Consider the following 111,525-nt stretch of genomic DNA (forward strand, 5'->3'; position numbering starts at 1 on the left):
ATGGAGGAGACAGGCAGCTCAAAGTGGGAAAACCGGACTGGGGCAGAGGCAGAAGCTATAGGAACCTTTTTCGAAGGAAGGAAATTCTTCAGCAGGAGAGGTGGGAATCAAAAAGTGATGGGTACAGAACACGTCACACGTCTGTGCGTGGCAATGAAAGAGGCTCCCTATGGAACTGGGTCCCTTGGGCAGGTCAGTCTCTTTGGGCTATGTGACCTCTATGCTCTAACTCTTAAGGGCTGGACAAAGACGGAGGGAATGAAACAACCTTATCCTCAGAAACTTAGATCTTTAATATTTGTCCCTTACACCTAGTTTCCTTCTCTGCCTTCACAAAATTTTTTCTAGAGGAGGCAGAGATAAGAGATGGATAGAAAGTAGATGAAAATGAAAAAACAAGAGCAAAATAAAGGGTCAGAAGGAAGGCACAGGACAAGGAGAAGAGGAAATATGAAACCTACTGAAGCCTAAGATAATGCAATAACTCAAAACTTGGTGAAACATTAACCTATAAAAGAAGCAGCTGGAGAAATGAGTCAGCTATACAGAGGTTGCACTATTTTTTCAGGAGTGTTTGCACGCCTTAGGTCCCTGTATGTCAGTTCTCAGTCATTCTGGTCAACAAGTAAGGAGGACAGTCTCTGCACCTCTTCTCTATCCCAGGGCCAAGACACCAGGTTCGAGCTACTAGACATGAGACCTCCAGCAAAACACTGAACATGTGGGTGCTTCATTTATTGTTAGTAGTGCAAACTGCACAGCTTGGGATTACAGAAGATACCCATGTAAAGTACTCATAAAAGTGCCCAACACACAGTGCTCCATAAACACATATTATCATCCTCATATACTTGAAAACAAAATAACACCCAGACTCCTTAGCATGGCATCCGAAAAATTATCTTGGAATCACTAGACCCTCAAAACAAATTCGGTGCACACACAAAGGCGGTATGTCCGCCCCTGGGACTGTTGTAACAGCATCCTACCCGGCTTCCCTGTATTGCCCGGGTGCCACCGGAGTCTCTTCTTCCCTTGCAGCTGACCAGCGATTCTTTCCAAATGTGCTCAGCCACGTCACTCGCGCAGACTCCTTCGCTGGTTGCCCATCACACACGGAACGAATTCAAAGGTCTTCGATGGCCTGCAAGGTCCCGGTCCGCTTGGAACCTCCCGTGCAACGCTCCCTTGCCCACCGGGCCCTCTTCAGTCCCTCCAGCCTCACAAAGCCTCAGGCTCACCAAACACACACTTCAGTCTTGGGACCTCCCCGTCGCCTCCCCTTAGACAGCTCTTGCCCCACGTATTCACACGGTTTCCTCCCTCACCAGAGTCCAGTCTCTGCTCACGTGCTCCCCTCGAAAAGGATTTCCCCAATCGACTTAACATCATCCCCCCCCCCCCCACGCCCCGGTTCACAGGTTTCCGAAGAGACATTAAGTGCAGGTTCCACGGCTCTCTCCCCAGCCCCCAGAACAGTGCCTGACACACGCGTTCTCCCAAAGTTGTCGAGAGGATGAAATCTCCCATAAAACCCCAAACAAAACGCCGTCGTGGGACCTAAGTCACTGGCACCGCTTCCTAAACCGACAGTCCCCTGACAAACCTCTGGTCACATTTTTTACTAAAATCACCGCCAACAAAGTTAAAACCTCCCCTTCCTCCCTGAGCTTCGCGAGAACATGTGTTCAAAGGCAACTAAACACCCGGCGTGGGATTCTCCACAAGCCACCCTGTAAAGGAATCCCACCACCGCCTCTGGGCTCCTTCCTGCCTCGGCAAGCCGCCGAACCCCAGGTCCGCTCGATCTCCTCCGCGCTTCTCTCGGGTCCCGAGGCCGCCACCCTGGTCCCCGCCGCCCGCCCCGTACCCCGGCCTCGCGCCCCCGCCGATCCCCCGGGCCACACCGCTACAATGGTTTGCGTTCTCCGCCCTCTCAAGTCTTCTCCGCGCAGTGCTCCTTCAGGAAGGCGCCTTTTGCGGCTTCTCACCTCTTACTACGTCCTCCGGGACCGCTTCCGATCCGCTCCCCGCGGCGACGGACCGACTTTAACCGCGTCAACTTCTCGCTGGTCACTGCTTTCCCGGGCGTTACTTCAGGACTGAGGAGGACGCCGAGCCTGACTTGGACGGAACGAAAGCCCGCACGTGCTGCTTAGAGCCGGGAGAATTAGCTGCCCTAAGAGGAACGCCAAAGAGCCTGCCGTGGCCTCTGGGAAATGTAGTTTCAGCGCTCAAAGCTGCCGGGCGTCGTTTTGAAGGCTGGGCCCTGTCTGCGCAGGCGCGCGATATCACTTTCTCCGCCCCACGCAGGGGCTGGCGCTGGCCGCCGCTTCGCCCTCTGGGAAGTGGAGTCTGGGAAGCCGAAGTGTTGCTGCTCTAGGACTCGCGGGTACTCGGCTCCGCGGCTCCCGGGGCAACGCGCAAGCGCAGTTCCGACCCGGACTGCCGACTCCAGCTCATTGTGTTCAGCCTGCGATGTGGCGGTTGCGGTTTCTCGCCGCGGGCAGAGGCTCCTCCAAGGGCAATCCTGTGGTGACCAGGTACGGCGGGCAGAGCCGCGTCGGGAGAGCGGGATCGGCCGTGGGGTAGTCGGGCCCTGGGGGGCAGGGCTGCGGGAAAGAACGGCGACTCGGTACGGGTAGTAGTCCGTGCCGGAGGACGCTGATCCGATACCCCAAACTTCTCGGGACATATGACTGAGCTTTGATTCCACAGAGGAAAGGGGAGGACGGCCAGGTTCAGGCTGTTGGCTTTAGGGTCCGAATGTGCGAGCACATGTGGAGGAGGATGCGGTCCAGGCCTCTGCGTGTGTCTCGGAGGAGCCGACTCCGGGGAGCCGGGGGACGCCTCCAGAGGTGGATGCTCCGGGCTGTGACGGAGCCCTGTCTGCGGACCTCGCCGAGGCCCGGCAGCCGCAGCCGCAGTCGCGGCAGCAGCTTCCGCGAGGACCCGGCAGAGGGCCGGAGGGGCGGTTGTATGAAGGAGACTCCCCGCCGCCCAGACACACTGCCTCTCGCCCACTCTGGCTCTTTGTCATCCAGACTGGGTGGAGGGGAAGAGGCCTGAGGTCAGAGAAGGGCTTGGCCTGAGAGGCCTTGGCAGTGACGACCCAGCCCTCGTAGCTTGCCTTTGGAGGAGAAAGAAGACCATCTTTCTCCACTTCATCCACTCTCCTTCCAGGCTGGGGGGAAACTTCTCTTGAGACCTGTCAGGTAACTTCAGGGTAAAGGCCAGGGGGTGGGTAGAAATCCCGAGATCTGGGGCGGAAGGGTGCTTTCTGCAAGGAAAACCCAACGTATTTAAGATACGGGAAGATGTGGAGGATTTGACTTAGATGCTGGGAGAGAATGTGGGGCTGGGAATGGCCTCATGTGGAGGGATCCCCTTGACAGTGGAGGCCGTCAAAACTATCCAAAGAAAGAGGAGAGAGAATTGGGAACAAATAGGAACCAAGAATCTACTGCTTCAGGGTACTGGGGGACTCCTAGAATGGGAATGCTCACTGCCTCAGTCTGGACTGTCTGTCCTCTGATCTCTTTTAACCCAGTTCTCCTCATAACAGGTGTGTAGAAGTTTCTAGCCTTGGTCCCATTTTGCCAGTCTCTGAAAGGGCTTATCAGAGAAGGAATGGCTGTCAGGCACCTGCCACCCATGGTCCAGGTGAGTGGGGAGTTGCTGCAGGGTTCCCCGCCCCCCCCCAAATTGACTTAAAAGTTTTGAATGTAGAGGTTTGGAGAGGGTGGGCTTGTTTTTTTTTTTACCCTAACCAAGAGCTTTTCTCTTAATCCAATCTCAGTTAGAGGCCTGACCCCGTTCCTCTTGTATAAAGATATAAAGATAGATAGATAGATAGATAGATAGATTGACATTCTTCTTGTAGATATATTGACATATTATTTGTTGACATTGGGCTTCTCCTTAACTCCTTCTCAGGGAACACCACCTCTCTTGGCTTCTCAGCCAAGAGTTTCTAAGCAAGGCACTAGTTGTGATCAGAGAGGACAAGGTCATATTGTCCAGAATAACTGTTCCTGTGGGAACCGTGTTCATGTGTTGGAGGTGAGTAGGTGAGCAGCCAAAGACAAGCAGGAAGGAGTTGCTCAGCAACAAGTAATAGGTGCTGGGCCATGTTCTCCAAGACATGCTGGGAAGACGAGAGATGGGGACACAGTCCCTAGCTTCTTGGAGTTAACAGTCCAGAGCGGGGGGAATCTGAAAGTAAACAAGAACCCACAGTAAAGTGGGATGGTGCTTTGCTGGGCCTGCTCACTTGAGAAGGGAGTTGAGGACGGTTGTGCCCAGGAGGAATTATGGAGGCTGAGGTCTGGGTAGGATTAGGTCATGGGGTGGAGGAGGGCATATTGAGGGAAATGGGAGAAAACATTCGGGGCGAAATGAACAGCAAGAATGAAGTCTCAGTGCTGAGGAAGCCTATCTTCTCCACACAACGTGTTTCTTCAAGGCAGGAAGCAAAGTCTGATAAAAGCTTAGCCCCGGGACACCCTGAGGAAATGCTTACTTTGTCGTAGAACTCCAGCCCACTCTGTACTGTCCTGCACCTCTCAACGGGCTCCTGGGCCTGCCAGGCTCAGCTCTTCCCGGAGAGCCACGGGAGGGGGTCACCGCTGGTCACCAGGGATGGGGTTTGCTGTTACAGGAATCAGTGACCTTCAAGGACGTGGTCGTGCTCTTCACCCGGGACGAGTGGGCACAGCTGAGCCCTACTCAGAGGGCCCTTTACAGGGATGTGATGCTGGAGAACTACAGCAACCTGGTCTCACTGGGTAAGTGGGGGCCTCCGAGGGCTGAGCTTCACACATGGGGATCCCTTAGGGACCCTTAGAAACTCTCAAACTGGTTCCACACAGAAGACTGGGCTGGGAGTGGGCTGATCAGGGCTGCTGCATGCCTACCCCTGGTGTCCTGAGGACGCAACCCCTTTGGAGTCTAAGTGCAGATGCTTCAAAGGCGACAGGGCTGAATCCTCTCCCTGTGTCAGCAGGGAGAAGGACATGGGAACAGCTGGTCTGTGTCAGGCCCCAGGCTTCTGTTCTTCCTTCTGAAGAACTCACCTGTGCCCTGGCCTTCTTATCAGGTCACCTTTTCCAGGAAGTCCCGAGGACCAGGTCTCTTCCTTGCAATGATTTTATCACTGGTATGAATAAGATGTGGTCAATTTTTCCCCCCAAAAACAGGACTCTTAGGACCCCAGTCAGATGTGTTTTCCCGACTGGGAAAAGGAGAAGAATGGATGCTGGAGGACACGTCAGGAAGCTTCTGTCTTGGTAAGAGCCCTGCATGTGGGAGGCACCAGGAGGGCCTCCACAAATGCTCCAGACTGAGGAACACTGTCTTTGCCCTTCTCATTCACTGCAGCATCTGGTTGCCACATTGGTCCCTGTGTGCATGGGGGCCCTCCTATCCATGAATTTTCTCCCTATTTGGTATTGATTAATAGTCTTCAGTTTGGAAAAGGCCTCCAGTGTAACCTAGGCCGCTCCCCCTGCCCCATGCCTTGTTTAGCATCTCAAAGTACGGTCTCTGCTGGCGGTTCTCAGTGATGAGGAACCTCGCCAGGTTGCACACACGGCAGGGTGAGATGGGCCGGCTAACCATGTGCCTTCTGAGCAGCCGTGCCAGCTAAACCCTGCATGCTTCTTCAGCCACCTTCGTATTTGTTCATCTGTGTGTGTACAGATTCAGCCAACATTTAATTACTCTCTGCCTATTGTCAGCACCTCACCATGCAGGAAGTGTCATGAGAGTGTGGCTAGGATTACACTTGGCCAGGTCCCTTCTTTGGCACCTGGTAGGTGGCATAGACTTGTAGCCCGAGCATATAGAGAACGTGACAGTTTAGTGATTGTTACTTGTCTCAAGGAGCCCGGTGGGTGCCCCTCCCTTTGGTGCTAAATTTTCTAAGAGAGCATATTGCCTTATCCAAGGCATTACGACATTTCTGCTTGAGCTGGCATTTTGCAGGCTATGAAGTATTTTTTAAAGCCTTTTGGTACTGATCTTTCACCCAGCAAAAAAGGCAGGGATTTATACGTGGAATGTCTAGGACTCAATCTGTTCTGGAATTTAAATGTCTTAACTCTAAAATTCAGTTTTCCAAAGAAATCTCTTCTAACTTACCTGGTAGCATTCTGAATTTGTGTGTTCTGTTATACCTAAGCTAAGGCATTTTTAGTATTTCATTCCGTACTATACAAGCAAGGTTCTGACAAAAGAAGGGGGGCATGGAGGAATTAAGCAAAAGAACCTTATCTGCTGTCCTGGCACTTGAGCATAACCTCCTCTATTCTTCCATTACTCCTCATTACCATGAGTTCTTTCCTGTACTTGGGTGGGGGGAATATGAAGATGAAGGAGTTTTGTGCCTAGAAACAATTTGACAGTCACGTGTGGGTAATGACCTGAAAAACCAGGTGGTCATACTACAGGCCTTCCCAGTGCCTTTCCCGACTCTCAGGGTTCAGCACTTCGTCTTCCTGAAAAAGGTTTTGGTCACCCCAAAACCTTGAGCTGATTCTGGAGGGATGACCAGTGGTTAGCACTGATCAGGCATGGGAAGAAGTCTTACTTTATATTTCCCAATAAAGTTTTGTGGCTATTCCTCTCATTATCTATTGAAGATTTATTTTTACTTTTGAACAGAACCATCTTCTGTTTTCTTAGCCAGAAATTGCTGCTGTAGAGAAATGGTAGTCACTTCCAATATCTATTGCCCTCTTGTCTCTCTCTGTCAGTATTCTTAAAGCATTCATTAGATCATTTTTAGTTTTTTTTTTTTCTTATTTCTGTTTCACTTCATGATGACTGATGAGGACTTCAAAATGCCATCTAGAATTTCTCCATTGCTGCACCAGTGACTCCTGATTTAGAACAGACACTTATTTTCAGTTGTAGGGAGAAGAAGTCCTTCTGATAGGTTTTCTCTTCTCAGGGCCATGCACTAGCAGAGGGAGAAGAGAGTTGGCATTTGAGCACCCGGGAACTACTACCGTGCTAGGTGTTTTCCAAGGGAATTTATGTGAATTGCCCCATTCAGTCCTTACAACCTGTGAGGCAGGTCCAAGGTTACCTGAGAGGCAACCCAGCTTACAGAAAACCAGGCCTCCCCATGGTTAACTCATTTGGACAGATTTAACATTGCTGTTTCCTGGCAAGTCAGGATAGGGGTGAAGCCAGCATTGAAACCCATCTGACCCTCAAACTCATGCTCTCCTCTCCTCCAGAAGAGCTTCAGTCACCTAGAAATTGTTTACTCAGTGAACCTATGGATAACTACTTGGTCCCTTAATTTGGGTCATGTGCTAATAACTTTTCATAGTTCTTCCGTATTTATTAATCCTTTGAGGTTTCTTTCTGTTACATTGGTTATACATTTTACCAATTAGCTTTAAACTGTTGGTGGGGGTTTTTTGTTTTTTGTTTGTTTGGTTTTGGTTGTTTTTTGTTTTTGTTTTTGTTTTTTTATTTTTTGGGTTTTTGGTTGTTGTTTTTTTTTTTTTTTTAGCCATGAAGTATATTCGTTCACAACTGGGCAAAGCATTCATGTAAAACTTTAACACTTTATATTGTGTCTTCTTCCCCATTTCCAACTTTATCTGCTTTTTTTTTTTTTTCCTTTCTCCCTCTTAAATTGGTTGGGAATTTTTTTCGGAGATTCAGCTCTTAATTATATCTCTTACAGGCTGTAATTTTACTTCGACACTTGTGGTCATTTCCTTGATTTATTTTAAAATGAACATATTTTGATGTCTGTATGTTCTGTATACAAACAAGAATCAGTGGTATTTTTTGATAGTCTGAAGAGTAAGGAAACAGCACCCCTACCCCCACTGTCCAGCCAAAGTAACAAAACGGAGGGGCACCCATGGAGTCTGATGTGCCCCGCATCACTGCCCCTTCCACCTCTCAATAACCTCCAGAGCCACTAGCTTATCACCAGCAGCCCTGTTCCTCATCATGGTCTTTCCACATGTATCTCTGGCTCTGAGCAGTCACAATCAGCTTTGCGTGCTTTAACGTTTGATCCATGTATTGTACAGCAGATATCTTTCCACAGGCTGTACTTTTCAAGCCTTGCTAAGATGTGTAGCTCTGCCCTTCGATACCCCCTAAGCGGTGATACATCAGCTTCTCCATTCTGTGGCTGGTAGACCTGTAGGTCGTTTCTGGACGTTGCTGTATAGAATAATGCTGACCGAATATTCTTATATGCATTTCCTCATACGCATGGGCATTCTTCGGGAGTCTTTAGGTGTGGAGACACTGGGTTTAAGGGTATATGCTTCGTCAACTCTGCTAGATTTTCCCAGATTACTGATTAAATTAGTTGTTTCACATTATACTGATAGTTGACGCAAGTTCCTGTTACTTGATACTCTTGCCAAAATTGGGAACTGTTAGACTTTTTGTCCCAGTCCCACTCCTGTGAAATGGTATCTCCCTGTGGTTAGAAATTACATTTCCTTGTTTCCTAGTGAAATTGGACATCGTTTTGTGTGTTGCTAATTTGTGTTCTGTGACTTACATGTTCCTATTCTTTGCCTGTTTTTCTATTATAGTTTTATCTTTTTCTTACTCATTTGTAAAAAGTCGTATGTCTTCAGGAATCCAGGATTTTATACAGTAATATATATATATATATATATATATATATATATATATATATGGTGTATATATATATGTATATAATAGGAACCCAGTATTTTATCAGTTAATATGTGTGTCACCCTATAGTTTCTCTTCTTTACTAACAGAAATTCTTTTTTTTTTAATTTTTAATTTTTTTTAAAGATTTTTAATTTATTTGACAGACAGAGATCACAAGTAGGCAGAGAGGCAGGCAGAGAGAGAGGGGAAAGCAGGCTCCCGCTGAGCAGAGAGTCTGATGTGGGGCTCGATCCCAGGACCCTGAGATCATGACCTGAGCCGAAGGCAGAGGCTTTCACCCACTGAGCCACGTACCTGTTCTTATTTTTAATAATTAAGTTTTATCACAGTAATACATGTATTTCATGGAACTACAGTGTTGAATATAAAAAACGAGTGGCCCCTTTGTCCCCCCTTTTCCCCATTCTCCCCCCTGGAGAGATAGTCCCTTTTCTCTTCCTTTAGCTGATTATTTGATATAGTTGCTTCCAAATAATGACGTTTTTGCTCTCCCTAAGAGTTCCCTCTGACCTCTTGTAGTGAATCCCCTTCCCCATCCATAACCCAGGCAACCCTAATCTGCCAGGATTTCACAGGAATGGACACATAGCCTTCTGTGTCTGACTTCTGTCACTTAGCACAGTATCTCTGACGCTCCTCCTTGTTGTTTCACGTGTCAGAAATTCTTTGCTGTTGCTGAGTTAGCACCCTGTCATATGGTGATAGCTCTGTTCAGTCATCGTTAATGAGCATTTTGGCTATTTTCAGGTTTTGGCTAAAGCTGCTATGAACAGTCTGGTACAAGTCTTCTTCATGTGGCTGTATTTTAGTTCATATGCTCTTTGTACACATCTGTGCTCACCAAGGTACGTGCCTAGAAGCAGGAATCCCAGGTTGTGCAGTAGTTGTGTGTTGAAACTGGGACACTCTTTTCAGGGGACGCAGGAGCCAGGTGCCCCTTACTGTGCTGGGTTGGACTCCAGCACCTTAGCAGCAGCTCTGCAAGGGGCCACTCCTCCTTATTCCCTCTCTCGGGGGAAATCACTCTATCTTTCACGATTGAGTCTGTCACTGGATTATTTTGCAGACAGACATCCTCCTGATGTCAGTTTGAAGAAGTTGACTCATCTGATGAGAGTTTTATCATGACTGGATATGGCATTTTTCACAAATGCTTTTCCAAATCCTGAAGATGCTGCTATGTTTATCAGTTACATTGATTGGTTTTAAAATGTCAAATCAAATTTGCCTTCCTGGAAAACCCCAACTTGGTTTTCATTTCTTGTTTTCAAAATATTGCTGGATTAAATTTTTACATCTGTAGTCATGATAAATTAGTCTGATCTGTTCCTCGTAATATTTTTGTTTTTGATATCAGGGTAATGTTAGCCTTATAAAATGAATTTGGACATTTCCCCTTCCCTATTATTTTTTGGGAAAATCTGTACAGAATTGGTGTTATTTCTTCTTCCTTAAACGCTTGGTCAACCCAGTGAAGTTTTCTGGGCCAGGAGTTTTCTCCATGGGAAGGTATTAAACTGCAGATTCAGTTTCCACAGCTTCTTTTCAGTGGGCCACAAATGTTAGCTGCCACAACCTCCCTGAATCCTGGGCTCTGTCACTTCAGTTCACTGAGCCTTCTGGGCTGTTTTGGTCCCTGTGCTGGGACCTGGACACTGTCCCCGGGGCTAAATCCCTTGGCCTTCCCTTGTCTGTTTGCTTTCTTCCAGGGATCTCCATCTTCCCCTGTCATTTGTCCATTGCCTAAAAAGTTGTTTCTTTCTCTCTCTCTCTCTCTTCCCACCGCTCTGGTTTTCTAATTGTTTTACAGTGGGAATTCTCAGAGTTTTCCAATTCTGCCATCATTTTTAATTTCCAAGAACTCTTGTTCCTCTGGATATTGCTTTATTTATATGCTAGTATTCACATTTTATGGCTAAAATATTTTACCTCTAAAGATAATGGTTTTTTAAAAACATTTTTCTCTCTCTTCATAAGCTCTGTGTTCTCAAATTTTTCTCTTTGATTATTTTGGTATCGCTTTCCTGTTAGAAGCTTTCCTCCTGTATCCGGTAGTCCCTGATTGTCTGCCCAGGTAAACGGTGGGAGGATCAAGGTTCTTTCTGGAAACTCTTAGTGGGTAAGTGGGGCTTGAGTGTTTCACCTCCTGCCACCGGCTTCAGTCCAGAGTACCTTCGATTTACTCCCTCCAAGAGGAAAGGCTGGGACTTCTGCCAAGTTGGGAGAGGGGAGTCCCCAGGCTCCTCGGACTGGGGGAAGGAACGTGGGGGCCTAGTAGCTTTGTAAACTAACCTTAAAGCAATGCTCCATTATCCATTCCCCACTTCCAGAGGTACCTGATGGTGCCAGTTCCTGAAACTCTAGGTAATTTGGAAGTAAATCAGGTTAGTTTCTGATCCCTTCCTGGGGATGACCTTTTGAGTACATTGTAAATGGGTTTTGATCATACCACTTGCATGCCTTGTATGAAACCCTGGAGTTATATAGTTTAAGACCATACTTTGTTTTTTGTAACATGGGACAATGCAGCTAGGGGTATTGCTTCTTAATTCAGCCCACTCTGAAGTGACCTGGGGGCCCCGGGGAGTGCAAATTCCTTGTGCTCAGATCTTCAGCAGGGGTCCAGTCTCTCCTAACTTCAGTTCATCTTCAATGTGGGAAAACTGGATGCACTTGACTCCCCTCTTAATTACATGAGTATTCTCCTGAAACACTAAATATTCAGAAGACAAATATTCTCTTTAAAGTACATGATTTGATTTTATGACCACAATCAAGAAAAGGCTTTAATAGATATAACTACCCAGCAGCTGCTAGAAAAGAAAGCCAGCATTTGGTTATTTTTGTTGAGCCATAGTATATCCCTTTTGAAAGCCTTCTGCTAGATTTTTTTTAAGTAAAAATATTTTATAGTAATACTAACCCAGGAAAATACACAAATTATAAGTGTAAAACTCAACACATTTTTGCTGTGTAAATACTGTATAACTGGCACGTGTAACAAGAAGAATGTTACCAGCACATCAGAAACTTCACATCCCCTCTATTTCTTTTGTTCTAAAGATAACTACTACCCTGACCATAGGCTTGTTTTGCCTGTTTTCAAAGTTTGTATAAATGGAATCATACAGTATGTTTGAGATTCATGCACGTATGGCAACAGTTGGATCATTCTCACTGGTGTACAATATTTCACTCTGTAAACCTACCAACATTTCTGCTTTCTACTGTTGTTAGACATTTGATTCATTTCTAGCTTGGAGCTATTATGAAGTGTACTGCTTTGAATATGCCTGTATGGCTTTTAGAGAATATAAATGTACATTTCTCTTGGGTATGTAGTTATGAGTACTATGTTCATGAGTATGCAAACTTTAGTCGACACGGCCAAGTAGTTTTCCAAAGTGGGTAGACCAGCAGTATGCGAGGGTTCCGTATTCTCTATAGACCTAGTATTACCATTTAAATTTTTTTTCCACCATTCTAGAGGATTTATGGTTCAACTTATGACTGATGAAATTGATCATCTCTATTTTTAATCTAATATCCTCCTCTTTTGGAAAACACTTATTTACTGTAAAGAGAGAGAGAGCACAAGTGGGAGGGGCAGAGGGAGAGGGAGAGAGAATCTTAAGCAGACTTCCCCGCTGAGCGTGGGGCTCAACTCTGGGCTTTATCTCACAACCCCAAGATCATGACCTGAGCCAACACTAAGAGTCGGACACCTAACCAACGGCAGCACTTATGTGCTCCTAATATTCTCTTTTGTAAAGTACCTATAAGTCTTTCTTTTATTTTCTATATAGTTGTCTGATCTTTTCTTATTGATAGGTTTGCTGAATATTTCTTTTAGGAACTTTGCATCTGTTTTGATGAGAAAAAGTGGTCTGTGAATTTTTTTTTTTAATTGTCTTCATCATATTCTGGCAGGTTGTGCTAACTTCATAAAACCAATCAGAAATATTTGTTCTCGTCAGTTCTTTGAAAGAGCTTGTGTAAAATTGGTGTTATTTCTCCCTTAAATGTTCATATAAATTCAGTACTGACGCCATCTCTGCCTGGCAGTCTCGCAGTGAGAGGTTTTTATTTATTTATTTTTTAAAGATTTATTTATCTGAATGAGAGAGAGCGGGCAGAGAGTATGATCACAAGTTGGGGGAGGGATAAAAGGAGAGGGATAGAGAGAGAATCCTCAAGCAGACTCCCCACTGAGCACAAAGCCTGACATGGGACTTGATCCTAGGACCCTGAGATCATGACCTGAGCCAAAATCAAAAGCCAGCCAGTTAACCTACTGAGGCACCCCAGGCACCTCTGTGAGAAGAACATTTTAAAATGAAGATTCAATTTATTTATTAGATGTAAGACCATTCAAATTTTCTGTTTCTTTTTTGTACCTTTCTAGGAATTTGAGCCTTGCTCTAAGTGCCCAAGCATATTGACATAAAGTTTCGTCATTAAGTTATTATCTTATAAGTCTCTGTGGAATCTGTCCTGATGTCGTCTTTATCATTATTGATATTAATAATTGTTGATATTAGTAATTGATATTAGCAGTCAATTAGTAACATTAGTAATCATTATTGACAATTAGTGATTAGTGATCATTAGTAATTAGTAAGGCACACACATAATTATTGTGTGCCTTCTTTTTTTGATTAGTGTTGCTAGAAGTCTCAATTTTTATTAAGTTATTGATTTGTCTATTTTGTTTTATTTTGTCTTTTTTATTTTTATTGTCTTTTTAATTTTTTTATCTTTCCTTTTATTTTTCCTTTTTATTTCATTTGCTATTTTTCTAATTTCTTGAGATGTACACATGACTGTAGCTGCATCCTATCAGTTTCATTTATTAGATGTAATAAATATTTTTATTATCATTTAAATTCTAATTGTGATTTTTTTTTCTTTCATCTATCAGTTATTTAGAAATGTATTGCTTAATTTAGAAATATCTGGGTTTTTCAAGTATCTTTTTGGTATTTTGGTGTTCATTTCCAGCTTAATTCCATTGCGTTCAGAGAACATACTCTTGAGTATTCTCATTCCTGTGAAATGTATTCATTTACAGCCAATATAAGGTCAGTTTTGGTAGACGTTCTCTATGTACTAATAATATGTGCTCTGTCATTGTTGGGTATACTGTTTTCAAGTCTATTTTGAGTCAGATTTGTTTATCAGATTATTGAGAGCATCTCCATTCTTAAAGGTTTGATTTCTGAGTTATTGAGAGTGGTGTGTGAACACAGATTGCTAGGATTATAAAGATTTCTCTGTTTTTGTTTTTCATTTTCTCAGTTTCTACTTTATACATTGTGAAGTTTATGCACAAATGTAGATTTGTTATATGTTCCTGGAGAGTCCCTTCTGTCAATGTGAAATATCTGAAAGTCTATTTTTTCTAATATTGTAAGATTTGTCTGATTTTATATACCAGCTTTCTTATGGTTACTGCTTGCTTCATAAATCCTTTTTATTTTCTATATTTCTATACCTATGTTTTGGTATTTCTCTTCTAATAAGCATTTAGTTGGATTTTTAAATCCAGTCTTACAATCTTAGTTTTTGTTTGTTTGTGACAGAGATCACAAATAGGCAGAGAGGCAGGCAGAGAGAGAGGGAGAAGCAGGCTCCCTGCTGAGCAGAGAGCCCGATGAGGGGCTAAATCCCAGGACCCCAAGACTATGCCTGAGCCGAAGGTAGGGGCTTAACCCCCTGAGCCATACAGGTACCCCTGCTAAGTGTATTTAATTACATATATATTTTCAACCTCTCAAGACATAATTATTGTGTGCAATAATACTTACGTGTATTCACATATTTACTTTTCTATTGCTTTTCATTCCTTCTTACATTTCCATGTTTCCACCTGGGATTTTCTTATGCCTAGAACATGCTTCTTACTGTGTTTTGTTTTGTTTTTAATATGGGTCTGCTGGTGACACAGTCTCTGTTTTTATTTGTATAGAAATACCCATTTCATATTCACTTTTTAAGGATATTTTCTTTCTATTGAATTATTTGGCAGTTATGTTTTTTCAACACTTCCTGATGTTGGTTCATTGTCTTCTGGCTTCCACTGTTTTTGTTGAAAAGATGGCTGCCAGTCTTACCTTTTTTCTTCCCTCTTTTTTTTTTTTTTAATTTAATTTTTTAAGATTTCATTTATTTATTTGACAGAGAGAGACAGAGTGAGAGGGAACTCAGCAGGGGGAGTGAGAGAGGAAGAAATAGGCTTCCCACAGAGCAGAGAGCCCGATGCAGGGCTCCATCCCAGGACCCCAGGATCATGATCTGAGCGGAAGTCAGATCCTTAACAACTGAGCCACCCTTTTTTTTTTTTAATTCTTTAAAAGTAACGCATTTGTTTTCCTCTCAAACAACTGTCAAGATTAAACTTGTCAAGATTAAACAAGATAAAACCAGTCGTTTTGTGCTTAGTTGAATTTTCTATGTATTTATCCTGCTTGGAATCTCTGGTGCTTCTCAAATTCATTTTTCAGCCTTTGTGTGTTTCAAATAGTATTTTTGCCCCATTTGTTTCCTTCTCCCATTCCAGAACTTGTCACACATGTGTTCAGTCTCTTCATCATGACTTGTAGGTTTCTTTTTTAACTTTCTTCAGCAACTTTTACTGTAGATGTTTTCTGCTTATGTATTTTTCCATTGCACTATTGCTCCCTTCTACTATGTCTAATATACTATTAAATCTATCTGTTCAGTTCTTAATTTCAATTATTATATTCTTTTGTAGAATTTTCATTTGAGTCATTGGTCAATCTCCTGTTGAAATTCTCATTCTTATCTGTATAATTGAACACATTAATCACAGTTATCTCAAAACCCATGTCTGATAACTTAGATGTCTGAATTCTGTGGGTCTTCATGTATTATCTGTTTTTTCTCTTGATTTAATTTCTTACTACTCTGGTACATTTTGATTGAATCTTTGATATTGTATTTGAAGAAGTGAAGAGGCCTTGAGTGATGTTATATTCCTCCAGAGAACATTGCCTTTTTTTCTGGCAGACAATGAGCGTAAGGGAACCAACTTAATCCAACCAGGGACGTGTTAGATGGAGATTGGGCTGTGGTGTTTATATAAAGCTTTGCCTATCTCTTCTTTGCCCTTGCTACTAGGTTGTAGCTCTCCAGGAGTGCATATTGAGAGCTTTACATGTTTACTGTGACCACTAACCCCTTCTTTGGAAAATCCTGATCTCAGATTTTGGCTCCATATTTTCTTAAGATTAGAAAATTTTGAAATTCTGCTTAGCTTTGGCCTCTTGTCCTGAGAGGTTTTAGAATTCAGCAAATTCTATAAGGGAAAAAACCAGTAAGTATTGGGATTACCTTTCTGTATTTCCCTTTTCTCCCAAATATTGAACTATCAGGTTGGCCTTGAGTGACATCTGATGCCTTTAGATAGAAATTTGTTTATCAATTAAGATTTTCCAGTTGTTTTCTACAGGAATGTCTGCCACAGCTTACTTTATCAGGTCCAGAAATGAGAGTCAGCCCTTAAGGTGTTAACATTTGGCAATCCTAGCATTTAACTGACCATTTTTGTTTTGAGCAACATTAGTCTGAGCTCACCAGGATTTTAGCTTTAAAATGCACCTGTTTAACTTTCTTTTCCAGATAAGTAAAGAGGTTAGTTTAGTTTGTTTTGTTGATTATAGCTCTTTGTAGATTTTCTGGAGTGTGTAGGAAAAAAGTAATGAGGAGGCTTGTTCTTGATAGGAGTTTCCAGGAATCTTTGCATCATTGCAAAGTAGTATCTAGCTTTTATCATTCATTTCTTAGTACAAAGTCTTAAAGAGACTTAACATAAAAGGCAGATAATCACAAATACATAGGAAAAACTAGTATGCAGTCCAGAACTCTGCTTGTTAATACAGACCTACCTCATTCTGTTGTGCTGTGCAGCTATGCATTTCTTAACAAATTGAAGGGTTTTGGCAACCCTGCTTCAAGCAGATCCATTGATGCCAATTTTCCTGCAGTGTTGGTTCACTTCATGTCTGTGTCACATTTTGGTAATTCTGGCAATAAAACTGAAAACTTCTGGAAAGGATTCACTATTCTAGATACCATTGAGAACATTCATAATTTATGGTCAGAGGTCAAAAAAATCAATATTGGTAGGAGTTTGGAAATTGATTCCAAGGTTCATGGGTGACTTGGAGGGGTGCAAGACTTCAGCGGAGGAAGTCACTGCAGATGTGGTAGAAAGAGCAAGAGAACTAGCATTAGACGTGGAGCCTGAGGATGGGACTGAATTGCTGCAAGCTCCTCAAGACAACTTGAATGGATGAGGAGTTGCTTCCTACAGATGAGCAAAAAGAGTGGTTTCTTGGCATGGAATCTACCAAAGAGGATGCCGTGAAGGTTGCTGACATGACAACACAGTATTTAGAATAGGGCATAAAGTTAGTTGATAAAGGTGAGGCAGAGTTTGAGAGATTGACTGCAATCTTGAAAGGAGTTGTACTGTGGGTAAAATGCTATCAAACTTTTAACACCTCATGCTACAGAGAAATCATTCCTGAAAGGCAAGAGTCCATCGATGCAGCAAATTTCATTGTTGTCTTATTTTAAGAAATTGTCACAGCCACCCCAGCCTTCAGCAGCCATCAACACTGAGGCAAGACCCTCCCCTAGCAAAAAGATTTTGCTGAAAGCTCACGTGCTGGTTAGCACTTTTTAGCAATAAAGTACTTTTTAATTGTGGTATGTAGAGTGTTTTTCTAGAGCTAATGCTGTGCTACTGGAAAGACTACAGTATAGTTTAAACATAACTTTTACATGCACTGGGAAACCAAAAAATTCATTTGACTCACTTTATGGCGACATTCACTGTATTGCGGCAGTCTGGAACAAAACCTGCAGTCTCTCTGAGGTATGCCTGTGCCGTGAAACCAAGGGAGACAATTATTGAGTAAGTGCAGAATTTGTCTGTGGGGAGAGAAATAATTCTGTGAAATAATAAGTGGGACCACAGCCCATATCCTAATAGCAGAGTCCCATTTCTAGTGACTAGTATACCGTTTTCCCCAGTTGGGGCCTCACCCTCTAAGGTGTACTGGGTATATCCAGGCAGATTTACTGCTTTGTTCCTAATATTCCCTCCTGACATACACATCTTCATGGTGCATTTTCCTCATATAGATGTTATATTATTCATATGGATTTAAAGACTTTACTTCCTCACTAGTAGTAGGAGGTCCTAATTTTATTAGCAGATATGAGTGTTTTACACAGCCTTTACTGTGGCTTTTTTATTACCCATCTGAATGAGTGTATCAAACATAAAAATGGGGGCGCCTGGGTGGCTCAGTGGGTTAAGGCCTCTGCTTTCGGCTTGGGTCATGATCCCAGGGTCCTGGGATCGGGCCCCACATCGGGCTCTCTGATCAGCACGGAGCCTGCTCCCCCCGCCCCCGCCTGTCTCTCTGCCTACTTGTGATCTCTCTCTGTCAAATAAATAAATAAAATCTTAAAAAAAAAAAAAAAAAAAGAATGTTTCTTTTATTAGTTATAGGAGTTGAATGACTTTTCTCCCAAGTGTTGACCTCTAGTTTCCCTGGTTTCTTTAGGCTGCATGTAGGTTATTTCAAACACCGTACCATTAAAACGGACAAGGTACATTTTTTTTCTTATATATTAGCATAGTAGGGTCTACGTAGGCTTTTTGAGGCTTAGAAAGTCAGATAACTTATCTGTAGTCACAAAGAAAATGAATATTGTACTCAGGATCTCCCATCCCAGGCCTGTGACTTCTGAACTCAAGCTCCCAAGCTGTCCTGCTTCATACATCTGACATTAAATCAACCCCTTCCGGCTACGTCCTTTGCTCACCTCTCTTACCCTTTCCTTTCCTATCTTCCCTTCAAGATGCCTTCAAAATGACAACCTCTTTGTCAGCATTATAAACAGGCTCATCTTCTTACCCTAACTAGATAAAACATATGTTTATGTTTGATGTCTTTCAGACTGGATGACTATGCCTGTGAGTAAGAACTCTCCTCCCAAGCCGGATATTCCTGATCAAGACTTGGATCAGTGGATGATAAAGGAAGGATTCACTAGAGATAACCACTGGAAATACGATTGCCAGTTGGAATGGCAGCGTGGAGGCCAGGAGGTACTTGCATCTGTGCTCCACGCCCAGGCCAGGGATGAACCTGGGAAGCACTGCACTGTGAGCTCATCTTTTGATCAGAGTCAGGAATTTCAATCTAGCAAAAAAGCCTTTGAGTGTAGTGAGTGTGGAAAAGTCTTCACTAAAAGTTCAACCCTTAATAAACATCAGAAAGTTCATACTGAAAAACTGAATGCAAATCGGAAAACTGTTATTAAAGAGAAGCGATATGAATGTAGAGAATGTGGGAAAGCCTTTCACCAGAGTACACACCTTATCCACCACCAAAGAATTCACACTGGCGAGAAACCGTACGAATGTAAAGAATGTGGCAAGGCCTTCTCTGTGAGCTCCTCACTCACTTACCATCAGAAAATTCACACCGGAGAGAAACCTTTCGAATGCAACTTATGTGGGAAAGCTTTTATCCGAAACATACACCTTGCCCACCATCATAGAATTCACACTGGAGAGAAGCCTTTTAAATGTAACATATGTGACAAAGCCTTTGTGTGCAGGGCACACCTTACCAAACACCAGAATATTCATAGTGGAGAGAAACCTTATAAATGTAATGAATGTGGAAAAGCCTTTAATCAGAGTACGAGTTTTCTTCAGCATCAAAGAATTCACACTGGAGAGAAGCCCTTTGAATGTAACGAATGTGGAAAGGCCTTCAGGGTGAACTCTTCCCTGACAGAGCATCAGAGAATTCATACTGGAGAGAAACCTTATAAGTGTAGCGAATGTGGGAAAGCTTTCAGGGATAATTCATCCTTCGCTCGACATCGGAAAATTCATACCGGAGAGAAACCTTACAGGTGTGGTTTGTGTGAGAAAGCCTTCAGGGACCAATCAGCCCTAGCCCAACATCAGAGAATTCATACTGGAGAAAAACCTTACACGTGTAATATATGTGAGAAAGCCTTCAGCGACCATTCAGCCCTCACTCAACATAAGAGAATCCACACCAGAGAAAAACCTTACAAATGTAAAATCTGCGGGAAAGCCTTTATTCGAAGCACACACCTTACTCAGCATCAGAGGATTCACACAGGAGAGAAGCCCTATAAATGTAATAAATGTGGGAAAGCTTTCAACCAGACTGCAAACCTCATTCAGCATCAGAGACATCATATTGGAGAAAAGTGATAGGATTATAGTTTATATGGCAGAACTTTGAGACCAAGTGTGTTAATTATTGAATGTAAGCGAATCCATTCCAGAGAATAGCCATGAAAACTTCAGTGAAGATGGAATTTTTATTTACAGAGAGTCAACCTTCACGGTACTGTGGGTTTGAGAATTTAAGAATGGCATGCCCTCCTAGTTCAGAACTGCCTCAGTTGAATAACAGTAATGTTTAATTAGTCTGAATTATCAAATATTGTACCCAAAATGAAGCTTCATTAACAACACAGAAATTAGATGATCTCATTTACATTTTGACTATTAAGAGAAATTATAAAATTGCAGAAGACCAGGGGAAGAAGCAAAAGAACAAAAAGTAAAAATGGCCAATAAGCATTTCACTCACTTTTTTTATATAAAAGGGTTTCTACTTTCAGTGGAACCCTTTGTTCTCACCCACCCACTTTCTCAGTGTAGGGAAAGTGCAGTCACCATGCATTGGCCCCAGAGTTACCCAAATTATGTTTCCCACCTTCTGCTTCAAACCATCCTCTCAGATCTCCCTGACTTAGTGTCCACTGGCTGCTTACCCATATTCTTCTTCTGGGACAACTCATTTGAATGGTATGTCCCTCTTGATTTAGCACCTCCTAACTGGTAACATCATGTCACTTATCATCACCCCATTTGCCCTTGGGGAATGTGGTGATCTGGCCTCCCACACAGTCCATGATTCTGGTTATCGCAACCAGACCCAGCATTCAGAACTCCAGGACCTCTGGGAGACAGGTTGATCAAACTTCTTGAGTTACCCAGTTTCTTTGGGCCTCACCTTTACTCTGACACTGGGATGGTACCTTTAAGTAGGGGCTAGGTTGTGTAGACATTACCTCCAATTGCTCTGCACTGTCCTTACCCCACACATAGCGTCAGGGGCCTGCTCAGCTTCAGATGTGACAATCCAGCCACTTCACAGTGTTCTAGACCCTCCCCACTTCTGTGATTTGCCATTTCCTAACATGCAGCTGACACAAGTTAGAGCCCCAAAGCTAGTCCTTAAAGGCTCTGACCCACTCTTTCCCTTGGCTGGCAGTCCTCTGTGTCCACTGTGCTAGTGGATATATTTCTCGGCCCCAGAATATGAACTGCTGCATCCTGGTCCCTGCACTTCTTCCATCCAATTTTCGGAAGGTCTCAAGTGTTCACAGAGCAAACAGCTTTGAATTTCTCCTTTTGCATTTGGAAGTGGGCATTTCCTCTCCTCCATCTGGGTGTTCTATTTAAAGACTGTCCCATTCTGACAGTGGTGAGCTATCCGTGGAGTAATTCCATGGGTCAAGACATGGTCAACAGCATCGTGACGTTCCCTGGCAGGGGACTGTCTATGCCCCAAACTTGCAGCGATACTGTTCCTGCAGGTACAGTTCCTTCTCCATCTTTGATCCTTCACTGCTCTCAGTAGAAAGCACAGAGATAAAATAACATGTGTGCCTTCACACACACACAGCCCCTGGTAGCACTGTCCCCTTCCCCCACCACAAAGGACGGGGAGCCTGCACTACTGCAAACTGGAACAACACACCACATCATGAATATGGAAGAGCAAGTCCACCGTTGTGGGAAAAAGTGGCAAGTTCTCAGTCCGTGGAGGTGCTCTCCATCAAGTCGGGCAGCCCACTGGCCCCACAGATGCTGCACCTCAACTCCAAGTTACAGAAGAGGACAGTCTTTTTCCTGGTGGAATTCTAAATTCACCTTCCATCGAGTACAGGCTGCCAGTGTGGGCAGGCATCTGTGAGGGGGTCAGCAGCAGCTCATGCTTTCTCCCCTACTAAGCTGCAGATGAAGCAGCATTTTGAGGGGTGACTTGGAGCTCTTTGTACACTGGGCCCCCACATGTTCATCGGCAGCCCCCAATTCCACAAAAACTTGAAAACCTGCTCGCTGCTATAGATCCCTACCTGTAGGGATCAACCATGTGACCCACCTGCCCCTAACAATCACCCTCTTCCCTTGAATCCCTGTGGGATGCTGCTCAGCTGAGTTCAATGTTCATTTTGTTTGTGTTTAATGAGAGTTGCTGCCGCGGGTCCTGTGCCTGCAGTCAAGCCAGAGCCGAGACCAGGTGCCCCTGAGAGCCTCCTTTATCCCGGGGATGGCACCGGCAGCTGTTCCTGCACCAGAATCCATGCAGCCCAAAAGCCCTCAATCTGGGATTGCTCCCTGCCCAGTCAGTGCACAGACTTCCCAGCGCACCCATGACTATGCCGTCACAAGATCATGAAGGAGCCAGTCTCCCCACCCCCTCAACAGGACTAGAGAGACAGAGGAGCCAGAGAAGCAGATCTAGACCCACTTCCCGCATCTGATGCACCAGAGCTCTCCTGGTCTACCATGGAATTGCCCAATGGTCAAACTCAGTGGCAGTGGCAGTTCCGCTCTGCCCAGGGGAAGGGTTTGGGAAGAGGATTAGCACCGTAAACCTTGTTAAAAGTCATCATTGGCTGTGGGCTCCCGTGAATGCCCCCCGAAACTGCCAGCTCTTGGGGGAAAAATAATTGCTGCAGTCTCCCCTTTCACATTCCTCTAATGCTCTCTTGTCAAGTCTTCCCATCTCCAGCTGATAGATTGGGCGCCTGTGTTCTCCCTCGTCACCTGATCTCGCCTCACTCTGCCACCAGTGTCTGCCCAAGACATTGCCTTTCTCCATATTCAGCAATGGCTTTTAGAATGGCACCTTGACCCTCAGCGGACTGGGGCTTCCCAGTTATAGTACCTGAGCCTCAGAGTCTTGGAACAAAACAACCCTACTGCATGCATCTTTGGTTGAGAAAACAACTTAATTCCCTCGAACATGAATTTAGTCCAAGTGCATACTCTCCAGCTGTCTTGATTCCTCTTCCCTTTGCACTTTGCCCTCCTCTGCCCTTTACTGGATTAGCTAGCAAGGCCATGTGGACACATAAAACACTCCCGCCTACAGTGGGAGGAGTCCCAGCTTCTGGCACCTCCTTGACTCCTGCTAAATATATTTTTGGTAATATTTTTACTTTTAGTATTTTTATACCAGTTTGCGAAGGCAAAAAGAAAATACAAGGTTTGTTTCGATCACTCATGAACTTCTCAGTGACGCTAATGACCATTCTCTGCCAGTGCCAGGATTTGGTCACTCGGGCATGTTCCTCCTCAGCCTGTGTGTTACCCTGTCTATGGCTCATCACTGTTCTTAAAAATTGTTGCCATAGAATGGCCCATCAGTGTTTCTTTCTGAAAATAAATGAGAAAAGTACACAGTATTCTAAGAGGTACAAGCTGCATTTGTGTTACCTGGTTATCTCTTAAGACATGGCCAAAAGTAGTGCTTCTAAGCGTTTTTATCTTTGTATGGCCAGTCTGGTCCTGCCCACAATAAGCATCCAAACCTACCTGGTCCCAGAAACCATAGTTCAGGCTGTGGAATAGAAGAGAGCTGTATCCCCAGTCGTCAGTGACAACAGTTAACATTTGAAGATGTCCCGCAGGCCGGGTACTGTTGTAAGCACTCTGCATGTAATAACTCATCTAATCCTCACAATTCTGTGAGACTGTCTCATCCCCACTTAAAAGTTGAACAGAGAGGTTTAAAAGCATTTCAGAAATTAAACAGCTGGTAACATGCATGGTCTGAGAACCTGATCCAGGCACTGTAGCTCTGGGGCACACATGCCTCCCTACTGCACTCAGCTTCCTCCTTCATGGACACATTCTGGAGGGCCACTTGGCTCCAGATATGGGGCAGATATGGCTATGGGTGGGTGGGGTGGGTCCACAGCCTTGCGACCGTGTTGCAGGCATGGCTTTCTGTACCCACATCCTCCACAAAAAGACCTTTCCTCGGCCCTGGGTTGGCAAGGTGGAAAGGGTTCGGGTGCTCCTCTAGCCTGAGAGTACAAGAACCATGGGTTCGCAAAGGCCTATCAACCCTTGGATATCTTGAGGGCATGGCCTAATAACCATAGCAGGTCCTGGACCTGGCCACATGAGAGTAATTACTATAAGTGCCCTTCTTGAGGTTTTCCAAAAGCAGAGAGGTGGGGCATCTGGGTGGCTCAGTTGGTTAAGCGTCTGCCTTCAGCTCAGGTCATGATCCTGGAGACTCAGGACTGATCACTGCATCTGGCTCCCTGCTCAGCAGGGAGTCTGCTTCTCCCTCTGCCCCTCACTCTGCTCCTCCATGCTTTCTTTCTCTCTCTTAAGTAAATAAAATCTTAAAACACACACACACACATAGAGAGAGAGAGAAAAAAAGCCAAAGCTAGTAGCTAGAGAAACAGCAACAGCCAAGCATGGTACATACACAGTGGGTATGTATGCACACATCTAAGTACTGCTTTCATGGGACTTAAATATGGAAGACAGGTATTGCAAAATGAAACACAAATAATGAGCAAAATAACTGTAGTTTGTGGGAAACGTGTTTACACAGATGGGGTACCACAAAAGAGTGTGAGAGGCCTAGCTGTAGATTGTGTGGTCACACTGGGCTTCACTAGAATTAACAACAGATGCAAAGCACAGTTCAGTGAGACAGGGAAAGAGGTTCGGACACACAGGCAGGAACAGTGTGGGCTGGGTAAGTGCCATTAAAAAGGCGGTGGAGCCCAGAGTCAGCACTGGTGTTAGCAGCGTGAGCTTCCACAGGAAGAGCCAGGACCACAGCCCAACCAGCCCCTGCAGTGAACTTGGATGGTGCTCTAAACACAAGCCATTGCCAGGGGTCAGGTTTTGTGCTTCAAACTCTCAAGCTACAAGTGGTTGCTATTGATGAATAGATTTTACCAGAGCATTGGGGGGCTTGGGTGGCTCAGTTGTTGGGCATCTGCCTTTGGCTTAGGTCATGATCCCAGGATCCTGGGATCAAGCCCCACAAGGACTCCCTACTCAGGGGGAAGCCTGCTTCTCCCTCTCCCACTCCCCCTGCTTGTGTTCCCTCTCTTGCTGTGTCTTTCTCTGTCAAATAAATAAAATCTTTAAATTTTTTTTTTTTACCAGAGCACTAATACTGGGAAATTTTCCAATTAGTTTGTTCTTTCCCAATTAATTTTCCTTCCAGTGAATAAGAAAATTCCAAATTTAGAAGAACTAAAATGCGGAAACTTAAAAGCCACGTAAGTTTTGATTGCTAATTTATTTCAGCAATATACTTCAACCAAGGTACAGCATTGCTCACTGTTACCTAATGCTATCATTTCTAGCCATTGTGATAGTGGGGAAAATGGGGGTATAAATATTTACAGGCAAGGATATACCAGATTCCCCCTGGTGCATTGCCTCAGGCTCTTCATCAATCATTCTGGGCCTCCTCCCATTCCAGCCACCAGTGACTTTGTCCACACCACAGATCCAGCCACAGGACTCACTTGTGTAAACCCTTCCATGGCTCCTCCAGGGCCAACCATGGGAAGCAAAACCTTCAAGACCCTTCACAACCAACCCATATAGAATTCATATTTTTATGAGGGAAATACAGCACAGCTTTCTCTATAGTTTTCTCAGTTTTCAAGAAGGAATGTTATTTGGGAGGTCTTAGATGGAGTCTTGGTATTGGTCACCTGAGGGGTTTATGTAATGAGTGGGGTCTGTTTGGGCATTGACTGTTAGGGCTGGGAGGGTGGATGCTGGGAAATGGGGTCAATGGTGTGGGCATCTGCAGGGATCAAGGTGACTCTGGCTGCAGCGACTGTGGGAGAGGCTAATTATCTTGGCCAAGGTCACTAACTAGCATGGCAGAGCTGCCATTGATCTCAAGAAGTCTTAACCTTGACATTATACAATTTCTAGATATGAAAGCTGACTGAAGGAAGTCTACAGTGTCAGGGGCACGACAAAGTCTGTGCCCCCTGGAAATTTCCCTGTCTGGCAGATTGGGATTGGAAAAAAAAAACTCGGAAGTTGATAGTATGGGTAAGTTCAACATTCAAGAGCCCTGGTAGAATAAGCTAATAATACTTCAAATTGGCCAGACTACATCAGTGAACAGCATGTGGAGCCAGACCCATGTCCTTCCTGCTATTTCTGTTTCTGAATCTGCATGCAAATATGAGAATGAATCATAGCCAGACTCCGGGTGCCAGGAGAGAGCAGGGCCCATAGCAGCATCACTATTAATGGGGAGCACTGGTGCCCCAGAATGATGATTTTGATATTGGTGTGCGGGATGGAGGGGAAAGACACAGGAAGCAGAGACTAGTTAGTATCCCACCACAGTAACCCACAAGAAGCAGGAAGGCTCACAGTGTCCAAAACCAGCCCCTTCACTAATCTGTCTCTCTACACCCTCGACTACCTTTCATCCAAGCCTCCTCTTGGAGTTTCTGTGTTCAGGGCTATGCCCCATCTTGAGTCCTCTCTGTTCCATAAGCTGAAAGATCATCTCTGAAACTCCCAGTCTTCTACAGCTGTCACTACTCTGTCCACACAGCAGCAGGCTTCCCTTGTCAAAGCTGGGAAATGGAAAATATCTACACCTGGGAATTTTTCATAAAATTCCCAAATGATGAATTTGGTGACGCCACTGAAAAATGGTGTCAGTATAGTGGAGATTTCTGAAGAGGTTTCATTCTGTAAAATGATGGTGGGAAGATTCACTTGGAATTGTGTACTTTATTCCAGTTTAGAAGAAGTCTTGCAAATTGTTGACTACATTAAAAAAAAAAAAAAAGCAACAGAAAATGCAAGTTAAACTTCTGGGAAAAGTTGTATTTATTCAACAAGAAGTCAATGAGTGAGAGACAATGAAAGTAATGAGCTTGGGGGAAATTTCCAAATAGCACAAAATTTAATAAATGGGACAGAGCCAAACTGAATGTAATAGATGTGTTGAAAAATTCACACTGGTGAAAAGATAAAAGCATATAGTTAACATGAGAGAGGCCCTCCTTATGCAACTCTCTACACATTGGACACAGACAATATCCTTACAAATTGGTGAATTAAAGTCTATATCAAAATGTAATCTTCCTCTGCTTTAGAGAATTCATGCAGGAGAGAAACCCTGTGGTTGTAACATGGGAAAGCCTCCAATACAGAGCCCCATTTTCACTGAAACACAGAATTCATACTGGGAAGAAATCACTCAGAGCAATTAATGTGAGAAAGCCAACAAGCACAGCCCAGTTCTTACTCAGCAGCATAAAAGAAACCAACACCTTATAAATTCCACAAATTCGAAACAAAACAAAACCTTTATTCAGGGGTTCAACTTGATTGGCTGAATCTCAGAGAAGGCAAAGCAGTGCATGTAAATAGAATAGTAAATGGGAAGACCTTCAGGAAGTTGTCAACCCTGCACTGAACCTCAAATGATCCTTTTACACACTGATCATAGAAAAGCCTTCTTCTGGGAGTCCAAATTTAGCATACAGTAGAGAACCCATAAAGGAGAGAAACCTCACAAGTGCACTAAGTATGATCACATGTTAGTAACAGAGGATTCTCCACCACATACAAAATGGCACATGCTATAGAAATCATTACAAGTGGACTGAATGTGAGATGCCCATAAGAAGGAACCAGAACCTGCCTGTGGTCAAGCATTCATTTTCACATCAGAGACACCAGCATGAATGAATGTGAGGAGTGTGTGAAAGTCTTCAGCAGGAAGCCAGGACTCTAAAGCAGAAACCTTACACTGGGGAGAAACCCTCTAAATGTTCTACTAAGAAATCATCCAAACTCTAAGTCACAGAGTTCAAAGTGGGGAAAACCACTAAAAAGTTTTTAACTAGAAACTTATTGAACTTATTGCTTATTGAACATCAGGGAATTCATCCCAGGAGAAACACTAAGAGAAAAACAACAACAACAAAAACACAGAAACGTCTTCCTTTGGAACTGAGAGCTAACTGACTCTGAGAGTTCACATAGCAGAAAAACACTCTCGAAGCACTAATATGGTAAAGCCTTCAGCAAGAGAATACACCTCATCACGTTACATCAGAAAACCCACACAGGAAAGCAGCTCTATGAAATAATGAATTTTTGGAAAGCACTGAGCAATCAATAAAACTTCCTAATTCACAATGTGGAGAAACCATAGAAATGCAAAAAAATGTAAGGAAGGAGAATATGTACACCAAAAATGTTATTCTGAGGAGAAGCCCTATTAACTTAAGGAACACCTGGTCCCGGGGAAAAAAATCTATTTATGCAATAGAGGAAGAGGAAAAAGCCTTTATGTTGCATGAAGGTTTGTTGAGCTTCAGAATCAATTCTGGACATCAGATACTAGAGAATTCTGAACTGATAAAGGAAAAGAGCCAATTTCACAGATAGAAATTGTACCATAGGGAAATACAATTCCGTAACTAAAACCAAGCTTTTGGAAAAAAAAAAAAAAACCCTCAAAAATAAATGTCCATGCATCTGAAGTTTAAGTATCTTCCTTCCCATGCTTCATGTTTCCCTTTCAAAGGGGACCTCTCAGTAAATGCTGGGAGAGAAAAGTGTGGATATTCATCCTAAGATGTCTACTTGGAATTCATCATCACCAAGGACACAACCCAAAACTCCTGACCATAATCTCTCATGGGCATCAGAAGAGGGCAACTGCTGCCCCGTTGCTTATTCTCACACCACTAACACCACACAAGTGTTTGGGGGTCGTTTAAGGGAGGATGCACAGGGAAAGGCAAAAACTATAGTCCACATGTTGACATGCCCTAGATCCCAGGGGTGAAGGTCCCAAGAAAAAGACCTCAACACAAGTAACCCCGTAGGGTATGTCCCAGTGCCTCTGCTGGCTCCCACGTCCTGTCCCAGGTCGATCCCTCACAGAGCTCTCTCACCTGAGGTTCGATCCCTCAGAGCCAAGCCTGAGTTACTCAGGCCAGAAGAAAGAACCTCAGGTCTCTTGGGGAAAAGTCCCCTCCTCAAAGCCAGCCCCGCATTTCCAGAGTGATATCTACACATTCTTGAATGTTGCACAGCCCGCACATTCTGATGGCTGTTTGGGTAGAACTCTCACTCACGCTGGGCCAAGCCCAGGGGCTTCATCACACTCTCTGAACTCAGATCAGGAAGTGTAAGTTCAGTCCTCCCTAGAGTAGGATCCTCTTGGTAGCTGTTTCCCACCATGAGTAGAAAGTCTGGTCTGCAGCAAGTACGTATGATGCCAACAGGCATGGAAAAGCAGGGATGAAGTGTGGTATGTTGGTCCAGGTCTTTCTGGAGGCCAGCCCCATCCTGGTGGGCATGGACTTTGAGGACCCCCTGCTTCTGACTGTTCACTACAGTCCTGGACTTGTCACAGCTTCCACCGTGAAGCAAGAGAAAGAAAGAACAAAAGGGAGGGAACAACCACTCCCACTCCTTCCCCACTCACTACTTGGGGGCCTCTGTGTCCTCGCCCTTGGGTGGGGCTGCCACTGTTGAGGTCGCCTTGAGGCTCCGCTTCCGCTTCTGCACATTCTGCTCCGGGTGGAACAGGATGACGTAGGTTTTGGGCACATACAGCATGCCAAGGGACACTGACGCACTCAGGCTCAAGGACACAGTCAGTGTGGTGGTTTGGATGTAGATCTGAGCCATGGAGGAAAGAACCGGGTGGGACTCAGCATTTTTCCTTCCCAACCCCACCCCCACATGAGTCTGTGTTCATCTGGTGGATGGAAAGGGCAACCATATAAGCAAAGGCCCTGTGGCATGAAGAAGTGATGGTCATGGTGTGACTCTGACATAGGCAGGACGGAGAATGAATAACACAGGACCAAGTGGACAAGTGACCAAGGGAAGGGCTCATTCACAGTGAGTGACATCTGGGGAAGGGTCCATATGCCTAAAAAGCACTAGAGCATGTTAATGAATGGATGAATGTTTTCAAATGTACACACGAATGAACACTTTGAATGAAAGAGCGAGTGGGCAAACATGAAGGACAGTGGTGAATAAACACGTCTACTATACACGCAAGGAAATCGCTGAGTAATGAGCAAGAAAATGGACTGACAGATGAATGGACTGATGGCTACAGAGTATCTAAAGAAGTAACTGAATGGAAGTAAATTAATGGAGAGGCGCCTGGGTGGCTTATTCGGGTAAGCATCTGACTCTTGGTTTCAGCTCAGGTCATGATCTTGGGTCATGGGATTGAGCCCCATGTTGGGCTCTGCACTCAGCCTGGAATCTGCTTGAGATTCTCCCCCACTGGCTCCCTCTGCCCCTCCCCTGTGCTCACAGACACATTCTCTCTCCAAAACAAGTAAATCTTAAAAAAAAAAAACAACACCACAAGTTAATGGATGGTTAGAAGCATGGATGAACACATGAATGAACAAAGGAAAATTGGGCTGACTGAAGCAGCAAAGGGAGACTGACAAATGAATGGATGAGTTTTTAAGTACGTGAATGAATTAACCAACAAGCAGGCATTCATGCATGTGGCCCAGCACTTGGGACCACCGAACCCTTCCATGGACAGGCAGGAAACAAAGGAGGCAGTGGAACTGACGCGGGACCCCAGATTACCTTTTCAGCTGACTGGGCAGTGCCAAAGAAGATAGGCACAAAAGCCAACCAGATGATGCATGTGGTATACATGGTGAAGCCGATGGGCTTGGCCTCATTGAAGGTCTCAGGCACGCCGCGGGCTTTGATGGCATACACCGTGCACGTGACCATGAGCAGGAGGCTGTAGCCCAGGCAGCCGATGAGGGACAGGTCCGACATGTCGCACTTGAGCACCCCTCTGGCCTGCTCTGGGTCCACTGTCCGTTGTTCTTCATAGTCGATCACGCTGTGTGGGGGCTGGGCTCCCAGCCACGCCATCACTCCCACCACCTGCAGGAGCCAACACGGGTCAGGAACACATGCAGCCTGGCCACCCACCAATGTCTCTGGCAGGTTAGGGTCACCTTGAGGTTCCTGGCCTACTTAGTGGGATGCGCAGGCCTGAGAGTCCCCATGGAGAGGGGAGGACCATCCAGGAGGGAACTGCCTACGCAAAGGCTGGTGGACAGAAGGGGTTGCCGTGAAGATATGTGCTGGCAATATGAGGGCTGGCTGAGTAATGGGCCCTGGATGTCCTCTTCCTGTATCCCAACCATCACCAAGTCCTGCAATATACAGCGACTACAGGCAGAGGTGGCCTACACACAGTCCCTCTGAGCCAGCTTGGGGAAGGAGCCAGTGTCTGTCCCACTGATTAAGGGCTAGACTCAGCAGAGATTCTCTTTCCTAACAACACCCCACCCCTGGCCGCCCAGGGGTAGTCAGTACCATCTCCATTCTGTAGATGTGAAAACACTCGCTTGATCCCATCTAGCACCATGGCAAACCTAGTTCCTTCATATCAAACCTAGTTCCTGAGGACCCATTCCTTCTCCAGATCCTGAGAACTTCTGAACATAGTATAACGAAATCCTGTGGGTATGCAGAGTGAAGCCCAGAATGAGGCACTAAACTGAGTAGAAAGGATGTGAGCTGATGCTGGGTGGCCCTGGAGGTTATCAAAATCAAACTCAAGCACTGGATGTTGTACACAACTAATGAATCATGGATAGTACATCAAACACTAATGATGTACTATATGATGGCTAACTGAATATATATATTTTTAAATTACTGCAAAAAAAAAAAAATCAAACACAGGGATGCCTGGGTGGCTCAGTCAGTTAAGCATCTGCCTTTTAGTCAGGTCATGATCCCAGGGTCCTGGGATCTGCATTGGGCTCTTTGCTCAGTGGGGAGCCTGCTTCTCCCTCTCTCTCTGCCTGCTGCTGCTCCCTTGGCTTGTGCGCTCTCTCTCTCTGATAAATAAATAAAATCTTAAAAAATAAGTCAAAAGCAAGCACTAATAGGGAGGAGATGGAGTAGCAGTTCCCTCACAGAGACAGAAGACATGACCTTGAGCAAAAGGAAGCTGGGGAGCAGGAATTAAGACACATGCAATGAAGGCAGGACCCTAGAGGGGCTTCCCCTTCATTTGTGCTGGTTGCTCACTGTACAAGACTGTCTGGTATGTATATATGTGTGGGGGGCATGTAGGGCTGAAATCAAGCCAACACTTCAGTGCCATGCTATGAACCTAGAGCAGGGCTGTGTGATCCCAGAGAAGGGCATGCTTTTTAATAGTTTGTTCACCAGAAAGGAGAACCTTTTTGTGATCCTTCCAGAGGCAGCAGCTCCATGGACAAGGGACTAATAACATCCCACCCACCATCCAGGAGAGCAGTCTGGAGGCTCCTCCTAGAACAAGCTTCTAGGTAGGAAAAAAAGTTGCCTATGAGGAACTCTCATCCAAGGCCTGAGATATACAGGAATAGCAAACAAAAGGGACCCCACCAATTTCACAACCCCTGTAATTGAAAAGGAACTAGCATTAGGGAACTAGCATTAGTACCTGGAAACAAAACAAACAAAGAAAAAAAAAACAACTCCTACAAAATAATAGAAAATAAGCAAAGCACAGGAACAGGCACATCACAGAAGAGGGAACCTCAAAGGCCAGATGCACTAGTAATTAAGTAGATGCAAATTAAAACGAGATGCCATTTCATGTCCACTGTATTGATGAATGACCCAGTAACACTGCAGGTATGCCTCTTTGCAGGGGTTTGGGATTTCCGGAAGGGAGGGTATAATGTGGGGAGTCCAGAGATGAGCCAGGAAGTACTGACTGTCGTCTAAGTACCTCTGTCCTGGGGGCAAAGGGACATTGCAGGGGGTTCGGGCGGGGAAGCAGAGAGGTAAGAGGTCGGGACATTAACAGGTGCTGGACATTGGCCTTCTGGATCTCACAGGGATAGCTCAGGCCCTGCTATCTGCAGGAAGATGGCAACACCTTTCAGTTATGGAGAATTACATAGCCTAAGGTTTGCAGGTAGGAATGAAAGAGGCATACACAGAGCTAGGCAGGAGGAAGGGCTTTCCTGGAGTGCAGAGCGTGCACTGTCCAAAGCAGGCTGAGCACAGGCCCTCCATGTAGCCCTGAGAACTGGCCTGGCTCTACGATGCCACAGTGCCACCCACACCTGTCCCTGAGTGCTACCCTTTGCACAGAAAATGTGCAGTGCTTTCCAGATCATGAGAATAATTTCCAACGTCTAATACTACCACAGAAAACCCCCTGAAGGCACTCTGCTTTTTGCTGCATGTAAGTCATGAAATCCTGGCCATTTGTGGAGCAGGACGCCCCACTACACAGTAAGGTTGCTGGAGCCCATGCTTCTCATCCAGGTTAGCCCAGTGACCCGGCAGCAGGAACTCCCTTTACAGAAACAGCTTCTTTTTCTGCTTGAGAAAAATTATCAGATGGCTTTGCCTTATTTTTATATGGGAGCGAAACTGTGGAAAGCATGTTCCGTGTAGGAAAATAATCTCATTGTTTTTTACAGAAACAGCGCTGGATGCTGGCACTCCCCAGCTTACTGACCCAGTTCCCTCGAGGATGGAGCAGGATGGGGCTTGCGGGAGGAGTTCTGTTTATAGGAGAACAGTGGGGCCGTGGCTCCTGCAAATTTTTTTTTTTTAAAACATGGGAGCCAAAACAGAAGAACGTTTATTGGGTTTTCCGAGTGGAGGACAACCCGCCAGCCCAGCCGTGGTCCCTTCCCCCTTTCCCCCCTCGCGTGGCCCCAAGAGCCCGCGGCCCACCTGCACGGAGGTGAGGCTGAAGGTGATGGCGAGCTGCGAGGTGGGGCTGATGAAGGGCGGGGGCGTGACGGAGCGCTTCCCCTGCTCAAAGATGCGGTAGATACGGTTGGTCTTGGTGAGCAGGGCGGAGTAGCTGAGCGTGGTGCCCAGGCCCAGGAAGAGCCGGCGGGCGGCGCACACAGCCGCTCCGGGCTCGGCAACCATGAGGAAGGTGATGGCGTAGATGAGGAAGATGCCGGTGAGCAGCACGTAGCTGAGCTCGCGGCCGGAGGCGCGGACGATGGGCGTGTTGTTGTGGCGCACGAAGGTGGCCACCACGGTGGTGGTGGCCATGCTGCCCAGCACGGCCAGCAGGAGGGGCGGTGCGGCCCACGGCGAGGACCAGGTGAGGCGCACGATGGGCGTGGGGCGGCAGCCCGTGTGGTTGCGCGTGGGCCGCATGTCCCCGGGGCAGGCCTCGCACGTGAACTCGTCCACCTGGAAGCGGTAGCCGTCGCAGGGCTCGCAGTGCCAGCAGCAGGGCACACCCTTCACCATCTTCTTGCGCTCCCCTGGCCCGCAGGGGAGGCTGCACAGGGATGAGGGCACCTCGCGGGTCTCCCCTGACCACTGCAGGGCTTCCACCTGCGGCACAGGAGACGCGTGGGCCTGAAACATCCACCCGGGGTGGGCTGGGGGGTCTGTGTGCCCCTCCACCCCGCCACCCCGGGCTCCGCGGGTCCGTGCCCACTCACGTCCAGCCTGAGGTTCTCTGCCCACTGGCCCACCGCCTGGTAGCCGCCGCTGCCCGCGCTGCCGTTGGCCGCCTGGTATTGGAAGATGTCGTAACGCCCCGGCGCGTCCCCATTCTCGTTGAACATCACGGGGGTCCCCGCGCTGCCTGGAACGAGAGCCGGGAACCCTCAGCTGGTCCTCTAGTCCCTCCCGGAGAGGCCCCTGGGGCGGCCCAGGATGCAGGGAGGCGTGAGGCACTTGCGCAAAGAAGCTCGGAGTCATGGGGGACATCACCTCCCCCCCACCCATTGGAGGTGGCCGTGGTTAACCACCGCCCCGGAAGTAACAAGCCTCGGGAGCACGTGGGGACAGTGGGACCCCAATGCATTGCTGGTGGGGATGCAAAATGGTGCCGTCACTGTGGAAAACGGTGTGGCGGGTCCTCCAGAAACTGGACGTAGGATTACCACCTGGCCCAGCAAGCCCACTTCCAGGCGTATGTCCAGAAGAAAGGACTCAGCTCAGAGCCTCAAAGATGGGTCACCCACGTTCACGGCAGCATCATTCGTAGTGGCCAAAGGTGGACGCACCAGGGGTTGAATAGACAAACAAAATGTTCCCCTATTCATGCAAGGTGATTCTTCAGCCTTAAAAAAGGAAAAGAGGTTCTAACGCCGGCCACAACATGGGTGAACCTTGCGGATGTTATACTGAGGGAAAGGAGTCAATCACAAAAGGACAAATAGTGCCTGATCCCTCTCACAGCAGGTACGTAGAGCAGGCAAAATCATAGGGACAGAAAGTAGGATGGAAGTTGACAGAAGCTTGCAGGAGGGGGGATGGGGAGTTAGTGTTTAATGGAGACAGAATTTCGGTCTTGGAAGATAAAACAAGTTCTGGAGAATGGTTGCACAACAGGGCACACACAACTAAACTGTACACTTAAAATTGGTGAAGATGGGGGCGCCTGGGTTGCTCAGTTGGTTAAGCATCTGCCTTGGACTCAGGTCACGATCCCCGGAGTCCCACATTGACTCCTTGCTCAGCGGGGAGCCTGCTTTTCCCTCTGCCTGCTGCACCTCCTGCTTGCACTCTCTCTCTCTCTCTCTCTCTCTCTCATTCTCTCTGACAAAATCTTTTTTAAAAATGGTGAAGATGGCAAATATGAGCCTACATGTATGTCACCACAGTTTATAGAGAAAAAGAAAGAGCTTAGCTGGCCGGGCCAGACGGTGGGTCCAGACCTGTACAAAGAACAATCAGCCTTGTTTCTTTCAGAGGCTTGTTCAGCCAGTTCGTGGGGCTGGTCTGGGGTGATGTTAAGCTGTGCTATTTAACAGACAGCTTGGCAGGCAGAAGGTGCTCCATATTTGGTGGGAGAACAGTTTTTAATTTTTATAAAGAGTAGTCACTGAACAAGAAGCCTATCTTTCCGCACAAACCAGGAGTGTGGCTTGAGTCTTCCTGGGCCTTTTCCAGACCTTATTCTGAGCCCTGCCCATGTGCCAGGCCCTCTGCTGCTACCAGGGGACAGGATACCATTCTGCCTCTCCCATCCCTTTGATCCTGAGTCAACCCAGGTCCAGCAGAGAAATCCATGCCAGGGACATCCCTTCCCTTTGGGAGGGGATCTGTCTCTCACTCACCATTGAAGCGGACTGCTCGGATATACTGCAGCAGCATCCGCCCATCGGTGGTCTCCATGGCTGGGCACAGGCCAGTGAGCCCGGGGCAGAGCGCCTGGTGCATGCTGTGGAGGGCGTGGGCAATGGCGTACACCGCGTCGATCACAAACTGCACCTTCCCCTCCTGCTCGTAGGTCGAGTCCCGGCCGATGCGTTCCTCGCCTATCCTAGGGATGCCCAGAGGAAGTGTGCCCGGCCCTCCTGGGTGCCCCGCCCGGCCTCAGGCCTTCTCCCCGACCTCCCGTGCCACCCCGGGCAGCTCTCACCTGTGCATTTGCGGATGGTGTCATCTGACTGGGTACCTGAGCTGGTCAGTTTGCAGTTAAAATTCTCCTCCCAGAACTCGGCAAACCAGATGTTGCGACGGTTGTTCTCCAGGGAGCGGGTCATGAAGTACTGGTCAAATCCTGAGAGGGAGGAGAGAGGGCGGCAACCATCTGAATGATTCCTCTGTGCCCCTCTACCACTTGCTTACTGTGCAGCTAGGACTGGCCACACGGTCAGCTTCTGGCCTGTGATTTCAAAGCCGTCTGGGGGCTTCAGGGTAGATTGTGCATCCTATTGTAAACTCAGAGCCTCGCCACCTCAAAGACTTTTATGCTGCTCCTTCTTTCCTGGTTGGGATGCGGTGGTAAAGATGTAATGGGAGGAGCTCCCGCAGCCACTTTGTGAATAAGACACCTGAGTCACGAAGGCACAGAGCAACTATGGAGAATGGTGGAACAGAAGTGGGGACAGAGCTCAGGGCTTTGAGAACATCATTAACTCACTGCCCCCAACCTGAAGTGGCCTGTTTTCAGACATCTTATCTGGCGATGACATGACTTTATTGCTAAAACCACTCTCATTCTAAATTGTCAAATGCAACCAAGTGCACTCTAAGGGAAAGAAAGAGCATGAGGATGGGTGGGAGGCTGGGAGCCCCGGAAAGTCAGAGTTCTGAGTCTTTACGAGGTTCTGTGCTTCATTAAAATAGCCTGAAGCATCTTGTCGAGGCATCTTCAGTTCAGGCTTTGGGAAAACGACCAAATCCTGTTGTAAAGTGAACCTCTCTGCTGGGTTCTTCCAGATATTCATGGGTAGGATGGTGAAGGGAGGGAGGGAGGCAGGTTTCATCATTTGATCGATGGGACAATATGTCCCCATCCTCGGTTTTGCTCCCTTTCCCTCCCCCCTCAAATTAGTGTGTCTTGTGCAGAACCAGAAATACCAGGAAGATAGGCATTGAATTAAAACAAAAACAAAAACAGAAAAGCCACAACTAATTCTTGACCCTGTGAAGTGAGGGTGGGCTTTTCCTCCTTTGCCAACTCAAACACTGCTTGCTGGGATGTAGTCACAGAATTTTAGAATCCTAGAATTTGGGAATCCCGGAAGGGACATGGAGCAGGATACACAATTTTACAGATGGGGAAAACGAATGCCCCCCAAGAGGGGATCGTGGGGAGGACAAGCAGGGGCCTGGGATGTGGTGGGAGAGGGCATCCCGGCACTCACCATCTATGGAAGCTCTTTTGGGCAGGATGGTGATGGCCCCCACAGCCACATCCTCCAGGTTCAGGATGGGAGAGGTCTTGGCTCCCCAGCTGTCTGAGCCGACCCATAAGAAGTGACCTGTCAGGTTGGCATGGCGTGCGGCCTCTAGGACCCTCCTGGTAGGAACAGGGTCAGGGTGAGTGAGGACCGGAGATCCCCCTTCTACTTTCTGTTTTTCCCTCTCCTTCTATCCCATTCCAAACCACTCACCAGACCCTCATTAAGCAGTAAAAATGGTGGGAAAGGAGTTTTGGACACTTGCTCCAGGGTTCTTAGGTAGTAAAGTTTCTAGCCAGGCTCTGGCCCTAGGCTGCCCTCCTGTTCTGTGCACTTGCAGCCCACTTCAAGGAAGAAGGGCCTCCCTTCTCTTGCCAAGCCTCCTGCTGGCCTGGAACCACACAGGCCTCAGGTCAGGGTCCATGACCCCCTGCTGATACCCCCTGCACTACCCCAGGTCTCCTTCTCTGACAGCTCATTTTCGGCACTCAGATCTGCCCATGGGTCTCTCCCCCACTGTGAATGATAAGAACAGACAGGTATTCCTCTGTGGTTTCCCTTGGCAAGTCCTGGAGTATCTCCACCCACACCCAGCCCGGTTCATTTCTGGGTGCACCAGACAGACAGATGGGAGCCAGGAACGTCTGTAAGGGCAGGAGGGTTGGGGGGGGCATCAAGAAGAGGGAGGAGGAGGAAGGGAGGATGTGCATGGCTGGGGGATGTGTAAGAAGAGGGGGCAGGGCCTTCAGGGAGAGCCTCTGATAACCACAGTGACTGAATGTGCCGGCTATATCACCTGATGTCGTCCTCGTTGGCAAAGATGATGATGCCCCTGGCGTTGGGAGTCTCCATGAGTCTCTTGATCACCTTGTTGAATTCTCCTGGCTTCGGTTCCCTGGGAATCTTGATGGACTGGGCAATGCAGACCCCCCCTGGGTGGGGGGATGCCAGAATCACCTCTTGTTCAACCCAAGTACCCACCCACCGGGGCCACCATGGTGCAAGACTGTGATGGGGACCGAATGCTCCGAAGGGGCGCCTACCCACAGAGGCACCATCCAGGCTCCCCACCATGGGCCCAGTGCCCCATCTCATGGCTTTGGCCTTGTCCGATGGCCCCTGGCTCACCCCTGTGTAGGCTCCTTGATGCCTTGGACCCCCGCTCCCAGCTCACCAGCCTCCCGGGAGATCTGCACAAAGGCCTCAACCCCGCTCTCGCCATAGTTGCCCTCGGAGGCCAGTGTGGACACGTAGTTCCATCCCAGTGCCCTCACGATGTCCACCATGGCCTGGGCCTGATAGGAGTCCGGTGGCACAACTCGGGAGAAGAAGTCGTAGCGTGTGGAGTCACTGAGCTCAGGCGCTGTGGAGGCGTAGCTGATCTGGGGTATCTGGAAGGGGGAAGGACACCTGGGCTACAGATGGAGGGAGGGCAGCAGGGATCCAGAACACAGGTTGGGGCACCGAAGTCTGGGATTAGGGCACCGGGGCCCACGTGGGAGAGCCACATGGAGAGCCCCAAGGGCATGGGGAACGCTCTGTATTTGAGATGTGGTCTGATGGAATATGGGAGGTACAGGGGTCTAGGGAGAGGGCAGGGCACACGGTGCACAGTGGTGGCGACTGTGTCCAGGCAAAGGGGAAGTGGAGGCTCAAGTCCAGCCTGCAGCCCATTCAGCTGCTGGGCAAAGGCTGCATTGGCAAGGGGAAATGGAACTCCTTGTCAGTCCCGGGAGGCAACATGTTTTCCTAATTCACACAAAGGGACAAGTCTGTGTGGGGGAGCAGCAGACCCAGGCAGGGTCAGAGCAGGCAGGGGGCTGGGACGGGGTTATTTGAGTCAAAGCTCTTTCTGGCCTAATGGAGGGGTCTGCTTGCAGCTGGGCTTATCTGTGTGCTAGAGTGATTGACAGCTGGGATTATGGGCTAAGCTGATCCTGGAGAAGGGGGGAGGGGAAGAGCAAGTGTGAAAGGAGAGTGGAGAGTGGAGAGGCTAGCAGAGCAGAGGGGTGAGGTGGGAGCTGGTGTGAGGGGAAGAAGAGAGAGAAGGTTCTGGAAGGAGTGGGCTGAGCTGGTCTAGGGGAAACAGGGATGTCTGAAGCAAGGCAGAAAGAAAGTGTGGCGTATGGAGACATAATGGGAAGAGCAAGAGGGAGAGAGAAGGGAAGAGGAAAAGAGGAAGGGGGAAGAGAAAAAGAGAGACGAGGAGAGAGAGAAACAAGAACCACAAAGAAGGAGGGAAGGTCAGAGTAAGGTCCAGCGTGGTTAATGGATGCTGTAGCTACTCTGGGCACTCTGGACACTAAAGTTTGATCCTCAGAACCACCTTCCTGTACATGTTGAACTTCCTCCAGGAAGTTTATCTAAAATGCATTGCGATCACAGTGATGCACACACATAAGGAGGTGAACTCGGAAACCCTCAGCCCTGCTCCTGGACCAGGAACAGCAAATCTGGCCCCTGGCTGCCTTTCCTGCACCAGTGTCTTCATTCGTTTAATTTTTAAATTGATAGCCAGGGTCTAAAACATGGGAGTGGGGCACCACCGCTCTCTTGGGCTGATCTGGCGGCAGTGGGCTCTGGACTTGTGGGGGTCCTGCTTCACTCATCTACACCCCAAACCTGGCCCCTGAAGACCCCCGAGTTTGAGATCTCTGCACTCAGCCTAGAGAGGCAGACATAGGGAAAAGGACAGAAACTAAAGCTCCAGGCAGGACAGGGGACAGAGGTACAAATGCAGACAGACATGGGCAGGCAGGTGAGATGGAGACTCTTCCCTGTGCCCCCCATCCCCCCTATAAACTCTCCCTGTCCCAGCTAGAAGGTGTGTCTGTACAATAAGCTCTTGTCCAGGGGGAATCAGGATGGGGGGAATTATATGGATGCAGATGATGGAGGGGGGCCCAGATGAAACCCCTACCCAGCATGGTAGAAACAGGCCATGCCTGGGAGAATGGGAGAAACTCTCAAGAAACACAAGTCCCCTCCCCTAGCCAGATGGAAGCAAAGCCTTCCTCTGGGCTCAGAAGGACAAAGCACAGAGATGCCCAAATGAATGACTACTGCAGAAAACCCTCAAACTCTAATGCCAAAGGCGCCCCAATCCCTGATTCCTGTTGCCCTCCCCCAATCACTGCCCCCCAGGATGCAAGGAAGGGCTGTCCTGCATTTAAGATGGTTCCCTGAAGCTGAGGGAACTACCCTCGCTCCCCACCTCCCCAGGAGTCAGGGGTATATCCTAGTTGCCCCACCAGAAGGAGGGGCCTGATCCCAGGAAAAATTTGCACTCATTTGAGCACTCCCCAGGGCCCGGGGTGAGACCACCACACAGCAGAGTGCAGTGAGTGTGCCCCAAACAAGGACACCCAAGCTAGTGACCAAGTAGGTGCTAAATTAGGAGCTGCCCTGTTATAGTGAATCGCGTCCCCAGCCCAAGGCTGCAACCGCTTCAAGGCAGCACCTTGACCCTCCAGAAGGTAGTTTTCCTTAATTCTCACAAATGGCTGTGTGTGCACACGGCAGCTCTGGCAGGGCCCCAGAGCAGACAAGGAAGGGTGGACCGGTTGGGTTGATGTGGCTCGGGCGTACATCTGGTGCAAGGGACGGGGTTTGTGAATGTGAGGATTTCTGCCGGGAGATCAGACACCAGCCACCCGGAGGGCGAGGACGGGAGGAGGACGGAAAGAGAGTGCCCTCACCGCAAACAGGCGCAGCACGTTGGCGACCATGATGGAGACGGAGCTGGCCGAGGCGCCGACAACAGCCACGACGCGCTCCGGGGGCGCGGTGCGCAGTGGGGGGACGCCCCCTGGGCAGCGCACGGCCCCCTCGTCGCCGTCGCCACGGCGGCGAATCAACGCCTGCACGAAGCTCAGCGCCTGCTCCAGCGCGTACGTGTCCCGCGAGCAGGTGTCGAGCAGCCGCGCACCCAGGCGCACGCCGGGCAGGAGCTCGGGGTCGGCGTTTACGCGGTCCAGCGCGTACAGCATGGCCTCCAGCCGGTGCACTCCCTGTTCCTTCTTCAGCTGCCCGCACGCCCGGCCTGCCGCGCCCCGCGCGTGCACCGGGAACAGGCCGCCCAGCGTGAGGCCGCCCGCCAGGCGCACCGAGCCCGCCGCGCCCGCCGCGCCCGCCTGCGTCAGCACCAGCACCAGCACCAGCATCAGCATCAGCAGCGGCGGCAGCGCGGCTCGGGCGCTCCCGGGCCGGGCCATCCGCTGTCCCGCTCCAGGGCCGGGAGGGAACAGAACGGGGGAACGCTTTGAGCGCCTGGCAGGAGCCCCGGGTCCTGGGGAGAGGGGAGGCGCGCAATGAACGTCGGCGGGGCCCGCTGGGGAAGAGTTGGGATAGCAATTCGCCCTGCGCTCGCAGGCCTCCACCGCGCGCTCACACCCTAGGGATCTTCTCACTCAGGTCCACCTGCGCGACCGCGGTCTCCACCTCGCCAGCCTGCCTCTCCCCGACAGCCCTGGGCCCCTGGTCCTCAGCACTCCCTAGCCACACTCACCTGCACCAGCCGCTGTCGCTGTTGGTCAGGACAGGGCTGTGACAGATGTGCAGGGCCCAGAGAGGATTTAGGGATTCTGGGGAGGGGATGAGAGGCCACCCTGAGGGGTGTGCGCAGAAAGGGCGCGCTACACGGCCTTTCCCTCCCTCTTAGGAGGGGAGGGAGCCCTACTCCCTGGGGCTGTTTCTTTCCTCCCTCTGGATGTGTGTCTGACCCCAACTCTCTCTGGCTGTTTCTGACACACATACACACACACACACACACACACACACACACACACAGTCTTCTGTCTCTCCGTTTGTTTCTCTATCTCTGTCTCTACCCCCTGCCCATCTCTCTCTTCTCTTTCTGTCTCTATTAATTTCTCCTACTTTGTCCCCCTCTTCCTTTCTTTCCTAGCCACCTGGGCCTTGGTTCCAGCTGCCCAAGGCACTCCCCAACTTTGTCCCTGCAAAACCCGAATGGAGGGAGAGAGGAGCTCAGACTGACTGAGCCGGGTACACCTGAACAGCAGGAAGGAGAACAAGGGCTGGCCAGGAAGGAAGCACCAGCAAGCACACCTTTAACCTTACTAAGGACTCTGCTTAGTACACACACAACAACCCTGCAGTAAGAAGACATTTACCGTGAGCCCCGTTTTGCAGATGGGAAAATAGAGACCTCAAGGAATGAAGTCTCATCTGAGGCCACATAGTTGGCATGGATTAGCCTCTGGATTGGCGCTCAGACTCGTATGAAACCAGCTGCCCCACACTGCCTTTAGTGGAGAAGGTGGGAGGGACAGGGCCAGCTCACCCCGCAGCTTCTGCCCCAACCTCTCACATCTGATGATGGAACCCTAAAGAATTGTCCTTCTGGTCATGGAGAAAGCCTTCCTGGGTTCTGGGGTCTGAAGCAGTGACCCCAGCGACCACAGTGGGAGGCTCGGAACTTACATTTCCCATCTCATCATTGAGGGCTGCGGTGAGGGGGCTTTAGCCACAATATGCGTTTACCATCATTCCTGTCTGAGGCCCCGGATTTGGCTCTCTGATGCAAAGAGAGGGAGAGAGCAAAGGGCCCCCTGGGGACAGGTGGTGAGCTCCCAGCCCCAGGGATTTGCAGGCTCATCCCATGGGGGCTTGAGCCAGCTTGGGCTCCATTAGACAGGGTGGATTAGGATGGCTGCAGGGATTTGGGCAAAGCTGGCAGAGGGAATGAACAGAAGCCATGTCACCCTTCTCTCTTCCCCTACCGCATGCAAGGGCCCTGCCAGTTTTACTCCCAGAGCTGTCTATGCACCTCTCCCTGGCGGAGGGTGGGAGCCAGGAGGACGGGACCCAGCTCTGCCTTTACCCATTTTCCACCTTGGGAAGAACGGAGCACTTAGCTGGCCCTAGGCCCCAAGCTTGACATTACAAAGGTCCATACAAACTGGGTGTTGTAGGTGGATGGGCTGGGCTCATACAGCCCGTCGCAGCCCTCCCCTGTTCAGAATGGATCAGATGAGGGCATCGCCGATGTCACAAAGCACGTTCCAGAATCCCACTGGCCCCTGAATTCAAGACAGACCATCAGCAACTGGGGCAGAGCCCTCACAGCGGTGCAGAGGGAGGCGACAGGGTCTGTGACCAGGCTGCTGGAGGTGGAAGGAAGGGAAGGAAGGGTGGGCCCCAGGCGTGGGGCAGGACTGGCTCTGAGAGCGAGGAAGAGGAAGAGGAAAGGGTCACGGCTGGAGCACCTGGCGGGGGGCGGGGCATGCCTTGAGAACGTCGGACCAGGACCACAGCAGGTCCATGGAGGGCAGAAATCAAGAGTTCAGCTTGGGACACCGGAAAGCGAAGAATCTCATTCAATTGGTTGGATCCATGAGTCTGGAATTAAGGGAAGAGGCCAGGGTGGGAGATAAGGCTGGGATGGCATCAGCAAGTGTGGTGTTTAAAGCCATGGACGGATGACCTCTCCTGGGCAGAGGATGTGGACGGAGGGTGAGGACAGAGCCCCAGCCACCCCCCGCCCCCAGCAGTAGGAGATAAAATAGAAGAGAGGAGGCTGGAAGGGAGCGGCCAAGGAGGTGAGCAGGGATGGGAGAGTGCGTGGCAGAGAGGCCAAGAAACAGGGACTGGTGAAGAAAGGAAAATTCATTATAATTAATTCAGCCTCGTGCAGTGGCAAAGGGGTTCTTATTCACTTTAACAAATGACACAGCCTAACCAGAGAGGTACAGTGACCCCCCCCCCCAAGTCCACACAGCACAGGAGACTAGGGGCTGCTCACAGAACCCATTGTAAAATAGCTCAACAACATTTACTTCTGAGTCCGTAATTTCAGTTCCAGTGAGTTCAACTGACAAGACTAAATGAAACTTAAGGCTTGGGCTGCTGCTCTCCGTATGTTTTCATATTTCTAACCCCAAAGCTGGAAGGTTAAATATATCTATATTTTTAGAACTAGCCTTCTTACCGAACCACCAGATGATTTTTATTGCAAAATTCATTTAAAACTCATGTTCTTGGGGCCCCTGAGTGGCTCAGTGGGTTGGACCTCTGCCTTCGGCTGGGGTCGTGATCTTGGGGTCCTCGGATCAGGCCCCTTGTTGGGCGCTCTGCTCAGCAGGGAGCCCGCTTCCTTCTCTCTCTCTGCCTACCTGTGATCTCTGTCTGTCAAAGAAATAAATAAACTTAAAAAAATAAAAACAACAACTCTATGTTCTCAGGTTCACTTAATGGTTAACTTCAAAGCTGTTGATCCCTGGATTGGGTCCACCTTCTCGTTTGTCGAAAGAGAGTGGGGAATATGGTTTGTGAGTGAAATGGCATGGTCTTTGGCACGAGGTTGTTGAAACACCCAGTTGCACCCAAGGACATTCCCCTGAACCCTTTCTGAATGTTCTGTCTGGAAAAATGTGAGGCACATGTGCCTTCAGAAGCCTCCCATTCTGCTGTTGTCCTGCCAGGCCTGCGCATGCCCCTATGGCACCTGACCCCCTCACAAATCCTTCTAAATAAATGTTCATGGCAGCATTATTCATAATAGAAGTTAGAAACAACTCAAGTGTCCATCAGTGGACGACTGAATGAAACAATTAAGATAGGTTCACGCAATGGAATATAATTTGGTTGCAAAAGGAATGAGATACTGACACAGGCTGCAATATGGATAAAATTCAAAGACGTTATGCTAAATGAAAGAAGTTAGCCCCCAAAGGGGACATATTACATAAATGCATTTATGTGCAATATCCAAGATAGGTTAAATTCAGGGAGACAGTAGATTTCTGGTCACCACGTCTGGATGCAGGGAAGGATTAGGGAGTAACTGCTTAAGGGAACAAGAGTTTTCTTTGGGGATGAGTCGGATGTTTTGAAACAATGTAGAGGTGGAGGTTGTCCAACACTGTGAATGACCTGTGACTATCATCAATGGAAAATAACCCAAGCCAGACAAGACTTCAGACCCTTGAAGGTCATCAGATTAAGAGCAATTTGCTGAGGGGAAAGGGAATATAAAATGGGAGTGGAAGAAGGTAGTTATAAATACCAACTATGACCACATGACCAGTTATGCAAACAAGGATTGTGATTATCATGATTTCATTTTTTTGTAATATGAACATGTTTATATGCTTTGTTTTCCTTCTCCTCTTATTCCCTTATCATATAACAGAAGATTTGTTGACTTTATATCATAATATTTAAGTTTTTTTTTTTTTTTTAGATCTCTGTACTGAAATTATGAACACCGGGGAGAAGAGTGAACATCACTTAAGGACTTCACCTCCTCTCCTGGGGGAGAGATTAGCACATTTTTGGTCATACTCCGGTTAGTTGTTGTCGGAGGCAGGCCCCTGGCCAGGGCGGCCTCCGCCATTAAAAGATGGCGCCTGGCGAGCTGCCAAGAAAAGTTGCCTCAGAAGACTAAGCAGAACGCCCTACGAGGAAGCATATAGCATTGGTTGCTGGCGCAGTCATCTTGCTTAGGCTCCCCCTGTGATTCACCCCCTTCTGTACCCTATGCGCTCATTGGCTGTGTGAGGATATATAAGCATGTCGCTGGAAAATAAAGAGAGGAAAAGAGCACAAGACAAGGAGGCTGGTTGTCGTCCTTGCGGGTTGAGGGCGATAAATGGTGCCGAGACCCGGGAACGCATAAAGGATTCTTGCAAGGTAATCCGCAGGTAAGCGGGAACATTAGCCACGTTTAAAAAGTGGGAAATCCGCGGCAAAGCGGGAGATAACAGGAAGCAAATTAAATGTCTGCTAATGTGTATATGTTAATGTGTTTGTGTGTGTGTGTGTGTGTGTGTGTGTGGGTGGGTGGGTGTGGTTGAGTTCGCTAGTGTGTGTACAGTGTGGGGTCTGAAGTGTCAAAATTGCGACTGGAAGGGTCCTTGAGAAACCTGCTGAAAGCTAATGGGACCCCACTAAAGACAAAAACTGCAGGGGCTTTTCTGAAAACAGTGGAGGACATATTCCATGGTTTCTAGGTGAAGGCTTACTAAATATACCTCAGTGGGATCACCTAGGGGAAGACTTAAAGAAGCAGGATCTTAAAAACCCCTTGCCACCCGGCACTCTAGCAATACGGGGCTGCTTGGTGGGGCCTAAGCCGAAATGTGAGCCCGCCCTGCAGGAAGGAGCAGAGGCACTAGAGGAAGTGAAAGAGGATCGATCCTCTCCTGCCTCAGTAGGGGGCAGTTCTAGTGAAGAGGATGAGGAGCTGTCGGGGGAGGAGCTAGACCTCCGAGTGCGCTCAAAATTTGTACGATTGAAACTGTCGGCTCCAGCGACACCTAGTGCCCCTCCGCCATATAATCCTATGGCGGGCCGAGGAGCTTGTAGTTGCTGTGCCACGTGTGGTAATGACAAAGGCTCAGATTGGAGAGGAAGCGGCCTAACCTCCTCTTTTTCGGTTTTAGAGGACCAGAATAACCAACGACATCATCAACCGTTGGACTTTAAATTAGTTAAACAGCTGAAAGAAGCAGTAATGCAATATGGCCCTCAGGCGGCCTTTACAGTTTCCTTGTTGGACACTATAGCAGGGATGAACTTGGTCCCGGAGGATTGGAGTAATGTAGCCCGTGCAGCCTTGTCAGGGGGGCAGTACTTAATGTGGAAAACAGTCTGGCATGAATACTCTCAGGATACAGCTCTTCGAAATGCAGCGGCCGGTAATCCTCAATGGGACCTAGATATGCTAATGGGGATGGGACAGTATATGGGGAAGCAGGCGCAGATATTATATAATCCAGCAGTATATATGCAAATATCTGCGGCAGCCACCAAAGCATGGAAAACAATTCAAGGTAGTGGAGATTTACAAGGCCAGCTGTCTAAGGTGATACAAGGACCAAATGAGCCATATGCTGACTTTGTAGCGAGACTGCTACAGACAGCAGGCAGAATATTTGGAGATACAGATGCCGCCATGCCCTTGGTAAAACAGCTAGCTTAGGAGCAGGCTAATAGGTGGTGCAAGGAGGCCATTAGACCTTGGAAAAACAAGGACTTGAATGTATATCTCAAAGTTTGTAGAGAGATCAATGAAAGCGTTATTCAGGGACAGGTCATGGCTGCAGCTATAACTCAGGGGTTACAAGGAATTCAGCAATTCAAACAAAGATACCCCCCAGGGGTTTGTTATTATTGTAAGGAACCACATCATGTCAAGCGTGAATGCCCTAAAAGAAAGGTGCTCCATCAAGAGCCTAGAAAGCCGGGCATTTGCCCAAGATGAGGGAAAGGTGTCCATTGGGCGAATGAATGTCGCTCAACAAAAGACATACAAGGAAACCCTCTGCCCCCAAGAGAGACAAAAAACGGGAAGGGGGGCCCTCAAATGTATGGGGTGCTTCAGCAAATAGCTCGCACGCACCATCCGTCGACGAACCAAGGCGAGCAACAGAAGGGAGCACCGGACTGGACATCTGTGCCGCCACCAGACTCCTATTAACCCCTGAAATGGGAACCCAAATGGTTGAGTCAGACTTTAGAGGTCCAATACCTGAGAACACCGTAGGCCTGTTGCTAGGATGGAGCTCCACTGCGTTATCTGGGCTCATTGTGCATCCCGGGGTTATAGATGCTGATTACACTGGAGTGGTAAAGATCTTGGTGTCTTCCCCTCATGGGATCATAGCTATTAATCCAGGTGATAAAATAGCACAAATCCTGATATTACCTAGTTGTCATAAGCTTTTTGAAAGTCATAAGACCACACGAGAGCAAAAAGGTTTCGGATCTGGAGCCCCCCTAGCATGTCACATTAGGCATGAAAAATAGACCCCTATACCCACTTTGGATAAGAGGAAAGAAATTTATTGGCCTTTTAGACACTGGCGCAGATCGTAGTATCATTAATGAAATTGAGTGGCCAAAAGACTGGCCTGTACAAAAGGCTGACCAAACACTTCAGGGATTAGGAATTGCCCATAGCCCCAAGTGCAGTGCGGCTACACAGCAATGGAAAGATGAGGAAGGTCACCAAGGATTGGTATAACCATATGTCTTAAGGATTCCCATTTCATTATGGGGTCGAGACATCTTAACCCAGATGGATTTTAAATTGACCACAGACCTATATTATAGTACAGAAGCTCAACAACTAATGAAAAAATCTGGTTATTCAGGAATGGGAGGCCTTGGGAAACAGCTATAGGGCATCCCTGAACCTATTCTCCTAACCAATTACACTTCTCACAGAATAGGTGGACCTGGGCTGGGTTTTTCCTAGGGGCCACTGAACCATTAAAAATTCAGTGGAAAGATAATAAACCTGTGTGGGTCCCTCAGTGGCCCCTACCAAAAGAAAAGTGCAAAGCCACCCACACATTAGCAGACCCAACTTGCTGCTGGTCATATTCGCCCGTCCACATCACCATGGAATACGCGCATTTTTTGTAATAAAAAAGAAATCAGGAAAATGGCAACTGTTACATGACTTACGTGCGGTCAATTCAAAAATGGAAGTCATGGGGTCAGTACAGCTGGGATTACCCTTATGTCAGCCCTACCCTCTGGCTGGCCCACAATAGTGGTAGATATCAAGGACTGTTTCTTTTCCATTCCATTACACCCCCAAAATACTCAACGTTTTGCCTTTACAGTGCCCACTATTAACTCCAGCCCATGACCAATAGTCCAACAATGTGTCAGATCTATGTGGACCGCACTCTAAAAGAAGTAAGAAAACACTTTCCCCTGTTAATCTTATATTATTACATGGATGACATATGGTTATGTCATAAGATAATACAATATATTGAAGAAGCCCTTTCCTTCCTCTTCAAGCATTTTGATAAGTTTGGACTACATATAGCACCTGAGAAAGTACAAGTAACACCTATCAAGGAATATCTGGGAACTAGGTTAGACCTAGTTAAGTTACCTTAGACCTAGTTACCAAGGTTAAACCCTTAAAGGTATCTCTTCACACAAATCATTTAAACACATTGAATGATTTTCAAAAATTGCTAGGAGATATCAACTGAATCAGACCTTACTTAAAACTTACTGACCAGGAATTGACACCCTTATTTGACATGCTTAAAGGAGACCCTAACCTCTCTTCCCCACGTCAGGTAACTGAAGAAGCAAGAGCAGCCATTCAATTGGTCCAAAAAAGGTTAGAAACTGCTCAAATAGAATTGATTATGCCAAACCCTTGCTACTTTGTGTTCTTGCTGATAGACAGATTCCATCTGCAGTTTTTTGGCAAGTTGGCCCTATTTCATGGATTAATTTAGCTCATTCTCCAAAGAAGGTCCTACCTTGGTACCCAAGTGCTATAGCACAACTTATACTTAAAGGAATAAAATCCAGTGTTACAGCCTTTGGCAAGCAACCAGATACGATAATAACACCTTATACACAGGAGCAAATAGTCTGCTTGGCTGCCTGTGATAATGACTGGGCCATTCTATTGACCACAACATATGCCCAGTTTGATAATCATTACCCTTCACATCCCTGGTTACAATTCAGCTTATCCAATCCAGTTATCTACCCCAAGGTTACACGCAGAGAACCCCTCCCTAATGTGAAGCTCATATTCACTGACGGCTCAAAACAAGGGATAGGAGCTAAAGTTACTAAGGATAAAAATTGGACATTTCTCTTTCCTAGCTCCTCTCCTCAAGAGACTGAGCTTCTTGCAGTAACAAAGGCATTTCAAAATGTTTGATCAAAAACCCTTTAACCTACTATCAGACAGCAAATACGTAGTTCAAGCTGTCTCTGTTATTGAGAATGTGGGTACTATTAATGTTCGTTCCACAATTGCTAAAGCATTACAGGAAATCCAGACTTTAATCTGGGATAGAAAGGTTCCATTTTACATTGGCCACATACGGGCCCACACAAATTTGCCAGGTCCTCTGTCAGAGGGCAATCGATTGGCAGATTCACTAACCAGAGGAGACCTCATTTTTGCCTTTGAGGACCCTATAGAGCAAGCAAAACATTATCATAAGTTATTCCATGTAAATGCCTTGACTCTTCACCTTAAATTCAAAATAACAAAGGCACAAGTGCGATACATAATAGTCTCCTGCAAAAACTGTGTAACTCTGATACCCACACCATCCTTGGGAGTTAATCCTAAAGGCCTGTTGCCCAATCATATATGGCAAATGGATGTCACACACATTACAGAATTTGGAAAGTTAAAATACGTTCATGTCTCTGTTGACACCTGCTCTGGCGTAATTTTTGCCTCAGCACATACAGGAGAAAAGGCTAAGGATGGAATATCCTATTGTCTCTCAGCTTTTGCGACATGGGGAAAACCCCGCCAACTGAAAACAGATAACGGCCCTGCTTATACATCACAACCCTTTAAAAGCTTCCTACAACAATTAGAGATTCAATTAATACACGGAATACCCTATAACCCACAAAGACAGGGCATCGTGGAGCGTGCACATCTTACCATTAAAAATGCACTTTATAAACAAAAAGGGGGAATAGGGGACACCTTCAGGTCCCCAAAAGCTAAACTAAATACTATTCTTTTTATTTTAAATTTCTTAACGCTGGACAAAGAAGGTAAATCAGCGGCAGATAGACATGCGAATGCCGCTGCTGCTCCCCCCAAGCCGTTAGTCCTGTGGAAAGACATCCTTACAGGAAAATGGAATGGACCAGACCCAGTGTTAGTATGGAGTAGGGGGTCTGTATGTGTCTTTCCACAGGAAAAGGAGACCCCAATTTGGATTCCAGAATGATTGATATGCGCTGCTCTGCCCCTGGCCACCAACCATGACACTGAAGATGATGAGGATGATCGTGGGGATAATGCTTCTCCTGCGGCAGACGCAAGCTAGAGAACTGTGGGCGGCGGTAAAAGCTTGGCCATATCCTTTACCGGTTACTGACTCCTCTCTCCTGTTCCCTCCTTTCTTACTACCAACTCATCTATAGGGCTACCTACTATTCATATAACCAATGATATTGCTAAGGCATCTAATATCACTATCCCCTTGTCAGGTACCCTCTGCTTTTCGCTATACCTCAATACATCTGCAGAACTCCGCCCAGACTGTATCCTCCTTAGCAATCAGACCTTGGGACGGTTTCAACCTTTTAACCATACTTCAGATAAAGGCAATGTTACTGTGATCCAAGGCCTAGCCCCTGTAAAACCTCCTAATGCCTTAGGGCCTTATCAACCTATTAAACTGCCTAGATGTACATCTAAAAGGACATGGCCGCCAGAATGGTCCGGCTGCCAGAGCACCTTACGATCAGTATATGTCAATTGTAAGCATAGCCTTACCTTCACTCCACGTTTCCCTACTATTAAGAATTCAACCTTCCCTGGGTATAATTATTCCTATCAAAATCCTACGCTGGGCAACCCCTCATCCCCTTTTGATGCATGGCTACTTTGTAACCTGTTTGGAGTGTGTACCGACATCTCCGCAATGTCTATGCTAACAGGTGGAAAATTCCTCAACTGTTCTTATGAACAAAATAATACGGCATCCTTTGAGAATACAGTTAAAGTAAACTGCCAAAATAATGCTACTGATAAAATATATCAACCCACGCCTGTATGCATGTCTCCACCCTTCCTCTTTCTTTTAACTAATGATAGTATACATACAGAAAACTTAAATTGCACAGACAATTGTTATCTTTCCCAGTGCTGGAACGTTACAGCCTTTTCACTAGCTGTGGTAATGCGCATTCCTACCTAGGTCCCCATCCCAGTTTCCATTCCAGAAGACAAGCTACCGGAGGTGCCATCCAGGAAGAAGAGGGATTTTGGAATTACAGCCACCATCGTGGCAGCTGTGGCCATTTCAACTGCAGAAGCGGTAAACACCCTTGCAGAAGGAACAGCAGCAGCCCTTCAAACACAGACTCAGCTCAATGCACATTTGCAAGCCTATATCCTGATAATCAACCAAAGAGTGGACTTAATACAAGAACAATTGGACCTATTGGGAGAAATAATGGGATTGGGACGTATAGCACCTTTTTCAGCAATCTGTGTTACTCCTGTAACTTACAAGAACACTAGCAAGATACGAAATACCTCCCTACGGCTCTCCCAGTACTTGCAGGGAAACTGGTCTGCAGAGTTCCAAAGTTACACCCAACATTTGTTGATACAAATAACCAGGATTAATAATACCAGAGTAGATATTGTAACCCTCCCAGAAATGCTCAAAATCCTAAAAGGAGCATTCACCTTTACAAAGGAATGGGCCAGCCTATTCGGTGTTGTACTACTCCTCTTAGTAGGCATAATTCTGCTAGCAAGAAAAATGCTTGCTTGGAGGCGACAGCAACAGGAACAACAACGCGTAATAGTGCAAGCCTTGGCAGCTCTCAAGACAGGCACTTCTGCCCAAGTATGGCTGAGCATGCTGGATCGGTAGTCAAGGACGGGTAAGATTGGTGGGGGAAATACACCAACCTAAGACAGGACACAGATCATTGGTATCTGTTGTCTGATGACGGGTAAGTGTATTTCCCGCTACTGACAACCTAAGACAGGCACGATCCCTGCCATGATAGAAAAAAGGGGGAGATGTCGGAGGCAGGCCCCTGGCCAGGGCAGCCTCCGCCATTAAAAGATGGCGCCTGGCGAGCTGCCAAGAAAAGTTGCTTCATAAGACTAAGCAGAACGCCCTACGAGGAAGCCTATAGCATTGGTTGCTGGCGCAGTCATCTTGCTTAGGCTCCCCCTGTGATTCGCCCCCTTCTGTACCCTATGCGCTCATTGGCTGTGTGAGGATATATAAGCATGTCGCTGGAAAAATAAAAAAAGGAAAGAGCACAAGACAAGGAGGCTGATTGTCGTCCTTGCGGGTCGAGGGCGCTAAGTTGTCATGTTAGATGGAAGTATGATCTTGTTATTACCTTCATTTGAAGAGTAAGTATGGTTTAAGGAAACCCAAATGGGTGTTGACAAGGGGTGGATTTGTGATGGTTAATTTTATATGTCACATGGCTGGGTCAAACATTATTTTGGATGTTTCTGTAAGGGTATTTTCTGGATGAGATTCAAACTGGTGGACTTTCAGTAAAGCACATTCTCCTCAATAATGGGGGTGGCCCTGACCCCATCAACTAAAGTCTTGAATAGAACAAAAGGCTCACCCAAGCAAGAGGGAATTCTATAGCAGATGACTTTCACACTTCGTCTTGAGTCTCCTGACTGACTCTACAGATTTTGGACCCGCCAGTCTGTGTAACTGCGTGAGCCATTCCTTAAAGTAAATCTTACTCAGTTTCTCTCCAAACAGCACCCTCCCACCATGATTTCTGGCTTTTGTGAAGACCCTAATACAATATGTTTTCAATTTTATGGGGCATATACCTAAGAGTAGAAGTGTTGGATCATATAATTCCATGTTTAACTTTTTAAGGAATTATAAAAATGTTTTCCACAGTGGCTGAGCCATTTCACATTCCTACCCACGATGCATAGGGATTTCTACTTCTCCACATCTTCACCAACACTTGTTATTTTCCATATTTTTTCTATTTTCCTAGTGCATGTGAAGTGATACTATGATTTTCATTTGCATTTCCCTAGTGACTTTTCACGGGCTTTTTGTTTATAGAACTGCTTCTGAGAAATGGCTATTTAAATACTTTGGCCCTACTGTATTAGGTTTTTTCCAATCTTTTTGTGGTTGTAAGAGTCGTAAGAGTTCTTGATATATTCTGGATACCACACCCTTATTAGAGATATGATTTGAAAATATTTTGTTCCATTCACTAGGTTGTCTTTCACTTTCTTGACAGGGTCCTTTAATACACAAAAGTTTTCAATCTTGATAAAACCCAAATAATATTTATGTTTTATTGCTCATGTTTTTGGTGTCCTGTCTAAGAATCCATTGCCCCATTTGAAACAGGAAGATTTACACCCAGGTTCTATTGTAAGATTTTGATTGTTTTAGTTCTCACGTTTTGGACTTTGATCCATGTGGAGTGAATTTTTGTATATGATGTATGGGTAGGGGTCCAAGTGCATCCCTTGGCACGTGGACATCCAGTTGGATGCACAGACATCCTCTGTGGTAGGTCATATGTAGGCAGAGCCCTGAACCTGAATGAAGGGTGTGATGAAGCAATGTTGCCATCTCCCAGGCAGAGGGAAAAGCCATTGGTGACTCTGGATATAGTCAGGTGTCACAAATGAATCAAGGAATGCGTCTAGGTGTTTCTGCAGGAGCAGAGCGTATGTATTCCTGAAAATTTTTGTGTCACATAAAAATGCTTATAAAAGATAACTGGAGATATTGTGGGAAGAATGGGATTAGAACAGACCATTCAGACCACAAACAGGTTTAGAACCAGAACACTAACAAAAACCACCAGCCTTTTTTTTTTTTTTTTTTAAGATTTTATTTGTCAGAGAGAGAGAAAGCACAGCAGCGGGAGAGAGGCAGAGGGAGAAGCAGGCTCCCACTGAGCAAGGCGCCCAATGTGGGCCTTGATCCCAGGACCCTGGGATTACGACCAGAGAAGGCAGACGCTTAACCAACTGAGCCACCCTGAGGTCCTTTTTTTTAAAAAAAAAAAAGTATTCATTTGAGAGAGAGAATGAGCAGACGTGGAGCTGCAGAGAGAAAGAAAGAGAGAAACAAACTCCCTGCAGAGCAGGGAGACCGATGCACAGCTTGATCCCAGGACCCAGAGATCGTGACCTGAGCTGAAGGCAGACGCTTAACTGACTGAGCTACCCATGTGCCCCCCAAACCACAATCCTAATAAAAACTGCATAGTTAAAAGATGTTATAGGATATTAGATACATAAGTACATATACATGAGACAGAGAGACAGGGCGCTTCACTTAACAATGGTGAAAGGAGGGGTGCCTGGGTGGCTCACTGGGTTAAGCCTCTGCCTTCAGGTTGGGTCACCATCTCAAGGTCCTGGGATCGAGCCCCACATCAGGCTCTCTGCTCGGCAGGGAGCCTGCTTCCTCCTCTCTCTCTCTCTCTGCCTGCCTCTCTGCCTACTTGTGATCTCATTCTGTCAAATAAATAAAAAATCTTAAAAAAAAAATGGTGAAAGGACTTTGGAAAAGGAATGTGATGGAAAGTTTGTTGTTAGTGAGTTAGGAAGACCACACAGAAGCGTTTCAGATTGAAAGCAGGAAGCCACACTGAGTTACGAGAGACAGTGGTGCCAGGAACAGTTCTGTTGTCCCCAGTTGGACTGCTCTCAGCTGTGCTGGCTTGCCTGCATTCAGATCCTCTTGTCTGAAGTATAAAAAATGTTCTGGAGAAAAATCTCATACGAACCAAGAAAGCTTCCACGTAACACTGCATTAATCCAAAATATAGAAGCATTATTGCAGTACAACACACTTCTTCACAAAAAAAATTTTCAGAGTAGAAAAAAAATATTTTATCATTCATTTTATGAAGCCTAAACACAGCTACAACAAAAAAAAGATCTTCAGCTAAACAAAGGAGTGTAGAGACCAAAATCCTAGTCAAAACATTTGCAAACCAGAAATACTTAAAAACCTCATAAGCAAGTCTGGTTTGTCCCAGAAAACAGATTAATGACTTAAAATTTATTAACGTAATTCACTGCATTAACAGATTAGAGGAGGCAAAAAATGATTATCTAAATGGATGCAGAGAAAGCATTTGATAACATCTAATATTCATTCACGATTTTAAAAACTTAGTAATCTCAGGAATCTTCTTTAGCCTCATGAAGTTAGCTATCAAAAGCCTACAGAAAATATTATACTTGGTGATGAAGTCATCTCAAGTATTTATTTCCTTTAAACTCAGAATGAGAAACCATTCTAATTATCAGTCCCTCTTCGGGGCCACTTGTCAGTGCAAGAAAAAAAATAAGCATGACTGAATTAAAGATAAACACTCTCATCGTTTGCAGATGTTTAACTACTGTATTCAGCGTCCCCCAGAGAAACAGAAGATAGATAGACAGACAGGCCCACATCGAGTTTCAGTCTGAGGCCTCAGAATCAGGAGAGTTCATGGTGTATGTTCTGGACAGAAGACCAGGAGGCCTGAGATCCAGAAAGAGCAGATGTTTCAGTTCGAGTCCAGTAGAAGTAGAAGAAGACCAATATCCCAGCTCAAAGAGGGGAGGGTAGGCTTTTTTGTCCTGTCTAGGCCTTCTGTTGATTGGATGAAGACTGCTTACATTAAGGATAGCAATCTGCTTTATTCAGCCTACCAACTCAAATGTGAATCTCCCCTGGAAATGCTAGGGAACGGAGCTGACCACCCCTCAATTAGACAGAGAACACTCTCGATAATGCAAGTCACACAGCGAGGTTTATTTCCAGCTAGCTGGGGTCCAAGTATCTGCCCGGCACAGCGAGTTTCAACAAGGACCCCGAGCACACAAGCCAAGGGTTTGTATAGCATTTTCAAGGCACTTTTTCATAGCTACATACATATCTTGGGCCCCACTTTGACAGTTTAACTTTGTTTAACATTTTGCCACCCCGGCGTCACCCTGGAGCCATCCTGGCGGTTAAGTGTGATTTAGGTTTAGAAGAAATTTAACTTTATTTATATTTCCTTCTGCCTCAGCCTCCTTCAGTTTTATGGTGGGGAGGGCGACCTTAGGCCTTGAGGAACTGAGCCATTTGTCTCTGGAAATTGGGCCACTGAAGAGATAATCCTTTTTGTTGTAAAGCCCCTGCAAACCAAGGGAGACTCCTGTCTTGCAGGATTGTGATCTCTGCAAGTTAACTATTTGCTTTTCTTTAACATTTGGTCCCTGTGGTGCCACCACCTAACTGCCAGCCTGTTAGGGACACTCAGTAAAATGGCTTCCAGGCCCTCAGGATGGCCATTCTTATGCTAACCCACTCTTACAGAGCAAGGTGCCAGCTTTTGCTTTGCCAAGATGGCTGTACCTAGGTCAGGGCTAGACTCAGGTGGGTACAGCCTTGTTTTTCTTGGCCTCCACACCTGGAGCTGGTTTCTGGGACTTGTTTTTAAGTCCCCTGGGGGAAGGGGAGCAGGGACAGTTTAAAGGTTAAACAACAAAGTTATTGTTTAACCTCAATGGAAGCCTCTGGCTAAAATAAAAATATAAAATAGGTCCTTACAGAAACACTTACACAGACACACCCAGAATTACATCTGGTCAGATGTCTGGGCACCCCGGGCCCTTGTCAAGTTGACATATACAATTAAACATCACCAGGTCACCCCTTATCTACTTGGCACCCATAACCATCTCCTTAAGCCATACTCTATATGCTTCATATGCTCTATATGAAGGCAATAAGAAGGTCATACTTCATGTGATACTAGTATCCTGTATACAACCAAAACCTCACTAACCCCTTCCCCAGAGGAGGAGGGGATGTTTTTTGAGTGATGTTTATGCTTCTCCTTGACATCCTGTAACATAAATACTGTAAGCCATCGTTGGTCCTGGCGGGACTGGACAGTTGTACTCTTCCATTTACCTTAATCACAGGAGTTGGTGATATGACACACATCCGGAGAGGTCCCCTATGTCCACTGTGGAGTGGCTGTCTACTTTCCCCTCGGTGGTACTCCAGATCAGCCACCTAGGCCAGCACAGTAACTCCCTTCTTCACCTGTCGATTCGGAGGCAGGAGGAGTCCAAAGTGGCCATGTGAACCTCCAGTTCAGGGTAATTACTGCTGTGTCTCCAGATGGAAGCATTCTGCCCCCTGGAACTCAAGGCCCCTGGGCCAGCAGAACATGAGGTTATGGGAACCAGAAGCGAACATTTTGCTGGTGGGGCTCTAGGGGTAATACTGAGTGGTGCCTCTATTTCTACCCCTTGGTTCCTGGGTCCTCTAATTCTGGCTACGGAGGCAACAGTGATCGGTTAGAGTAATACTAGGTCACCCACTGACCTCAAGAAAATTTCCATGCAATGAGGTACATTGTAAAATACCATGCAACCTCTGAGCCCATGGCACGTCCCTCTTAGGGGTCAGTTTGGCTTTAAGAAACTCAAAGGCTGGGGTGCCTGGGTGGCTCAGGTGGTTAAGCCGCTGCCTTTGGCTCAGGTCATGATCTCAGGGTCCTGGGATTGAGTCCCACATCGGGCTCTCTGCTCAGCAGGGGGCCTGCTTCCCTTCCTCTGTGATCTCTTCCCTTCCTCTCTCCTACTGTGATCTCTCTCTGTCAAATAAATAAATAAATTAATTAATTAAAAAAAAAGAAAAAGAAACTCAAAGGCTTAGTCAGAGAAATAAATGGGATCCTTAAAATTCTAAAGAGTTCCGGATGCCCCCTTCCACCACACCTGCTTAAAAACTATGCTCCCAGAAGCTCTAAAGATCTGTGGAAATGGCCACAATTTGATTAAAGAAAGCCTAGAATTTTGTGTTCCAAGAACTTGGCTTGGTAACTGTCAGAGTGGGGGACCCTCCCCCAAAATGTGGCTGGACAGAAATGCAGGTTGCACCCCACAGAAATGTGGGGTGAACTCAGTTTGTGGCTAAGGGTCCCAGCAAGCTGCTGCCAGCCCTCAGGGAGGATTACAACAGCTGTTCTGAGGCATGTTCCAATCAGAGAAGATCAATGAGGAGATGCACTTGAAAGCAAGGGTTCCCAAATCCACAGACCAGAATGGGATAACTACTTTAATTGGCATGCAGAAGCCTCCAAAGGGCTTCGAAATTCCTGAGCAGATTCATTGGCAGGTTTGTTACAAAAGGCTAAGGAAAACTGAAGACTTAAGAGGTACCTAAAACAAAAGACCGGAAGCCTGACATCCCTCCTCCTGCCCCCCTCCACCTTCCTTTCTTTGAATACTCAGCTCTTCTAATTCTTGGTCTGAATTGCCTCTATGAGACTGTAAACCGGAGTCCACCCTGTTTGTGGCTTAATGGACATCCTCACGTCTATCCCCAAAGGAGGGCCCCTGTGTGGGTTCCTCTCAGAGTTGATAGGACCCGGAGATTTTCTGAGCCCAGGAAAAATAAAATTAACATTAATGAAATACCTTGCCAACTTCTGGTAAATAGCAGAGTTGCATCCTCTTCTTTAAAGCCTATTCGGAGCCTGCAGATAGATAGGGTCCTGGGGAAACTGGCAGAAGTCAGCTAGAATGAGACTTTGGACCAGAATCCCCTCTCCTGCATGGGTCTCTGTCAGGGAGAGACAAATCAAATTTCATACTGTCCTTGACCTTTCCAAATCCAGGGCACTGGTTATCGATTTTGATGATATTCCTTGCACCCTCCCTCCCAGGTCCATGGGGCTGTTTAATGCTGCCTGAAACATTTAGGGTTTGGCCACGATGAAACCTGGCAAGGTATTTAAAAGGACTTAATAATTCTATGATCAGAAGTTTGGCCAAACTGAAAGCTGACATTCAGAGCCTAAGAGAAAATTTTTTAGGCCTTCCCCGTGCCCCAAGCAAATAGAAGATAATGCTGCGTGGGTGATTCAGCTTCGGATGTCATTAGGTCATTCTTGGGGAGAGGAAAGCAACTGTCTTGATCTCACACATTCTTGCAAAGCTCTGGAGGGAGTTCAAAGTTCACCTGTTCCTTTTTACCTATCCCCAAACCTCCCCGATTTCTCTTAAAAGGTTTGTAACTTGCGTTCTCTCCCCCGTGCCTTTGGGAGGCAAAGGTTGAAGCACAAACTTCGGGAAGGTCATGCTTACCACAAGAAAAATAAATGGGGGAAAACTCATTTGAAACGGCTTTAGCCATCTGAGCAGGTGGCTTTAACTAACTTACTCCATCTGCCAGAAAAACAACGGAGATCCAATTCCTTTTGAACTAAAACGGAAGCTATAAACTCTCTTTATTCCTTCTGCATGTTTATGTGTGTCTCTGTATGCGAGTTGTGGACGCGGAGTATTTTCTAGCTCCAGATGCTATTACTAAACTTAGTTAAGCATCAGACTTCTATCTTCTTCTTCGTTTCACTTCTATCAAGTTCATAAAAATTCTCGAAAATATAAAAGAGACTAACCCAAGGGAATTTCAGGTTCATGTGATTTGGGAAAAAGATGTGGCATTAAAGCCAGTTTAAGTTTGTTGGTTTATTCACTCAACATTAACCATAAAACTCGTATTCCACCTGAGTTCACTTACCAAGTAAGTTCACGCTATTGCTTACAAGATATGTCAGCAAGAAAAATAGCTTGGGGGTAATGGCTAACCTTGTCTAATGTTTAATGAGGTTTAAGTAGGTGCTCCAAACACAATTGGTGAAAACAAGCGATCTAAATTGATGTAAGAGGGGTGCCTGGGTGGCTCAGTACATTAAGCCTCTGCCTTTGGGTCAGGTCATGATCCCAGACTCCTGGGATCGAGTCCAGCATCCGGCTCTCTGCTCGGCAGAGAGCCTGCTTCCTCCTCCTCCTCTCTCTCTCTCTCTCTCTCTCTCTGCCTACTTGTGATCTCTCTCTCTGTCAAATAAGTAAAATCTTTAAAATAAATAAATAGATGTAAGCGACCTGACAGGTTTTAGGAGAATTTTTTAGTTTCTCTGAAAATTTCGGTCATCTAAAACCTTGAAGTTTTGCTAAGTTACATTAAGTGATGAAATCATTAAATATCTAGATTACTTCCAAATAAGATACTCTGTATTTGTTAGATTGGAGGCTGCCTGAATCATGAATTAATAAGACCAATTAGACCTTCAAACTTACTTGGTTGCATTTTTATTGTTTAACAGATGTGGTGGCAGTGGTTGGACTGAAGGAGGCTTCTGGTGGCTTCAGAGATAACAAGAAACAGGTGCGGTATCCCATAAACCTTTTGAGTTTGCAGTCTTTCTCGTGGTTTCCAAGGGCCATAGGTAGATCCCCTTTCTGCCCTGAGCTCCATTTTCTTTGCACTGAGTTCCTGATTTAATTGGCTTTCTAGTCCAGGATTTAGCAAGTCAGTTTGAGCAGGTCAGTTTGACCATTAGTTCTGGTGATTCTTACCTGGTTCAGTTTTATGATCTTAAAATTACCAGCAAAGTCCATTCTATGAATCTTTCTGAAGACAAAACACTTTTGCAAAAGCATCAGAGTAAAATAACAATCCTATAACAATCCTGTAAATGACAAAGACAGAAAAATGCCATGGTTAGAGATCTGATTAGAGTTCACTGCCATGCAGTTGACAAGGAAATGTGGTTATTTTGTGACATACAACATTTTAAGATAATAACTAGGATTATGATGGGAACAATATTTAGTTATCCACTTAACCACAGTGACAAAGATTTCCTAGGTAAGTTTTTTTTAAAGATTTTATTTATTTGTTAGAGAGAGAGCACAAGCAGGCAGAGTGACAGGCAGAGGTAGAGAGAGAAGCAGACTGCCCGCTGAGCAAGGATCCCGACACAGGACTCTATCCCAGGATCCTGGGATCACGACCTTAGCTGAAGGCAGTGGCTTAACCAACAGAGCCACCCAGGTATCCCAAGTTATATGAGTTATTTATCTCTTTGGGATATTAATCCCTTATCAAGATACATGATAAATATTTTCTCCCATTCAGTAAGTTGCCTTTTCATATGTTGATGGTTTCCTTTGCTGTGTAGCAGCATTTATTATTTTTTTTAATTAGGAAATACTTGATATAAGGGTTGGGAGTTATAACTCCGTTTCCTTCTTTGTGGTGTTAATAAGAAAACAGCAGGGCCAGGATGGAGTCACTTGTGCTAAACCCCATGTCAGCAAACCAAGACTTCATATCCAGTCTGAATAGTTTCAGCTCTCTAGGAATGTAACCTTTAACCAGTTAACCTGACATTACCTGGTCAGCACCACTTAGGAGGACCACCTGGTCTGGAACAATGCATTCATCCTCTGTTAACAATTTCCTTTTCTCTAACCCTCTCTGCCTTAACAAACCTTCCCTTTTCTGCAGCATTTTGTGAAAAGTGGACAAGACAAAAAAGTTTGGGCTTGGGTACTAAATGAGTCAAGAATAAGGTTTGTTTATACAGCCTCTTCAACCCTGAATTGTCTCTTGTGCTGCTTTACAAGTCAATCCCTTCGCATTTTCCCCAGCATTAGGGAACCACTGATTTGACTTCTGTCCCTTCTGGCTTTGTCTCTTTTTTGTGTACTATATATAAAGGAGCACACACTATGGAACTTTTTGTGTTCTGCTTCTCTGACTTAGCATAATGCTTTTATTTACTTTTTATAATTTTTTATATTTTTTATTAACATATAATGTATTATTAGCCACAGGAACACAAGTCTGTGAATTGCCAGGTTTACACACTTCATAGCACTCACCATTAGCATAATGCTTTTAAGATTAATCTGTGTTGACAAATGCCAGAAATTTGTTTCTTTTTATTACATGAAAGTATCAAAATCTATTGATCTATTTACCAGTGGGTAGATATTTCAGTTTCTAGGCATTGGCTATTATGAGTAAAGCCACTGTAAAGATTTTCATACAGGGGCATCTGGGTGGCTCAGTTGGTTAAGCATCTGCCTTCAGCTCAGGTCATGATCGCAGGGTTTGGGGATCAAGTCCTATGTCAGGCTCCCTCTAACTCTCTCTCTGGGTCAAATAAATAAAATCTTAAGAAAAAGATTTTCATACAAGTTTTTGTGTGGACATATGTTTTCATTTACCCTTCAGTAGATACTGATGAGGGAGCAGGAGGCTGGCTGAGGACAAAGCAAAAGCTGGCACCTTGCACCCCCTCTCCACCCACTCCCCTTGGTAATATGTGTGACATTTCTCAGGCACCCCTGACTGCCCTAAAAGAAAAACAAATAATTAACTTGCAGAGATCACAATCCTGCAAGGCAGGAGTCTCCCTTGGTTTACAAATGTCCTTGAAATTTACAACAAAGAAGTTACCTTATCAATAGCCCAATTTCCAAAGGCACATAACTCAATTCCTCAAGCCCTAATGTCACCCTCCCCTCCATAAAAACTGAAGGAGGTTGAGGTAGAAGGAAAAGTAAATAAAGTTAAATTTCTTCTAAACCTAAATCTCACTAACAAGGACGCTTGATAGCAGGAATGTAACATTCCACCAGGAGACTCCCAATTGTCTTTATGTTAGTGCCTCATTAGAGAGAAAGTGGCCTTGGCTTGATAGTAACCAGGCCTTCAATATCCTGACAGTCTTCTTTACCCCAATAGCCCTTCTGAACAACCCTTTGTCCTCACCTACCCAACTCCTGTGTATATAACCAGCCACTCCTCACATGCCCGGCGCAGCAGCTCTTCCTGCCCACGGGTCCTGTCCCCGTGCTCTAATAAACCACCTTTTTGCACCAAAGACGTCTAAAGAATTCTTTCTTAGCCATTGGCTCCGAACCTCATCCTATTGAACCTCACCTAGGTTCAAGAACTTCATCACCCCCACTGGTTGAATACCTCTACCTGGTCTGACCCAAGCTTGTACTTGGACTTTGTTACCTGGGACTGGTTTCCGGGATTTTTAAATAAGTTAAATAAGTTTTTAAATAAGTTCCCCTGTGGGGGGCCAGGTCAATTTAAGTTTTACAACAAAATGGCAGTTCAACCGGGGTGGGGCCACTCTGGCTGAATAGACCCTTACAGTTTAACTTTATAAGAAACTGACAAAATGTTTTCCAAAGTGTGAGAGTTCTGCTCTTTTCACATTTTCATCAGCATTTTGTATTATCTATTAAAAATTTATTAAATCATTTTAGGAGGTGTGTTAGTTTCTTTCTTTCTTTTCTTTTTTTAAAAAGATTTTATTTATTTATTTGACAGACAGAAATCACAAGTAGGCAGAGAGGCCGGCAGAGAGACAGGGGGAAGCCGACTCCCTGCTGAGCAGTTCGGGGGGGGGGGGGGGGCTCTATCCTAGGACCTGAGCTGAAGGGCAGAGGCTTTAACCCACTGAGTCACCCAGGCGCCCCAGAGGCATGTTAGTTTCTTATCGCTGCTGTAACACACTGCCACAAATTCAGGGGCTTAGAACATGCATTTATTCTCTTGCAATTCTGGAAGCCAGAAGTCCAGAATCCTTTTCACTGAGCCCAAGTCAATGTGAAAGCATGGCCGCTTCCTCCTGGGGCTCTTTCCTTGCCTTTTCCAGCTTGTGGAAGGTGCCCACTATAAGGACCTATTTTATATTTTTATATTTTAGCCAGAGGCTTCCATTGAGGTTAAACAATAACCTTGTTGTTTAACTCTTAAACTGTCCCTGCTCCCCTTCCCCCAGGGGACTTACTTAAAAACAAGTCCTGGAAACCAGCCTCAGGTAACAAAATACAGATACAAGGATGGGTCAGGCAGGTGGAGACATCCGATCAGTGGGGGGTTGCATACTGTCTCCCTCGCTACCAAGGAGTATGGGCCCCACCCTTTGGGAGCCTTTTGGGCGCCAATCCTAACCAAGGTGAAATTGTAATTAAACTGGTCACCTAGAAACACTGTGCAGTTTTCTCTGTGTGTTACAATTTCATTGGCCACCTGTGCATGGCCAGGCCCAACCGCATGGCCTCTGCCCTTAAAAGCTAGTCCGTAAAGGAGAGCGGGGTTGCCCTCTCTATAAGAGGCGCGGTCCTGGCGGGCCAGTTTGATTCTTGATGCTTGGCGCGAAATAAAGCTTTGCTTGACCTTTGCTTTGTATCAGTCTTGCTCCTTTAATCACGGACCCATTATTGGGGCATAACACCCATGTTCCTTGGCTGACAGCCTCTTTCCTCCATCTTCAAAGGCAGCAGTGTGGCATCTTCAATTCTTTCTTTCTGTCCCCCTGCTTCCATTATCATATAACCTCTGTTCTGACTCCCTACTTGTCTTTTGTAAGGACCAATGTGATTATGTCAAGGACATCTAGATAAGCCAGGATAACTGCTCTATCTCAGGATCCTTAACTTGTTTACGAGGGCATCGTCCTTTCTGCCATAGAAGGTAACAGTCACACATTCTTGGGGTTAAGTTGTGGACGTATTTGAGGGGATGTGAGCTCTTCTACAACAGTAGGTATGTAGTGGTGATGAGGGAGCACGAGGCTGGCTGAAGACAAAGCAAAAGCTGGCACCTTGCACCCCCTCTCCGTCTGCTCCCCCTCAGTCATATGTGTAGTGAAAGACCCGCGGATCCCCTTACCCAAGAATCCAACACTGCCACTGGATGCAATCAGCAAGAGGTTCTTTATTGTTACGCAGGCGCCTGCGGGTGGTCAGCAGTTCTTGCTAGCTGAGCACACCTGGCCGGGGTGGTGCCGGGTTTTTATAGACAGGTACAAACAAGTTTTGGGTGGGGCGCAACTGATTGGTTGACAGTTAGAACTTTTGAAAAAGGCATACGTGGAGTTTGCTGATTGGCTTTGGGGACCCGCGCGCGGGAAGAGAGAGGCGGGAAGGGGGAACAAGCTGATTGGTTCTGAGGGCCCGCGCGCGGGAGGAGAGAGGCAGGGAGGGGGAACAAGAAGGGGGAAGGTAGGAATGCCATCATGGCGTCTTCTATTATTTCTATAAGCCAAGCGGTTACAGAAGGGCAAAAGAGCGATTAATAAGCAATTAATAACCTAATTTACGCCTAAAAGCCAGCGGTTCACAGAAAAGCAAACAAGCGGTTAGTTATCCTATCTATCTTCTAGGGGAGGGGTCTTTCAGTAGCATCCCTCAGGCACCCCTGACTGCCATAAGCGAGAAGCAAATAGTTAACTTGCAGGGATCACAATCCTGCAAGACAGGAGTCTCCCTTGGCTTACAAATGTCCTAAATCTCACTAACAAAGATGATTGATAGCAGGATTATGACATCCTACCAAAAAGTCTCCCAACTATCTTGATGTAAATGGCTGGCCTAAGGATGACATTGATCAAGCCAACATTGATCAAGCCACAAGGGCAAGGCCTCCAGTATCCTGGCACCCTGTAGGCTCTCTTTAGCATATGAAAACTCCACTGAAACCTCCCTTCCCCTCACCTTCCCCCAACTGCAGGGTACATAACTTGCCATCCATCACAACCAGGGGCAGCAGCTCTTCCTGCCCACGGGTCCTGTCCCCGTGCTTTAATAAACTACCATTTTGCACCAAAGATGTGTCAAGAATTCTTTCTTGGTCATCAGCTCCAGACCTCAGCCCACCGAACCTCACCTAGGTTCTAGAACTTCATTAGTGGTATCTCCCTATAGTCTGAATCGGCATTTTCCTAATGACTAATGCTGTTGTGCAACATTTTTTGAGTTTAATATATCTTTTTAGTGAAGTATTGTTGGGCTGGCAGAAAGGGCTACTTAAGATGGCGAAAGTTCCCGCCACAAGACCTGAGCTCGGACAGGAGAACAAAGGCCCAAGCAGGAATCTGAGACCCCCGCCCCGGGCTCCTGTGGACCAATGGGATCCTGATGAGCGGCGGGATATCCAAATAAGGGAAACTTGCCAAAAGACCCCTGAACTCCCCTGGAGGCCCCTTAAAAGCCCCCTTCTCCTTGCCTTGGGCACGACTTACGCCACTCTGCTTTCCAGAGTGGCGGAACCTCGCCCGAGGGTGCCCACCTCCTCCCGGCGCAACTTTCCTGGCTCCCCTTCTCCTGAGCCCTGAAACTTCGCCGGAGAGCGTTTTTAATAAATCTTGCCTTGCGCCCACTTTGCCTGGTGTTGTGTTTATCTCGCCAGAAAAAACTTTACAAGAACAAAGGCCCAAGCAGGAATCCGAGACCCTCTCGCCCTGGGCTCCCATGAACCAATGGGACCCTGACAAGCAAAAATCTGAGACCCCCAGCCTGGGCTCCAGTGGACCAATGGGACCCCGACAAGCAGGAGAAATATCCAAATAAGGGAAACTTGCCAAAAGACCCCTGAGCTCCCCTCGACGAGACCCTTAAAAGCCCCCTCCTCCCTGCCTTGGGCGCGACTTCCGCCACTCTGCTTTCCGGAGTCGCGGAACCTCGCCGGAGGGTGCCCACCTCCTCCCGGCCCAACTTTCCTGGCTCCCCTTCTCCTGAGCCCTGAAACTTCACCGGAGAGCGTTTTTAATAAATCTTGCCTTGCACCCACTTTGCCTGTTGTTGTGTTTATCTCGCCGAAAAAACTTTACAAGTATCTGATCAAATCTTTTGCCCATTTAAAAAATTAGGGTGTTTGGTGTAGTACAATGGGAGTTTTTTGAAAGTTCTTTATATATTCTGGTTTATAAATCCTTTATCAGATAAATGCTCTTCAAGTGGTTTTCCCCAACTGTGTCTTGTCTTTTCATGCTCCTAAAACTGTGGTAATTTTTCATTTTGATGAAATCCTATATGTAGCTTTGCAGACACTGAAAGGTCTGGACAAACCTCACCCCACCCAAAACTTGTTTCCGCCCAAAGTGTTATCATCCAGCTACTTCTGCTTCTGTAAAAGTGCTTGCTTAACGCGCCGGCTAACTAGCTACTTTCGCTTCTGTTTGAATGCTTGCTTGATGTGCGCGCGGGCTCCCAACACCAATCAACCAACACCAGGTATGATTTTTTTTAACTTGTCTGTACTCCTCCCCAAACTTGTTTGTACCTGCTTATAAAAACCCTGCATTTACTCTGCTTGGGATCTCTCAGCGTCACCGGCAACGAGTGCGTGGAGGTCCGGGTGCGAACTCATAATAATCGACCCTTGCTGTTTGGCTTTGACTTGCGTCTCTGGTGGTATTTTAAGGTGGGCGTACAACGCACACGGCATTACAACACCTGGTAAGTCTCTCTCCTTGGCAACATCATGGAAGTACAGGTTCCCCCATATACTTGATAGAAAATAAAATACAGTCAAGCCAGATCTCTAATTTTGGTTCTAAGTCTCCTTGTTGATACTGATGGGTAAGTAGACAATAACACTACTCCAAGAGATGCAGACAGCAAAAAGCATACTTGACAGTCTGGAAGGTAAGCTGCCAACAGCTGAAGTGGTGATTCCATCCTTGGCCAGTGTCTCTCTGAACAGAGGTCTGTGGTCCAGAGCACTGGTGTGTTAGGTCCTGGCAGAAAAGCCCTCCTTTTGGTGGATGTCTTATTCTCCCCGAAGTACTCCAAGCTGAGCTGGCATTACCTTCTCATGTATTAGGTCCAAGACTCCAAACACTGATGGCCTGGTGGGCCAGAAGGTGCGGGCAGCGCTGGTGAGTGAGTATTCACACTTTGGGGAATGAGGCAACTTGGTGCAAGTCCTGCTCTCCTCCCTACTCGTGCAGCCAGTGCCCTGGGTCCACATTCCAACCCAGAACAGAAGCTGATGCTGGGGCTCAGGACACAGGCTAGATGTGTGGAGAAGGAAGAAATATCCAAAGCTGGCAGATGGAGAGGAGGGCTGCGGGTCTCTCTCCACTATCTTGATTGGGACCTATGGCCACACAACAATTTTATCAAGAATTTAAAAATGTTACTTCAAAACTTTTCTAATCTGATGACACAACAAAAGCTTATGCAACAGATAAAATCTTGTGTTTTGAGACAAATATCCTTTCATTTCTATTAAACTGAATATACAATTATTGTTCCCCAGGTGACCAGCTTTTGTGTACTTTTTGTGTACTTTTGTGTACAGTGTGATTTCACATCAACAAAACACAGTGAAAAGGCAATTTTGTGAAGATCCAATTACAAAAATAAATAATTTATATTTTAAAAAGAATGTTGCCTTAAAAGAATATAGTTTAAGACTACTCTGTGACTGGCTACAAAGTGAGATACCATGTTTCCATTTGCCTACTGGTCTCTATTAAATATTTAATATACATACTTAAACATTTAAAAAAATTTACATCTGAAGTGAAATGGTATCTGTGTCATCCCCTTGAAAAAGACAAGTACCTTAGCCTGTCATCATATCCTCTTTGCCATTCCCTTTTGTTATCATGTGTTTTTAATCCTATGATTAAATCTTCACAATACTCCCCAAGAATCATTTTGATCCCTGATATTTTACTAATGTACTTATTACATTCTCCTATAATCCATACAAGTTACACTGTTTTGATTTTTTTTTTTTTTTTTGAGAGAGAGAGAGAATGAGAGAGAGCATGCAAGCAAGGAGGGGCAGAGAAGAGAGAGAGAATCCCAAGCAGGTTCTATGCCCAGAGTGGAGACCAGCATGGGGCTCCATCTCACAACCCAGAGATCATGACCTGAGGTGAAATCAAGAGTCAGATGCTCAACTGACTTGAGCCATCCAGGTGCCCTCTTTGATTTTTTTAAATGACTATATTTATCACTAATTCCATCAGAAATATTTTAGGGATTACAATCTATGCAAATACTTTCAACTTCCAAACGCATTTACTTCACTCACAATTGAAAGCTAGATTAAAGGGTTATAGACTTACAAGTTCTAAGTCATTTTACTTTAGGAATTTGAGGATATTAGTCCACACTATCTTCTAGAATCCGGTGCTGCTGCTGAGTCTGATATCAGTCTTACCCTCTTTGCTTTGCCTAGAAGAGTGGGCATGCTTGATTACCCAACATCCATTCCTATTTCCCAACAGACCTTGATTTTGTGTCCATGTCCACATCACACCGAACTCCTGAGCAGCAGAGAGGAGGGAAGGAAGAAACTTGGTTTTCTGACGACCTCACTGAACTACTCATTCTGCTGGAGCTAGAGTCCTACCCAAGAATTTCTGGCTCTGCCTTTATCATTTGAGACAACTAAATTTTATTTTTATATCCTTGTAGCTCCTAGGATTTTCTGTTTATCCTTAAGAGTTCTGAAACTTTATCCAGGATATATTTTTTTGTAGGTCTCTCCTGGCCCAACCCCATCATTATGTTCTGTAATCTATTTATAATTTTTCCTCCTTTTCATTTCCTGGCTGCTGCTTCTGAATCTTTCTACTAGATGGATTTTGGATCTCAGGGCACACTGCTGCATACCTTCCAAGATTTTCTCTCAATTCCTGGGGTTCTGATGGTATTTTCTAGAGCTGTAGGGGATCTTTTCCTTTGAAAATTAAATTTGTATGTGTTTTTGTCATTTTAAGGAATATTAAGAGAAAAAAGGAGGCCATCATGTACTCAGTGTCACTTTATTTATACTTTGTAAATCTCAATGTTATATTGTTTTGCCAGTAACAGTTCATAACTGTTACATCTTTATTTCGTATTGCTATTATTTTTATTGCGGTAAAAGTCACGTAACACAAAATTTACCATTTTAGTCATTTTTAAGTGTACAGTTCAGGAGTACTAAGTACATTCACATTGTTGTACAACCATCACCACCATCCATTTCCAGAACTTTTTCATCATCCAAACAATAAATTCTCATTCCCCTCTTCCCCAAATGCCTGGTAACCACCATTTTTCCACTTTTTATAAATCGATTCTAACGACCTCATATAAGTGGAATCACAGTGTTTGTTCACTTTGAGTCTGCCTTATTACACCTGGCTTGTCTTCAAGATCTGTCCACCTTGGAGCATGTGTCCAAACGAGCACGGGTTCTTTCCTTTATATGGCTGAATGATTTTCCATTGTGCGCCTACACCACATTATGTTTAGCCACTCATCTGTCCATTGACACTGGCTTGTTGCCATCTTCCAGCTACTGTAAATATTGCTGCTATTAACATTATACAAATACTAGTTTAAGTCATCACTTTCAATTCCTTTGGGAATATACCCAGAAGAGGAATTGCTGGATCACGTAGTAATCTTATTTTTAATTTTTTGAGGAAAATACTATTTTCCACAGCTGCACCATTCTTCAGTCTTGCCAGCAATGGATTCCAATTTCTCCATGTTCTCACGACCACTCATCTGCTGTACTGTACTGTCCTGTTTTGTTTTGACAGCAGACAAACTAATGGCTATGAACTGCTCTTTCAATGCCTTTTTTGTTTGTTTGTTTAAGATTTTATTTATTTATTTGACAGACAGAGATCACAGGTAGTCAGAGAGGCAGGCAGAGAGAGAGGGGGAAGCAGGCTCCCCACTGAGCAGAGAGCCCGATGCGGGCCTCGATCCCAGGACCCCGAGATCATGACCTGAGCCGAAGGCAGAGGCTTTAAACCACTGAACCACCCAGGCACCCTAATTTTTCACATTTTTAAACACATACTCACTTTTCCCGAAAAGCGCGCTCCACAGGACCGGCGGTGACAGAGGCGTTAAAGACGCGGCGGCAGCCTTCTGGGGGTTCCCAGGAAGACGGCTTTCTCCAGCCTTAGTGCTATTGGCCCATATCGGGCACCGTAGATCGCCGTCCCGCGATGACCTCTGGGAAATGGAGTTCGTAAGGAAAAGCGCTGCCGGTCAGCCCAGGCACCAGTTTCCAAGTCTCGTGCGCAGGCGCAGTTGCGCCCGGCGGCCTGGCGGCGGTGGTGAAAAATGTCCCCAGGCTAAGTATCCTGCTTGTCTCCGGTGCGGTGCGCCGGTTGGCGTCCGGGTCGCGGCGGGCCCAGGTACAGGGTGCTGGTGAGAGCGGGCCCGGGGTGTGCAGCTCCTGCGGCGGGGCCAGGGCAGAGGGCTGGCCGCCGCGCGAGTCCCAGCCGAGTCCCAGTCGCGTGCGTCCGAGCTGCGGCGGCCTCGGCAGGTGAAGGCGGCCCGGGAAGGGGGCGTTGCCCCGGGAGCACTCCGCTCCCGCGGCCCCGCTTCCCCGGAAATCGGAGCTGTCACTGCCTGAGCCGCGGGAGCCAGCCTCGGGCAGCGCTCCTGGAGCAGTGGCCCCAGAACTGAGATTGCTGGGAGCTCTGCGCTGTTGGAGGGTTCGTGCACCCTGGGGCGGTTTTTGGCTGATCGCGTTTGTTGGTCTCTCCCCCCACCGCCCTCCAGTTTCAACTTTATTTTTATGTGTATTAGTTTTTGCTATCCTTGCTGTATTGAGCTTGTGTGGCCCTGTTCTCAGAGTGAATCCTAGAGTGATTTGACTATTCTTTTTTTGTTTAATTTTGTCCTTTTGCTGAGTTACTTCCCTTTTCTCCAAAACTTAAATTCATCTCTAGCCAATGATGCTCTTTCTTTTGAGACTTGTGGGGGTTTTTTGGAGCAGGGAGAGGATGGATAATGTTTTCGTTTATATTAAGGAGATTTGATAACTCTTTCTTCATAAAGGAAGCACCATTTCCAAGGGGAACAGAGGACTAATTTTTGGTTTGCTCTTCCGGAAAAGGACACCAATTTCCTTCAAATGTTAGTGAAGAGTGATGATAATTACCGTATTATTATATTTTGTTGTCATACATTATATCTAATTATAGAGTATGTTAGGTACAATGTAATTATTATAATTGTAGTACATCTCAAAATATTTAAGTACAGATGTGCGGAGTATTTACTTCTCTTTCATTGAACATCTTTGTGAGCCGGGCCTGACTGCCCTTTACTCTGTTAATGTCCATGGGATGGTTCTAATTCCTTAGTCTGATTTACCTTTATTCAGAAACCACTAGCTGAAAGGTAGCAGGCCCGGGACTGGAAGTAGGTTTGCCACGCACTCTGGGTTTGGGTGGCCATGCTCACGGACCCTCCAACGCAGGGATGCGTGGGCTCTCAGATTCCCTCTGGCTTTCGTCTGCAGAGTGCTCAGTGTGTGGATCTAATTTAGTCATGCCTCATGAGGGTGGGAGTACAGACAGGATGGACAGACAGACTGCTCACAGTTTCTTTTTCCATTTCAGGAGCCTTCTCTAGGAGGGGCAGCAGGGAGGGAGAAATGGCCACAGGGTTGCTCCCAGCCCAAGCTCAGGTGAGTCAAGGTTCCTTTCTTTGTCTGCTTTCTTGGTTCAGAGGTCGTGAACCCATTGAAGCCGTTGTGGTTGAGCCCATGGAGGGACCCAAGGGCCTGGTGGGGTAACTCTTGAAGGAAGCTGTTTGTCTGGTGCTTGGGATCAGTCTTCTTGGGAATTCCTGGCTTAGCAGCTAAGACCCTCTCCAGTCCTGTTCCAAAGCCACACCAGAGCTCTGTGAGGGATCTAGGTTTGTTTTTTGCCCTGTGAAGGGTGGAACCTGAGGGAGTCCAATAATTCTCTCTGTAACATTAGGAATTCAAAGAGAAAATGTATGGTCTTTACCCTTAAGGAACTGAGGACCAGTCAACTAGAGTAGTCCCTCATAGGAGTCCAGGTGATTTTTCTAGGAAGATCCAAAAAAGAGGACCTCTGAATCAGCAAGCGTGGTCAGGGATATTTCTAGTATAACTGACTCTTGAACAACACAGGGTTTCAGTGTTGCTGCGTGAACTGGGGCAGCCCAGCGGCCTCGACCCAGCATGTCCTTGAAGGAGTTGCTGAAGGTTCTTGGTCTTGTCTCAAGAAAGAATTCAAGGACCGACCCACAACACAGCAGATGAGTGACACAACAGGAAAGTTTATTAAAGCAAAAAATATACTCTCAAGATAGGAGAGCAGATGGCCTTGAGAGAGAGAGAGGGAGCAAGCACTTTGCCCCCTGGGGTTTGAGTTGCTATCTTTTATTGACAGTTGTTAACTAGAGGGTAGGATATTCATTACTTGGGCTAGGGATGTAGCGTTTCAGCTTTCTCTTCCTAACTTGGTCAGGGTTTCCTGTCCAGCCAGCTGCTATCTTGGGCCTGTGTGGTTTAATCTGGCTTGTGAAGGGCTGCCAGGGCAGCCTCTGACCTTCCCTATAGCTGGTCACGACTTCCTCATTGCTGGCCTCCATTCTGCTAGAAGCCAACATTCTGCCTACTCTAACATACAGGCTCGGGCTCTGACCCCACCTGTCCCAAGCAGTCAGAAATCCACATACAACTTTTTTTTAAAAAGTTTTTATTTAAATTCGAGTTAGCTACCATATGGTGTAATACCGGTTTCAGGAGTGGAATTCAGTGGTTCATCAGTTACATGCAGTACCCAGTGCTCATCACAACAGGTGCTCCCCTTAATGCCCCCCATCTAGCCCCACCCATCTCCCTCCAGCAACCCTGTTTGTTCTCTACAGTCAAGAGTCTCTAATGGTTTGCCTCCCCTCTTTTTCTTTTTTTTCTTTATTCCCTTATGTTCATCTGTTTTGTTTCTTAAATTCCACACGTGAGTGACATCATATGGAATTTGTTTTTCCCTGACTGACTTATTTGCTTAGCATAATACACTCTAGCTCCAGCCACATGATGGCAAATGAGAACTCCACATATAACTTTTGACTCCTCCAAAAACTTCACCACTAACCATAGTTAGTATTGTCTGGAAGCCTTGCCAATTCTGTCAATTAACACGTATTTTATATGGAATATGTATTCTATACTGTGCTCTTATAATACAGCATCCTAGAGAAAGAAAATGTTATTAGGAAAATTAAAGGGAAGAAAAAAACACATTTATAGTACTGTATTTATTGAAAAAAAGTCTATATATATTTGGACCTGCTCAGTTCAAACTCCTGTTATTTGAGGGTTGGACTATACTGGGAAATTTAGGGCTTATGAGCAGGACCAGATTAAAAGAGCTGGTGAAAGGAAAAGGAATCCCAGCTAGGTAGGACTAGTGGTCTTGGGGGACGGACTGAGGGAAATGAAGCATCTGGCCCACCGTGCTCTCTTCCCTTCTTGGCCCTTTTGTGGCACTTAATAGAAATACAATTAAGAACACAATCTCTTCCCAACCCAGAAAACCTCTCCACAGAAGCAGGAGAGAAAGAAAACACTTTTATCATTGAATACGTGCTCGGCCCGAATGTCACGTGCATTACAGGCCATCCCCCCGAAGAGATTGTCAAGACGGAAGGCTCACTTTTATGTTGAGTGGCTACAGCCCAGTTTGGACATTCGTCAGGTGACCCGTTAGGCCTGCCCACTCCCAGGAGACTGCGAGGTTGGCACATTCAAATAGATGGCTTCCAGGCCTCCACGGAAGTTGTCCGGAGTTGCGAGCCTGGCGAGTGACTTCCTGAGCCTTTGAAAAGACTTAGAGTAGGCACCCCCCCCCCCCCGCCCCGCATCCATCAGGGAATTGATGGTTTCAGTTACCAGATGATCCTGCTTCCAACCTCTCCTTAGAAGGTCAGTAGTAGCCAGATACTCACTGTACCACAAGACTGTGTCATTCTCCTCACTTCCCCTCATGTAGGCACTTTACCCTCCTGGGCACTCCTCACACTCCTGGGCACTTTATCCTTTCACACTCCTGGGCGAGCCACCAAGAGAAACTACACCAGGTGAGCTGTTGCGCCAGGGAAACTTTATTTGCAGCATATAAGATCATGCCAAATAACTTCCAAAGCCGTGACTCCCCAAGCCACGGTGTATGGGTTCCTGTTATTTAGGGTTAAGCTGAATATTTTAAAAGGGGATCCTTGTCACTGTATGTGGAGGTGGGCGTAAGGTTGCACATGCGCCTTAAGGAAACACGTCTGAACACACGTTGTATGTTATGTAAACGAGACTGTGTCCTCCTTGGGCAGAGATTGTAGTATCCTAAGGAGGTGGAGGTAATTGTCAGTCATTCTAGAGGTCACTCCACGGTCCATCTGTGCAAGGTGAGTCGGGGCTGTAGCTCAAACTGGTGTGAATGGTGTGGGCCGACTGGAGAGCTTGTCAGTGAGACTTGTCCAAGTGGCTACTGCTGGAGGGGTGGTTTCACTTTCCATCTTGAGAGATAACTTGGAAAGAAAAGCTCAAGGAAGAATGTGGGTCACAGGTCCGTGAGCACAAGCAGGTGGGCAGTCAAGATCAGGTCTTGGCGTCTAGCTGTAACGATATCGCAAGCAGAAGGGTAAGTACAGCACAGAAAGGTGTTTTGAGAGGGAGAGACCACAGTCACATAATTTTTGCTACAGCATATTGTTGTAATTGTTCTGTTATGACTTGTTAATCTCTTATTCTGCCTGATTTATAAATTAAACTTTATCATAGGATTGTATTTATAGGAAAAAAAATATATGTAGGGTATAGTATGCTCCAAGTTTTAGACTTGGAGAGGGGGGGTTCTTAGAACATAGCCCCTCCTGCAGAAGTGGGGACAACTGTATGTGCATTTGGAAAGGACAGAGACTTGCCTAGAGATGCTCGTAGCCCTGCATGGCAACAGGGTGACTGCTCAGCCACCCCTTTGGGGGTCTGGTCCCAGTTGAGCAGGAACGGGTTTGCCATTGCAGGAGTCTGTGACATTCAGGGACGTGGCTGTGTTCTTCAGCCAGGACGAGTGGCTGCGCCTGGACTCCGCACAGAGAACCCTGTACCGGGAGGTGATGCTGGAGAACTACGGCACCCTTGTCTCGCTGGGTAAGGACCTTTCCTCATGATGGAGAATCTGTGGAGGGAGCTTCGTGGGGCCCTCCCCAAGGAGGACACTTGGAGGGCTTGGTCACGTTCAGCCGCAGGTGGGCTCTCAGGGCGGCGGTCGCTATCCCTTCTGCTGCCAGGAGAGGCCTTGGGTTGGTAGAGTCAGTGATGGGCAGCCTTTGTGTGCTTTTGCCATTCTTTGGCTCCACACTCTGTCCCTCTGGGTCTCCTGAGAGGTTCCAATAGAGGCATGCACAGCCAGCACCCTGACTTTCTTCCTGAGACCACCTCCTGGCTGTCCTCAAAAAAGTTTTATCGAAGCCCCTTTCTGAAAAGACATCTCCTTCCTTCAGCTGTCCCTCTGCCCCGGAGCCCCAGGGGCTGGATCTGTGTGCCAGGATGGCTGCTCATATCTGTACAGCAGACTCATTCTCTTCTTGCTCACAAACAGGAATCCTATTTTCCAAACCAAAGGTCATCTTCCAGTTGCAGCAAGGGGAAGACCCCTGGATGGTGGAAAATGGAGTTTCTCAAGGTGTAGGTGAGTGACAATGTGACAATGTGTAGGTGAGTGACAATGATTGGGAAGTGGGCAGAGCATTTTCTCACTTCCTGGGTGCTACTGCTCAGGAGACGTGGACCAGGGCCCTCCTGAATGGGCCAGGCCGGGCTGGAAAGGCTGGGAAGGGCATATTCTCTCTATCTTTCTGAGCCCTGATACAGCAGGTTCAGAGAGAGAGTTGAATTCTCCCAAAAAGGGCCCACTTGTCTCCAGAATCCTTTGTAATGTGAATGCAGAAAAGGTAACACTGTATATAATACGTAAAGGTTTGTGACTCATGTCTTCTCTTTTTCTGACTGATCTTTTCTCTTTTTTTTGGTTAATTTCTGTTACTTAAATTCAATTAGGCAACATACAGTACATCATCAGTTTCAGAGGTAGAGGTCAGTGATTCATCAGTCTTTTTTTTTTTAATTTTTTAAATTATAATTCTTTTTTTTTTTTTTAAGAGTTTACTTATTTATTTGAGAGAGAGAGAGAGCATGAGAGGAGAGAGGTCAGCGGGAGCAGCAAACTCCCTGCTGAGCCGGGAGCCCGATGTCAGACTCGATCCCAGGACTCCAGGATCATGACCTGAGCCAAAAGTAGTGGCTTAACCAACTGAGCCACCCAGGTGCCCCCCCCCCCCCCCGCTTTTTAAAAAGATTTTGACAGAGACCACAAGTAGGCAGAGAGAGTAGAGGAAGCAGGCTCCCTGCTGAGCAGAGAGCTCGGTGCGGAGCTTGATTCCAGGACCCTGGGATCATGACCTAAGTCGAAGGCAGAGGCTTTACTGAGCCACCAGGGCGTCCCTCATCAGTCTTATATAATACCCCGTGCTCATCACATCCCATGCGCTCCTTAATACCTATCACCCAGTTAGCCCATCCCTTATCCTCCTCGCCTCTAGCAACCCTCAGTTTGATTCCTGTAATTAAGAGTCTCTCATGGTTTTTCTCCCTCTCTGAGGACTTCCCATTCAGTTTTTGGACTGACGATTTTAAATTATTGTCCCTTTGGTTTGAACAAATTTCTATCTATACAGTACATCCCTCATTGTTCCAGCTTGGGTTTTTGTTTGACTTTTTTGGTTTGCAAATTATTACATACGGTTCGGCTAAAAAGGAAACACAGATGTATGCATATTTATATACTACACGAGAGTGAGAAGGCAGGGGTAGCAAAATGGTCATAAATAGAATTTATGCAGAAGGTTTGCAGATGTTCAGTATGGCATTCTCCTAAATCTTTTGTGTGAAAATATTCAAAATAATACATCCCAGACCCTGGCTGCTAGGATGTATCTCTCAGTCTCTAAAACTCCTCTGGGTTGCTGGGTCCTTAAGCTCTCATTTGCCGTTCTGCTTTGTCTTTGGTTTTTGTTGTTCCTGTTATTGTCATTTTGGATTTTTTTTTCCATCTTTGCTTTTGTTCTGTTTTGTTTTGATTCTAGCACCAGACGGTGGCCCTCTCCTTTGAGCTTTGCTTCTTATCATTTATTGTCATTTATTCCTCACATGACAGGACATAGGTTTTCTGGGTCAGCTCAGTCCCGTGTTTCCATGCATTAGCTTTGTCTTCAGCTTTTCCCCTTTGGTTTGACTAGAATATTCTTTTGGATAATGTTTTCAGAAAGGTTCATGTGTGGTCTTTTTTGTGCATGTCTAAAATATTCTTTTACCTCTCCAGTGAGAATTATGGATCTAGAATTCTGGCATCAAATTTTTTTTTTCCCCTTCACACTTGACTTTAGTATCTGAGTATTGAGTGTCCTTGATAAAAAGTCCTCTGTTAGCTTAATTCTTTTTCCTCTGTCTTCTGTGTAGAAATCTGATCCCCCTTTTTTTTCATCTTCTGTCTAGAATATTATAGGATTTTTTTTTTAATCTTCAGAATTTAGAAGATTCACTAGGTTGTATCAAATACCAAGGAGTTTTTGGGTTAATACCGTTATTTGGCATCACAGTGTCCTTTGCTTTGTAGAGTCAAGTCTTTTTTTCACTTCAGGGATCTTTTTTCCTACGGCATACTAACATATATTCTGTCACATTCTACCAATAATCCAAGGAAGCTAGCTGTAAAAATAATGATAAAATAAAATAGAAGTTTGGTCAGAACCTTAGAAAGTGAATGTATCTGGTAAGGGCCAGCATAGTAGCCCTGGGTGAATCTAGAATTTAGCTCTGAGCTTTCTGGTTGGTAAAGAAATCATTAGTATCCAAATTGACTGTGTTCTTCTTTTGCAAAGCAGTTGAAAAAATATTAACTACTTTTAATTTATAGAAGGAATACATAGTATTGTTAAAAAAGGGGGGGGGCTGCCTGGGTGGCTCAGTCGGTTAAGCTTAGGTTGTGAACCCAGGGTCCTGGGATCGAGCCTCGCGTCGGGCCCCATGCTTGGCAGGGAGTCTTCTCTCTCTCTCTCTCTCTCTTCCCCCGTGTCAAATAAATAAACAGAATCTTTTTTTTTTTTTTTTTAAGAGATAGACCTGAAATTTTGCCAACCAACCATGGTGAACCTTTGTTGATATTTTACTATTTATCCTCTCAGGTTATGACTGTTTGAGTGTGATTGTGTTTGTGCATGAGGGAGAGAGAGACACACGGAGAGAGAGATTGATGTTACATACTGTTTTCAAACCTCTTTTTTTTAAAAGATTTTATTCATTTATTTGACACAGAGAGAGATCACAAGTAGGTAGAGAGGCAGGCAGAGAGAGAGGGGGAAGCAGGCTCCCTGCCAAGCAGAGAGCCCGATGCTGGGCTTGATCCCAGGACCCTGAAATCCTGACCTGAGCTGAAGAAGGAGACTTAACCCACTGAGCCACCCAGGCGCACCTCTCAAACCTATTTTAAATTGTGAATGTACTTCAGCTCTTCAGCCCTCGTTAAATAGAGGCCCACCTTTCCGAAAGAGCTCTATTGTATTATTAATCCATATTTTATTAAATAATCTTCCAGAAATTTTAATTTCTAGTTTTTTCCTACTATTACGATTGCTGTAGTGGCTTTGGAGTACAAAGGCATAATATAAAGAGAAACAGAGAAAACGTCCAGAGAAGAAATAATTATAGGACAAAGGCATGAGTATTACCATTAAAAAAATCAAGGAGGTTGCCTCGGTGGCTCAGTGGGTTAAAGCCTCTGCCTCCGGCTCAGGTCATGGTCCCAGGGTCCTGGGATCAAGCCCCACATCAGGCTCTCTGCTCAGCGGGGAGCCTGCTTCCCTCTCTTTCTCTGTCTGCCTTTCTGCCTACTTGTGATCTCTATCAAATAAATAAATAAAATCTTTTAAAAAAATAAAGGAATATGAATCAACTTCATTATAATCAATGAATTACAAACTAAAGCAATGAGAAGCCATTTCCCCCTTATTACCCCAAATTAAGAAATACATATCCAGTGTTTTCCTGTTGCTCCGAGTGATACCTGAGTATCTTTTTCTGCAGGATGGTCTGGCTTTATTAAAATCAATTCTAGGTTTGGAAATTTATCTTAAGGAAATAATTGTGCAGAGTTGCAATGGTGGTATAAAGAATGTTAATAACATGAGGTATCACTGAGGAGAAGAAAGCTGAGTCACTCTTAGAAGGGGATTTATTAAATTATAATTATGTTTGTGCTTTGAAATCTTACATTGCCATTAAAATGATGGTGTAAAAAAATGATGGTGTCAACCTTCATTTGTTGCTATGGAGAGAAGCCTACAATTTTTTTAAGTGAAGAATAGGTGGGGGGAAGTGTAGTTTCAACCTATTTTTATTTTTCCAATGAAAGTGTTTTCTAATATCCAGAAAAATTCTGGTGAGCTGAATTCCACATTTAGCAATGATTATATTTGTGTGTTGTGTATATATATAATCGTGGTAAACTTGATTTTCAAGTTTTCTGTATTTTCTTTATTTTTCTTATATGATTACATGTCTCTTTTCCAGTTAAGAAAACACATTCATTCTTTTTGAAGCAGTGACACCATTCCTTGCACTGTATTCTAAGTGATCAAAAGTAGACTGGAAATTATTTTCAAGAGTGTACTCTTCCCCCAAGTTTCCCCATATCATTACATGGTACCAGTCTCCCATCGAGTGCGGGCCAGAAGCTGGATACCATCCTTCAGTCCTCTCTTTCATGTACTCAGGATATACGTACTCTTGTCATCTCTGCCTTCAGAGCATCCCAAATGTGTCCCCCTCCACTGCCATACTAGTGCAGACTGCCATCACCTCCATCCAGTCTCCCGAGTGGCTGCTCTACATCTGTCCTGGTTTACCCCCACTGCCAATGACAATCCATTTGTCGCACCACCACTGTGATCCTCTTTAAACAAAACTGTCCTGTCCCTCCTAGCCCACAGTGATCCTCCGAAGAAATTCCAAATGTCTTCCGTTATCACCTGCGTGATATGGCTCCTGCGTACTTCTTTTCCTCACCTCCTAACACTGTCTTGTTCCCTCTTGCTCAGGCTACACTGGATGAATCTGGGTTCCTGGACAACTCGAAGCTGACTCTGACCTTACATTCTTTCTGACTGAATCATCTTTATACCCACGTTTTTGCATGGCCGTCTCTCATTATTGAGATCCCATCTTTAATTCTACTCTCTTATCACCCAGTTTAAAATGTCAGCTCATTTACTCTTACTGCACATCACCTTGTTTTTGTTTTCCTCGATCTCATCACCCCCAGGACTCATCATCCCTAGTTTATTTCATCGCTTGGTCACTGTCAGAACCCTGCTGCTAGAACGTAAACCCTTGTGAAAACTGGATACCTGCCTGATATGTTCCCCATACTTCTGTTCTTGACCTTTGCATGGTGGCTACTCAGTAAAGAATTGCTTGAACGAGTGAGGAAATGTCCATCACAATACCACATACAGCACTCAGAGGAGTTCCACAACAGCAGTTTTCACTTATAGCCTCTCTGAAGTTTCCTCGTGGATTTACCTTGAGTGCACCAGTGACTGACGTGCGAAAGGGAGCTGAGGAGTAACACAACCCACTGAACTCAGAAGTGCTCTGTCCCCTGCTGACCCAGCTTCGTTCCTAGAGCAGGCCTGGCTGCCTTTGTTGGAGGAGCTTTCCTTGGAGCTCACCCACATACAGCTTTCTGCAGACCTCTCCACCCAGGCATGTCTCCCATGCTGCTGCTTTCTCTTGCCCTTCTTTCTCTCCATCCTTTCTTAAACATCCAGGACATATTTGTTAGCAATCCTTGTATATTTTGGTATCACTTTTCTTTATTCTTAGTGCAAGGGAGACTTACCTGTTCTGTTTATTTTAGGATGGGAACGCTTATTTGAAACTACAGTTTCTGAAGAAGAAAATCAGGAAGTAATGAATAAACTCCTAGGGGACAGTCCTTTTGACTTCAAGTTGGGGAAAGCCTACATAAATGAGGACAAGCTAAAGAAGCAACAAGGCAAAAAGAACAAACCTTTCAGGAAAGTCTTAATCACCATCAAAAACACCTACATGAGGGAGAGGAGCTTTGCGAGTATTGAGCTTGGGAAAAATCTCAGTCTGAAATCACCCCTTATTAGAAAACCCAGACTTGTTTCCAGAGGAAGGAAACCCCATTCCCAGCAGTATTCAGTTCTGTTTAAACAATTGGGAGTCAATACGGTGCGCAGATGTTACAAATGTAACATCTGTGGGAAAATCTTCCTCCACAGTTCTTCCCTGAGTAAACACCAGAGAATCCATACTGGAGAGAAGCTCTACAAATGCAAGGAATGTCGGAAAGCTTTCAGCCAAAGCTCTTCTCTCACTCAGCACCTGAGAGTTCACACAGGAGAGAAACCTTACATCTGTGGCGAATGTGGGAAAGCCTTCAGTTTCACCACATCTCTCATTGGACATCAGAGGATGCATACTGGAGAGAGACCCTATAAATGTAACGAGTGTGGCAAAACATTTAAAGGAAGCTCATCCCTGAATAATCACCAACGAATTCATACTGGAGAAAAGCCCTATAAATGTAACGAGTGTGGGAGAGCCTTTAGCCAGTGCTCATCTCTTATTCAGCATCACAGGATTCATACTGGAGAGAAACCCTATGAATGTAGTCAGTGTGGGAAAGCCTTTACTTCAATATCGCGGCTAAGTAGACACCATAGAATTCATACTGGAGAGAAACCCTTTAATTGTAATGAGTGTGGGAAAGTATTCAGTTACCACTCAGCCCTTATCATACATCAGAGAATTCACACTGGGGAGAAACCTTATGCATGTAAAGAATGTGGGAAAGCCTTTAGCCAAAGCTCTGCTCTGATACAGCATCAAAGAATTCATACAGGAGAAAAACCCTATAAATGCAATGAATGTGGGAAGGCCTTCTCCTGGATTTCCCGGCTTAATATACACAACAGAATCCATACTGGAGAGAAACCGTATAACTGTAAAGAATGTGGAAAAGCCTTCAGTTCCCACTCAGCAGTTAATACTCATCGGAAAATTCACACTGGAGAGAAACCTTATAAGTGTAATGACTGTGAAAAAGCTTTCAACCAAAGCTCAGCTCTCATTCAGCACCAGAGAATTCACACTGGAGAGAAACCCTTTAACTGTAAAGTATGTGGGAAAGCCTTCCGACAAAGTTCATCCCTTATGACACATATGAGGATTCATACAGGAGAAAAGCCTTATAAATGTAAAGAATGTGGGAAGGCTTTTAGTCAGAGCTCATCCCTTACCAATCATCAGAGGACTCACACTGGAGAAAAACTATAAATAAAACACATGTGGAAAGTCTTCCAACTGAAGTTCATTTTGTACTCAATTTCAAAAAACTCGTCCTGGGCAGAAAGTGATGAAGAGTAGTTAATTGTGAGTTAAACTTCAGAATGTAGACCTCCTCAGACATCAGAGACTTCATGATGCAGGTAACGTTAAGTGTATTAGGAAAGCTACTATGAAATGTTTTCATAGTTTTTAAGTTATCATGGCTATAAGATAGAGAATGTGTAAGATTCTTCTATCTTGTTCCTGGTGACATGCGATAAGAGCCCCCAGCTTTCACAAGCATTACTGGGAAGCCTGTTGATTTATGTAAAAGTGCAGCCATAAAATCCAGACTTTAGATTAATCTAGGAATCTATTTTTTGAAATGACATTTGAGTGTTATGCAAGCCAGTTATACTAAGAAGAATGTTTTGGAGAAGAAATATAAGCAGGTGACCTGTAGCTACCTCACTGTCGCTAAAATATGTTCTTTAATAGTTTAAAGGCAAAACGTGTACTTGGTGGTTGTGAAAACTTTTTGGGTTATTTCTTCTTTGCTTTCCAAGCCATTTACCTGAAAAGAAAATCACTCTGTAAACTCTGCAGGCACATGGTCCTGTGTTTTCTCCCCAACAACTTGTTCCCAGCTCTGAAGCAGATCTAAAGCCACTTTATTTTAAATCACAGAATGCATGGTATTTCACTTGGTTTTATCACAAAGTGATTACCTTTGCTGCGTGAGGTTGAGAATTAAAGGTTATTCAGACAACTACTGCTTTTGCGAGTTACTCCACTGATAAATGTGAGTGATGATCTTACAGTATAAGATGGGAGCGTGCCTCCTGGAACCCAGGCTGTGCCTCCTTCATTAAGCTCTCCGGTTACCATCCAGGAAGGCCCAGGAAGAATGTGGATCACCATTCATCCTAGCTGAGGTAAAGTGAACCAGGTAATTTTCACTTCCTCCCACACTCTGAGGGCCACAAGATAGAAAATCAGACTCTTAAGTTCAGTAAATGGGCTGTTAGATTCTTCAACAAGTTAGCACATTTCTACATTTCTAAAATGTGAATAATAATTCTGGCAAGGTAAAAACAGTTATCTCCCAAGTCAGACTAAAATTGTTGAACTTTACAGAAGCAACATCCTCTAGTGTTGTCCAGTATCAACTGGAGTGGGCAAGCACTTAAGGACTGAACTACCTATTTTATTAAAACAAAGGGGGGGGGGAATAGTTTCTTTTTCTTTGTCAAATAGTTAAAAAAATTACCTCAGAAAAGGTACTATTGGGGATAGGGACTGAGGGCCAAAAATCATTGAATTCAATGTTTGCTTCCTGGGACCAACTAATCAGTTTTACTGTTCCAGACTCATGAGGAACAAACTTTTCTGAGTCATGTAATCTTCCACTGCAGTACCTCTTTCCTCACAGCCATTTTTTTTAAATTCTCTAATTTCTGGGAAAATTCTAGGAAAACATAACTTCACTGTCTTTGTCCAGTTAGGTTGCCATGATAAAATACCACAGCCTGGGTGGGTTCTAAACTACCGAAATTTAATTTCTTACAGTTCTGGAGGCCAGGAAGTCCAAGATCATGGCATCTACATGGGTGTGTTCTTGTGAGGATCCTCTTCCTGGTTCCTAGCCAGCGCCTTCTTGGATCCTCACATGGTGGAAGGGGCGAGGGAGCTCTCAGGCCTCTTAAGAGGACACTAATCAAATTCATGAGGCTCTATCTATCCTCATTATAGTCACTTCCAAAGGCCCCACCTCCTAATACTATCACCTCTAGGGGTAGAGTTTCAACAAGAATTTTGAAGGGGCACATGTTTAGATCATCATACCTCCCAGTAACAGTATAGTCCTAAAAATAATCCCTCCAAATAAATCTGAATAAAGTTACACAAAGAAAATATCAGGCCCAGTTATTTTTACATTGAAGTCTCAAACTTGCGGGTAACAGGCTATTTGAGTCTGATGTGGGATCATCCAGAGGTGATCGTGTACAAGCACAATGATTCCAGGTTAATCTGACAATATAATCTACCAAGATCTGAGAAGGAAAGTACAAGAAAGAAAAAAAAAAAAAAATCACAGGCCCATATCATCCAGGAACAAAAATGTAAAAATCCTACTAAACAAAGCAAATGTAATCCAGCAGTACCCAGCATAGTTCATACATCATGATAAATGGAAATTTTTAATGGGAATGGGTGGGTTACTTAGCATTAGGAAACTTAGAGTGGCTGTGTACTACTGGAGCAGGTTAAAGGTTCAAAATCCATACCTTCATCTCAGTGCTGACAAAGCAACCAAAACACTCAGCACCCATTCATTGTAAAAACTTAGTAAGCCGTGGAAAGTTTACTTAGCCTGGTAAAAGGGTATTTACCAAAAACCTGCAATTAAAAAATGGTAAACTATTAGAAGTAGTCATATGACAGGAGCAGTATAGAGAAATAACAAATTATTCAATAATGAATAATGGCTCTGAGAAAAATATTTCATCCACACAGAAGAAAAGTTGGATGCCCGCCCTTGCCACAAAAAGAATTCTGTGAAAGGCAAAATTGTATATCTTTTGGAAGAAGATGTAAAGAATAACTTTATGACCTCACAATAGGGAAGGATTTTTTAAAGCAGAATACAAATAAGCCATGAAATCTTTTCTATATTTGCTCACATTAAAAAAAAGAACACCTGGTTATCAAAATAGACAAAAATGGAATTGAAAAGACATAAAATAGATCTCTCCACATTTTTTGACAAACACTTATTGTCTGGAAGGTTTAAATACTTTGTACAAATCAACTTAAAAAAAGAAAAAGACAACCTTGTAGGAAAAAAGGTGTTCTGAATACATGACTTCTTCTTTCACAAAAGAGGAAATAGAGATTTCTAAAAACATGAAAAGTGCTTAAAAATGGAAATTGGGATCACAGAGAGGATTTTATGACTTTTAAAATAGATCTTATTTTTAATTTTTTTTTGTTTTTTAGTAGGCTCTGTATCCAATGTGGGGCTTGAACTCACGATTCCATTATCAAGAGTCACACACTTCCTTGACTAAGCCAGCCAGGGACCCCAAATTTTATGATTTTTTTTAAGATGAGTAAAAATGAAGATGTGTGACATTACTGAGTTTTGGAACGTATGTGGAATAACTGGAATCCATTCTCCACTAGTGGGAGTGTAAATTGATATAGACCATTGGCATCCTATAAAGTTGAACTTGTGCATGTCATCAAATACAGAAGTCCCACTCCTATGTACATATGATAGATAAATGTGTGTATATGAGTAGTAAGAGACATGAATAAAGATATTCTTAGCAGCACTGCTTCTAGACGCTGATGCTTGGAAGTAGTCCGAATGTCTGTTAATAGGAAAATGAATAATTTTGAAATATTAACAATGTAGAGCAGCAGTGAGAATAAGTGAACCAAAGCTATAAGCAAACATGAATTTAAAGGCCTGTTGACTTTTCAAAAGTCCTAGGAAACAACATATGGTATAATAACATGTTCTGCAATATTAAATTGATTTTAAGTGTTTATACATACAGTAAAGATACTTAAAATAGCAAGTGACTGAAAGATAAGATAGTCTAGCTATCTGTGGCAAATTTAATGGCTTAAAGCAACAATTTATTAGTACTGTTGGTTCCATATGTGAGTTCAGTTGGGCAGTTCCTACTTGGTGTCTCTAATGCATTTGTGGTCAAAAAGCAGCTGCCATTCACCTGGGCTTGGTGTCCAGGGTGGCTGACACCCAGTGATGTCTGCTGCTGAGACCCCAGTTGGGCTTCGCACAGAAGGGTGCCTATTCCTGAGAGGCAGTGTCCCCAGAGCCAGCACCCTAAAGGATCTACACTGAAAGTGCCGATCTTAGAACTCAGCTTTGGAAGTCATATGACATCAATTCTGTATTCTCTTGGTGAAAAATGGTATATAAATGTGGTCCAGATTCAAGGGGAGAAACTGATACAAGGATATAAATACCAGGGTTATGGTTCATTGGGATGATATTTGGAGACCAGCTACCATGCAAACACACAATTCAGGATGGTGATTGCCTCTGGCTGACAGGTAAGGAAGTGACTTGGGGAGAAGCCTGGGGTTCCTCAGCTTGCCTGATGCCCGAGAGAGCCTGCCTTCTCAGGAAAAGGTTACCCAGGCCAGCCAGAATGAGGATCAGTAGGAAGGCCAGTGTGTATATCAGTAAAAATGATTAAATTGAGTTTTTTGCCGCAACTCTGTACTGGGTCATTTAAAGTAGGATAAAACAGATCTTTACTGCCAGATCACCCTAGGTGAAGTGCACATCAAGTTTAAGAGGTTGTATTCAAGGGCCATTTCAAGGTCATAACTTTTTTTAAAAAAAGATTTTTATTTATTTTTTTAAATAGAGATCACAAGTAGACAGGCAGGCAGGCAGAGAGGAAGGGAAGCAGGCTCCCTGCTGAGCAGAGAGCCTGATGCGGGGTCTGATCCCAGGACCCTGAGATCATGACCTGAGCCGAAGGCAGAGGCTTTAACCCACTGAGCCACCCAGGTGCCCCTCAAAGTCATAACTTTTTAAAAAAATTTTTATTATTTTAGAAGAGAGTAAAGAGAGCAGGGGGAAGGGTAGAGTGAGAGGGAGAATCTCAAGAAGACTCCATGCTCAGCAAGGAGCCTGACTCGAGGCTCAATCCCTTGAGATCATAACCTGAGCTGAAACCCAGAGTCCGGTGCTCAACCAGCTGTGCCCCCAAGGTCATAACATTCTTTTGGCCACTGTTGAATTTAAACATGCCTCCTCAACAAAACTATGAACACCTCCCTTTCCTGTCTATACTTCCCCTTCCCATTCATCTCCCTAGATCACCAGATGAAGAGAGATGGTTCCTATCCCAAGTCAGGAAACACATACTAAAGTAAAAAAATGTGCGTAAGAGGACTAGACAGAAGAGAACACTCTCCATTTTTATACCTTTCTAATGGGCCATCTTCAAAGCAACCTGAAAAGGAATATGCTCTACCTTTTATAATAGAATTGACATGCCTGATACATTGAATTTATAGTGTTCATACTAATTAAATTATTTAAAATGTCCACCCTTCAGGTGGGTTGGGCCCTTCTCTTACCAAACCCGTTTTCTCATGAAGAGCTCTGTGAAATGAATAGGCTCATTTTTTTCCCCGTAGACTGTCCCTCCATTGGCTTTGTCCAGTGTTTCCCGCATAGTTAGGTTTATGCTGTGCTTTTTTGGGAGGGAAACTACCAAAGCAATATTGTATTCTCAGTTCATGGTCTTATCACATTGGGAGCCTTGTGATGTTGGTAATTTCAGCCTCACCTTGGTTGAGGTTGTGTCTGCCTGATTTCCCACTCTAAAGTCACTGTTTTTCTCTTCACAGTCGTTAGTATCTTGACAGGTGATCCGATTAGTGTATGCATGTACACCTGTACTAGAAAATCTCACCTCCACCAGTTTTAGCATCTATAGATGACACTGGCTTTATTATCATCACAATGGTTTCCACATAGAGATCTCATAATTCTGTCATTTCTTATACCTTTATTAATTGGCCTTCTACTTTAGGGAAGTGTTTTATCTTCGGTTTTTATGACTGGGAGCATGGGTTCTTATTTTATTTAATAGACTGTAATCTGCTAATATCTTTGTGTATGTTGATGCTGAAATTGTCCCAGACTTGGCCTCGAGAGCCCCTGCAAGCTCGTCTCTGTGTCCTTTCTGTCGCAGGCTTGAGTCCGTATCTAAAATCTGTAAGTTGCGTAAACCTACTTCTGTCTGTGTAGCAACATATGACTTCTTGACTGGATGACTTAGGGGTTGGAGGAGGAATTGTGGAGTCAAAACATTTGGGGGGATTTTCTCTCTTTTCTTGCAGGATCTTCTGTTTCCTCCTCTTGCTACTTTCCCCCTTGACACATGGCTTCCACATTGCTGTCTTTCCATTAACAATATTCTCCGCGTAAAGCATTATCTTTCTGTGGATGTCTCCTCACCTCACCTGTATTTTTTTAAAAACTTTTTTAATATTTTAAATATCATTTAAAATATTTAAATTTAAAAATAATATTTTAAATAATATTTTTAAAAAATATTTATAGGACTTGTCACTATAACCATGTTTAAGTGTACAATTTAGCGGTATTGAGGATATTCACAATATTTTGTAACCATCACCACAATCTATTTCCAGAAACTTTCATCACCTCAAACAGAAGCTCCACACCCATTAAGTAGTAATTCCCCCATATTCCCTGCTGCCAACCCCGGTCACCTCTTTTTTTTTTTAATTCTTTTTTTAAATTTATTTGACAGAGAGAGATCACAAGTAGTCAGAGAGGCAGGCAGAGAGAGAGGAAGGAAAGCAGGCTCCCTGCTGAGCAGAGAGCCCGATGCGGGGCTCGATCCCAGGACCCTGGGATCATGACCTGAGCTGAAGGCAGAGGCTTTAACCCACTGAGCCACCCAGGCGCCCCGCCTGGTCACCTCTTATTCTCCTTGTGCCTCTCTGAATTTGCTTATTTTAGATTATATAAGTTGAATCATATATTTGTCCTTCTGTGTCTGGCTGATTTCACTTAGCATAATGTCTTCAAGGTTCATCCACATTATAGCAGGTGTCATGATTTCCTTCCTTTTTAAGTCTAAGTAATGTTCCATTGTAAATAATCATCCCATTTTATTTATCCATTTATGTGCTGATGGACATTTGGGTCGTTTGCACATTTTGGCGATCTGGAACAATGCTGCCATGAACATTTGTGTACAAGTGTTTGTGTGGACATTTCTCTTGGGTAGATACTTAAGAGTGGGATTGTGGAGTCACATGAGGGGTGGATATTATAGCCAAACTCTTTGCCACTGTGGTTGATCAGCAACGTGTGAAGGTTCCGGTTCCAATATGGGTGGTTCTACATCTCTGCCAACACTTGGTATTTTCTGGCTTCCCTCTGTAATAGTCACACTCAGATGTGTGAAGTGGTGTCTCATGCTGGTCATAATTTGCATTGCCCTGATGACTAGTGATGTAGAAGCTCTCTTTTATAAGATTTTTGCCCATTTTTTATCTTTTGTTGAGAAATGTTCTGTTCAAATCCTTTGCCCATGTTTGGAATAGACTGTTCTGTTGTCGAGTTATAGGAGTTGTTTAAATATCCTGCATGTACTCTGAAGCACTATTCTGTTCCCTTCTACACCTGTACAGTTTTGCTGTTTTCACACACAGAGTGTACTTTCTCTTCCTGGTGGTGGTTTTATACCCATTTTAGAAACACTACTGCCTCTTTCACTACTACCTCTTTCCTCTGCCATATCCTTTGTTGTTTTTCCAAAGGCTGTGATGGGAATTTCAGGTTTATACCATCATCACTACCTCATCTACCCAAAGAAACATTTCAGTTATCTTCCCAAACAACTACACATCATGTCTGCCCCATTTTTATTTCTCTCTATCTTTAAGTGCCTACTGTGTACCATCGTGCTCAAGACAGAACACACCCACTGTCATGCCTGTGGCAAGAGGTCTAAAAGCTGCTCTGTAATAATCACAGTTGCTTCGTGATTTCTGTTTCAGTGGAAAGACATGGGCTCAGTTGGAAGAGCATGCAGCTCTTGATCTCAGGGTCATGAGTTCAAGTCCCACGTTAGGAGTGGAGCCTACTTAAAGATATGAGCAAAAGAAAACAAGCTGGCAAGAATTCAATTTCTTTTAAGCAAATTATATACAATAAAAAATTGTATACAAAAAATGTAGGTTTTCATGACTCCATAAATTGATAGGGTTGTAATGGAATTACCCTTCGGGCCCCTCTGTTCCAACACCATCTTGCTCAAGCATCTCTTTGCTTGGGTCACTTGGGTTATTTTTCCTAAACATTTGCAATCCCTTTTGAATGCTATAATACACTTTAAACTTCTATGGGAGTTCATATAAGGCAAGAAGATATGCATACTTTATGGAGCGTTTCTTTGAGAACATTCAGGTTCACAGTAGAATCTAGGTGGCATTTTCCACAGTATACCCCATGTCCCCAAGTCCAGCGGGTCCAGTGGGCTGTATTCCACATTGTCCAGGGACAGACCATGGACTTCTGAGCTAGCCCCAGTCTCTCAGCCGATTCCTTTGACCCTGTGGTTAACTCTCAGCATGGCAGTCAAAGGGAGGATGGACAAGGGAGACCCTGGGGTCCTGAGGCCTCTGCCCTGCCTGTCGCTGGGATTCTGCAGGAGGCTCTTGGTCATGTTGCAAGAAGGAATTCAAGGAGAGATGGGACATGCTGTTGAGCAGTGTAAGTGGGAAAGTTTATTTGAGTGAGAGTATGCTCCCCCCAGCAGGGGAGCACGAGGGGAAGCTAGGTTTGGGTCTCTACATCTTTTACTGACAGTTCTTAACTAAGGGTGGAATATGTATTACTTGGGGAGAGGATTTCTTGGGAACAGAGTTTCTCACCTTTTCTCCCTTACCTGATCAGGGTCTCCAGCCTTCTTTGTCTTGGGCCTGTCTGCTTTGATTTGGCTTCCTGTGGCTTTGTTTTGGGTACTGCTGTCCAGACAGGTTTCTAATATCCCCCATAGCTGACGCTGACTTCCCCCTCCCCTGTTTGCTGACATCCAGCAGCCTATTAACCCCTAACTAACTGCCTACTCTAACATCTCCACTGCTCAGAACATTCTCTTTCAGAGTAAGATCCAGTGACCGTGACCAGTAAGAGCCTGCACATTCTAGTCTTCTTGCCTCTGATCTCGCCTGTACTTCTTTCTGCCTGCTTCCTTAATGTGTCTTCAGCAGGCCAGGAGTGCTCCCACCTCTGGGCATTTGCTTTTCAGCCTGCCAGAAAGCCTTCCCACAGATCCTTAACTGGGCTTACTATCTCTCTGCAGATCTTTTTTCAATGTCAGCTTCTCAGTAAGACGTTTCATAAACACTTTCTGTAACATTGCAGTAACCACCCACCCACCCTTGGGTCTCTACAACTAGGGTTACTGTTCCCCCTTTCCTGTTCTCATTAGTGCTCATCACTCCCTAAAAACATACCATTTATTATTCTAGTTTATCATCTTTCTTCCCTCTCCTTCTGGAGAATTTAAGCTGCACGAATGTAGAGGTTTTGAGAGTTTTGTTTAACGTGTATTTCTGGCATCTAGAACAATGCCAGGAGCAAGAGAGGTGTTGAAGATTTTTGTTGTTGTTGTTGAATGAGTGAATAGTGGAATCTTATACAGTAGTGATAATGGATGAACTTCGCATGTATCAAGATAGGTGAATCTAAAAGTTGTCAAAGAGTGGTCTCTCAGGCTAAGTTTCCCCTTCACCAAACAAAGACTTAGAGTTTCATATGGAATCTTAAACCAGCCAACCAGGAGCTGGGTGATCATCATTAGTTAGGTAATCTGCCTGATAAATCTTTGCCAACTTCTTTAGGTAAACTAACCTTGCAATAAGCAATCCACTTTTTGCCTAAAATACTTTCCTTGTTCCTGCTCCCTTCTGCCTATAAAAGGGTTGCATGTAGTACTTCTTGGAGTTCCTTCCTACCTGCTAGGATGCTACCTGGTTCAAGAATCACTGAATAAAGCAATAAAATTTTAAAAATACACTCGATTTTTTTTTTTTCAAACAGCGGTCAAGTTGAGCATATGTCACAGCAGATTCCATCTATATAAAGATCAAAATCCTTGCAAAAATAAACACTTATTGTGGAATATAATACCATCAAGCTAAGCAAGGTAAATGCTTAGCACAATTTAGACAAATGACAAGAGAGCATTGCGGACAGGGCTTCAGAAATTCTGGTCAAATACCTTTTTAAGCAAAGTGTTGGGTATGTGGGTATTGGTTTCTTAAACTGTAGCTATGCATTCATCACCTTCTGAGTATGGTAGGCATTAAAATAAAAATTATCCTAACTAGCTGGTGGGGGGCCATGGAGCACGGATCCTTCTAAAGGCGTCTAAATTCGGGTTTTGCTTTTTCAAATTACCTTGCCGGTCTAGCACAATAAGCCCCAGGGCGGATGCAGCCAGCCAGCACCGGGAGGACACCGTCCGCTCTACTAGTCAGCGCACCTTCGCGCTGCCGCGGACCTCCTGGGGCGGAGGGTGGGGTTGGGTGGGGGGACGGACAGCGGGTCCCGAGAGCTCGCAGCGGGAGGGAAAGGGCATCTCCCGGGGCTCGCCAGGCAGCCTTCTGGGAAATGTAGTCCGCGCGCGGCGGAGGCATGCCGGGAGTGGTAGTCCCGGGGCTCGCGGGATTGCGGGACGGATCCAGGCCTTTCTCGGGCCGGTGGCGGAGGCGACCCCGGCTGCGCTGTGGCGGCCTGTCTGGGGCGGAGATCTGCCGGGGGTCTCTTCCGCGCGGCGGTGGAGCCAGCGCCTGTACCGGGCTGGGTGGGGGGCGCGGCGTTGGGTTTGGGAGCGCGGAGCCGGGAGGGGCCGCGCGCGGACCCCGGGAGACGCGGCGCGGCGCGGCCCGTGGGTCAGGGGCCAGTCCCCGCGGCCCCCGCGGCGGTGCGTTGCGGGCGTCGCAGGTCCGCGGGAGACGCGCGGGGAGGGAGCGTCCTGCCAGGTGAGCTGGAGCGTCCCGGGACTGCTGCGGGCGGGGGTCGGGGGTCGGGGGCTGTCTTCTCGGAGACCTCTCTGGGATGGAAAAACAATAGCTCGTTCCCGCCGAGCGCGAGCACGCGGTGTGCCCGGCAGTGGGCCGGCGCCTTGGATGAATGAACTCATCTCATCCTTCGGGATTTATGCCCTGAAAAGTGGCTGCGCGCTGCCCCCAGTTTACAGACGGAGGAACGGGCAGAGTGGCCAGCTAATTTGCCACATTTAGCGAGGGCCCTGGGCCCGAACAAGGATTCCCTTCCTGCCCGTTACTGACCATTTTTGTTTCTCGGGCAGGTCGCTCCAAGTTCTCAGCCTCCCTGGCATCTGCAAAATAGGGTAGCGTTACTTTTTAGAGTCCTGGCAAGGTTTAGAAAGAATACATGCCAAGCACCCCGGATTCTGGTGCGGAGGAGGTGTGCATCTTCGAGTGTCTGCGGTTACCCCTACAGTAGCTTCCCCAACCTCGCTGAGGTGCCCCAGCCCCAGATGACACCCCACACTCAGCTAGCCGAGCTCTCATGCCGGGTGCTGCTCCCGGAAGAGCCCTCGGGCAAACCCAGGCGGCCAGTGCAGGCAGCTGTGGCGGGGCCCTCCTCTGACACTGGTCTGGCTGTTCCAGGCCCCCTTTTCCTGTGTCCTCCCAGGTGGGGTTTGTGTGTGAGAAGCAGGGCTGTTTCCAGCTGGGTGCTCTCCCAGTAGACCCCTGTGGAATGTGTGTTTAGGAGGGGCTGCCAAGCAACAATCTGGGGTGCATCCCTGCCAGAGGGAGCGTTTTAAACACATTCCTGTGGGTGCGGTAAGATCGGGCCACAGGCAGGGGCGGGGGTGGGGCGAGGAAGGTTTTCGGGTTGTGTTATATCCGGGACCCATGCGGCACTCCAGGCAGGGGCCACTCAGGAAAAGCACCTGGGTGGGTCATGAGCAGAGAGAAAAGGCAGATGTGGACAAGTGCCTTTACTGTGGCTTTTTCTGGAAGGAAAGTGCTAGGTGGGGCAGGCTGACTGAGGATTGGCTGCGTGTGTTTGAAAGTGGCAGCCAGGGAAATTCATGTTCATCGTCGGTTTTACAGTGTGCTCGGTTTAAGGCTTCCCTAAGGCTAGGGAAATTTGCAGGCTGCTGAGTCACAGCTAGTAGACCTTAGGTGACAGTATAGCATCACCTTACAACAATTAGAATATCGTTAATGCAGGAAGATGGAGATGGGCGAATTGTCTTAGAGCTTCATTGGCTTGGTAAGCACGTGGTTTACTTGGTCTGCATCTTTGATGTGCTGTGGCTTTGTTGGGACCCGGTAGACTTTAGGGGTGGTCGGAACTTCCTCTCTCCCAGCCATCCTTCACACCACAGTTCCTCATGACACCTGTTCTTCTCCAGACCTACCCTGTCAGCGGTCTGCACTCCCTTGATAGGAAAACTGAGAAGGAAAGAATGGCCATGGATTTGCTGCCCACTAAGGTGACAGTAAGTGAAGTTTGTCTTTTTCATAAATTGTTTTCTGGGTTTAGAGATGGTGGAGGTGTTTCCATTCTTTGGGTACTTTTCTCTCCAGAGAAAACTGGGGGGTGGGGGGAATCTAGAGCTTTTTAAGTTTTCCCCAGGATGCAGGATTCATGGAGGGAGTGCTGCGGAATGTGCCTCCTCTGTCCCCAGGTCACTCTTAATTCACCCTAACCTCATTTGATGACCCAGGATTGAGTTAGCTCTGAATACATGTTTCTGGCTACAATAAACACTTGGTGCGCAGTATTGCATATTAGACAGTCTTTGTCGTCACAGAGGATATAGTCTCACTTGGAGCAAAGACATGGAAGGAGCAAAGACACCCTCAGCGAACATTTGTTAAGAAACCGACTATGCATGGGATGCTATACAGAGCATGGGAGTTAGAAAAAGGAAAGGCAGTATTTCTGTCTTCAGGGAGTTCTTGGCATTGACCTTAGGAAATGATTCAGTGTCCAAGAAGAGTCAGGAAAAGATCCTGGGTGTGGGATCATTTCAAGCTGGGACTGAAGGCCAGGGCTGCTGGTGGTAGGCATCCTGGAAGGAGCCCCGCTGAGCTTGGGCCCTGAGGCCAGCCCTGGAGAGGACAGAGGACTGGGAGTTCTGCGTCAGGCGTAGCTCTGACGGCATACTATGTACATGTCCTCCTTCTGGACCCGACTGATGTCTCTGTCTCTAAGTCTTGTCCCCTGTCTCCCCTCTTGGGCTCTTCTTGCTCTTTGCCCTTTGGACATCCATTTTCATTACCTTAACCTTCTAAAGATCTTTCCCAAATCTCTGAGGAGATTTGGGTAACAGCCTGAAGAGACTGGAGCTTTTCCCTAAAGATACAGTCTGTCATTCTCAAACTTTTAGGGAATTTTTCCCACATGGAGGTCACAGCTTTCGCCCAGTGCCAGCTCCTGTTCCTTCTGGCTACCCCCAGGGTCATCTTCTGTGGATTTTCTGTTCTGCCATCCCCAAAGGCTCTGTTTTCACTGGCTGCTTTCCCCCAAAGTAGTGTTAGTTTACAGGTTACAAATGTGGACCCTGGAACTTGAGTTCTTAAGTTCATAACCGAGCTAGGGATGTGACCGTGGCAAGTTATTTTCCATGTGCATCATTTCCTCATTTGTAAGCGGGATTAATAAAATGCTCAAATTAATAAAATGATCAAACCTTTTTTGATCTGTTCAGGAGGACTGAATATTTTTATTTTACCGGTGAGGAAGTTGAGGCATGGAGAAGCAAATAACTTGACCAAGGTCTCCCAGCTAGCCTTGACCCCAAACAAGGCCACCTATATAGTTAACATTAGGCTCCAAGAAAGTATATGTAAAATGCTGAGACCAGTGCATGGTGCGTATTAATGCTCAGTAAATGCTTGCTCTTACTACTGTTTTTTTATCATCATAAACAGCAACAGCATTATTTTAGGACTGCCAAATTTGGTAAGCCTCTTGCCATTAGCTTAGGCTTTGCTTTGATTCTTGAATGACAAGGAGACCGGTGTTTCAGGAAGCCAGAATGTAAAGAGCAGCAAAACTCAGTGCAGAGCAATATCTAGCAATGACCGGGCTGCTCTCTGCCCAGAGGGAGGGCTCTTCACTGTGCTCTCCCATACCCATGAGCTTGGTGGTAGCTAAGGGAAGCTGGAGAGGAGGGTCTTTGGAACCCAGAGCCAGGTTTTTTCTTTTTTTGGCCACTTATTTACTGAAAACCAAAGATTTGAAAGCAAACAGAATAAGATGTTCGTATGAAATACAGAGCATCAGTGCCTAAATGCTTCTCATCAGAAACAATAGAATGACGTTTTATGTGAGAGAAAGAAAGAAAACCTCAACCCAGATTCTATAACCAACAAAAGTAGCCTTTAAGAATGAAGAGGGAGGGAAGTTCTTCGGGCTGAAAGGAAATAATGCCAGATGGGAGCTCTCATCTTGGCAAGGAAGTGAAGAGCTTTAGAAATGGAGGCTATAAATATAAATATAGACATACTTTTTCCTCTCAGTTTCTTTAAAATGTCTACAATTGTTTAGAGAAAAATATGCTGAATGATGGGATACAGTGCATATGATAGCCGTGGATCTAGAGTACATTTGTGTCTGGACCGGAAAAGCTCTGTCTTTATCTCTGAGGATGCCTGAGTGGATTATTTTTGACCCTGGGCACAATAAAGGCAGTGGATGTGTTGTTTAAGATCCCAGTGCCCCTGGCTACCCCCAGGGTCATCTTCTTCACTGACCATTGACAGCTGGCCTACATGGTTTGACAAGCCTTCCTTGATACACAAAAGGCCCCTGCTCAGAGTTTCCCCTCTGAGCTCTCCTGAATCTAAATTCCTTCTATAAAATCCAAGGACACGCCTCATCCGTGTGTGCAAATAAAGGGAGATTGCACATGGAACACCTTTCAGTCCTCCAGGGCCTCAGTGCACTCTGTATTGTTGCACTGTAGCCATTGCCTCCCTGAGTGTGCCTGGTGAGGTCTGGTGAGTCCTGTCAACTATCCCAAGTGAGAGCATCTTTCTAATAAGGACAGCATGAGGAAGAGGTAGTGGAAATTCCCATATACTCACCCAGTTCTCGCGTTCTATGTAAAATCAAATGTTAGCTCTAACTAGACCATAAACTAAGAAGGTATATTATAATTCTCAGAGCAACCACTACGAATGCAAAGAGGTAGAGCTGAAAACTCAATGCACAAACTAAAATGAATCAAAAACATTTCAAAACAAATTCACATAGCCTGTTAAACGATGTAAGAGTACAGAGTAATAAACAAAAGATTTCTTTCCCATCCCTCCACAAACATGAAAGAATAATGAGGGTGGACAGCTGGTTGTAGTCTTCCAAATGTATCTGGATGGGTGGATGGATGGATGGATAGATAATTTTTCAACAACTATGGATTGTTTTGCAGCTCGATTTTTCATATGAATCAGCAGTGTATCAATGTCAAATTCCAAGGTCAGCTATATAGATCCACCTCATCCTATTTAATTGTTGTATATATATAAACCATTTTATGGAATCAGGGTCCTATCATTTGCTTATCCATTCCTTCATTAATAGATTTATAGGTGGTCTTTAGTTTTTCACCACTGTATTAGTTTCCTATTGCTCCTGTAACAACTTGCCACAATACAGTGGCTTAAAACCACATAAATGTCTTCTCCTGCAGTTCTGGAGGTCCAGAGGCTGAAATCAGTTTCACTGGCTTAACATCAAGTTCTTAGCATGGCTGGTTCTTTCTGGAAGTTCTTGGGGGAAATCTGTTTTCAGGCCTTGTTTGCATTTTTGGGTGGCAGCCTGCGTTCCTTGGCTTGGGGTCCTTTCATCCGTCTTCAAAGTGTATGACTTCAGTCTCTTTCTGTCCTCATGTCACTACCTTGTCCTCTTTTGACTGTGACTCCTCTTGGGTCCTAACAGGGACCACTGTGATTATACTGGATCCACCTGGATAATCAGGCTCTTCCCATCTCAAAATCCCTTAGGGGAGTCTGGGTGGCCCAGTCCGTTAAGTGTCCAACTCTTGAGCTCAGATCATGATCTTGGGGTTATGAGTTCAAGCCTCAGACTAAGCTTCACGCTAGGCATGGAACCAACTAAAAGAAAAAAGATCTTCAGAGTCCTTTTATTTTTTTATTAAAAAAATTTTTTTAAAGAAAAAAACAGAAAGCATAAAGTAGAGGGTGGGGTGGTGGGCAGGCAGAGGGAGAGGGCGAATCTTTTTTTTTTTTTAAGATTTTATTTATTTATTTGACAGAGGGAGAGAGATCACAAGTAGGCAGAGCAGCAGGCAGAGAGGAGGGAAAGCAGGCTCCCTGCTGAGCAGAAAGCCTAATGTGGGGCTCCATCCCAGGACCCTGAGACCATGACCCAAGCTGAAGGCAGAGGCTCAACCCACTGAGCCACCCAGGTACCACGAGAGGGAGAATCTTAAGGAGACACCCTGCTTAGCATAGAGCCTGACATGGGGCTTGATGTCAATGATCCTGAGATCATGACCTGAGCTGAGATCAAAGAGTCAGACACTTAACCAACTGAGCCACCCAGGTGCCCCCAGAGTCCTTTTAGTCATATATGCATCTCACTATATATATATATATATAGTGATATAGTGTTCACAGGTTCATTACTCAGCCTACCACAACTGTTGGCATGTAAGTAGAGTTCCAGTGAACATCCTCGAACAAATATCCCTATCCAGTTGTGTGAGAATTTCTTATAGTCGAATCCTAAAAGTAGAATCACAAGGTCAAAATGTGTCATTTTCCTTGTTCCAACCCTTTCATACAAGAGTTGGCATCTGGCCAACCTCTGCTTTGGGGTATAATGGGGTTCTCTTGTAAGAATTTCCTTCTCTCATAGTTCCCTTTGGCACCTGTGTAGTCTTGCAGGTCCTTTACATCTTTTTTGTCTCCACAGACTGTGGAAACCCGTGTGACAGACGTATAGCTTAGACTATAGCTCTTAGACAGTATAGCTCTGTCTCCTGAATTCAGTTTTAATCTCCACCAATTTCTAACAGAATTACCTTGGGAGGTGACATCACCTTTTGAGATGTTTCTTCATCTGCAAAATGATTTAATTATAGCATCTTCTTAATAGGATTTCTCTGAAACTCAGCGAAGATACTGTGTACAAAGCTCCTGTCATAGTCCCTAACATACAAGTACCCAGTAAACAAGAACTAATGATATTCTTACAGTTTGCTTTACAGCTCAGAAATTCCTTTTCATTTCTGTTCTGCTAATGGCATTTCCACAGTTTTATGGCCTTGCTCTAAGTGTATTCTGATCTGCACCCCCGCCCCCCACCCTACTTTCATTTAATTTGGATTTTGAGTGAGAGGGAGGTGAATGTACGTGCTCAGTTACTCTGACAGGTCCCAGGCTGAGATTGAAATTCCCCGTTGGCAGGGGCAGCCTTTACCCCCCCACCGTCCCAGAACGTGGCCCACAGTGGGTTCCCAGTAGATATTTGTGACCTAGTTGCTGGGTGGTCCCCAAAATAACATAAAAAGTTAAGGTGAAATACTTTGAATCCTGGGACATTTTCAGGATTGGTTGCTACACATCCCCACACCAGCCCTGTACCTACTGAGCAGTGGAGAAGCTGGTCCCACTGAGAAGGAATGGATTTCCCGTTGCAGGAGTCTGTGACATTCAGGGACGTGGCCGTGCTCTTCAGCCAGGATGAGTGGCTGCACCTGGACGCCACACAGAGAACCCTGTACCGGGAGGTGATGCTGGAGAACTACGGCACCCTCGTCTCGCTGGGTAAGGAGGCTTGTCTATAAGGAAGAATCTGCCAGGGGAGCCGCCTCTTTGGGGTTCAGAGTCTGCAGCTTCTCCTCTGCCGTGCCCCTGGAGAAGGACGAATCTCTGTGAAGTAGAAAGTGTGTGTTTGATGTGAGGCCACCCTTCACGCTGTGCTCTTCTCCTTCCTCTGGCTTCCTCCCACCCCGCCTCCTGACCCCTGTTCTCATCCAATTCTTGGGTCCCCATTTAGCGTCTGAGAAACTTACAGGACTCCCATGTTAGAGACATTCATAGCTGGGGGCCCCCTATTGTTTCTGAACCGAGCCCCGCCTCCTGCTCCATCCCCGAGAGCCCGGGACCCTCAGAAGTGCTGGTGCTGCCTGCTCTGCCTCCCTTCTCTGCACTGTGAGCTCTGGGGTTGCCCTTCAAGCCCCCCCGTTCCAACCCCGTTCCTTTCCTCACGAGCAGGGATTCCATGCTCAACACCGAAGGTGATCTGCCAATTGCAACAAGGAGAAGACCCCTGCCTGGTGGACAGGGAACTTCCTCAAGATGCTTCTCTAGGTGAGTAAGTGTCCAGGAAATGGGCACAGGGTGTTTTGTACATGAGTCCACCATGAGGAAGCAGTGCTGGGAGAACTTGCCTGGAAACTATGAGCCTAGGCCTCCTGACTGGAGGCTCTGTGGTTGTGATGGTATTCTTGGCTCAAGAAAGCCCTTGTGTAGACCTCTTTCTTCTCCTCCTTAACACTCCACACATTCTCAACCTCTTTTCCTTTCCTGTGGCTTCACTCCCTCCCTGCTGCCATCTTGGCCTGTTGGCTTTCATGGATTTCTTCCCATCTGCCTTTACATGCATTCATGCCTGGCAGATTTTAAATACTTTACACCTTCTGTCTCGAATTCTTTGTAATTTCTTTCACCAACCACATATTTCAGAGTTGTCAATGCTCCCGTGTCTCTGATTTCTTAGCTCAACATTTCCCTTTTATCTTCAGGGAGATTGGGCTCTCCTATCCCACTGTTAGAGGCAGCCAGCTCTCCTTTACCACTGTAGCCTTTCCTGCCCAGGGGTTGGAACCATCTGGTTCCTACAACGGACCAGATGGTAAATAGTTTGACTTGGGAACCGGGGGCCTCTACTGCAACCCTTTAACTCTCTATCCGTAATGCAGACGCAGTCAGAGATAGTGGTACCTGGATTGGTGTGGTGGCCTTCCAGCAACAGCAGCTGGAGTTGGTCCCAAGATCTCTTCACATTCTCTTCTAGTCCTGGCTAGTCTCACTGGTCTTTATCCTAAAACTGTAGGTGGTTAGAGCTGAAGGATCACTTGAAGATGGTCAAATTTAGATATCCCTCTTTATATTAGAAGAAACAGCGCATCATCAGAGGTTATAAAATGTTTACAGAGTCAAAGAGCTAAAAAGCAGTGACAGAAACCTAGATCACCTTTCTCATTTCTGTTCACCGTGTAACATGGATTTGCAATATTTTCCTTCTGTCTTTGTGGTTTGGCCTTTAATCTATGATTCTTGCCTTTATGGGCTTTTTTTTGTTTTGTTTTGTTTCACAAATATTTTTCATCTTTATTAAAATACATTTATCTCCAAAAAGTTAGTGAGTAGTGAGTAGTACAGGATAGCACTTAAGATCTTGGTTTGAATTTAGACATTCCTAAGCTCCCGTTACCGATGCCACGGCTCACAAGTGCTCTGTGCTGCAGGAAAGTTACCCACCCTCTCTGAGCCTTGTTCTCTTCTCCCGATCTCTGCTCCACCCACAGAGCAATCTTTTTGAAACTCAGGTGTATTAATCCTGTCCGTTAGAAGAACTCATTGCTTCTCAGTTATGCAACCTTAAACCTACTTCATAGCCTGCTTCCGTGTTGCTTTACAGGAATCGGTGATCCCTTCCATGCCAGCTCATGTTCCCGCCAAACCTGCACACTCATTACATTTGTGTATCAGTCCTTCTTGGAGTACCACCTCCATCTTGTCCCCTGGGAACCCTCTTACCCTACAAGACCCACCTGTCCACCTGACCTGTAGGTTTTCCTTATTTCTCCTGCTTCCCAGTCACCATTCATTCCTCAGTCACTCGCATTCATATGCCGCTTTCTCCATGTCTCAAACGCATCCGTGACAGCATCTTTCCTAGCGAATTATAGTTCCTTCGTTATTATTTATTTTCTTAATTGGATTGTATATATTTAAGGAAGAGACCAGGTCTTTCTTTGAATTCTGTGCCTGTGGCATTAAATATCCTGCATTTGAATTTAATTGAGCTGCCTTGATGATGAACTCAGTGCTGATGAGGCTCAAAATTAAAAACTCGGTGCAGTCTTGGGGCATTGGGTGGCTCAGTTGGTTAAGCATCTGCCTCCGGCTCAGATCATGATCCCAGGGTCCTGAGATCGAGTCCCGTGTCGGGCTCCCCCTGCTGCTTCTCCCTGTCTTTTTGCCTGCCTATCTCTCTCTCTCTCTCAGATTAATAAACAAAATCTTTGGAAAAAAAAAAAAAAAAAAAGACGACTACGGCAGCTGCATCATTGCTCAGCTTCCACTCTAACCTCGCTCTGGTCCAAGCTGCCCACTCTACCAAATATGACCACTTCATCTTATTATTACCTGCCAAAGAGCATACAACACCTGTATTATTCTTCTGAGTTCCTCAGCCCATTGTTCAGGAACTCTGTGCTCAGCCTCATCCTGTTGAATAAAAATGTTAATTAATTCCGGCCTGGATTTCCTTCTTTACTCAATAAGCGTCCCCTAAATAGGTTTACTTACCCCCATATGACTTTGCTCAGGCCTCATTTCTGACGCACAGGGTCTTCTTTTCTTGTTCTGCTGAAACCCATCCCCCTCTTTATTATCCACCTTCCTTCATAAAATCACTCCCTGCTAATACTGTCGATGCTGGTGTCTTGGTTCTCTGACCCTCAGACCTGAATTGTACATTTGAGGCTTCTCATGCCAAGGGGAAACAAGCTATTCCTGTCCAGTCATGTCTTTGTTTCATGTTATCCTTGCTGATTATTCAATCTTTGTTCAATAAATGACTGATTAGGTTTCAGGAATCCAGCATGAGAGAAGACCTCATTTTTAAAAATTTATTTATTTATTTTTAAAGATTTTTCTTTATTTATTTGACAGACCACAAGTAGGCAGAGAGGAAGGCAGAGAGAGAGGAGGAAGCAGGCTCCCCACTGAGCAGAGAGCCCGATGCGGGGCTCAATCCCAGGACCCCAGGATCATGACCTGAGCCGAAGGCAGAGGCTTTAACCCACTGAGCCACCCAGGCGCCCCAGAAGACCTCATTTTTGAGGTCACGTGCCTTTCTTGATTTTTCCAACTCACTCTGCCCATTCATGCATTATCTTTTTATTTTTTTATTTTTTATTTTTTAAAGATTTTATTTATTTGTTTGACAGAGAGTGATCACAAGTAGATGGAAAGGCAGGCAGAGAGAGAGGAGGAAGCAGTCTCCCTGCTGAGGAGAGAGCCCGATGCTTGATGCCAGGACCCTGGGATCATGACCTGAGATGAAGGCAGAGGCTTTAACCCACTGGGCCGCCCAGGGGTCCCATGCATTATCTTTTTAATGTAAGACATTCTAATTGTGTACTTGTAGTGTGCACAGTAAGGAACGAGGAAATAACCGTAAGACGTATCCACTATTCTCCCTGAATAAATACTTGAATTATTTTCAGGTTTCATAAGCATATATATTAGTAAAATGATAGAATATATAAGTAAAGCACGTTGTAAAATTATAAAAAAGAGGTGGCTAATTTAGGCTTTACTAGTTAAATTTCTTTAGAAAAACAAGATTAGAGTATTTTTTTTTTTTTAAGATTTTTATTTATTTATTTGACAGAGAGAAATCACAAGTAGGCAGAGAGGCAGGCAGAGAGAGAGAGAGAGAGAGGAGGAAGCAGGCTCCTTGTTGAGCAGAGAGCCCGATGCGGGACTCGATCCCAGGACCCTGAGATCATGACCTGAGCCGAAGGCAGCGGCTTAACCACTGAGCCACCCAGGCGCCCTAGAGTATTTTTATACAGATTTAGTGCATGTGTGTCTTCTTCCTCTTACTATTTGATTTTAATAAAATACATTTTATTACTAAAACTCAGTGGGTTTTATTAACATACATAACCTAGTTCTACTTTTATTATTTAAGTACATACAAAGACCTAGTTTTGCTTTAAAAGATTTTATTTATTTGACAGAGAGAGATCACAAGTAGGCAGAGAGGCAAGCAGAGAGAGAGAGAGAGAGGAGGAAGCAGGTTCCCTGCCTAGCAGAGAGCCTGATGCAGGACTCGATCCCAGGACCCTGAGATCATGACCTGAGCTGAAGGCAGAGGCTTAACCCAGTGAGCCAACCAGGCAGCCCCAAAGACCTAGTTTTAATGTATTTTCAGTTATGGATTGATTAAAAGAGAGCCAGATTTTAACCCACACTTCCTTAGAATCAGCTCAAACTAAACCCTTTCACTTACCGTCTGGTCTGAGCTTGCACCCTGGGTGTATTACAGATCGCTGGGACATATTGACTCCTTTCATGCAGACTTTCATTCATTTAAAGAGATTACTGCCAAGGTTAATCTTCTGGTTGCCACTTACTAGAAGAGACAAATATATCTGTTTCTCCTCAGGATCAAATAGGAAGGAGAGAAGTGATGGCAGGGTGTCTCATGTCACAGACTGTGATATGAAATCATATTCACATACAGATTTCACAAAACTTAAAATACTGCAGAGATTTTAAAATTAATGTGTATAAAATTTTGGCGAAAGCATGGTGGAAAACATAATAAAAGCCGCATGTGAATAGAAAGGAGAAAACGGGGCACCTGACTGGCTCTGTTGGGGGAGCGTGTGACTCTAGATCTCGGGGTTGTGAGTTAGAGCCCCACACTGGGTGTAGACATTCCTAAAAAAAATAAGTAAACCTAAAAAGAGAAAATAAAGACAAGTTACCTGCTTCGTGGCTCCTTACACAGAGTAGGAAATAATTAACTGAAGTATCCTACGGTATCCAGCTGAAGCGTACGAGCTGACATTTTTGTGTAGCTTCATCCCTTCTGCTCAACCAGTTCTTATCTCTGTATTTACTTCTCTCAAGCTGCAAGTCTCTTCGTTTTCAGCGTTCATTTGTCCGCTGTACCCTCCCAAACCACTTCTTCCCCTCTTCACCTCTCTTTCCATCTCATCTGGTTTTTACCCCGAGGCAGGTCCATATTTGAGATCAAAAGAGGCTTCAGAGCTCTTTTATATGTACTGTTACCAATTTTTTCATCCCACTGGCGCAGGTCTGCCTCTCCCAGTAGAGGTGCCATCATTATGCTTCTGACTCGTTCCAGGTCTCAAGGCTCAGATGGAAATGGAAGCCTTGCCTCCCAGACAAGGCATTTCTAGAGAAGAAACATCTCAGGGAATAATAAAGAAGAGGTCCATTAAGTGTGGTGACTGGGACAGCAATTTTGGACAGACTTTTGAATTTGAGAGCAGGACAGGACAGGAGCAGCAGAAGAAATCTCTTAGGCAAATGGTGACCTCCCACAAAAAAACCATGAGTGGAGAAGTAAAGCAGACAAGTCTTGAATTGGGGAAAGGCTTACTTATAAATACAATTCTTGTTACACAGCAGAGTGTTCCTATAGAAAAGATACCCAATATCTATTACACCTTTGGGAAAGATTTTAACCAGAATTTTGACCTAATGAGATGCTTCCAGATTTACCCAGGAGAAAAACCTCATACTTGTCATGAATGTGGGAAAAGCTTCACCCAGTGTCTCCATCTGATTGAACACCAGAGAATTCACACTGGTGAGAAACCCTACAGATGTGACGAGTGTGGGAAAACCTTTAGCCATAGATCCTCCCTTCTTGCCCATCAGAGAATCCACACGGGAGAAAAACCTTACAAATGTAATGAATGTGAGAAAGCGTTCAGCAGCAGTTCAACCCTGATCAAGCATCTGAGGGTACACACAGGAGAGAAACCCTATCGCTGCAAGGAATGTGGGAAAGCCTTCAGTCAGTGTTCTACTCTCACCGTACATCAGAGAATTCATACCGGCGAGAAACTCTATAAATGTGCTGAATGTGAGAAGGCCTTCAATTGTAGAGCAAAACTTCATAGACACCAAAGAATCCACACAGGGGAGAAACCCTATAAATGCAGTGAATGTGGGAAAGGTTACAGCCAGTTTGCATCCCTGGCTGAACACCAGAGGCTTCATACCGGGGAGCAGCTGTGTAAGTGCCTGGAATGCGGGAGAACCTTCACACGTATCTCAACCCTTCTCGAACACCAGCGAATTCATACTGGCCAGAAACCCTATCAATGTAACGAGTGTGGGAAAACCTTCAACCAGTATTCCTCCTTCAATGAACATCGTAAAATTCACACCGGGGAAAAGCTCTATACTTGTGGAGAATGTGGGAAAGCCTTTGGTTGCAAATCCAACCTGTACAGGCATCAGAGAATTCACACGGGAGAGAAGCCCTACCAGTGTAATCAATGTGGGAAGGCCTTCAGCCAGTATTCATTCCTCACTGAACACGAGAGAATCCATACCGGGGAGAAACTCTACAAGTGTATGGAGTGTGGGAAGGCCTATAGTTACAGATCAAACCTGTGCAGACACAAGAAAGTTCACACAAAAGAAAAACTCTATAAATGGAAGGACTATGGGAAGCCATTTATCTACAGTTCTTCCCTTACTCAGTATCAGAGATTCCTTAGAGCAGATAAGCCCGGTGAAGTTTAATTCTTCTCTCAAATAATTCAAGACTCCTTATTGGAGAATAATAAATAGGGCACAGATTCTGGATTAGATTTTTTTATTTTTACTGATGGAGAAAATATGCTAGTTCCCACTACGTAATGGTGAAATTGATCAGTGGGATTATGAAGAGCACTGATTTGTCGAATTTTCTAAGTACCATTAAATGCTAATAAGGTTTCTAAGAACATAGACCTTTTTTTTTAGTTCATGGAAAAAAACATAAAAGGCCTAACTTAAAAAAAAAAAAAACATGAAAATAATGGAATATACGTTTTGTTTCTTTCTTTAAAGTTTATTCCCTTTCTAAGAGCAAGCTTCAATATGAATTTTCTTTTAGATTAGTCATTGAGTTAATGTGAATAAGTTTGAGGCTTTATTTGCTAAAATGGCACGCAAGCATAGGACATGCTCTCTTCCATAAAGAGAAATTCAAGGTAAAAAGGAATTCTTTAAATTCAAATTCTCACGTGGAAATAATCACTTTTTATGAACTGCCTCAGCAGCAGGTTGTATATATAAATATATGTATGTGGACATAGGACATACAGACATATATATATAAACATGTAGCTTTAGAATACATGTATATTTTTTCCAAAAGTCCCTGATGATTAAAAAGTGTGGTTTCATTAATTTAGAATTTAGTTTGGGGAATTAAAAATTTGCCCAAATGGGATCTCTTTTCCTTTTCCTTATATATTTCTTAATTGGACATGATCTGACACTCCCAAATAGAGTTCTAGGATAGTATTCTAGAAAGTGTAGTGAACTAAAGCAAGGGAGACTGTCAGGCAAATACTCTCTTACCTGTTGCAGAAGGTACCTATTTGCAGAATCTGACTCTACACCTGGTAGCTCATTAGAGCCAGGAGGAATTTTCACTTAGTTTATGTATAGCTTTTCATTTTACTAATGAAATTGAGCTTATTGGGCAGAGTCAAGGCTAGAATCTTAAGTTTTCAGCTCTGGTTTTCTATGGTAATTATAGATACGAATTATAATCATTGGCTTCCAACCTCAAGCCCCAAGAGTACTATTCACTATTTGTTTTGTAAACTGATTGGGCATAATTGCAGTAATTTAATCAGTTTTATTTCTTTGTTTGATCGGATCCCCCTAACTGCAATCTCAGTCTTGTTCTTTTTCTCCTGTGTTCCTAATTATACCTGCTTTTACAATAACTATACATAAATCCTCAGACTCAGCTGAGGTCCAGATGGTGAAATTGCTTTTGGGGTTTTCATGTAGAAGGTTGCCTTTTCTTTTGTTTCTGTTATATTCATCTTCTAGGAATCCTTTTGTGTAAAGTGATATGTGAATATTTTGAATATTATTGTTAAACATTCTAGTCTTCAGTTAAAATTGGCTTTCCAAACATTTTCCATATTTTTAACATACATTGCATTTTACCCTGGGCCCACTTCCCACTATTTTATGTCTCACTTTCACCATTGGTATCCTTTAAAAAAGTGTTTTTTTTTTTTTTTAAAGATTTTATGTATTTATTTGACAGAGAGAGATCACAAGTAGGCAGAGAGGCAGGCAGAGAGAGGAAGGGAAGCAGGCCCCCTGCTGAGCAGAGAGCCCGACGCAGGACTCGATCCCAGGACCCTGAGATCATGACCCGAGCCGAAGGCAGCGGCTTGACCCGCTGAGCCACCCATGCACCTCTAAAAAAGTGTTTTAATAAAAGGAGCTAGAACCTTCTGTCTGAGAAAGGTTTTAGAATTAAATGCAGGCATTCAGCATAGCATATTTCTTGACCTGCCTTAGCTCACTTGAAAATATCTTTTTATATATTTAAGTATATTTACAAGGACATAAACTTTTAAAAGACCTCAGTGTTTAACACTGGACAGAGCCATTTGCAAGATATTCTAGAGAAGAACATTTGATAACCCAATAGCAAAGAGAATGCTTAGTACCCAGATTTTGGTTTCTAAATGCTGTTCACCACTAAAAGGAACCTGGGCTCATTGGGATAATGGCTGATTCTATATATGGAGCAGGGAAAGTAGAAGATGTGTCTGAGGTATCTCCTTATGAAACAAAACAAAAAGATAGCACTTCAAGAATAAGCACTCAAAGGATAATGTCAGAAGGACATGGGAGCCAACTTGAAGGTGTTCTCACTGGTCAAATTTAAGATAATTTAAACATCAAATATAACAGTCACTGTAATTAGTTATAACATGCTAAGTAAAAATGAGACCATAATGAAAAAGATAAAGAAAAGGAAAGCTCTCTATAAGCTAAACTGAAGAATGCCATCTTTTAACTGGAATGAGAGTTTCAGAAAAATCACCATTTTATAATCCTTCATGTAATTAAACTAGGCAAATTCAATGGCTGATAAGCCCATTAGGTGAAAAAAATATTTAAGGAACATTATATGGTGTCAAAGGTCACAGATACCAATTACAAATCTAATAGATCTGGAGAAACCAAGTTTCACTACTAGTGGGACAATCTGACATGATGTGGCTCCTGATGGGATGCCTTATGAGGTGCACATGATAATCTGTGACATATTCTTGCCAAGAGTGTTTGATGAAAATGTAATTGAACCTCTTATCCAGATTTATGTTCCTGTTTATAAGAAAGACAAGAGATAGAGGAACAAGTTGAATTCCATGAAGAGGAAATAGACAGACCCAAAGTTTGAAACTCCATACAAGACAACTGCTCTGGACTCTTCAAAAAGCCAACGTAGTAGAACAAAAGAGACTTCTAGATTAAGGCACTCAAGAGTCATAAGGTGTGATCCTTAGTTGGCTTCTGATTCAGAAAAACTAGAGCAACTATAAAAGACATTTGGGAGGGGATTCTTGGGGAAGTATGAGGATGGAATGGGTTTTAGATAATGTCATATGTTTAATTTTCCTAGAAGTGATGATGGTATTGAGGTATTTAGGATGATGCTCTTATTCTTAGGAGATGCATGTAAAAGTTTTCAAGTTTGAAAAGTCATGATGTCTGCAGCACATTTTCAGGTAAGTACATAAAAAATTAGGTGTTGTGGAAAATTAGTCAACTTTGTGGAGGATATAGAGATGTTCATTGGTCATCCTTTACATTTTTCCATATGTTTAGAATTTTAATTAAAAAATTGAGGCAAAAAGTGATTGCATAATGTGATGAATATGAAGCTTCCAGTCAAAATTTTTCCTTTGTACTCACATAAATTTCCTGTTTGACAGTTTATCTCCTGGGGATGTAATCATTGGAAATAAAATAATTTTTGGTTTATTCTTATTCCACTTTATTTTTCAATGTGGGGCTTGAACTCACAACCCTGAGGTCAAGACCTGAAATGAGATCAAGAGTTAGATGCTTAACTGACTGAGCCACCCCGGTGCCCTGTTCTGTTCCTGTTTAAATGGAGTATGCATCTGCCATCTTGTCTCCCCCCAAATGTAAATAAAAACCCTAGAGATGGAGCAGCCATTTGAGAACCCTGACTAGTATGGTAGAAGACAGATTTAAGAAGAAAACCAGAATTTGAAGTAAGAGC

At 45.3% G+C, this 111,525-nt stretch overlaps 4 protein-coding genes and 1 long non-coding RNA gene across 6 annotated transcripts; 3 read left to right on the plus strand and 2 right to left on the minus strand.

The window, feature by feature from the left end:
- The first annotated feature begins 2,269 nt into the window (after positions 1-2,269).
- On the plus strand, positions 2,270-24,971 carry ZNF454 (zinc finger protein 454). Of its 2 annotated transcripts, XM_059175879.1 has the most exons (6): positions 2,270-2,543; positions 3,045-3,215; positions 3,566-3,663; positions 4,661-4,787; positions 5,199-5,288; positions 18,684-24,971. In XM_059175879.1, exons 3-6 carry the CDS (start codon positions 3,631-3,633, stop codon positions 19,982-19,984), a joined length of 1,551 nt encoding a protein of 516 aa, XP_059031862.1. In that variant the 5' UTR covers positions 2,270-2,543; positions 3,045-3,215; positions 3,566-3,630; the 3' UTR covers positions 19,985-24,971. The 2 variants fall into 2 exon arrangements, with proteins under 2 accessions (XP_059031862.1, XP_059031861.1); XM_059175878.1 differs by lacking the exon at positions 3,045-3,215.
- Positions 24,972-33,464: 8,493 nt separating this feature from the next.
- GRM6 (glutamate metabotropic receptor 6) lies at positions 33,465-41,738 on the minus strand. The gene is made up of 8 exons (XM_059175873.1): positions 41,223-41,738; positions 38,699-38,915; positions 38,321-38,456; positions 37,489-37,643; positions 36,258-36,398; positions 35,953-36,153; positions 34,327-34,472; positions 33,465-34,216 (listed from the first exon to the last, which is right to left on the minus strand). The coding sequence occupies exons 1-8, from the start codon at positions 41,736-41,738 to the stop codon at positions 33,467-33,469; spliced, it is 2,262 nt and encodes a 753-aa protein (XP_059031856.1). The 3' UTR covers positions 33,465-33,466.
- Positions 41,739-56,597: 14,859 nt separating this feature from the next.
- Positions 56,598-71,586, minus strand: LOC131832640 (uncharacterized). Its single transcript, XR_009354123.1, has 4 exons — positions 71,470-71,586; positions 67,929-68,747; positions 61,133-61,524; positions 56,598-59,612 (listed from the first exon to the last, which is right to left on the minus strand). It is a non-coding gene; the product is annotated as an uncharacterized LOC131832640 (long non-coding RNA).
- Positions 71,587-71,630: 44 nt separating this feature from the next.
- On the plus strand, positions 71,631-84,618 carry ZNF879 (zinc finger protein 879). Its single transcript, XM_059175885.1, has 6 exons — positions 71,631-71,808; positions 73,024-73,091; positions 76,457-76,583; positions 77,035-77,120; positions 79,055-79,064; positions 82,408-84,618. The coding sequence occupies exons 1-6, from the start codon at positions 71,631-71,633 to the stop codon at positions 83,853-83,855; spliced, it is 1,917 nt and encodes a 638-aa protein (XP_059031868.1). The 3' UTR covers positions 83,856-84,618.
- Positions 84,619-94,096: 9,478 nt separating this feature from the next.
- Positions 94,097-111,266, plus strand: ZNF354C (zinc finger protein 354C). Its single transcript, XM_059175877.1, has 5 exons — positions 94,097-94,430; positions 95,840-95,926; positions 101,102-101,228; positions 101,679-101,774; positions 106,579-111,266. Exons 2-5 carry the CDS (start codon positions 95,894-95,896, stop codon positions 107,991-107,993), a joined length of 1,671 nt encoding a protein of 556 aa, XP_059031860.1. The 5' UTR covers positions 94,097-94,430; positions 95,840-95,893; the 3' UTR covers positions 107,994-111,266.
- The last annotated feature ends 259 nt before the right edge of the window (positions 111,267-111,525 follow it).

Source organism: Mustela lutreola, chromosome 5, assembly GCF_030435805.1.
Source record: "Mustela lutreola isolate mMusLut2 chromosome 5, mMusLut2.pri, whole genome shotgun sequence".
In the NCBI taxonomy this organism is placed as follows: Eukaryota; Metazoa; Chordata; class Mammalia; order Carnivora; family Mustelidae; genus Mustela; species Mustela lutreola.

Coding starts and splice junctions, on each gene's coding strand:
- ZNF454 (XM_059175879.1), top strand. CDS start 3,631: ATGGCTGTCAGGCACCTGCCACCCATGGTCCAG. Junction 3,664..4,660: donor ACCTGCCACCCATGGTCCAG/GTGAGTGGGGAG, acceptor TTGCTGTTACAG/GAATCAGTGACCTTCAAGGA. Junction 4,788..5,198: donor CAGCAACCTGGTCTCACTGG/GTAAGTGGGGGC, acceptor CCCCAAAAACAG/GACTCTTAGGACCCCAGTCA.
- GRM6 (XM_059175873.1), bottom strand. CDS start 41,738: ATGGCCCGGCCCGGGAGCGCCCGAGCCGCGCTGCCGCCGCTGCTGATG. Junction 36,399..37,488: donor CAAAAGAGCTTCCATAGATG/GTGAGTGCCGGG, acceptor CCTCCCTCTCAG/GATTTGACCAGTACTTCATG. Junction 36,154..36,257: donor CACCATCCGCAAATGCACAG/GTGAGAGCTGCC, acceptor TCCCTAGGATAG/GCGAGGAACGCATCGGCCGG.
- ZNF879 (XM_059175885.1), top strand. CDS start 71,631: ATGGAGTTCGTAAGGAAAAGCGCTGCCGGTCAGCCCAGGCACCAGTTT. Junction 71,809..73,023: donor CCGGGTCGCGGCGGGCCCAG/GTACAGGGTGCT, acceptor TTTCCATTTCAG/GAGCCTTCTCTAGGAGGGGC. Junction 73,092..76,456: donor TGCTCCCAGCCCAAGCTCAG/GTGAGTCAAGGT, acceptor TTGCCATTGCAG/GAGTCTGTGACATTCAGGGA.
- ZNF354C (XM_059175877.1), top strand. CDS start 95,894: ATGGCCATGGATTTGCTGCCCACTAAGGTGACA. Junction 101,229..101,678: donor CGGCACCCTCGTCTCGCTGG/GTAAGGAGGCTT, acceptor CCTCACGAGCAG/GGATTCCATGCTCAACACCG. Junction 101,775..106,578: donor TCCTCAAGATGCTTCTCTAG/GTGAGTAAGTGT, acceptor GACTCGTTCCAG/GTCTCAAGGCTCAGATGGAA.